Below are 144,179 nucleotides of genomic sequence, written 5' to 3' on the forward strand. Positions count from 1 at the left end.
ATGTGTACTTGTATGCAAATGTCTGATCTAAATATCTTTTAAAATTGCATTAGGTTTATATTGCACCTTCACTTTCCTTTTTGCGGCGACTGCTGCTTAAAGTTTAGATGGAATAAATAATGAGATCCATTAGCAGGCACTTTGTTTTGTTGGGGTGGCTCTTCACACGGTCCTATGAAAACATTCTTTGACTTTCATGAATGTTTGCCCTTTGAAGTTCAAAAGTTGAATCAATAACTTCCTAGTTACTAATTGATGCAGCCACTGAAATATAAAGGACAAAAGATCAGGAGCGTCAGACTCCATCTAAGGGCTATTTTAAAATATGCCGTCCAGACAGTCTTCAGCATTCCAATACATGGCCCTTTATGAAGTTCAAGACAAAATCTTTTTGCATGTCTCTGGTGGTTCTTGAGGTACTCAGGACCTTGTTACCTCCAGCATGAGGAAGTCCTGCCTGTGCCCAGCAGGCTGTCAACTGGCAAACACCACCAGCCTTTCAGACACTCAAGCATTCATCTTTGGGCTATGCCAGGCCTGTCTTTGCCTTGCAAGTTAACAATAGGTGCACCCCAGTTACAGTCCATTTGAATAGTTCCTCTGTGATATCCAGCCTCTGACACTGGCTACTCTCACAAATCCCAGATTCTCTACCCCCAAAATTACAGTCTACCCCAGTTTTACCTTAAACCACCACTCCTGTAACACGCATAGCACTTGTGAGCACTTATAAGAGAAAATTAGGGTTATTTAAGAAAGAATGGAGAGACCTAGAAAGAAGGGAGTGATGGAGAATAGTTACAACACAAAACAACAATAAAATATGAACCTGGATCTATACTTATTAATAGGAAAGATAATTATCTAGCAAAGTAGGTCCCCAGCCCCAAAAGTTGAGTCTGTTGAGGATCTGGCTGGCTTCACAGGAACCAGGATCCAGTTTTTCATGGAAAACATCCCAGCTCCTCGCGATGTCTCCTCAATGAAAGCATCCAGAGTGCCTTTCCCCACCCTGTTTTACACTGAAACAGTCTTGTCATTATTCGGGCAGTTCTGTCTGTTATGTTTTTATTTCCTAGTGGTTTTGATTGTTTGTTTGCAGTTGTGGCTGATGGTTTTGCATTGAAAATCTTGGGATGGAGCAAGGCTAGACAATTGAACCTTGCATTATACCACTGGCTAATCAGGGAGAAATGACAACTCCCATCTATATGAGTGGGCCATCATTGAGACATATTATCCTCTGGTGACTAACTTTTGCTCCAAATCCATAAAGTATACTTTCAATATACATACATTACTCCTTAAATAATACCTGTATATACCTCTCATCATGATTATGAATCTTCACAAGTTAGGAGCTTTCTGTAGATACTTTCCATGTTCAGTTTTCAGAATGGAGAGTGGAAAATAGTGGTGTCCCCCAGTAGTCTGTGCTGGGGCCAGTGTGGTTCAACATATCCATAAATGATCTGGAAAAGGGGGTTAAGAGTGAGGTGGCAAAATTTGCAGATGATACAAAATTACTCAAGACTGTTAAATCCAAAGGAGACTGCAAAGAGTTACGAAGGAATGTCACAGAATTGGGTGACTGGGCAACAAAGTGGCAGAGGAAATTCAAAGTTGATAAATGCAAAGTAATGCACATTGGAAAACATAATCCCAACTATACACACAAAAGGAGTGTGTTTAAATTAGCTGTTACCACTCAAGAGAGAGAGCTTGGAGTTACTGTGGATAGTTCTCTGAAAACATCAACTCAATGTACAGCAGCAGTCAAAAAGCTAACAATGTTAGGAACCATTAGGAAAGGGATAGATAAGACAGTAAATATCAAAATGCCTTTATAAATCCATAGTACTCACACAGCTTGAATACCATGTGTAGTTCTGGGCACCCCATCTCAAAAAAGATATATTAGAATTGGGAAAGGTACAGAGAAGGGCAACAAAAATAATTAGGGGTAATCTCTCTTCTGTATGAGGAGAGATTAAAAACACTGGGACTTTTCAGCTTGGAAAACAGGATACAAGTGGATATGATAGAGATCTATAAAATAGTGATTAGTGTGGAGTAAGTGACTAAGGAAGTGTTATTTACTCCTTCACATAATACAGGAACCAGAGGTCATCCAATAAAATTAATAGACAGCAGGTTTAAAACAAACAAAAGGAAGTACTTCTTCACACAACGTACAGTCAGTCTGTGGAAGTAATTGCCAGGGATGTTGTGAAAGCTAAAACTATATCAGGGATCAAAAAAGAATTGGATAAGTTCATGGAGAATAGGTCCATCAATGACTATTGGCCAAGATGGTCAGGGATGAAACCCCATGCTCTGAGTGTCTCTAGCCTCTGTTTGCCAGAAGCTGGGAATGGATCACAGGGGATGGATCACTTGCTGATTGCTTCTCCTGTTCATTCCTTCTGAAGTATCTGACATTGGCCACTGTTGGGAGACAGGATACTGGACTAGATGGACCGTTGGTTTCCCCCAGTATGGCTGTCCTTCTGTTGTGTTCTTAAGTTACTGTTTATGCATAAATACCCTGCAAGACATGTTTGGTGTAATGAGTTTGTCAGGTCTGAGGTGAGAGTTGTTTGCAAAGAATAGATCCTTTGCTGAGGAGCTTCTATGCCACAATGTGGGACAACTATTGGGTCTACTGGAGTGTGTTTGCCTCTGATCAAGAAGACAATCAGTTTTATTTCAGAGTCTTTTTCAGGAGCACGGGAATTTTTTTTTAATCTGTGATGCATTTAATTGCATTTCACTCTGTATTTTTGTTATATCCTGTGTATTTGTCAGATTGCATTTCAGACTGTTTGGCTTTATGGGCTAACTCTCTCTGTTCATGGAGAAGCGGCAGCCTTCTCTGCAGAGGAAGTAGTTCAATTCTGCTGCACATAGATGCTAACTCCATGGGTGCTCTGGGGCTGGAACACCCAGGGGAAAAAAATAGTGGCTGATTGGTGGCTTGGGAAGAGGCTGTGGGAGGGCGGAGACCAGCAAATGGTGGGCAGGCGGGAAGCCTTGGGGAGGGGTGGAGCGGGGCAGGAAGAGGTGGAACAGGGGCAGGGCCTCAAAGGAGGGGGTAGAGACATGTGGGAGGGTGGAGCACCCCCGTGGAAAAGTAAAAGTCAACGCCTATGCTGCTGCACATTGTGGAGACAGGATTTAGGGACCTCAACTCTGGCCCAAAGCTGTGGTAACTGCAAATCAAAGATCTTGGAGAAGGACTCAGCTGGTCGATCTACCTCAGCACAGATCTACTGGTTGGTCCCTGCTGGGTAGGTGGGCACTATTCCATGACTTAGTAGGAGAATTCCTTCCTGCCAGTTCTGTGGGGGATATAGCACTTGCCTCTTCATTTCTCAAAGCAGAAAACACTGATGTTTAGGGAGAATCCTAATGCTGATGCAACTTTTATAACTCACTTCACTTTGGGCCTGCCTGTTCCACCACCCAGCCTCGTCTACCTCTTTAGCCGCTGTCACTGTAATCCCAGGCTTGTGTTTGAGACGCTCCAGGCTCTCTGAATGATTCGCTGAGTTGTGTGAAACTGTAAATCTTTCTCTAGTGCTAAATGGAACAAGGAAACTGTTAGTATAGTGCTTGCTTGAGCTTTGCTTGACCACATCCTAGTTAATGGTAAATTATCAAACTCATTGAGGAACTGCCAAGGAAATTGGAATGGCACCAAACTTCTAGACCACAGAATTGTGAGGTACAAATTGCATACAATTCTGAGTCAGCTGTCATAATTTGTATAAACAGTGGCACCAGAGCTAGGCTTAACCTCTAATAAAATAAACCCCAGTGTTTAAAAAAAAATAAATAAAAAATAAAGCTGAAGATAGCAAATTTATTGAAAACGTAAGCAATGTCAACTTGACTATTATCTAGGGAAGAACATTTTCACTCATAAGATGAAACACATTTGACTCTTAGCCATGACTATTTTAATGTAGGCCAAAATGCTACAAAACCAAATGCACAGAAGGGTGCTGGAGAATAAAAAAGAAAGATCCCTCCCTAAACCTGTCTCTTTCTAGTAGTGACTTGAATTGAGCCCATAAGGCTTTGAAATGTTCGGACAAGATTTTTTTTCCCCACTTCTGGATTTTTGGGTTGGCCCAAACAGGAAGTGCCAAAGTACCATGACTGAAGCTTTATTTGGAGTTTTCCCAGCTGTGGTCAGAAGCAAAAGTTCCAGAAATCCTGTAAATCTTATTTGGTGAAATTTCCAGCCCAGTTATGTAAACTCAAGACATTTGGATAAATATAACCAGAGATTTAGCCAAATGGTAAGAATCAAATATTTTGCCCTATGGTAGAGTGTGTGGCACACTGCATGTGTACTATGCCTGTACTTTGACATCCAGGGTCAGCTTTTCAAAGGGACCACACGCTGCCTTTGATATTTTGCCTAATTGTACGTGCAAAGGCTGGTTTTGAGGTATGAGGTTATCCCTCCAGAAATTACCTAAAAAAACTTTTCTATGCATTTAAAAAATGACACAATTAAGTCCCATAACTTGGGCCCTTCCAGAGGCAGAAGTAAGTGCTGGGTCCCACGGGGCATCTGGGAATGTTTCCTTTCACAATGGTATAAAGTTGCCATTTCTAGTCCTACAGGATCACAAGGTAATAGAGAAAAGAGATGATTTTTCACATATACAAAACTGTGACTGCAGGAGCAAATCTTGCTTGTCCTGCTGCTTAGCACGTCATCTCCTTTAGTGGAAATTCCACATTTATGGGGAGAAGAATGAAACACTTCTCAGAAAAAACAAAAATTGGCAGCAGTTTGAAGATCCTCAAGAGCGGAGTATTAAAATAAGTCTCTGGGGAGATGGATTAAAGTCTGAACCAAAGGCCATATAAATCAATGGGATTCTTTCAATTAACTTCAGTGGTTTTTGAATTAGGCTCAAAGTATACTATGATCAGTGGAACGGGGAGCCAGAGAGCCCATGTATCCGGGAGGGACTGGTAGTGACAGGACACCAGAAAAACAGAGATGTGGGAGTCAGGCTGGAAGCAACTCAACCACATGGACAGAGCAGTGAATAGGGTTTAATCAAGATCCACTTGTTCAACTTTACCTGCATTCATTCTCATTCTTTGCAATTGCAAACGAAACACACAGGTCAGGTGAACTGGTCAAATGTGTGTGATCAATGTATCACATCTGCCATTTATTAAATGGATACTACTTCTGCTCTACTCCTGGTTTATCTATGTCAGGGGTTCTCAAACTGAGGGTTTGTGAGGTTCTTACATGGGGGGAGGGTCGCGAGCTGTCAGCCTCCACCTCCAACCCCGCTTTGCCTCCAGCATTTATCATGGTGTTAAATATATTAAAAAGAGTTTTTAATTGATAAGGGAGGTCACACTCAGAGGCTTGCTATGTGAAAGGGGTCACCAGTACAAAGTTTGAGAATCACTGATCTATGTAATTCATAGCCCCCACTGTGGCATCTGAGTGCATACAGGAAAACAGACCTTTCAAGATATTATCAGGAAATAGAGGCAAATAGCCTAAAGGCAACAGATTGACTTTTAGTTCAATTCTAAAATGGCCATACTGTAGGAAGCTACAAGAAATGTGAACATGCACCTTTATTTCTCCCTATCTTTCTCCCTTATATAACTGCATATTTATACTCTTTTCCTTTCGCCTTTTTTGTTGAGAATTTTTCTTCGATACAGTACTGGTGTCTTGCTATGTTTATGGCATTCTAAGGATGTGTTCATATAATAAGACAATCTAAAAAAGAGAGCACCTACCCATAGCATCTGTAGTGAGGAATAGCAGAGGTGGGAGTTCTGAAGGAGATGGTGATGGGGGTTGCGGAGAAGGGTAATGAGTGTATAGAGGGAAACAGATACGATACCAACTTTAAAAAAAAGAAACCCGGGGGAGAGGGAGAGAAAAAGCAACAATGTTGTAGGTAATTCCCACCCAGTAAATGTGTTCAACTCCCTAGTGAATAATGGCCTAAATACTAAGGGAAAACATTTTTCAGCAAATAGGATGACAGAGCCAACAGAAGATGTTTACAAAAAACAAGCTGTGCCAGAGAAACTTCATTTCTCACTTTGATCAAGTTACAAAATGAAAGCAATGAAAGGACTGCACTGAGTCCAGTGTAATACATTTAGACTTTAAATGGAAATCAATTGATAACGCAATTTGGATTGGCTACAAGCACTGTCAAATGGACTGAGAACTAATTAAAGCACCATTAAGAATGGGTACTGACAAAAAGCTGTGTATCGAGTTCTGAGAGCTATGCAGAGGGAATTCACAGGAACCACTATTAAACTTGGGTTTATTTACATTTTTTATTAATTATCTTAACTTTGCAGATGATACTAAATGAGGAAGAATCTAAAATACTTACAGCGGTGCCAGTAAATTACTAAAGAAGAATACTATGGCTTAGTGCATCTGGGAGAAATAGTTCAATCATATATTCAAAAATATATGTCTGCAATACAATATAGTGGCAAAAATCCGGGCTGATTTTTTGGGGGGAGTGTGATGTGGAGTGGGGCTGCATATAAAAATGTTATGGAAAAAGGAGCTGATAATTCTCCTGTGTATGGTTAGTTCATCTAAATGGTTGCATGTAGTTTTGGATAAATTAATGTAAGAAAAACAGGTTATCAACAAGTAAGGTTTGTCTGTGGCAAGCCAGGATATAAGTCTACCCCACACTAGCTTGCTGCGCCCTAGGTCACTGTGTGGACTTTGCTGCCACACCTTCAAAATCCTCTGATGTGCTTTATCTACTTCCATCTCAAAGTGGGGCAGAGGTGCTGGGGGGTACTGCTGCACCCCTTCGTTTGAAGTGGTTTCCATCATATACAAGGTTTACAGTTTGGTTCAATGGCTCTCAGCACCTCCACTATATAAAGTGGGGTATATCAAAGCGCACTAAGGAATTTTTAGTATGTGGCAGCAAGGTTCACAAGGATGCTTAGTGCATGGCAGGCTAGTGTGCAGGAGGTTTAAAACTGAGCTTGCCACAACCGAAGTGTTCATATAGACAAGCCCTAAGTCTCCATGTGGACGAGCCCCAAGAAGGAATTGGGAGAAGAACAATAAAAGTGACTAAGATCTGGAGTTAAGGGCCAGACTCTGCTGTTTATTTCCACCAGAATAACTAAACAGAGTTTAAAGAAAAGGAGGACTTGTGGCACCTTAGAGACTAACCAATTTATTTGAGCATAAGCTTTCATGAGCTACATGTGAGCTGTAGCTCACAAAAGCTTATGCTCTAATAAATTGGTTAGTCTCTAAGGTGCCACAAGTCCTCCTTTTCTTTTTGAGGATACAGACTAACACGGCTGTTACTCTGAAACCTAAACAGAGTTTAGTTCTTTTATCTATGATTAGACTAAGGGCCTAAAAGCTGGTGGTCCAACTTAGAATTAAGGCTTAGGCTATGTTTACGCTACAAACCACAGATGTGATTCCCCTGCTCATGTACACATTCTCATGCTAGTTCTCTTTGAGCTAGTGCAAATATAAATAGCAGTGTAGCCACGGTAGCATGGGGAGTGGCAGCAGAGACATGACTGAGCTGTGTCGAGTACAGGCCCATGGGTTTCAGATGTGTTTGTACTTGGCATGGCTCACCTGTGCCTCCACAGCTACTCCCCAGTGTTACCGCGGCTATTCTGCTATTTATATTCAAGCTAGCTCAATGAGAGCTAGCGTGAGTATGTGTAGATAAGCGGGGGAATCACACCCCAAGCTTATTGTGCAGATGTAGCCTCGATCCTTGTCCAGTTGCAGTAATGGGAGCAGGGCTGTGACTGAAGGGGTGTATATGATCTGGAACAAATACTTTAATGATAAAATTCCCATACCACTGAGGGAGTTTGTTAGATTGTTGCAAGTCTAAATAACAAATGGAACCGAATGGAGGAAATAATGATGTAAAAGCATTTAACATTTTCAGAAAGTGATTCCTGTTATGTTGTGGAATTTCTAATGAAAGTGGTAGAAATTATATTGCTTGATAACAGTAGTGTAGACAGAATATTCTAAACAGTTAATTCAGTACTCACATAGGGACAAATAAAATTGTGCTTTATTATTTTCAATTAATTAAGATTTATTATTTTCAATATTTTCTAGGTTATCGTGACAACATTTGTATCTTAAAAAAATGCACCCAGAAGTTAATTAAAATGTTCTTTTGCCTACTGAAGAAACTGAAATGCAAGTGCTTATTGTAAAGTGAGGAATGCCCTTAAATCCCACTGAAACTGACAGGAGTTTGGGTGCCCATCACACTGCAGAACTGGGCCCCCTATGAGAACTTAGGGGATGTCTACACTGCAATTCATAGAATCATAGAATATCAGGGTTGGAAGGGACCTCAGGAGGTCATCTAGTCCAACCCCCTGCTCAAAGCAAGACCAATCCCCAACTAAATCATCCCGGCCAGGGCTTTGTCAAGCCTGACCTTAAAAACTTCTAAGGAAGGAGATTTTACCACCTCCCTAGGTTATGCATTCCAGTGTTTCACCACCCTCCTAGTGAAGAAGTTTTTCCTAATATCCAACCTAAAACCTCCAGCTGGCCCAGGCCAACTGACTCAGACTTGCGGGGCTCAGGCTGTGGGGCTGTTCAATTGTAGTGTAGATATTTGGGTTTGGGCTGGAGCCCAGGTTCTAGGACTCTGCAATGTGGGAGGGTCCCAGAGCTCAAACTGCAGCTTCAGCCCCCAAATCTACACTGCAATTAAACAACCCCTTAGCCCGAGCCCCACAAGCCCAAGTCAGCTGGCACAGGCCAGTTGCAGGTTTTTAATTGCAGTGTAGACATACCCTAAGAGGCCAGGTGCCAAAAGAAACAATCCAGTGATGTTTGTGGTGAAATGAATTGACAAGTAGGAAGGTAGAAATTTGAGACCATTTAATTTCCTTGTGTAAGCTTTAAAGGGATAGACTGCTGGTAAACTATACAGCTGATATTGCGTGTGTTTGGTACATAATTTATTCCAGTGAAGATATTAATATGCAAATAAAAATCCACTCTCATCTTGTGTTTAATGAAAATATTTAGTATCAAGAATATGACACTGGCTGTTTCAAATCTTCATCATAATTCCATGCAGAACACAAATACATTAAAGCTAACTTTTTTTAAATGTAAATGTGGATGATGTTTTCCAAGATTTAGTAATCAGTTGTAATCCTTTTAATGTAGTCCAAAAGTATATAGTTAATCAAGGTAAATGGTGAAGGCTTGGAAATGAAAATTGTGTCATGTAGAATTTAATACATTTAAAAATATTCAGAATGGAAGTATTTTTTTGCCACTAGTAGTATAAAACTGGTGTAACTTAGAGGAGGATCAAGCCCATAGTGTGTAGGTCCAAATAATTCCCATTGTTATGGCAGAACTGATTCAGAAAAAAATAAAGCAAGCATAATTCTTTAACTAACTCACCTCTGGTTAAAGACCAGATTGTGAACTCTTCATTCCCATTGGTGGACAGTTGACTTTAGAAGGACTAATTATGCTAATAATTGCTAACCAGTGGGAGGAAGGGATTCATAATCTTCTCTTAAGGGTAAATTTCTGAGGTGGGAACATTTGTAAAAGGAGACAGTGACAGGGGAGGAAAGTGTTATTTGGGTCTGGACTACACATGGAAAAGTTAAACATTGTGTTGGTAGGGCCATCATGAAATTGTCTCTGAAAATAGGAAATGTGGACGTTCAGTCTGGACATTTAGTGTTACTACTGGCATGGCATATCCCCTGCTAGAGACCCCCATCAAGGGATGTTTTCTAAAAGGCAGGGGAAAGTGGGAGGTTTTTTTTTTTTAATAGAACAAGACCTTCCTGAATCTAGGTGTGCCAAATGTCTAATCACACAAACCCAAATACTCTTGCCTTGCCCACCCCCTTCTCTGAGGCCCGTCTCTGCTCACTCCACCCCCCCCCCTCCATCACCCACTCCCTCCAACTCTCACTCACTTTCACCAAGCTGGGGCAGGGGGTTGGGGTGCAGGAGGGGGTGTGGGCTCTGGGCTGGGGCTAAGGGGTTCAGAGTGTGGTAGGGGCTCAAGGCTGAGCCTGGGGCAGGGGTTTGAGGTGCAGGAGTGGGTGTGGGATCTGGGAGGGAGTTTGGGTGTGAGAGGGGGTTCAGGGCTGGGGCAGGAGGTTGGGGTGTGGGAGAAGGTTTGGGGTGCTGGCTCCAGGAGGGGGCTCGGTGCTGGGGCAGGGGTGCAGGCTCTGGCCCGATGGCGCTTACCTTAGGCAGCTCCCAGGCAGTGGTGCAGTGGGGCTAAGGCAGGCTCCCTGTCTGTCCTGGCCCTGCACTGCTCCCAGAAGTGGCCAGCACATCCCTGCATGGCCTCGGGAGGGGGCTCAGGGGGCTCCACGCACTACTTAAAATCTCCCAGTGTGGCTTCAGTAGCCTCCAGGAGATAGATCCAGATTTCAGGAGATTCCCGGTAAAACCGGGAGGGTTGACCGCCCTAACTGGAACCCTGTGAGTCAACTGCAGTTGTGATGTGGAGGGAGTTTAGGAAAAATGTAGGAGAAATATCTTGGTTGACGATGGAAGTTCTACACCTAATCTGCATTTGTGATAGATTTTCTGAGAAATTTATCAAACTAGAAAATTGGCAAAATAATTATCTAATAGTTGAAAACTTGAAGCCTTTTTCTGTTGTTTTTTAAATTTCTGCATGCTTATAATGTCATAATGCTGGTAGATAATTACTTTGTGATTAGTTATACCAAAACTTATACCACATTTTTGTTTGATCTCTTGGGCCATATTCAACTTTCATCTCTTGCATAAACGCTACTGAAAACAACGTGGCTTTCTTGGGCTAACTGAAGGCCGACTATGTCCCTTTGTATAGATCTGGGATTTGATTCTCCTATCAGTTACAGTGTTGTGGATCAGAAATACTTCCTTTGACATCAAGAGAGTTACGCTGGTGTAAACCTGGTCTGAGAAGAGAGTTAGGCCTTTTTCTTTCATACAGTGATATTGTTAAGATTATTAGGACTTGTTTTGTACAGATCCCACAACACAGAAAAAGTGATTGAATAAGAGTAAATAAGCCAAAGGAAAGATGTTAAGAACTGAGCATCATTTAGGATTTTTCATCATAATGCTGTCTTCCACAGTCTTACAGTATCCCTTTTACAAATGAGGGGCCAACACAAACATAGCTGGGAAGGGTTGCAAGTGCTTTGGAGAATAGGATTAAAATTAAAAATGATCTAGACAAACTGGAGAAATGGTCTGAAGTAAATAGGATGACATTCAATAAGGACAAATGTAAATTCCTTCCACTCAGGAAGGAACCATCAGTTGCACACATACAAATGGGAAATGACTGCCTAGGAAGGAGTACTGCAGCGTGGGATCTGGAGGTCATAGTGGATCACAAGCTAAATATGAGTCAACAGTAAAACAATGTTGCAAAAAAAGCAAACATCATTCTGGGATGTATTAGTGGGAGTGTTGTAAGCAAGACACAAGAAGTAATTATTCTGCTCTACTGTGCTCTGATTAGGCCTCAGCTGGAGTATTGTGTCTAGTTCTGGGTGTCACATTTCAGGAAAGATGTAGACAAATTGGAGAAAGTCCAGAGAAGAGCACCAAAAATGATTAAAGGTCTAGAAAACATGACCTATGAGGGAAGATTGAAAAACTTGGGTGGAGAAGAGAAGATTGAGAGGAGACATAGAAGTTTTCAAGTACATAAAAGGTTGTTTCAAGGAGGAGGGAGAAAAAAACATTCATAACCTCTGAGGATAGGGACAAGAAGCAACAGGCAGCAGGGGTGGTTTAGGTTGGTCATTAGGAAAAACTTCCAAACTGTCAGAGTGGTTAAGCACTGGAATAAATTTCCTGGGAAGGTTGTGGAATCTCCATCACTGAAGATTTTTAAGAGCAGGTTGGACAAACACCTGTCAGGGTTGGTCTAATAATACTTAGTCCTGCAATGAATGCCGTGGACCTGACTAGATGACCTCTCAAGGTCACTTCGAGTCCTATGATTTTATGTTGATCTGGTGAATCGCGATTTGTGGAGGAGAAAGGAATCTGGTCAGATCGATTGTTTATAAAAACAAATGTAGCTTCTCTTATAACATAGAAACAATTTAATATTTTGGAGACTTTGCAAGATGGAGGAAAATCACTAATTTTAAACAAATTGTTGTTGTACAGCACATCAAAGAACAAGGCTATGGAATTCCGAAGAGGTTCTAGTTTCCACACAAAACAATTCAGGGCAAGTGAGATCATATTTTTTTAATTAAATAAATGTTTACATTAGGTATTATCAATCTTATTCAGGCTTGCAGCTGGATGCATCTTTAAGATTTGGAGATCCCAGCAATGGTTTTTGGGAAAAAAAAAAAAAAGAGATCTGTCTTTTAATCTCTGAGCCAAATTCAGAGGAGATGTAAACAGAGATAAATTCCATGTGCAAAATCAGTACAAGTTAGTTTAACTTATGTGCCAGGGGAGTGGAAATAGGTCAAAAGTATTTAGTAGACAGGGAAATAAGAGGAGGCATGAGTTGAAGTACATGCAGGGATTTTATATATCCTATTACATTTTTATTGTTGTTTGCCATGTTGGTCCCAGGATACTAGAGAGAGAAGGTAGGTGAGGTAATATCTTTTATTGGACCAATTTCTCTTTGTGAGAGACAAGCTTTTGAGCTTACACAGAGCTCTTCTTCTTCAGATCTGGAAAAGGTACTCAGAGCGATGATTAAATACAAGGTGGAACAGATTGTTAAGCGTAAGGAGGTAACACATTGCAAGAGACCATTCAAGGTGAAATGGGCAGTTAACATCTCTGAAGTTATATGATATCTGTTCCACCTTGGTGTTAGCTGTGACACTCTGAGTATCTTTTCTGAGTACTGGACACAGTACTCCAGATGAGGCCTCACCAATGTCGAATAGAGGGGAACGATCACATCCCTCGATCTGCTCGCTATGCCCCTACTTATACATCCCAAAATGCCATTGGCCTTCTTGGCAACAAGGGCACACTGCTGACTCATATCCAGCTTCTCGTCCACTGTCACCCCTAGGTCCTTTTCCGCAGAACTGCTGCCTAGCCATTCGGTCCCTAGTCTGTAGCTGTACATTGGGTTCTTCCGTCCTAAGTGCAGGACCCTGCACTTATCCTTATTGAACCTCATCAGATTTCTTTTGGCCCAATCCTCCAATTTGTCTAGGTCTTTCTGTATCGTATCCCTCCCCTCCAGCGTATCTACCACTCCTCCCAGTTTAGTATCATCCACAAATTTGCTGAGAGTGCAATCCACACCATCCTCCAGATCATTTATGAAGATATTGAACAAAACCGGCCCCAGGACCGACCCTTGGGGCACTCCACTTGATACCGGCTGCCAACTAGATATGGAGCCATTGATCACTACCCGTTGAGCCCGACAATCTAGCCAGCTTTCTACCCACCTTATAGTGCATTCATCCAGCCCATACTTCCTTAACTTGCTGACAAGAATATTGTGGGAGACCGTGTCAAAAGCTTTGCTAAAGTCAAGAAACAGTACATCCACTGCTTTCCCTTCATCCACAGAACCAGTAATCTCATCATAAAAGGCGATTAGATTAGTCAGGCATGACCTTCCCTTGGTGAATCCATGCTGGCTGTTCCTGATCACTTTCCTCTCATGCAAGTGCTTCAGGATTGATTCTTTGAGGACCTGCTCCATGATTTTTCCAGGGACTGAAGTGAGGCTGACTGGCCTGTAGTTCCCAGGATCCTCCTTCTTCCCTTTTTTAAAGATTGGCACTACATTAGCCTTTTTCCAGTCATCCGGGACTTCCCCGGTTCGTCACGAGTTTTCAAAGATAATGGCCAATGGCTCTGCAATCACAGCCGCCAATTCCTTCAGCACTCTCGGATGCAACTTGTCCGGCCCCATGGACTTGTGCACGTCCAGCTTTTCTAAATAGTCCCTAACCACCTCTATCTCCACAGAGGGCTCCACATCTGAAGAAGAGCTCTGTGTGAGTGTGAAAGTTTGTCTCTTTCACCAAAATAAGTTGGTCCACTAAAAGATATTACCTCACCTATCTTGTGTCTCTGTTAAATTATTAGTTACAATTTTGTTGAAGGGCTCGTCGGCCAATCCTTGACTAGTCCGTGCTCTACAATGCACCAACTCCTTCCTCTTCCTTTGAGCCACCAGCAGAGATTGTGTGCAATGTGAAGCTCAGTGCTAAGCATGGTGTCTCTGCACCTGTGCAGCACTTCCCTAATCGATCCCTTTCTGTGGGAAGCAGGACTGCACCAGTTCTGATTCCAGGGGATCCTTTGTGACTGCAGAGAAGGGGTTGGAATTTCCCCCTTAATCACTAAAGCCAACTGGAAGTCTTAAATCATAGTTAGTCTCTCTAGGCCTGTGTGTAGAGCTGGGTGAAATGTGTTTGGCTGAATCTTTTTTGATTGAGAAAAAAAAACATTTGGGTCAACCAAACATTTTGCAAATTCATGTCGACTTTGCCAAATTGTGTCACTCAAACACTTACATTTTTTTCCCCAAAAGCTTCATTTAAACATTTTTCGAAACAAAACATGTTTTGTTGATTTGAATGACTTAATTTGAAAACTCCAATTTTATTAATTAAAAACACTTTTGAAAAAGCTCAAACAATTTTTTTTGAACAGTTAGTGTCTGTTATTCTCTCAGCTCTACCTGTGAGTTTCAAAAGGTGGAATAAAGAGAGTCTTAAAGCATGGAAAGTAAATACAAGAATGCCATTTTGATATCCTGCTGATGGCTTTCAGGTGACAGAGGCAGGTTTTTTTTCTGAATAACTGAATTTCAATAATGGGACTCCCTGTGCCATATTTACCTATATCTAATAGTAGTAGTTCCACTCATCCACCTGTCTCTTACCCAGTATTTAATCCCAGTTGTTTTACTTAGTCTTTTACTTTACCTACAGCATTTAAATTGTTTTACAAAACAGTGAGAGCCACTGATATAAGATTTTAATATTGTCATGTCTTTATTTCACTCATTTTTCACTTTCTATTTGGGGGAGGGGCTAAATATTTTTTTCAACATAATAAACTAACTGATTTTATATTTTGGGGAACATACTAATTTAGAGATCCTAGACCAAAAGCATTTGTTTTGATACCGTTCTCAGATCAAACATTAATGTACATACCAGAGTTGTACATTTCCAGTTATTCCTGGGTTTCTCTGATTACTTCAAGCCCGACACTCCCCGTTATTCCTCCTACACTTTGCAGTTCCTTGGATGATACTGACCCTTTCCCAGTAGGGACATCACAGACCCCAGGAATAACCACAACCCTGGGTAGTGTTTGGCAGCTTGGATATTGCTTCCCAAAATGTACTGAAATGAAGGCAATGCAAAGGTAAAATGGTGCTCGATGTTCTAATGAGAAACACCAGATTAGCACAAACAGTAAATGTGTTGTATTGGTAACCTTAAATGTGACAAGAGAATGGAGGGTCTGATTTTTCCTCTCCCTCCATGTATTGTGGGAAAATCAGGTGAAATTCCTCTGAGGTCAGTGAAGTAACAACAGTATAAAATTAGTATACCTGCAAGAGAATCAGGCCCGTCTACTCCATGTCCAAGTCCTTTCCATTTCTGTGACAGAATTATTATTCAGAGAAAAATAAACGAAGTATAAATCACTATTAACTAAATCACTGCTGATTAAAATCTAGCTTGTGAGCCCTTCATTCTCACTGGTGGATAATTAACTTTAGTAGAACTAATTGTGCTAGTAATAGGTTGCCAATAGCAGTAAAGGATTCATAATGTGTCCCTAAAGGCAGGTTTCTGAGGAGAAAGGGAGCTAGTGATGAGGGAAGAAGTTATTTGGAGCTGAACTACACAAGGAAGACGTTGTTCATTGTGTTGATTTGGTCAAGAGGAAGTTGTCTCCATATTAGAAAATGTGGTAATACACTCTGGATATTTAATATTTCTACATATGTAGCATTCCTCCATTGTGAGAGTCTCCCGTGCCTTTGAGGAATGTCATTTGTCGATGGGGGGAGGAGGGGAATTGGGAAATAAATGGTTTGAGTCCTTCTGGTAAGGACTAGTGATGGGACACCCAAGACAAGTGATGAGACACTGCATCTCCACCACTAGGCCCCTCACTTGTGGGGTTCAATCCCTAGTCCTTTTTAATTCACCTACTGGCTGCATGTAAATGTTGGTCAGACAGCATGGACTCAAGTGCCTGCAATATGCAGATGACACACAGTTCTGCCTCTCCTTCACCACATATGGTCACTACCATTAAATATCCGAGTGCTAGGATGAGATCATCTCACGATGAAGTATGGCTGGCTGAAGCAGAACCCGAGCAAAATGTAGGTGATGCTGGTGGGAAGAGGAAAATATTTTGAGGGGTTTTCCTGGTATAGACTTCTTTGACTGAAAGTTCACATACACAATTGGTCAGATCAGTATATAGGCTACGAGTACTCCTAGTGTCCTTGCTGACACTGAGCTCTCAGCATTGCAATGACCTTGAATAATTCTTTCTACCATCTCTCGGTGGCTTCATTCTGGTGGATGAAGGCCTGGCCTCAGCTACTCATGCTTTCATCACCTCTCAGATGGACTACAACAAAGCACTATATCTGGGCATGAAACCTTCAGCACTGTGGAAACTCCAACTAGTACAAAATGCTACAGCTTATCTCTTCAGCAACACAGGCTTCTGTGAGCACATCATACCTGTCCTCCACTCTCTACATTGGCTTCCCTTAGAGGTTTAAATCAAGTTCAAAGTTTTAGTGCTTATCTTCAAAGCACCCCATGGACTGGACCCAGGATACCTAAACTACCGTTTACATTTCTGGTATGAAAACAATGGTTGACAACTTTTTTCCTCTGTCACTATAGAACTCTCAACGATAAGAGTAGATAAACAACTTTCTCTGTGGGTGGTCTGAGACACTGGAATGAACTCTCCCAGGAACTAAAAACTATCTGGAGCCTTAACACATTCCCCTTGAAATGCAAGGAACACTTCTTTGACGTTGCCTTCTCTAATAAATAACAACAGCTACATGTATTTATAACAAAGACTCTACCACAAGAAGACACTCCACTCTACATGCTTCTCCCTCGGACGATGAGAGATACTGGTCCTGTCCTGAAGCTCTTCCACCTAATCCAGCTATAGTGATTTCAGCTTCATTTAGTGGGTAGGAGAGGCCTCATCAGAATTCCATCAGCTCTGTTACCGTTTTGTGCTGCTTCATCAAAGAGTTCTCTCTACATTGCTCCCCATTGAGGAGCCATCACAGTATCCTCCAACAGAGCAGCATCCTTAGTAAAGGGGATAGAAGACCTGAGCAAAGTCTTTGCTACTTTTTCTCCTTTGCCCTCTCAGTTCAATTCCACTACCCAGCCAATTCTGAGTTTGTGTACAGTTATGGTGACGCCCAAAGTGTCACTGTAGAAATTCTGGATGGAAAATTTATGCAAATTAATCTCTCTCTGTAGCCTTATGTGTGGTATGTGCTTTGAGAAACATTAACTCCACATTTAGTGTAAATGCCTGCCTGGTGGCCCTTGACCACACTTTTGGGAGCATGGAAGGCAAGGAGGACCTCTACTTTATGTTCTGCAATGCCAACAAGAATATGTGAGAAGGTCTCAGTCTATATAAAGATGTTGGAGAAATTGTTATAGCAGGGATGGGCAAACTTTTTGGCCTGAGGGCCACATCTGGGTGGAGAAATTGCATGCAGGGCCATGAATGTATGGCAGGGGCAGGGGGTTGGGGTGTGGGAGGCAGTGCGGGGTGTGGAAGGGGGTGCGGTGTGCAGGTAGGGGTTCAGGGCAAGGGGTTGGGGCAGAGGTGGGGTGTGGGCTGTATGAGGAGGCTCAGGGGAGGGGGGTTGAGGTGCAGGGGGGGTGCGGAGTGTGTGAGGGGGCTGAGGGCAGGGGTTCAGGGTGCAGGAGGGGTGCGGCAGGGGACTCAGGGTGGGGGGTGGGGGTGCAAGGTGCAGGGAGTGGGCTCTGACCTGGCACCACTTACCTGGAGCAACTCTGGGGGGACAGCAGCGCCATGCCGCTAAGGCAGGCTCCCTGCCTGCCAGGGCCCTGCGCCACTCCTGGAAGTGGCTGGCACCACGTCCCTGTGGCCCCGGGGGGCCAGAGAACTCCACACGCTGCCCTCACCTGTCGGTTCCACACCTGAAGCTCCCATTGACTGTGCAGAGCTTCGGGTGTGGAACCCACAGGTGAGGGCAGTGCGCAGAGCCTTTTGTCCCCCGTCCCCCACCAGGGGCCACAGGGACGTGGTGCCGGCTGCTTCCAGGAGCAGTGCTGGGCCCGCAGCGCCACAGAGATGGCAATCCCCTGGGCCGGATCCAAAGCCCTGAGGGGCCAGATCCAGCCTGTGGGCCATATTTTGCCTATCCCTGTGTTACAGAACACTGTGGTAAAGTGAACAGTGAATCCTAAGTGAATATACCATACCCAGCTGGCCCAAATTGTAAGGAGTGCTTTATATAAAAAATTGATTTTAATCAAAATTTTGGCTAACTGAGGTAGAAGAGAGTCCTCCAAGTTACCACCCAGCTAATGAAAGAAATCAGAAGAGGAAGGAAGGCAGGCAGCCAAAGAAGTTTATTGAGTGAAATCACCCAAGCCAGCTGGCACAGCACCAGTACAAACAGCCCAAGGTACTGATGGTAAGCACTGAAAAGTAATTTACACAACAAGCTAATGCTCTGACAAATAGATAGAGGAACTAGAGAGTAATGTCAACTCTTCCAAGACTTCAAGGCACAAAGAGCCATAGACTGTGGTAATCGAGAAGACAGCATTCAAAACCACTGTCCCATGAGAGCGGAAGAGCTTTTCTTCTTCAGCTATAGGTGAAATGCTGTGAAATATCAAATAAAAAGAATCCCACTTTAGTGTACCAGAAGTTGAGGATCAGTTGCGGGGTAGAATCAGGAAACTAGCTAGGGGCTTGAGAAGGGAGCAACTCAGGTACCTGGAGCCTAGAGGCTCCTGCAGAAAGATTCACTAAGGCTATGTCTACTCTGCCACGGTAAGTCAACCTATGCTACACAACTCCAGCTACATGAATAATGTAGCTGGAGTCAACGTACCTTAGGTCGAGTTACCGCGGGGTCTGCACTGCGGGGGGTTGACAGCAGAAACTCTCCTGTTGACTTACCTTACTCTTCTCATCGGGGGTAGCGTATAGGTGTTGACTGGAGAGTGATCTGCTGTCGATTTGGCGGGTCTTCAGTAGACCCGCTAAATCGACCACCGGTGGATCGATCTCAGAGCATCAATCCCAGCTGTAGTGTAGACATATCCTAAGTTGAAATCCCATCAGGACTGATACGGCCTTGGCCATTGTAAGGATTGATGGGACAGAATGTAAAGCCATACTTGACACCAGATCCCAAGTGATCATTGTGATGATGTAACAGATTGCCAGCTCAGGCTAGAGCAATAGGGCAATTTACTGGAGTGTGTATATTAGATAAATACTAAAAGGTCATAATGTGTTCAAGCCAGTTCACTTGTTAGAATAGAACAAAGGGGGATGTTATCATATTGTATTTACATGGCATATGCCTTGGTAATTACATTTGCTCTAAATTCATGAAAACTAGTGAAATGTTTAATGAAGACAATGTCATTATCTATAAATTTGTTGATTGCTATTTCATTACATTGTACTTAGTTAGCTCTAGATCAAATTGATGTATTAGCATTTAGATGTGAGTTCACTTTATCTGTAAAACTATCAGATAATTAATAAAAGACTGTCTGGATGGCTGTAAATAAATGCATTATCTCTAAATTCCCCATTAAATGGGATTGGAGCCTCAGAGCTGTAAATGAAGAAACATATTAACTTCAAAATATGGGTCTTTGCATTTGTGACCAGATGCCTGGGAGAGCCAGCAGAGGTCACTCAATTAGGGTGGACTGCAAAGAATGGGGCAGACAAAACCTCAAAGCTGGTGGATATTTCAATACTTAGCTTTACCAAGCCATCACTAAACAGCTTCTGTTATACCTTACTGGTCACTCAGAAGTCCAAAACACAGATCCCTTAAAGTAACCCAGCCTTGGGTTTCCACCTAGTTACCCAAATCAGATATGATGAAGATTAATGAAAATCCTATTCACCATATAAAAGAAAAGGATCTACCAATCCCAAAGGATTGGACATGTTACCTCTCAGATTAATGAATATTCCAGCTCTTACCCAAATACACACTTACAGCCAATTCTTATTAACTAAACTAAAATTTATTAAAAAAGAAAAGAGAGAGAGGATAGGTTAAAAGATCAATATACGTACACACGAGTTCAGTTGTTGATGTTCAGATTCATAGCAGAGATGGTGAGCTTTGTAGTTGCAAAGAGTTTTTTTAGAATTTAGTCCATAGTTTATAGTTCAATGTCCAATATTATTTCAGGGCATTCCAGTTTAGCACTGGGATCTTAATCCTTATGGTTTAAGCTTCCTCTGTATGAAGCCTCAAGCAGATCTGAGATAAAAATGATTAGGAGCCAAGGATCTTTTCTACAATTTCAAGCGTTCTTTGACAAGTCGGAGTACCTCGGGAAACAATAGGTAATTAGGTTGATTTTGAAGTAGTTTCATCACCGGTACTTAGCTATATGAATTAACATAAGGCAATTGCCTGTTCCTCCACCGTTCACAGATTATTATTTGCTATACATTTCAAAGAGAGATGAATATAGGGAGATCCCATGTTTACAATTCATTTAAATGCTAGGATGTTCTTCTGATCTCTGAATTATCAGAATACAGCATAGACAGGGACTGTTGATTACATTGTTGACCACTACCCATATATATATATATGTAAATACACAAAAACACAAACATTATCTCCCCGTATGTCTTTAAGGGTTGAATTTGAGTCATTTATCCTGCAGGATGTTTAACCCTATCTGGCCATGTGTCACAGCGTTCAAAAATGGGAAATCCACAAACTTTGCCTGCATTTAGTCAACAAAGCAAGAGACCATGCTGTGCCAAGAAGACTTGCCAGACTGTTGTCAACTATAAGGAGGAACCCTGGGAGCAGTTCTGCATCTCTGATCTATTTGGATGCTATTGGGAGCATTCCAGATACAAGACAGAGGTCCGCAAAGCTATTTTGGGCAACCCTGAGAGACTTTTGGAGAACTAGCAGATACTACATCTCTGCTATCATTTGGTCTACTAACTTAGATTCACCTGTAATGTATTTTACCTGCTTTAACCTCTCAGTAACTCTTTTTTTTCCTTAGCTAATAACTCTTTAGTTAATTTACCAGAGAAATGGCTACAGCATTGGCTTTGGTGAGATCAAGTATATTCACTGACCTGGGATAAGTGACTGGCTCCTTGGGGTTGGGAGTAACCTAAAGTATGGTGAATTTTTGTTTTAATAACCTTTCATCATAAAGTCCAATTTGTCTGGGTGGCAAAAAGGGGCTGGAGAACTTAAGCGGACTCTCTGTGGCTTCATGGCAAGACTAATATAGTAATCCAGGAGTCACAGGTGTTACTGGCTTGGTGAAATCTAGTTACCACCAGTTTGGGGTGTCTGCCCTGTTTTCTGACATTCTGAACTGAGATTGGCACTCTCAGCTAGAAACCAAACCAGACACCATGACAATTTTATATTTCAGTCTTTTTACTCAAAGATGCTTAAGCATGCAATACAACCATTGACTGGAATTGGCCTGTGTGGCCATAGTAAGGAAGAATATTCCTACCAAAGGTATGTCATAGTGGACCTGCAATTTCCTGAGAAACTTGTTGGAGGTCAGATTCGTAAAATTTAAGGCCTTCTGTATAACATTAATTTAATCCAAATTACCCCAATATATTGAGGCCAATAACCTGTGTTTGACTAAAGCACATCTTCTGGAAAGGCATCTGGTTTTGATTTGAAGCCATCAAGAACTGGAGAATCTGCCACTTCCCTTGGTAGTTTGTTTCAAAGATTAATCACCCTCACTATTAAAAAAAATCTTTAATTCTACCACTGATTTGTGTTACCACGTGCCAAGCTAGATGCTGCAGGGCAGAGATGGGGCCAGCTCTTTTAGCTAGCTACAAGTTCAGCATTCAGTATCTATCTGGGAGAAGCAGCAATATAAATGCTGATGCGTGGTCCCAGCCTTCCAAAGCTCCAGAGGCTGTTGTTCTTTCTGCAATGCAGTAAGTAATGTAATACAAGTTGCCTAGGGTAACTGTTCCAAAACAATCTTCAAAGAGCTGTCAGAAAATCTTTGGGCTTGCCCCATGGAAGTGTTCCATTAGCTGCACTGAACTATGTTGTGTTTGGATTCATCTTCATTGCTTAAGTTCAGAACTGCTGACTGGCAAGGAGTCCAGTTGCAGGATAATGATATCTGTGACACTCTGATAGCTGGATTTCGCCCCTTCTTTTTAGCAGTGATTATTCCATTTACCCCAGAGGCTAAATTACTGTTGAGAAAATGGAGCAAACTTAAGATGATTAATGGATTGCTGCACTGAATAACAACAGACCCTCTATAGAATCGGGAAAAACACCTAGTACTGCCAAGGTTGTACACAGCCCTTGCCTTGAGAGCCCTGCATGATGACTCTGGACACTTTTAAATGGAGATGCATCATCAATATGTTGCCCAATGGAGAGAGAAATTGAGAGATGCTTGCTACCTGGGTATGGCCCATAAGAGCTTTGATAGAAATAACCCCTCACATGCTAGGGCATATTCTCAAGAGCCATGGGACAAAATCGAGGTGTTACAAATTCTGGGTGTTACTGGCAAATACAAGATAGCTGGCAGATAGAAAACACTGCCTTACGTAGTAATAGAAAAAACGGGACATCTTCTGGTCTACAAGATCAAATCTGAGATGGGGCTAGGTCAAATAAAAACGATGTCTGGAATCTCTTATTACCTATAGGGGAATTAACAAGCACTTCCTGAAAGATGTTTTAAGTGTGACTGGGTTATCGGGCTGGTAAAAAGATTAGCTTGCAACGCACTGCGCGTGGTTGGTGAGGATCTGGTACATATAGTTAACGGACTGTGGCGGGAGTAGTAAGCTTCTTTAGACCCTGTGAAAAAAAGGGAGGAAAAATTGATCTGATGTCATAATGGGAGTATGATTTGCCAGGTACTTGAAGGATATAAACCCCCAGGAAGGAAAAAATTGTGTAGGGTGGCCCATGACAGTAAAATCTGTAATAATTGGGTTTGTTTTTCTTCTGATGTGTCCTTAAATGGTAAGCTCTTTGGGACAGGAACAATCTTTATTATGTTTGTACAGTGTCTAGTAGAATGGGTCCTTGGCCTTTCGAAGTTATTGTAATGCTGCTGCTACAAATTCTACTACTACTTCTCTGCTTGAAGGCCACTTTGTGCTATGGTTTGGGATAGTCAGTGGGGACCCCTTCTTCTGCAGAAGTGTCTTTGTTGCTTGCTGTACCAGCAGTCCCTGCCCCTCATGGGGTAAGTGGAAGAAGGCATGCATCTGATGTGGAGCCTGCATGTGGATGAGGTTAAGAGGAGACGTAGAGGAGCAGAGCTCCACTATGCCCAATTCTTTCCTGGGAAAGATGGCACTGAATTAGGGAGTTACAATGGGCTTCTTGTGGTTCCCTATAGCCATTCCTTCTGAGCACAGCTCAGAGTGGAGAATCCAGGCTCAAATCTATACTACTTGGTGATTTGACTATCATCTAATCATTGTGGAATGAAATTTACCTCTGTGTAGCAAACCAATGTAAGGGCTATGAAACATTTAAGTACTATTTTGTCTGAACTATACTGTGTTTTAATAGTCCGTAAGTTTTCTCAGACCAGGGAAAATGTTTTGTACCGCACCCTGCATGATTAAAGAACTCAATACAGATTAATAGTGTGGCACAATCCTGCTTTTCCCAGCTATTGTTTCTGTGATTCTGTGATTTTGCTGCACGATCATGCTGAAGGACGAGATGAACTCTATGAATACATTTGTTTATACACAGATATATTTGATATTTCACCAAAATGGGAAGGAATAATGAAAAGCACAATGTATTAATACAAATTCCCTTTCTCAACAATGACATATTTTAAAATTTTCTACAATATTAAAATCTTAATAAGAATTTTTTATATGGGAGACAGAATCTGCTGACATACATGCACACAAAATTAAAATACAGAAAAACTGTGGTAGACTCAGAAAGGATAACAATTCATGCTCTACAGCATAATTTGCATTAACCTCTTTGTTTCAACAGTTTCATCCAATACAGTCATCTCGAAAAACAACGTGAAGGTCTTTTTAATTGCCTATTGCTACAAACTCCTCCAACATATCAATTTGATCAATGTTTAGACGGGAGGGACAGCAGGGAAAGCTACAGAAATATTGATATTCACTGACCTGTCTACCAACATAGACATACACAATCATTTAACATGAAGATACCTGGTTGTAATTTTAGGAAGCACAGTGTTGACTGAAATTCTGTATCTGTAAGAAAGTGATTGCATTTCACATTTGATTTTGTACAGTCTCTCTTCCCAGTAGCTTATTCCTTTGATGTTTCAACTGTTTTATTTTGGCATCTACCATATAGGTCTTCTGAGGCACCATACAAATACAAATAATGAGTCAAATTATACTGAGAATCATGTGGCTACAAAAATATAAAGGACATGCCATGCAATCATCTACAGACATATGTATGTTTTAATGATAACCCTTATTCCTCATTTATTTACCCACTTCAGGCCAAATTCTGATCTTTACTCACAGTGAGTAGTATCTCACTTCACAAATAGTCCTAGTGAAACAGTGGCACTCTTCATGTGGTATGGTACTACTCTGTATGAGTAATGGGCACAATATCTAGCTCTGCCTTAGAATGCAAAGAGGGACAATGTTTGACTAATTTAGGGCCCTGTTCTGAAACCTGAAGTAGCATTTACATGAGTAACATTGACTGTAATAGTTAGTTATTACTTGACATCAGTGAGGGGTTGTAAAAATGGGCCTTAAGACATACATGTGCACTATTAGTCTTATGTATGAGGAGTATGGTTAAATTTAATGAAATTACTCTTGAGTAAATTTAAACACATGCTTAAGTAGTTGCAGAAATAAGCCTTAGATTGTAAACTCTTCAAGTCAGACAATATCTCTATTTAATCTTTGTAAAATGCCATGTAAAACTGTGGCACTGTATAAAAGCTTAATAAAAATGATAAAGGAAAACAACATGTGACCATTTGGACTGAAATTACTCAGTTTTATACAACCATTTGATCAAACTGAAAGAGTAAAATTATAGGTAACAGTAGTAAAGGCATATTAAATATTTATTTGCCTAAAATATGAGGCAACCAATGTTACTAGATCTGGTCAGAAAATGTCTTTTGCCCGTAGAAATGTCATCTCTTCAGTGAAAAATTTAAGACCTAAAATTTCTGCAGAGAACCAAAATACTTTGGTTTGGAAATATTGCCACAGTGCCTCATGGGAGTTGTGTTCAGGTACCAAATGTACTTGTACTCCGCAATAGGCTGAGCTCCCTTGCTGGACTATATCTCCCAGAATGCATCACAGTCTCACCTCTTGGTGTGGGGCGGTAGTACATCATGAGGGTCCCAGGGCCACAGTGCATCCTGAGACACTAGTCCAGCCCATAGAGAAGAATACGGATGTAAAGTAACCAAAGTACAATGTCCATGAGGCATTGTAGCAGCATATCCAAATCTAAATATGTTGAGTTTCCATTCAAAAAACTTTTTTTCAAGGCATTAGAATTTATTGATACAACTGAAATTTTCCTCAGGAGACATTTGTCTCAAAATTTTGTTTAATGAAAACCACCATTTGCTACTTTTTTTTAACAGTTTTCATGGAAAATTTGTGACCAGCCCTCGTGGTTACATCTACTGTGCCTATTTTCTACTACAACTGGGAACATTAACTTTTATTCTTGGTCTTGCCAACTGTGGGATTCACTACTCCCTGCATTCCATTGGCTCCCTGGGGGGGTCTATCAAGCTTGCACGTGTCTGAATCAGCGCACAATTCAGTGTAAGAAAAAATTGTGTGGGGGTGGCAGACCACAGGACTGCAAGTGCTTCCACCTGCACAATTACTTAATCCTGCTTCAGTACCAGGGATGGGCTGGATGACCTCCTGAGGTCCCTATCAGTTCTCCATTTCAGTAAAACTGGCCCACAGGCCACATGTAGCTCCTGAAATACACCACTGCCCTTAAGAGTTTATTTTCACTCAGTTTCTTCATACGATCTAGTCAAAGTCTGCCCATTAGAAATAAAGCACTGGAAGTTTATAGTAAAAATTAATTTGTAATTCAAATTAATTGACCTCGTTTCACCTTTAAATTTTTTTAAATAACATACTCTGCATAAAATGGTGTGTGGTTTTCATGGTATGATGAGGCATTATCTTGAGGGTCTGAAAGAATGTACTAGTTTGTAGTTAATTTAACCAGAGACCACATGATGCATTGCAAAATCTCACAGAAGCCAGGGAACTTTTAAAAGCTGTGTTCTCAGAACAGATAAGATCAAGTAATGTAAATGAGAGTGGTAAAAGATAAAATTCTATAGAGTTGGCTAGAGAGTATTGTAATAATGGTAAAAAATAGACAGCATGACCAACACAATAGGCTTGTACTTTGAAGCAACTGCTTAACTGTCATCCAGGAAATGAACTTAATTGGGAATAAAGGGTGTACTTAAGAAAAAATAAATGACAAATCTCGGTTTGCTGAATTGCATAAAGTAAAGTAACATTCTCAATCTGGTCTTCAGCGCTCCTGTATGTTGCAACAGAGGATCTGTTTGCCTGGCCTGGTTAGTTCCATTGCTGAATTATGGGCTGCTAATGTTGTGAAAACGAATAGTGTGCTTCAACAAATCTGAGCGCATAATAGGTATTTATTTGGAATCATTTTATAGTACTATCACAAACATGAACATTTTTGCAGTGTTGCCTTTGTGTTGTACATTTCAGGAAAGACAGATTAGTGGCAGAAGTGTAATAAATATTCACACGCTATTTAAAGGAATAAAGCCCTTTACTGTAATTGTAATTATATATATATATATATATATATATATATATATATATATATATATATATATATACACTAATTTTTTTTATGTTGCATCAGCTGATTGTTAACTCGGTTACTGTCAGCTTGCTTTCTACTGTATGGATGAAGCTTAAGTATTAAACTTACACCCACTCTTAATTCTTCTAAATAGCTCATTTTGACTATTTTAAAATTTGCCCTTATTACTATTCAGGTTAGAAACTTTACAGTTTATAGCATATGTACACTAAAAACATAGTTCAGAATTTTCCCCCTTGCAGAAATGCGATTCCTTTGTTTACAGAGATTGCTAGTAGTGTTAAGGTCAATACCAACAAGCCATTCTAGACATTACATTCCTAACGACTAAATTTTTTCTTGACACTAAGTATAAGGCACTGTCTTGACCCTTTTCAGACAGTCACAGTGATAGAAGTCTGCCTCTAGCTGAGTGAATAGGACTACTTTGGGACATATCAAAGCTGTTCTGAGATGGGCTGGCAGATAGAGCTTGAGAAGAATCATCTTTAATTTCTTTCCCAAGGAATCGAGGCCCTCAAATTCCATTGGTCCTGGGAACCTCACACTTTAGGCTTCTTGCACAGGACTACACAATGCTGCCACCCAATCACAGGCTCTCCATAGGTAGTGTAAGTGTGCTGCTGAGAAAAATTGTCCCTGTAGGTGCTCAGTGTTGGAACCTTCTTGTAATTCCTTGACTTAATGCTTTTGGACCCTAATTGTGATCCCATTACTGGAAAGCACTGCTGTCAAGCTGGACTTCAGTCTTCCTTCTGTGTTATCTGTGTTTGTCTGTTCGATGAAGACCTACATCTGGTTGATTATGGTGTATGTTGTGTATTGATAAACCTCTAAAGGTACTGAGCCCATATCACTCCCCCTGAAATCACCAAGCAGATTATGCTCATAACTTTAGCTCATTTGCAAGTCAATTATTGACACTGGTGGAAACAAAAGAGAAAAAAATTGGGTAAGAAACAAGCACATGCTGATAGAGAAGAAAGGCACCCCTATGCAAAACATTTTACAAACTTGTAGCTGCTTGAGGAAGTGGGGAGAGAGAACCACTGTTCTTAGTTCCACAGAAAGATGCATAGCAGTGTCAAAAACATTTAGAAACAAAAAGATTGCTGGAAAACAGGAAAAGCCTTGAGTAGTGGAAGAATCTCCCCTGAAGTGCTTCTCTAGGGGGTTAAGGTAGTTGGCACTGAAAAACTACCAGGAAATAAATACTCATAAGAAAAATGTAATGATAATCTGATCCAAACAGTAAATGTAGGTACATTGTTTTGGCATCACTCTGCCATATGTAAAGTCTGAATAGACCTGGGGAAATTTCAGTATCTGAGGGAAGATCTACTGTAGATGGTGCAACGGTAATGCTCATTGGATTGCAGAAGCTGACCAAGGGCAAGGTTTGTGCATTTGAATGGCCCAGGGCTATAAATATAACAATTAGGTTGACTGCGTGTCATAGGGTGACATTTTTTTATATTGGCTAAATTTAAACATATTACAGTGAGATAAGCAGACTCCCACTGAATTTCAAGAGAAACTTAAGCCTGAGAAAAGTGTGGGCTGGTTCAATGAAGAGAGTGAATAAAGCAAGAGAATAGTTTTAGAGTTAGATCTAAGTCCCTTTGACTCCTTTGACAATCCCAACATCTTGCATTGCAAAGCTAATGTTTGTTTGTCTCTCCCCTTTATACATACCTTCAGAGGCGGATTACGGTTTTGTGGGGTCCTGGGCCAGAGCAAGTGAGGTCCCCTCCCCATCCCTTCCACCTACAGTCCTCCCTGACCCTCACCCCAGCGCTCCTGCTGGGGAAATGGGGTTGGGGCACAGGGGCTTGCCCCCCCCCGATCTGGCACTCCTGTTGGGGAGTGAGGTTGGGGCACAGGGGCTTGCCCCGCTCCCCAGCAGGCATGCCGGGTGGGCAGAGTGGGTTGGGGCATGGGGAGTGCCCATTTTTCTGGGGCCCCCTAATTGGCTGGGGCCCCTGGGCATGGGCCCTGTTAGCTAATCTGCCATTGTATACCTTTGTCACTTTATAGGGCACAACGCAGCTCAGTGAGGGGATGTGTCAGTCCCTACCCTGTAATCTTGAGTGCCTTAAATGCTCTGCTGCTGTGACTCAGCCTGAGCACTGACAGCAGCAGACACGGATGAACTGAGCGTCTGCGTGTTAAGAAGCTCTGACTCAGCACTTTGCTCCTACTTGTTACGCGCCAGGCACACTCTGGTATCTGCCAACTTTGGGAAGCTGACCTCAACACCACACACACCCCCAGTCCCAAATTTTGCCAAAACCGTGTGCTCTGCAATGTCCAGTCCTTTTCTGGACCTTGCAGAGGAATAATATGGTTTGTTTGCTCCTCTAAAGAGACAAAATGCAGTTTATCACTTTATCTGGAATAAACAGTCAGTTCCGTTCACACACAGTACTGGGATGGTTTAGATTATAAGTAAAACTAGTTTAATAACAAAAGGAGATAGGACTTTAAGTGAGTTCAAGGATAAAGGGTAGAGTTAGAAATGGTTATAAGAGAATAAAAGGAGAAATGCTTTCCAGAAACTAAGACTTAACAAAACCATAGTCTCGGTTCAAGGTAAGAGTCTCACCACCCGTCCCCCTAGCAATATGGCTGACATCCACCCATCCCTTGGTCAGGCTCTCTCCCCAAAGACAAAGTGCTTGGTTCCTTTGTCTTCTTAGGTGAAAGATAATTTGGGGTTCTTTGCCCCTCTCTTTTACAGTCCAATCCACCTCTGAAATGGATTCTTCTGAAGGTTACCCACCAAAGTAAAATTCTCTCAAGCTGTGGGGAAGGAGAATGGAATCTGGTGGTGAAGGAATTTCTATGCAGGTTTCTTCCCGCATTGGAGTTTGCTAAAATTATCTGCCTCTGCAATCTCCTTCTCATGCAGTGATGCTCAGTAGTTATCTCTTCCCCTTGTTAACTTAATGATTTTGTTTACCTTCTGTGTAAATACATTCCCATAGTGTTTTAATGTACCTTCCAGAACCAAATTCCTTTGTCTAAGGTGGGGTAACTTCAATCTTGCCTGGCAGATTCACTTTCAGAACATAATTTCCAATACGGTTGTAACTTAGAATTTGTCCTCCATAAATGTACCATCCGATAATATTAAGGATCGGTATGTTATTAGTTTTCTGTTGCTATCTTACATGACACCATTTAGATACAGGTTATAACATTCATGAATTGGGGTACACTGAACTGGTTGGGCCAGTTGAAACTCACTGTCAGATAGCAGTGAGTCCATGGCGCTCTTGCATTGGGATGCTGTTAGGATCACAACCTTAATCTCAACTTTTATTGTTTCATTGTTGTTGGTTTTTTCCTCCCTTCAACTATACAGTGTCATTGCTTTCATTAAGGTATAAATACCCGTTTCTACTTCACAGATACATTCTGGGCATAAGCTAGTGTTTTTCAGTCCTCTCTCTCTTTCCATTAATAACGTCTAGATTTCTTTTATGCTACTTGCCTGCAGTATATATGGTCTCACTTGATGACATGTTCCATACATGCTGGGCCATTATTCATCCTTTCATTTTAATAAATTCACAAGCAATGCCTTTTTCAGTTTCTACTCCTTACAAAGCGTGCAAATGAGTGAAGCAGATATTCCTCATCTGTGTGTGTAAAGTGGGCAGCATGTACAGACCCTCCTTCTTTGATGAAAGAGTGATCTTTGATGAAATGGTGGATGGCTTTTGATTATTCTGAATGAAATAGTTCTGCCTAGAAACTCTGTTTACTCTTATCTTACCAATCCTGTACATCTTATTCTCTGGGTGCCCCTAATGCAAGTCTCTTCAGATTCTGAACACTCTTTCAAACATTTTCATCTAGTTTTCATCTAGTTTCATCTACTAGTTTAAAACTGAGATAAGCCTAAGTGTGCTGGAAGCAAAATCTAAATACTGAAGATTGATTCTGACATCAGATACCTTAAAAGATGCTGATGAAAATAGCTGTATAGTGAACACCCTGTGCAACTGGCTAATGTTCATTGCATTCTTCCTTTTTTGGGTGAAGCAGAAACACCAAGGCTCAGTGAGGCAACGTAATCTCCCGATTTAGAAACATGAAATACCTTCTGGATAAGTCAAGTGTTTTCCATGTTTGTTGAAGAGAAGGCTGAACTCTCTTTAAGAAGCCTCACACCCACTCAGGTTTCAGACTGCAGTAGTCTCACAGATAAGAGTTAAAACAGCAAGGGGTTTCTTTCTGGCCTGCCTGTCTGGGGCCATAGTCAGAATACGAGGTACTCAGTGTGATTGCATTAGCATCTGCATTTGGGAAAGAAGTAGCCAGAAAGTGAGGAAGAGAGTATAAATGAGTTGAACACATCTTTGCCTGCTGATTTCTAATCATTTTCACTTTAAAAGGGCCATTCTCATCTAGGACAGCTATTATGACACATTTACAGCTGAGATAAATAGCTTGTACACTTACCTCCCCCAGCTCCCCAGTTCTCTAAACAAATATAAAATGTCCTCTGAATTTAATCAGGGTGTTAGCAAAAATAATGGCAGAAATAATCTCCATCACCTTGTGAACATGTCACAGTTGCAGGACTACCTTTGTTCCCTCTCTGATCTCTCTGGATGTGTCTAGACTGCAATAAAAAGCCTCAGCACCAAGTCTCAGAGCTTGGGTCAGTTGACTCAGGCTCAAGGCGCTATAAAATCGCAGTGTAGACATTCAAACTTAGGATGGAGCCTGGGCTAGGAAAACCAGCAAGGGGGATGAATCTCAGTGACTGTGCTCCAACATAGCCTGAACATCTACACTGCAATTTTATAATCCCACAGCATGAGCTCCAAGGCCCACATCAACAGACCTGAGTCAGCCTTGGCTGTGCGGCAGGTCTTTTATTGCAGTGTACACGTACCCTCTGAGCATGGGCCTCAGGAGTCAGGCCTTCTGCCTTTACCTCTCCTTGGGTGGAACCATGCGCTTCTCCCACTCTTAGGCTCTGGGCTAAAGTGCCATGTGTCCAGTGTGTCCATGTGTCCAGTGACTCAGGTCCAACTAGGTTCAGTACCTACGGTTCTTGCACTGGGGAATCTGTGCCCAATGATGAATATAAAGATGAGATACCCTTCTTAAACCAAAAAATTGTTTAAATGAAATTTTAGAAATAAAGCATGATTGAAGAGAAAACAGGATTTAAAATAGCAAACTGTCTGTATGCATGTCAACCCTATCTAAATGGTGGTCCAGATAGGTTGAGCTTCTTCAGACACCCCAGCTGGTCCTGAGAGTGAGCCTGCACAACTTCTCAACAACAACTGCTTCGCCTAGAGTGAGAGGGTCATTTCTGATCAATTGCTAAATTTCTCTTTCTTCTCAGTTCCCGGGCTTTGCTGCCTGCCATCCAAAATCAGTTTGTTGAGCTCAGATGGAGGGCAAGCCATTGTCTGGTATTAAACTGGACAGTCTTCTTTTTGAGAGGTTTGTCCTCTGTCTGGTACTGGTACGTATGAGGTCACACTGGTAGGGTGGAGTCACACCAGCAGGGGTATCCCTGTGCTGTTCCCCAAAATACAGGAATATCTGGTATTCTGGAGCAGTATGAGTGGCCACCTCACAAGTCTATCTACTCAGGACCAGCGGTTTTCCCATTGTTCTGTATTAACCCCAATGTGTTCACTGAAGGGTGTCTTATCTTAAGTCATTGTTTGCCTTCCTGCTTGTTTCCCAGAAACACTGCTGATTTATCCCAACATAGACATATAGTAAACAGCCCAATAACCAGGTTACATACAACATTCATAAATTATTACGGAGCAGATCCACATCTGTCACACACCTGAAATCTACTGGGGTATCATTGATCACCTTAACCTTTTAAAAAACTTTCAAAACATATAGCTGATGTACTGCCAAGACGTGATGTCAAGGATATCTGATGTGATGAAAATAATAACTCAGAAATAAACAAACAACCAAAAATGTAAGGGTGAATTACATATGCCAATTTAAAAGAATTCTAGAAGGCAGCTGTCAAAAGTTGGAGACCTGGGACGATTTTTGCTCCATCACTAATCCCCAAAATAAGTAAGATCAGTTGTGCCACCATTCCAGTGAGTAGTCCCATTCATGTCATTTGAACAATAGTGATTTACATCCAGGGATGATCTTTTCAACTCTGTACAATTACTGTTGATATTGGAACACACCCCAAATGTCCTTGTTCTTGCACTGATCCTGAAGAGCCTCATGTAAGTGGTGGTCATAACGACAGTCCTTATGCTCTCCTGAATATAGTAATTGTTCCCTGCCAGTATCCTCATGAATATAGCAACCCCAAATAGAATGGGAAGGAACATAAAGAAGCTAGGAGGACAAGAACATGCTCAACCTTGCTAGGTTGTGGCACAGTGGCTGGTCTTTAAGAGGCACAATACCCTCTAATTAGAGCTTAGTTGGCTTTTCTTTCCCACTCTGGAAAATTTCAATGACTGTGGTAGAGCTGGAGGGGAAATTTTTTTGTCAAAGTATTCTGTGGAAAATTTCAACTTTTTGGTGGAAAACTGTAAGTTCTTATTGGCCAGGAATGTCTCACTCTGTGTATTTGCATCTGTAGGAGGTGATCCTTGTTAAGGCCTCTATTTATATTACAGTAATGTCTAATAGTAGTATGCCAACAGAATGCAGAATACCTCCAGTGCAGACCGGTCCTGTTTTAAATGCCTATATATTTGATATATGCTAGAGAACACTAGTAATTTTGATACACAATACACTTAGTAATATATCTTAATCTGTTTTCCAATTACATATGATTTAGCACCAGTCACTGATTTTCAGATACTCCTAGACTTAATTCTTATGAAAATTCTCCATCATTTCAGTGATAGTTCAGCCATGCCCTCACCTAAAATCGCAAATCAAACTGAGCTATACAACTACCATAGAAAAGAGAACATGTGCTGGTAACGATCAAGTGTTGGGACTGAGAAATACCAAAAGCTTCACCCCTCCTCTAATACCATGTACATAAAATTTCAGCTCAGATTCAAACTCTAATCTAATGAGGTTTTCTTTTTGCTTAGAAGAAGAGTGAAACAACTATCGAAGACTGGGCAGAGAGGAAAAAAAATCTTATTTTAAAAATAGGTTTAAAATGGATCCTAGAGAAGCTGAAAAGCAAACACTACAGGTGAAATCCCAGCCCCATTAAAGTCAATGACAAAGCTCCCATTGACTTCCCTGGGGCCAAGATTTCACCCAGTACTTCTGGTCACTTACTGTCTACCATCAAACATATTAACAGCTGGTAAAATCCCATACCTACTGACACCTTTATTTCTCCTATATTACAGTACATTGCTTAGTGACCGATCTGACACTATGGGGCTTAACTAATTAACATCTGTAAAATGCTGAGAGATTCTTGGATGAAATGGGCAGTTAAAAGTGAGCGTTGCAGTTATAAATGCATTAAAAGTAGGGCAACTAAATTAGCATAATCTATAATTACAGAAGTAAAAATCTCAGAACAGTTGACTAAAGGAGCAGATGTACATTTTGCCATCCTGCTGCATTTGTTATTCTTTGAATGTAATTTTACAGCCTAGAAGTTTACTTTTTATATATATAGCCAATCTGGTCAGTAGCCACAAAGGGCTAGACTGTTGCTTTAGAACCTGCTCTGAACCACTGTATAGCTGCACCACTGCAAGAGGGAAAGAAAAAATCTTATAAGACTAGCTGTGTGTTGCAATCCTCTTTGCTGTTTTTTGGGTGCTGAGTAGATGGAAGCAGTTTGTCAATATTACATCTTAGGGCTTGATTAAAGGGCCCCACAATTTCAGACTACAGGGGTATGGATTACTCCATGCACTAGTGCACTGCAGAGTGGAGGCTGCTGGCGTGAACAGACAGGTACCTACTTTGCATTATGTAGTGCTGGCGAAAGAGGACTCTGTCAACAAGTACCTTAGTTCCTGTTGACAAGTACCTTACCACCGCTAGTTTGCACTGCAGTTCACACCCCTGTACTCTGAACTGCGGGGCCATGCAGATGAAGTCTCAGTCACACATTATCATGTTTCTTAGCAGCAGATCTAAGACCTCAATGATGGATGATTTCCACCCTTATCAAATTTCAAAACTAAACTAAAATATTAAAATTACCCCCACAATATTAAATCTTGCTGTTCTGGACCAAGACAAGAAGGGTGGACTTTGGGACAAAGGAACATACAGTTTTCTCTCAGCCCCTGAGGCAGACTGCAGTACTAGGGTTGCCCAGCAATTCCAAATATTAGGCAGGCCTGCACACGGCATCTAACACAACCTGTATAGAGGATCAGGAATTCTGTGTATTCAGCACAGCAAATTCAACGGTTACTCTCTTAGGCTTATGTGAATCACATTTGCTATAGTTGGGCTATAATTTTAGACATTCAGGGTTAAATATTCAAAAGGTAGAGGCCAGGTACATGAAAAAGTTCAGCTGTGTTTGTGCTCATGATCTGGTCACGCAGATGAGTTAAAGACACACATGAGATGCGTAACAAGTGATCTGTGGATGTCTTTTCCTGATTCGCAGTTAAATTGTATTAATCACGTGAGCAATCACTAATGTCCCTTTGTGAGTGGTTGTTTTGTTTTTGTTTTTGGCATGGAGCTTGGGCTGCCACAAGTAAGTTAAGTGCCTCAAAGATAAGTGACCTAAGTTTGGGCTTAGTGCTCTGGAAGGACATATTGTTGAGCACCTCTAGGACCTTTATGTTACACAGGCTTTTCCCAGTATAGGTGACAGGAGAATGCATTAAGAAATGGATAAATGCATCAGTGTATCTGCTCCTAAATGACGTCTTGTAAACCCAAGCTAAGGCAGTCACAGAGAGTGTGTCACTAGGTGAAACTGACAAAAATAATTTTCTTTCCGAGGCCTGGTTGTTGTTGTTGGTGATGGTAGTGTTTTCCTGATCTCCACTATACTTCCTACTTCGAAGCATGGGAAAGGAATCTTGGTACTAAGGTCACAGAAACAGATACATTGATAATGCTACATTGTTTAAAAAAAATCCTAATCTAGGTTAGTCAGACACAAACCAAATCAGTCTATCAGTTCTACCAAACAGCTATATGCCACTAGCCTCCAAACATCCCTACATGCTGAAAACTGCAGAGGGGTGGGAACCTTGTCCACTGTTCCTCACACGTTCTTGTCACCTGCTGGAAATGGCCCACTTTGATTATCACTACAAAAGGTTTTTTTTCCCTCCCGCTCTCCTGCTGGTAATAGCTCATCGTACCTGATCACTCTCGTTACAGTGTGTATGGTAACACCCATTGTTTCATGTTCTCTGTGTATATAAATCTCCCCACTGTATTTTCCACTGCATGCATCTGATGAAGTGAGCAGTAGCTCATGAAAGCTTATGCTCAAATAAATTTGTTAGTCTCTAAGGTGCCACTAAGGTTCCTTTTCTTTTTGAGGATACAGACTAACACAGCTGCTACTCTGAAACTTGTCCATATATGATGATGAAGCCCAGACATGAGGATGCTTTGGGAAGAATATAAATAAGGTCATCAAAGAACTATCAGGTCTCTCCATCCCAGTAATCCCTAAAACATCTTTCTGTCATTTTCACCTATGTGACTAGAAGGAGTCCTGTATGGATTTTTGCTTGCATATACTGATGCCGCTCAGGAATTACTGGCCAGCAAAGGGAAGAAAGCTACGAGGAAGAGGTCCAGGCAGAGTAGGATGGAAACGCTTCACTAGACTGGCCAAAGAATTAGTAGAGGTACAACAGGGAATAATCCTGCATTGGCAGGCAGATGGACTAGATCATCTTGTTGGATTTTTCCATCTGTAACACCTCTGATGCTTTGATTCATAGCTGCAGAAATAATAAATACCCTGACTATATGTCTGTCTGTCTGCTTTCCACACCTGTGCAGAGAGACAAATCAGCTCTTGCCAAGTTGTAGAATCTATTAAATTTCCTCCGCATAAAAGGTGCAGGTCCCTCCTCCCTAAACTTAAAATTACTCTGACCCATGTCCCATAGTGAAGAAGGGAAAGAGATACACGCTGGGTCATTAACAGTTTTCTGAGGGGTGAGGGTAGTGGGGCGTTATTGTCTAATTAATGGTTTGGATTATTGTCACTGCACTAATTACAATTCTTCAAATACTACAGAATAACTAATACTACTTCACTGTAACTGAATAAGTGTTAACTAATGCTGGGATTTTCAAAGGTGCTAAAGGGAATTAGGTGTCCCACTCCTATTGAAACTCAATAGAATTTGGCTGCCTATCGGTCTATAAGGAGAAAAATATAGGGGGAGTGTTGACTGGGTCTTTTCCACCGCCCGGAATGCACAGATTCCCAGACAGACTCTTGAGCTGAAGAAATATGTCATTTATTTGCTGCTTCAATGCATGATCAGTCCACTGAAACGAGGTCCAACATAGGGTTAAGTGCAAGCACGCCCACATTCAGCTGCTCACCTTAAATAAACTGTTACAAAATTATTCATTGTATATTGTATAACCCCCTTATCTGCCTAGCACTAAGATTAGTTTGCTAACTCGGTTGTTTACCTGATCAGATTACGGGCTCAGCTTTTTACCGGACTATTCTCTTCCCTTGCCCAGACAAGCAGGCATCTTTTCACATGTCCCAACACCTAAAATATACCTTCTACATATTACATTCTACAGGGAGACTTTCAAAGGCACAAATAGCAGATAGATGCTGAACTCCCATGTAAAATCAATGGGAGTTAGGGATTTAACTGCCAGCTGTGCCTTTGAATATCTCCCTCATATTCTGTGGTTTTTATATTAATACCTTGTACCTACTTCAAATTAAAATTATTTTTAAAAATACGTGTTTTACTAAGTCTACTCAATATGGCTGCAATATCATCCTAATTCAGAGTTCATGTCACAGCTGGCAAGCTGAGCTGTTGAAAAAGCGGTCAAACTTCTTAAGTAAGAAAAAAATATTGGATTAGCAATTAGAGGACTATCTGATGAGACTCAACCCAGATAAGACTGAGATAATGCTTAGAAAATAAACCCCAGCAATAATGGTTGAATGTATATGTGGAATGTACCCACCTATTAAGCAGTACTTCTCACAGAATACATGTGCTATTCTTTGTGATCCATTTGATTTCCATGTGAGGTTTCAGATGTTCATTTTGATCTATAAATCCTTAAATTGTTCTGTTTGTGGCTACTTGAGAGGAGAGCTAGTTGGGAATGTTTTGACTAAATGTTTTTTTGTTGGAAAATGTTGATTTGTCAAAACACAAAATGTTTCCATGGGAAAAATCAGTTTTGATTAGACTTTCCTCAGGTCCAGGATGGAAATGAAAGAGAGAGAGAGTTAAGATTAGCCAATCAATCGTAACTGCTGCAGTATCGCAACAGAGAAGAGGAAATCTCTAAAGTAGAGCTGGCTGGGAAATGGGCTTTCCATCCAACAAAAAGTTAGGGATTTTAAAAAAAAATTCACATTCTGCACTCTGCAGACATGAGCTATGAAATACTGGACAAAGAGCTGCTCACCATAAAAAGTGCATTTGAAGAATTGCGTCACCACATGATGGGAGCTTGGCATCCAATACAGGTTTTCACCAATGATTAAAACCTTCAGTACCTCCCCAAGGCCCCAGTGTTGAAGCAGAGGCAGTTAAAGTGGGCATTGTTCTTTTCTCGGTCCAAGTTTATGATTAACTACGTCCCAGGAAATGGGAAAACCAATGCTCTGTAGCGGAAGGGGGAATACTCCTGGGGAAGTGAAGAACTGAATTCCAAGCCCCCAATCTCCCCAAGCCTGGTAACTTTACCAATGCCACCATTCAGTGAGACCTGCTCTCCCTCATCTGGTCTGTCTTGAAAGAAAACCCATTTGCCCAAGGGAGGCAGTCTATGCCAGTGCAGGCTAGGATGCACCATTCCATGTGGAATAGGATAACATGCATTGTTGAGCACATATATTGACCCAAGGGTGCCCCCTACTGGAGGGGTTATGGCTGTGCCATGACATTCCATTGGCAGCCCACTGAAAGACCTCCTGTATGGTTGCCTGTTTTTTCCGGTGGACCTGCATGTGGGCTGATGTCCAAGCATCCATGTGTTATACCAATAAAATAAAAACCAGCAGGATCTTATTAAAGGGGAAAAGGCAAAATCATAGAATATCAGGGTTGAAAGGGACCTCAGAAGGTCATCTAGTCCAACCCCCTGCTCAAAGCAGGACCAATCCCCAATTTTTGCCCCAGATCCCAAATGGCCCCTTCAAGGATTGAACTCACAACCCTGGGTTTAGCAGGCCAATGCTCAACCCACTGAGCTATCCCTCCCCCTGGAGGGATAAATGCCACATTTATTGTGAATACAGAAAGAATCATAGTAAGCAGTTAGTTATAGCTATAGCATTCTATTCAATCTCATATTTATTCACACATTCATTCATACACACACACACACACACAGGTTCTGCAAGGTTGTTATCATAGTTACCAGCCTTAGAGTTGCTCATGCCAAGCCACTGGCCAGGTGGCCTGGACATGAGGAGGGAGCTGGGCCTTGTCAGATGCTCATCTGATGCTCCTGGAAGTTGGTTTGAAGAATCAGACCCTAAAGTTCTCACTTTCTTGAGTCCATTTTTATAGGAATTTCTTCCTATGCCAGTCTATGGGAATTGCTTCGTCATGCTGTTGCTGAATCAATCAGCAGATGGCACATTCCTGACGGCTCCATGCTGCCAGATGTTATCATGTTCTTTGGTTCTCCCATTCTTGAGGCTATTGGGTGGATTCCAGTCTGCCCTCTGGGGTTGGGTCCTCTGGTTATTTCCACTTGATGCCTTCTTCAGCCAATGGACATTGGATTCTTAGGCTGGCACCTCCCTGATCATTCAGTTATTATCCACACCAAGCATCCATCCACATACATCCTCTATCTCTATTTTAATCACAATTGTTAACAAAGCGAGATGAATACAACAAAAGGGCAGGGAGTCTCTGGGTGCTGTTTCTGTTGCTACAGAGTATTGCTTTGAAGTCTCTCTCTGTGTGAGTAGTTGTTGTTACAAAGAATTGCTTTGAGAACAGACTCTGTCTTGGAATGTACTAACACAATTAGCAGCTTGTAAGTTTCACACATAGAGGGAGAGAAACAGTACCAAAAACCAAGAGACCTCTTAATTAGCAAAACCCTGGAATTTAAACTATGGGGAATCAAACTCATTTGTGATTTTAATACAGAACTTCTTTAATGTCATCCAACACATGGACTCCTGCAAGTGCTGTGCACATACCAAGACCCTGAACCACAGCCCTTGGCACCTTAGTATCTCTGGAGACTCTGGCTAGGCTTTGGTCTGCCATCAGGCTAGACTTTATTGAGTCTTAACATCTGTGGACTGCCTGACCAAAATGGCCTACTTCATCCTCTTCAGCCAGCTGCTGTCTGCTGACACTACCGTCCAACTCTTGCTGCACAACATGGTCCAGCTGCACAGACTCCCAGACCACATAGGCCCACAGTTCACCTTTTCCTTCTGGCGCAAAGTGTTCAGGTTATTGGTCATCCAGGTATCCACCTGCACTGCATACCACCCCCAAACAGATGGTCAGATTGAACAGGGGAAATAACCGGTCACACCCGCCATATACAGAGTTTTCTTACAACAATGCTGACCATGCCTCCATGAGTCACAGCCCTTTCTTTGGTAATTATGGGTTCCATCCCTGTTTCCACCTTGTGTTACCAGCAGCCTCTCCAAGCCCTGCTGCCAATGACTGGGTCCAACAGACCCATCTCATTCAAGAAGAGCTCAAGAACCACCAAGAAGAGGTGAAGAAGGCCTCAAGAAGCTTCAGTAGTTATGGTAGGCCAGAAGGTGTGAATTGCTGCCACATACCTCCAGACCTCCTGCAAATTGAACCACCAGTTCATGGGACCCTTCCCAATATGCCAGCAGTTTAACCTGGTTACCTTCAAACTCCAGCTTCCCTTGCCTCTCAGGAAGCATCCAGTTTTCCATGTTTCCCTTCTGAAGCCCTACGCTGAGAACCCTTTTCTTGACCAAACCATACCACCACCTCCAGCAGTTGAAATCCAGTGTCATAAGATATACAAAGTGTATGCCATCCTCAATTCCCAATGGACATGAAGCAGCCTGTACCATCTGTGCACTTGGGAGCCTGCCTCCCATGTCCAAGCCCTTGGCCTGGAGGAGGAATTCCACAAGGCTCACCCAGGCAAGCCTGGACCAGCACAACCCTGAAGGTGGGGATGATGTAAGAACCTGAAGGGCTGGAACCTGGGACCATGGGGGTTCTGGCCACTGGTACCTCTGCATTACCATGAGAGCCTTAGACTGTGCTCCTATTGGAGGTTTTAGGCTGGGATCCCACAGGAGGACCCTGTGAAACTCAGTTTGACAGGAAGTACCACCCAGGAGAACCCAAGTAGTCGCCCCTCATAGCCCACTGATTGGCCAGTTACCAGTACTTAAACCAGGAAGCCACGAAGGGGAACTGTCTGAGCAAAACACAGACTGATTGTCTGTCTGCTCCAGATACTGCTTGTCATTAGACCCTAGACTCCAGCTTCTGACCCTGGTTTGTCCTCAACTTTGCTATTCAATCCCTGTCCGTAACCAGGCGCCTGACCCCGATCTACTGGTAACCTGATTCTGCCTGCCTCCTGCTGCCTGCCTCTCAGTTTGCCCACTGTCCTGTCTCAGACTCTGACCCCCCAGAAGCCTGAGACAGCTTGCTCCAGATGTCTGATTCTTGATCTGCCCACTGGCCTGTCTCAGACTCTGACTTCCTGGTATTAGACTTGGCCTGTCTTCTAACTCCTACTGTGACCACTAGGTATGTCCTGGTCATGACTGGTGGCAATGAGGTGAAATTTGCATTGAGCTAGGGCAGATAATTTTTGGGAGCCTCTTTTAATGTCTTTTGTTTGATTGTTTCCATTTGTCAATAGTGCATATGCCCAGAGAAATATTAATAGTTAAAATCTCAATAAATAAATAATAAATCAAAGTCAAAATCAAACAATGGGATACCATAATAGCAAACAGATTTCTTAAAAGTTGGCTCATCCGTGGTACCTGCATGTTTCTTCATCCTCACCATTTGACCTGCAGCCCATGTTCATCTCTCCCACTCACCAAAATGGCCATTCACTTGACTAGGTCTTCACCAAGTTCTGATTTCTCTGTTGCTGAGTTCCTCCTCTCCAATCATCACCCATTTCCTTTCAGCATCGCTCTCCCCACACATCTCATGCCCTGTCACTTGGCTGTTCTATGACTTCCAATCTGTCAGCATTGATGATTTTTTATCTTCTTTCAAACATCTCCTTCCTGCCCTTTCTTCCGTTGATATGGCTATTGGTTCTTTCCATGCTTCATTCTCCTCCATGCTTTGTTCTATTGTCCCTCTTTCTTATCACAGGGGTCACCCTGACAATCCCCAGCCCCGGCTTACCCCGAACATCTGCTTCCTCTGCTCCTCCTCTCACACTGTGGAGCAAAGTCCCTGACTGTAATCCCATGACCAGGCCATCTTCGTCCACTAAAATTCATTCTCCCTCCTTCAGTTCTGCCATTTTCCCAGTTAAACAATTGTACTTCTCCAGCTTAATTCAATCCACCTGTGCAATCCTAGCTGCTTTTTTGCCACTTTTGATTCAATGATGAAACCTTCCATTCTTCCTGTCTGCACTTCTCTCTCCACACAGGATCTCGCCAATTTCTTATAAGGGAAAATTTGACAGACTATAATGTGACCTTCTACTTCCTCTTCCCTTTCTACAACTCTCTCCTCCTTCTCCCCTATCAAAATGCATAAGTTTCTCTCCTCCTCTAACCCCTCCACTTGCCCCAGCTACCCATCCCATCTCTCATCCCAATCCCTTATTCTTCTCCTTAACTTCTCACTCTCCTCTGACTCTTTCCCCTCAAAATACAAACAGGCTTTAGTCTTCTCAATTTTCTTTTTTAAAAAAACCAGCCTTGACTCCACTTACCTCTGCAACGACTGCCTCATCTGCCTTCTCCCTTTAAAGCTAAACTCCTTGGTCACACTGTCTACAATTACTGTCTGTAACTCCTCTCCTCTAATTCCATCCTAGACCCTCCCCAATCTGGGTTCTAACCTTCACAGTCCACTAAAACCACTCTCACCAAAGTCTCTAATGATCTCTTCCCAGCCAAAGCTCAGAACCAATACTCCATCCTCACTCTCCTTGACATGGTAACACCCATCATCATGCTCTTCTTGAAATTGTCTATTCCCTTGGCTTCCTGTCTATGCTCTCCTGGTTCTCCTCTTACCCCTCGTATTGCTCCTTCTGAGTGTCCTTTGGAAGATCTTCCTCTTCCCCTTCCGACTTTCAATGTGGGTTCCACAGGGCTCTATCCTTGGTCCCCTTCTCTTCTCCTGATCTAGCACAAGGGCTTTGACTTTGGGTAAATCTCATCCACAAACAGAAATCCAACAACTATCTCTTGGCCTGTCTCTCTGACATCTCCTTGTGGATGTCTAGCAATCAATTTAAGTTCAATATGGCTAAAAGAGAACTCAGCTCTTCAAACCTTCCCTTCACCTCCAAGCTCTCCTTACTGTCTCTTTCTCAAGCACATGTCTCACTGTGGATAACACCAGCATCCTGCCTATCACTCAGGCACAGAGCTGTCCCTTGAGTACAGTGAATTGGGGTGACCACCCCAGACCCTGCAAAATTCGTGAGGAGGCAGGCAGGAAGGTGAGGCAGGAGGTGGGTGAAGTGAGGAGGCGAATGGGGAGATGAGCAGCTGGCAGCAGGCAGTCAGTGGGCGGGGGGGTGAGGAGGAACTCCCCTACCAGGCCCTCCCCCCAGAACCTCCTGCCCGCCGGTATGCCCCACCGATCAGCACCTCCCCCTCCCTCCCATTGCCTACCGTCTGCCCCTGATCAGATGTTTTGCAGCATCAGGAGGCTCTTGTGGGGCGGGGAGAGGAGCGAGGGCACAGAACGCTTGGGGGATGGAACTGGGTGGGGCAGAGGCAGGGAGGAAGAGGTGGGGCGGGAGTGGAGCAGGGGTGGGAAGAAGTAGGGTGGGGGATGTGGCCTTGGGGAAAGGAGTAGAGCGGGGGCAGGGCCTGGGTGGAGCCGGGGTGGAGAGCAACTCCCGGGAAATTAGAAAGAAACTTGGAGCCTATGTCCCAGGCCCTGCACCCACCCTAGGGGCAGCCCTGCTCTGGCATATAACCAGGGTATCATCTTCGATTCAGATCTCTCTCTAGGCCCTAACATATAGGCTATATAAATGAAGTTTGCAGATTTTTTCTGCATAACCTCTCTATGATATGGCCTTTTCTATCCATCCAGAACTAAAACTTTCATCCAGGTTCTCATAATCTTGCATCTCAGTTACTACAATGTCCTTCTCTCTGCACTTGACAAACGCAATCTTGCCCCATTTATATCCATTCAGAATTCTGCTGCAAATATCATTTTCCTAGCCCATCACTTTGACCTTGTCACCTCTTTTTTTGTTCCTCCACTGGCTTTCCCTTCTCTGTTGCTTATATGGCGTATACGTACCCTACCTATCATCTCATCCAGCATTGAAAGGTTGATTCCCATCTCTATTAGGCCCATGATGCCAATTTGCATCAATCTGTTGTCTCGTATCCTATTCTTAGACTGCAAGCAGGGACCAGCAGGGACCAGCGGCTTGTTCTATAGTACATATAGCACAATAGCACAATGGGATGCTGATCTGTGACTGGAGATGCCAGGTGCCATGGTAATAAAAAGAATAAATAATAATTGAGTCTGATGTATCTTCTCCACTAGTGGCTACAAATGGGTGCTTCAGAGAGAGGTGTAAAACTCTAGGTCATAGGTGCCGACTCCGTGGGTGATCCAGGGCTGGAGCACCCACAGAAAAAAACCAGTGGGTGCTCAGCACCCACTAGCCACAGCTGTTTGGAAGTGCGGCCAAACAGCTGACTGGCAGCTGGGGGAGAGGGTTGTGGAGGGCGAAGAGCAGTGAGCAGGCAGAGATCTGGGGGAGGGGTAGAGCAGAGGCAGGACCTGGAAAAGGAGGCAGAGCAGGGGCGTGAAGAGGCAGGGTGAAGGCAGGGCCTCAGGGGAGGGGTGAGTGGGGGCTAGGACCTCAGGGCAGAGTGGTGTGGAGCACCCCCTCGGCAAAAGAAAAACTCAGCGCCTCTGCTCTAGGTCACTGTGCAACATTACATTATGGAGGGAGATGTCTCTTTCTAATCCCAGCTGTCATGATCAGCTTATGCAAGAAAGCCTAAGAACTGATGGCGTTCATAGCTTGTAGTGCGAGTGCAGATGCTCTTCTTTGGAGTTATACATTCTTTTGTAAAGGTTATTTTTGTTTAATGAGTCACAAATCCATAAAATCAGCTCTGTGGTATTTAGTGGATGCCAGATAAAGCAAACAGAAAAGAAATAGTGAAGTCTTTTATAGCATTATGAATAAACTATTTGACTGCAAAGGAGACCGGTAGGGATTCAGTATAATGAATCAAAGAACATATCACTGGGTTTGTTTAATTAGTATACTGAGTCCTTGGTGGTACACTCTCATCTTGCTGGGCTCTCACACAGCATTTATGTCCGTCTTTGCCACAAGAAATTATGCTTTTCACTCTCCTTTAGAACTTCTATGTGAAACGTACCCATATATAGAGTGGAAGCACAAGGTCTATGCACAACTGAAATCTGATTTAGAGCTAAAATGCTCAAAAAGTTGACATTTCAACCAATTTTTTGGTCAAATTTTCAGTTTTTTGCCAAAAAACCTCTTGACATTTTTTACAAGTTTTCATAGACATTTTTCATGTTTTTTGACAATTGAAAAGTTCATTGAAATTTTGACTTCTTAAAAAATTTCAAAAGTTTGAAAAAACAGTAGAAGATTTTGAAAGTTTCCAGTGAAACTTTATACTGTTGGTTTGTGTGGGGAGGAGAGAAGGGGTTTCTGACCAGTTTCAACCAGTTTTCCAGACTTAGTTTATGTATAAGTGATCTATAGGTCTGGAGCTAGCCCTGTATCAAGGTGAATTTCAGCCTGGAAGAGTATGTGGGAGGGGGTCTGGCTTATTTAAATATGCCTGTGAGGATGGGTCATACTGTACGTCACAGTTCTGTGATGAGCCATTACTATCACACAACATTTAATCTATCATTATCCTATGACTGTACTGCTTTATAACTTTGATTTCACTTCAACTGTGTGAAAATATTGAAGTAAAATGTGAGGAAGGAAGAAAGCTTATGAATCAATGTGTTCTAGTGATTGGAGTGGAGGAATGGGGATCAAGTCTTTTTTCCTTTCCATTATTGATTTGCTGTGAGATCATGGAAGTCACTTAGGCCAACCTTTACAAATGGGTATGCATGAAGTCAGTGACAAAAGGCCATGATTAGGGCTGGTCAGGTGTGTATTTGTTTCAAAGAAACTTTAATTGAAAAAGTTTTTCATGTCTAGAATGAAATCTCTAGCTGGATGGACAGATTAACGGACTTCTCCCTGCCTCTCCTCCCCATACATACACTTCAGTAGAACTATTCATGTGCTTAAAGCTATATAGGGTCAGGTCCCAAGCACAGCATTTGGCCTTCAGAATGGAAAGTAGCTAGGGACAGAATGCTCAAAAGGAATTAGGCTCCTAACTTCCATTTGGGAGTTACAAGGTGAAATAACTCCTTCTGAGCGTTCAGCCCTGGAGGATTTGCAACATATGTCAAATTTTATGATAGTGATTATGCAGTGGTCAAATGTCCACCACAGGTGAGAAAGAGATAGGGGTGGCCTAGTGGATAGCACTGGAATAGGACTTAAGTTCTACTCCTAGTTTTGCCTCTTGTTTGATGGGTGATCTAGGCAAGTCACTTCATCTCTCTGTTCCTCAGTTTCCTCATCTGAATATAGGGATAATGATACCACTCTCCTATGTGAAGTACTTTGAGATCTGATCATGATAATATCTAGGTATTTTTACAATATTTATTATTAAACATTTTCATCTAACTAAATATTTTCAATAAGTAGAAATAGAAGACATTTTGTGACTGTTTTGTAGGGTGAATTTTTGCCATTTTCATCAAATAATTTATTAGACAATATATTTTGTAGTAGTTCACCGGCTTTATAGCTAATCATAGCTATCATCTGGCAAATAATAGCAACATTTATTGACTAATTCATTTGCTAAATATTTTTTGAGTATTTATCCAGTACTAATTGTATACAGCTTTGAAAAAACTGCAAGCAGAATAACATACATAATACTAATCTTAATTAAATTATGACACTATACATGTTTGTTGTCTTGTTGTATAAAAAAAAACAGGTATTTTTTGAAAGGGCTCTGTAGAATGTCATCCTAAGAACTGCAGTAATACGTTGGCACACTGGTAATCTTGTGAAAGTCTCTGTAATTCTCTTGACACAAATAGGATTTCAATGAAATGGAATGGAAATCCAAAAAATAATGCAAACCATATTTCTTCAGAAACTAGAGGCCTAATCTCTTTAAAATAATGTTATACTATAGAATACTTTTTTAAAAAAAGGCCATAGAGAATAACTTATGGAAAGTTTTTGATGTGATGGTGTGTTGGTCTTTATAAAATGCCAAAATGGAAAGTTCATAGTCATAGATTTTAAGACCAGAAGGGACCATGCATCATCCTGCATGGCTACGTCTACACTGCAATCTAGGGCTGTGATTCCTCTGCTTGTGTTTACACACTTGTGCTAGCTCTTGTTAAGCTAGTGAGAATATAAGTAGTGTTGTAGCATGGGTAACAGCAGCAGAGCAGAGCTGAGCTAGGCCAAGTGCATGCCAGCCAGTTTAGCACGGCTCAGCCATGCCTCCACGCTAGCTCAGAGAGACCTAGTGCAAGTACGTGTACACGAGATTGGCGGGGCGGTTACACCCTTATCTCATAGTGTAGACATAGCCTATTAATGAAGTGACAAATACCTAGATGATCCTAGCAAGTGTCCTGTGCCCTATGCTGCAGAGGAAGCAAAAAAAGAAATAAAAATAAAAAAGAAATGGGCACTACCAATCTGCCCCGGCGGGAAATCTCTTCCCATCTCCCCTTCTCCAGCATGGGGGCCAGTAGACTGCCAAAGTTTACTCTTCTAAGGCCTAACTTGGGATCTAAGGGTGGGTCTGCTAATTACTAACACCTTAACCATGCTAGCCTAGGCAGGAAGGGTGAGAGAAATGGTTGTCTGCAGACCGAGGCTGGCACACCCATTGAACAAGACACAGAAAGCATGCTGCGGCCTCATCCTCAGATAGTGGTAACTGGGCTGAATGGAGCTCACTAAAGCTTGCAAGGAAATATTAGGCAATGGAAATATGCAGATAGGCCTTTTTTGTTTTATGCCTTTGCTCTGCGTACTTCATACCGTTGTTGTGAAGATGTTGTTTTTGAGTCGCTTTAATCAGCTAGTTGGTCCCAGGCTCCCAGAGGGCTTGCAGGTGCCAAATTCAGCTGAGCCTGTTTCATTATTATGTTGGGAAACATGGAGGCTGGAGCCCAGAGACCCAGTCTAAGTGTGGCTAATACCACATAGTTACACCCAAGGAGGTAAAGATAGCCAGAGTACCCTTGAGGGCCTAAATTGCAGCTTGCTCAGTAACCATGACAATTTTATATCAGCGTAATTATCCACATTTTTCTTTCACTGAAAACACATCTTCTTACTGACTTAAGTGAGCCAACAATCACACTTTATAACCTAGCCTTGCAGAAGGGTGTATTTGATGATCTGCCAGGTCTGTTCCAGGACGTTATTTCTGTCCTAAGTTCCTTCTTCTTTCCACATTTTCAGCTTTGTGTTTTCTTTCATGCTATTCTACATGTTCAGAAGAATATCCCCCATGCTTCCCCACAATTCCTGTGTACCAATTGTCCTTTTCTTTCAAATTCTTCTTTAAAAAAAAAGTTCTTGACACTTTCCTACGCTGATCTCAACTCTAACAACATTTTCACACTTTGTAGGGCTGAAACTATATTTTTGCTTATTTCTGTGTTTGGGCCAACACAGAAGAAGTTTCTTCTGGCTTGACATGTCAGAGGTCATTGTCCCTTGACTCCTTGGCTATGTTACTATGATGACACCTGTTTTATGAACTGTTATCTGCTAAAGTTTGGGGTTGGGGCATACCGGCTGAACTGTTTTATTGATCCGTCTATAGAGGCAAAGTTACCGACGGTCTAAATGAATGGACTCATTGGTGGCTGGTGGGACATCATTTTTTCCTCATGACTATCAGTAGAGTTCCCCCTCAATGCCAGCTCCCTTTTCTCATCCTCACAGATTACCTTGTTCTATAGATGACATGGTATGGGTGAACTGATAGAGTAATGGTTGCAAAGATTTTGTTCTGAGCCTGATAGCTTGAGACAATGAGGTCTTTGGGAGCAGTTTTTTGTGTGTGTTTTTTAATTGCGGAGTGGGAGGGGACAGCGGTTGCACATGGATGAACTTTTTCACAAGCTATATTAGGTATAGACTTACTGTCAGTCTCAAGAACTTTTGCCATTGCAACTGTTTCTTTCGCACATGTGTAATATGAGCCTTGAAAAGAAGATTCCCCATACTTTCTCCCACAAAGTGCTGTGAGGTTGTGATAGTACTATAAATGATCTTTATCTACATTCTTTTTATCTCTGAGGGAGTTCCTCTGTAGACCCCAGCATCATGTGTAATAAGTGAAAATGTTATAGGAGATGTAGAGAGTTATAGGAAATGTGAGTTGTGGTGGCTAATGTTTTGGGCAAGTAGGTGCATGTGTGCACACACAGATCACACAGAGTTTGATTTTTCTTAATTTAGAAGTGTTGAGAAGAAGACAGAATCTTGCTTTGACAGCTGGAAAAAAATTCCATTGAAAGGGTGTATATAGTACAGTTGGGTATATACAGTCTGTACTAAACTAAGCATTCAAAATGAAAGGCACATTTTAGCTCCATTTAAGGAAATGAAAATGTTGAAATGAGTTTCGCTTAATATAATCCATACCATATATGTTGGTGTATTACCTAAAGTGGAAGTAAACAAAACTACATACTTTAGTGAATAGTGAAGGTATTTGCTTGAAGGCATCAAAAAAGTTTGTGAGACACAAAGAGATACAAAAAATAAACACTTCTCCAGAGTAAGACTGTTTGTTACCATTTTAAGAATTAGGTAAATTGGGATGTGAATCGTTGAAGCAGAAAGCGGGGGGCAGCTGTGGTCTGGCTTTGCTCCTTCTCCTCCTCCCCTCTGGTGAAAAAGATATCAGTCCCTCTTCATCAATTCCCCTATCTGGAATCTTCTGTAAGCTCCTGTCCAGATCCCCTATTTCCCTCACAGGTCTCTTGGAGGCAGGCAGAAGAGCAGAGGTCTCAAAGTTGCAGGCCATGAGCTCCTATCTTGCAAAACACACCAGACTATGCAGGTCAGTGTGACAGGGAGGCTGAACCAGCTGGACTGTGGAACATACAGTTGAGAGCTTAGGGGAAATGTGCTAAAACTGGCCTTTTCGTGGGCAGCCTCCACCAGCAGAGCTCATATACAGCCCTGGCAAGAATTTAAAGCTGTCCTCCTGCCAAGGCATAAAATCAGTGGAGCTATGCTGATATACAACCACTGAGGATCTGGTCCCCAGTTTTAAAGGGCACCCAACATATTAAGTCACCATATAAATTCCTAGATACTAGGATTAGTCCAGTAAGATACTATATTAGTCCAGTAAGACTAAATGGTCTATCAGGTGCTGACAGCATAACTACCCCTGTCAGTCACTAGTTGATTGACAAAGGACTGCTATGGAGTGTTTTAGGGCCTGATCCATAGCCCCTTGAATTCAGTGGGAGACTTTCTGTTGACTTCAAGGGGCTATGGATTATGTACTTACAGAGTTGTGCTGCTAAAACTCGATGTAACGCTGACAGACCCTGGTCATTGGCGGGCAGGATTAAACCTGGGACCTCTGGAGTTTAGTGCATGAGCCTCTAGTGCATGAGCTAAAAGCCAGCTGGCTGTTAGCTAAGGCTGTAGAGCAGACTTATTTAACTCTCTCTAAGGGCAGGTCTTGGCGGGTAGTGATCAATCTATAGGGGATCGATTTATCGTGTCTCATCTAGACGCAATAAATCGATCCCCAAACGCGCTCCCTGTTGACTCCAGAACTCCAGCTCACAAGAGGTGGAAGTGGAGTCGACGGGGGAGCGGCAGCGGTCAACTCACCGCCGTCCTCACAGCCAGGTCAGTCAACCTAAGATACGCCGACTTCAGCTACACTATTCGCATAGCTGAAGTTGCGTATCTTAGGTCGACTCCCACCCGCCCAGTGTAGACTAGGGCTAAGTGGTCTCGGTGCCAATAGATGGAACAGAACACCACACCCAGGAGGTGTGTGGGTTACACATACACATTAAGTTTAGGATAAACTCCATATGCTAAGTGGGAAAAAGAAAAAATATACCCGTTTATATGAATGCGTTTGTTTAAAAGTTACCTTGGGGAATCTTAAGAATATTTAGAATTTGCCCTGTCACAAAAGGGTTTACTTACAAATAAAAAGAAGCATAATTCAGCCAGTTTTTTAATGAGTATTTGTTTCGAAACAGAAGAATAATAGCACATCTAATGACTCCTCCTAAACCTTGGTTCTGCAGAATTAAGGCACCTTGAAGAAATGTTTTTTTTTCTTTCTTCTCAAATAGTTGCATTCCAACATTTGACATAAAAATATTGCAAAAGGCAAATGACTTAAACATTTTATGAGTACAAAACTGGAGTTATAAAAATGACATAATTTACAAACAAACCCACATTAGTACCAGACATTAGCAAAGCATGTTTGATATAAAAGCTTTCATATCAAGCCCCAATTATTGTTATGCTTGTTTCCATGCAGAGGTAACAGTTTGCATACATTTTATTTATCCCTTATGCTTTAACAATTCAAGGGCTCATTCTTACTTAAAATGTTATCCCTTTAGTATCTTAAGTTTTGTGTCTGCTATAGGATTCCTATAATAGGAATTATTTTTATTAATAGATGAAAATGTCACCAGCACAATCCTACACCAAATAAATTTTAGGAAATTCATTTGTGATTTTTTTAGAAAATCCTTTAGCCATATTACCAGGAAATGTTTGAATATGTAATGCAGAACTAGATGATACATTTAATATATGGTATAATTGTTAATTTAAAAAAGGTAATGTTTTTGGTGTCATAATGACATTAAAAACATGATGAAAGTTGACATCAAAATGCATGATATTACTGAACCAAAAGTGCTAGATTTATAGAACTCGCCCTAGATTACCCATCATCAAGTCACCAAAATGATATATTTCTAGAAATGATCTAATTTCATGTATATTTCTCATTTATAAGAAATAATAAAATTTACATTCTGAAATGTTCCCTGCTCAGTTTGAGCCCAATTCTGTAAACACTTATTACCAGGCATAGGGTGAAATCCTGGCTCCGCTGACATCAATGGGAGTTTTGCTATTGACTTCTGCGCGGCCAGCATTTCACTCTAAATAATGCTTCTCATGCTAGTGGGCACGAAGCCCAGTAGTGAATGTTTACACTATCAGACCCTTTGTGTGGGCTCATGGTTCAGTTTATACTTGATTAGCAAATGACACATTCCTTTTGATTTTATTTTAAAACAACTTCTTTTCCTTTCAAAGATCAGGCTATTCATTTTTAGTTCTATGGACTCTATCTCACTGGAAAGCTCTAAGGACGAACTAGCCTTGTCCTTCTCCGTGGTGTTCCTAGTGGCAAAACATAATAGGAGAAAGTTATTTGCAAATATAATGGATAGTCAATAGGTCAGTAAAGTATTTAAAAAATTAATTTGTCCTAAATCCGTTCTTGCTTCTTCAAATAGCCCAATGGAAGTCAACAGATCTGACTTTGAACTTCATGGACATCTACTCATTTGATAATAGGCTACACTAAAACCCTGGATCCAAATACCCCCAAACTTTGAGAATACTTGGAATCTAGACCCCTCTTAATCCCATATCTAGTTTTAGTGGGACAAATCCTGAGGCCCTTACACAGTTATTATTTATTCCTTATGCCAGCAAAATTCTTAATGACTTCACCATATCAGTGCTGCAGGCCAAATGCAACCCAACTATCTTCCAGTGATGCCCATCTGCTACTCCAGTAAAAGCTAACGATGTTACACAAACCCATCTGAGGACATCATTTAGAGACAATGGGCTTCCCCTAGTGTAGCCAAGGGTATGACTGGCTTATCTTTGCTGCAGCTGCCAATTCATGAGAAACAAAGTATCTAGCTTGACTTTCAGATGTCACATTGAGTTGCAGGCCTGGCAGTTAGCAAAGTAAAAAGCATCCTTTTACTTATCAAGCAACCAAGGTTGATATCAAATTTGTGAAACACAATAAAGATGGAACTCCACAATGCCATTTTTATAAAGCCTGTATTCAGAGTCGAAGTACTGGTTAATACCTTTTCACTATTCAACCTTTGTTTCAATAAATGAAATCTGCAACCCTGTTTATACAGAGCAAAGTCCCTAGGAGTTGTTTTTCAGGCATATTAGTGTTTTAAAAAAACATTAACATTACCAACCGTGCAAAAGAACACAGTGAAAAATGACTACCGTTCTTTTTACTGGAATGTATTTTAGTCTCAGGAAAGGTTTATTGTCTTAAAAATATCCTTCGAAAAAGTATAATATGAAAATGCTTCCTTTCCTGTACCTTGTGCCTTTTTGGGTGGTTTTGGTCTCCTTGCTGGTGCTTCTACAAAATAGAAATATTGCAGTCAGGAATGATTTATAAACAAGTATTTGAATTAGAGTTCAATTCTAATTCAAATCAACAGCTGATTTGAAACTCATAGCTTAAAAAATGAAGTCAACACTGTTGTAGGTATTTAACAAGTTTGGGATTACTGATGACCTGCAACACAAAGGCTTGTACTAAGAAAAAATTATAAAACATTGTCATTTTGTTCATTCTACAAATCATAACAAAAAAATCCTTTAAAACTACAGAATTATCCCTAATGTGAGTTAGGATGATTGTGCTGCTGACAAGCTATTTTTTCCTGGAAAGGGTAGTTGATAACTCACTGATAACTAATTGATAACTTACTGATATCAGAAGATAAACATAAGACCTGTACTGTTTTTTATAGTTCTTAAAGATGAACCATCCCTGAGATGCTAGTTGGAAATTCCAAATAACCATGTACAGTGCAGTCAGCATTGTGATGTCGCAGCACCGTTGTATATACAATTTAGATTCCCAGAATTCCCTTCTTTTGAGATGAGAGGCTTACAGGTAAGATGTTGGAGAGGCACTCTTAATTAATAGACGTTTTTCAAAATATCCATTTGATCTGTGACTCTACAGGCATTTGCTAAATGTTGTAACCCACATCTGTAGATTAGTGCAAGAAAACATAAATATGAGACAAATTCCAGAGGAAGAAAAACAAATATTCTCTGACATCCTCACTGCAGATCTTGCCACGGATATTACATGCATGGAATGCCTGTTAATGTCAATAGGAGTTCTGAACATGTAAGGGAGACCAAAATATTAGAGTCAAGATCCATTGATCTGAGTGGAGAGTTTTCCCCTTAGAATCCATCAGCCGACTAAGGCTGTATTTACTAACACATGCAGTTAACTAGCTTTGCACTTTACTTTGTTTACCTTAACACTTTGATTTCTTTGAAGTCACTTCACAATGAACAGCAGGCTACACTAGTTTCTCGCACCTATCTACAGTCTTCACTTCTATTTTCACTGGATTACAAGCAAAGTAAAGTTTTGAAGTTCTGCACTGGGGAATAGTGAGTCTCAAGCTCCCTACATCACTTAAAAGTGTGGAAGATGTGTGCAGAAAATGGCTGATTCAGACACATGGTCTTAAGTGCAAGCCTCACCATGCTAATCAGGTCCCCCTTTAGGGACATATCCTCCCAGCTGAGGTTGTTCACTGAATTAAGTTACATCAGCTATTAGGCTCAAAGCTACTGGGCATCTCTCTCACTGATGGAAGATCAGACTTCTCTGCCTTCCCTGTCCTGCTTATCACTGAAGTTATACACACAATGCTCCACATCTTCTTTGTGTATGATCAAACCCGGAGTTTACTGCGCACCATTATGCAGTATATGTCCTATAAGTATCTATACCGGGGTGGCCAAACTTACTGACCCGCCGAACCACATATGACAATCTTCACATGTTTGAGAGCTGGGACGTGCCTGCCAGGGCTCAGGGCTGTGGGAAGGCGAGTGTTGGGACTCCAGCCCCATGGGAGGTGCCTGCCAGGGCTTGGAGCTTCAACCCTGCTTCTGATAAAGCCCTGAGCCCCTTCTCCTTGCTGGGCAGAGCCCAAAGCTCCTCCAGCCCCACGTTTGGTAGGTGGAGAATGGGGGGAGGAGTATGGGAAGTTTTGCAAGCCACACTTTAACTGTAAAAGAGCCACATGCAACTCGCGAGCCATGGTTTGGCCACCCCTAATCTATACAGATGTATCATGAGTCCTGTAAACACAAATACGACACTTCATTTTGAACAATTAAAATGTGAATATTTATGTAAAAAACAACCAACCAAACAAATCCTCTGGTATATTGTAAATTTATCCTCTGAATTTCTTTCACATTTGCAAAATCCATTAAGTTAACATAAGTTGAAAATATAGTTGAAACAAATTAATTTCTTGGTACTTCAGATAGCATGAGAAACTTCATTCACCAGAAACTATATTTGTTTCTATATATCCTATATCTGGAATGTGAACAGTTAAGAAATAGATAAACTTTAGCAACGGATCTTGAATGATTAGAAATGCTAGTTCAAAGAGGACACACAAAAATATCACAAGAAATCACTGCTTTGTTTTAACTCACAGTAGGTGAGTTAGGTGAGCAACTTACAAGTAACTGCAAGTTAAACTAGAACATCTAAATTCAGCCCAGGCATAAGCCAGGAATGAATGTGGTCCCTAAGAATTTCATTGCATACTCCAGTGATTCTCAACCTTTTTAATACTGGGATCCCACTGGAACCACAGGTGCTGGAACTAGGAGTCCTGCCACATCCCCTGGCTTGAAGTGGTTTCCATCATATACAGGGTTTACAGTTTGGTTCAATGGCTCTCAGCACCCCCGTTATACAGATTGTTCCAGAACATCTAACTGGAACCTCCTTCCCATTTAACAATATGAGAAGGGAAGAATGATTGCAACCCACCACCTGTTTATGTCCCTTCTCCCCCCCCCTCCCCCGGGATTGTGACCCCGCAGTTGAGAACTCCTAGCCTAATGGATGGACATTGAAACAGGAAACAAACTAAAGTTACTGAGAACTTACATATTCTTCTCATAGTGCTGCTCACAAAAAAGGCAGTAAGTTTATTATGCTCATTTTCCAGTATTCTTGCCCAGATTTTGCAGCTAGACCTTTTTCTTTGCCTACTACACATGGCAATTAATTTATTTAGGATAAACCTCAAAATAAACTTTGCAGAGAGTCATTTCAATGTCAGCGTATGATCAAATCCTTTAAAAAAATTGTCAAAACTCTTCCTGCTAAAACTGTAGTTTCGGAGCTAAACAACTTATGTGCACAAACACTATAAAACCCCACCTGGGATGATCACTGCAGATGAAGATGGTCTCAGTGCTTTTGCATTATTAGACAAACTAACCTTCCAGATGGACTTCCTTGATTTCTCTCTCGATAATCTGTGGCTCTCCCTCAATTACTTTAGTAACCTTGGTGTACTCAGTTCCAGCTATGATAAGCATTAAAAACAAATGAGTTAAATCTGGGATAGCATTTTTCAATATGAAGGGTGCCTGGTCAGGACACATTTCATTCTGGGGGCATAGTGGTGAGCAGGATGCCATGTTATAAGCATTGTACAATCCTGCCAATTTTCTCAACCCTGACACTGGGGAGTCTCCTTCTCTAGGGCTGAACTGGGGCTTTGTTTCAACAAAGCCTGCCTAGTGCAGAAAGCTCTGCTGGATTATATATAATTTTATAACAGCCCATTAGAGAGCATGTTCCTTTGCACAAAGGCAAGACATACATTTGTGACTGGACTCAGGTTTGTTCAAGTGCTTGGGGAATTCTCTGTTGTAAAACAGAAGTGCTCTGATGCAGTCAGAGGGAGCAGGGAGCCATCACCACCATTATTACAGAAGCCACAATGCAGCATGTGTAGCTGTTCTTCTTGGCTAGAACTACTGTACTGTGGTGTAAAAGACTTGATTAAAACATGGAAAAGTGTAGAGAAGACTGAAGAAAAACCGATAATCCGCTCATTTGCTCCATTACATAAAGCAAGAGGCTTTTACTAACTACCTTATGATAGCAAGGAGAAGAAAAGAATTCAAGAGACTATGTTGTATTACCCAATTTATTACTAATACTCAATGTATCACCATTATATAAATCTGTAGAGTCATATAGCTTTAGAGATCAATTGTATTTAATTGCAGAGCTTGATAATTTAGGGCAATAGCTAGATACCGAAGAGATCCAAGGTGTCAGGCCACTCTAATTCACAACTTTAGAGCTTTGCACACCCCTAGGGCATAAATTCAGCATTTTTGACTTCTGCACCTCCACTGTAGACAATGGAATTTAGTCCAGTGCTTCTAATTTGTCTGCTATATCTTTTGTAATTTTTCAATTTAATTTTAAAATAGCTTTAACTGAATTTAGTGCAGGTAAAAGATAAAAGATGGGTAGCCCTGGAGACTTTACTGCTAATATGTATACACTATATTCAGCAGTAATGCAAGCTTTCCCACACTGCCCTAATCACAGTTCCTTAAATCCTGACCTAGAGAAGCTTATGAGTAAAGATAATGCAGCAGTTCAGGCTCTATGACCAGTCCTTTGCTTGCCTGCTGAGTCTACCAGTTAAGATAAGGTAGACCAATGAGTGTTTACTGTGATGGTTTTACTTTATAAAAGAGCTAAGGGCTATATCCTGTAGCCTTTTCTAAATCCTTACTTAGGCAAATGTTTAAGGCCCAGACTTCAAAGGTATTTAGGTGCCTAATTCCAATGAGAAGTTAGGCATCTAAATGCCTTTGAGAATCTGAGCCTAGTTGAATTTGTCCATAGGATTAGGTCCAGGGTTGTTTGTGACCTACTTCACTGACTTCCAAACTTGTCATTAATAAAAAGATGACAAGAAGAAATGGATTCAATTAATCTAAATCAGAGGTTTTACTGTATGACTTGAGAAATAGACAAATATCCTTTCGAGTTTATTAGTCAGGCCAATACTAAATTTCCCCAGAATACTTGAATTCTTTTTCACTGTCACCTTTGCTACTACAAGTAGTTGTTTTAATCTATGCAGTAAGCAGAATACATTCCATATTTATAGATAAAGAAATAATTTCATATGCACACATTTTTCTACTTTTTTCTACATCCACTGGTTATTTATTGCTAAAACTGTTAGAATTGAGAGAGAGAGGGAGAGAGAGAGAATCATTACCAGGAATGCTATACTTGAAGAGAATTAAAGTTAATATTTTGACCCACATTACCTGTCAGTATTCAAAGAGAGATGCTAAACATGCCTTTGATTGTTAACTTGAGGGCAATGAATATTCATTTCTGGATAACAGAAAAGCATAATGGATTTGTCCTCTTGTAACACTTTCCATTTCATTAGTGTTTCTAAAAGTTAACGATTTCCTGGAAAAAAGGTTTGCAGCTAATGGAATAAATCTTCATTGCTCCCGTAGGTTTGAATTAGGTAACATTTTAAAGACTAAAAAACAAACAAGCTTCTATTTGTTCATTATCAATGTGAGCATGAAAATTGGCTGTTCAAAGTTTGCCATCTTATAGTTCAGGAGGCCTTTTACTTCATTTTTTTTTTTTTTTGTGAAGATTTATATTTAAACTAGATCAGCTAGGTCAATCTTTAAAATGTTAAGAGATCAAATTGTCTGAGAGAGGTTTCAATCACCAGAACCTGTTATGTAGAGGTTAGTTGTCATACACTCACTAACCTCCCTGCAGGAGTCTTTTGATTTCTTCATCTTCAAGTAAATGACCATCCCCTTCAATGAATTTGGTCACCTTGGTAACCTCTGAGAGGATACATGTTTACGGCATAAAGTTGATTTACATAAGACATTCAGAATTCTAAATTACATTACATTACATTAACGAACCAAGCTGAATAACTACAAAATCCATTTATTATAAGAAGTTCCATGCCAAACATCTGGTTATCATCATGACAGAAAAGCAATAATTTTGATCAGTTCTCGGTATACAGTATACATGAGCAGTTCCACTTAAAATGAATTGCTAATGAAGTACATATTGAGACAGGTACCAATGATGGGTCATTTGTAGTATGTCTTTCACAGCTGCTTCTGGGACTTCTTTTCTTGTCTTGATGTGGAACTCAACATGTTGAAAAATAAAGCTCTCTACTGCATTTCAAGCACATGTTTATATAGATCCAAACAAGCCTCAACTTTGAGGTTCAGATTTCAAGGAACCCTACATCTTTATAATAGATCAAATAATAGATCAGATCTCAGCACTCCTAAACTTTGGATTGTTTAATCTCTAGCTCTGAACTTGTGGCTTGGGCCCACCTTGTATATGTATATCTATTAAAATTATAAGATGCATAATTTCCAATAATTAAATACCTGGGTGGATCTCATGGTGCCTACATTTTTCTTTGAGAAGAAAAATACTAACCTTCTTCAAGCAATTTCTTCAAATTTTCCTCCGTATCTCCTCTACCACCCGCAGTAATTCGGGTATATTTAATTTCAGGACCTGAAACAAAGTTTAAAAGAGGCAGCATTGAAACAAAGACTACACTGTTGCATTTTAATGTATTTTCTCCTATGAAACATCTAGTATGTTTTTTGTCTTTAACAGAAGCATCATGTTCAAAATTATAATTAAAGAGGACCCCAGAATGCAATATTGAGATCTCCACCCACTCTCCCAAGGTACTTAGTTAGATTCCAAAGAGCTTAAGTTCCATTTTCAAAATGGGAATTAGAAGACTAATTCACGTAAGTGCTTTTGAAAATTTTACCCACCATGCCTATATTTTTTCTTAATTAATGATTTATTATACATTAATTTATTTTAAATGCTAGTAATACATTAATTGCTAATATTAAAATTTTAAATTTAATTTTGGAGATATTGCCACCTTCCCAAATTTTGCTTTATTTGAAATACTGATAAAATTGTCCTTTCCATAGCAGCAATGTGAACTTTTTTTATCCTTTTTCCTCAGAAATCTTCTTATCTTGAAAATGGGCCCATTTTTAAAAAACTCAAAAATAATACTAATAATTAATAATAAAAACCCACCATGGCATACATTAGTGAAATGTTTGCAAAAGACACTCCTTTTTGAAATATAGAAACATGCTGACTTTTGATACTTCTACATTGTGTTTAAAATATTGCAGACACATCTGTGTACAACCCACAGCCAGGAGCTGGCCTTCCCTAGGAGTAGTGGAAGGGCTTAAGAATTTTGGATAGCATTCACCTTTCTGCACAGTGCACCACAAAAGCCAGAGTGGGACCTCAGAAATGCATAGATTGGCCTGGTGCAGAAAGGTAAATTTCAGCCAGTGTGACTAGAAAGGTGCTTCATATAGTTTACCTTGAATAATTCTCTCTTCTGTCACTTCTTTTTCAGTCACTTCCACAGGATGTCCATCAATGATTTTGGTGTATGTTTTAATAATAGGCTCTATAATGATATTTTAAAAATTCAAAGAGACATTACCTCTCTGTACTTATATTGCCTCTCTTCTACCCTTTATTTGTCTTTTCTATTTAGATAGTAAACTCTTCAGGCAGGAACTGTTTCTTACTATGCACCTAGCACCGTGGGGACATGATCTTGATTGGGACCCCTAAGTGATACCGTAATACAAATTAATAATACTGAGAAGAATGGCTCTATGGAGTTGGCCTCAGTGCTTGGATCTGGATCAGGACCTAAGCTTCCCTCAAGTCCAGGGATGGTCATATCCAAAGTTTTGGTTGAGGCCCATATTAGTTAGAAACAATTCAAGGACCTGGGAAAGTGGGCGGAAATGCCAATGTCCACGTGGAAAGTGGAAGTGGATGAAAGTGATCTTGAAATGACAGAGATCATGATTCTAAGGAATGTTAGGAGGGAAAACTGTAGCATAAAGATAATGGATTTCAAGAAAACAGACTTTAGCAAACTCAAGGAGATGGTAGATAAGCTCCCATGGGAAGCAAGTCTAAGGGGAAAAATAGTTTGAGAGAGTTGGCTGTTTTTCAAAGAGACGTTAGTAAGGGCACAAAAGCAAACTATCCCACAGCATTGGAAAGATAGGAAGTATGGCAAGAGACCACCCTGGTTTAACCAGGAGATTTTCAATTATCTTAAACTTTAAAAAGCCCTACAAAAAGTGGAAACTAGGTCTAATTATGAAGGATGAATATAAACAAACAACACAAACATGTAAGGACAAAATTAGAAAGGTCAAGGCACAAAATGAGATTAAACTAGCTAGAGACACAAAGGGTAACAAGAAAACATTCTACAAATACATTAGAAGCAAGAGGTAGACCAAGGACAGGATAGGCCCATTACTCAATGATGGGGGTGGGAAACAATAACAGAAAATGTGGAAATGAAAGAAGTGCTAAATGACATTTTTTGTTTCAGTTTTCACCAAAAAAGGTTAGTGGCAATTGGACGTCGAACATAGTGGAAATGAGGGAGGATCTGAGGGTAAAATAGCGAAAGAACAAGTTAAAAAGTACTTAGACAAGCTAGATGTCTTCAAGTCAGCATGGCCTGATGAAATACACCCTACAGTATTCAAGGAACTGACTTGAGGAGATATCTGAGCCACTAGTGATTGTCTTCAAAAGATCATGGAAGACGGGAGAGATTCCAGAGGATGAGAAGAGGGTGAATATAGTGCCAATCTATAAAAAAGGGGAATAAAGACAACCTGTGGAATTACAGACCAGTCAGCTTAACTTCAGTACCCAGAAAGATAATGGAGCAAATAATTAAGCAATCAATTTGCAAACATCTCTAGAAGATAATAAGGTGACAAGTACATGGATATGTCAAGAACAAGTCATGTCAAACCAACCTAATAGCTTTCTTTGACAAAGTAATTAGCCTTGTGAATAGGGAAGAAGTGGTAGATGTGATATATCTTGACTTTAGTAAGGCTTTTGTTACTGTGTCACATGACCTTCACATAAACGAATGAGGGAAATATAGCCGAGATTGAGCTACTGTAAGGTGGGTGCATAACTGGTTGGAAAACCATTCCTAGAGAGTAGTTATTAGTGGTTCACAGTCAAGCTGGAAGGGCATATAGAGTGGGGTCCCACAGAGATCAGTCCTGGTTCTGGTTATGTTAATTTATCTTCATAAATTATTGAGGTAATGGCTTAGAGAGTACACTTATAAATTTTGCAGATAATACCAAGCTAGGAGGGGTTGCAAGTGCTTTGGAGGATATGATTACAATTCAAAATGAACTGTAGAAATGGATGAACTGGAGAAATTGTCTGAAGTAAACAGGATGAAATTCAATAAAGACAAATGCACAGTACTCCACTTAGGAAGGAACACATACAAAATGGGAAATGACTGCTTAGAAAGGAGTACTGCCGAAAGGGATTTGAGAATTATAGTGGATTGCAGGATAAATATGAGTCAACAGTGTAACACTGTTGCAAAAAAACAAACATCATTCTGGGGTGTATTAGCAAGAATGTTGTAAACAAGTCATAAGATGTAATTCTTCTACTCTCTTCCATGCTGATAAGACCTCATCTAGAGTATTGTACCCAGTTCTGTGCACCATCAGGAAAGATGTGGAAAAACTGGAGAAAGTCCAGAGGAGATCAACACAAATGATTAAAAGTCTAGAAAACATGACCTATGAGGAAAGACCGAAAAAACTGGGTTTGTTTGGCTGGAGAAGAGATGACTGAGTTGGACATGATAACAGTTTTCAAGTATATAAAAGTTTGTTACAAGAAGGAGGGTGAAAAAATTGTTCTTGTTAATCTCTGAGGATAGGAGAAGAAGCAATGGGCTTCAATTGCAGCAAGGGCAGTCAGGTTGGACATTAGGAGAATCTTCCTAATTGTCTGGGTAATTAAGTACTGGAAGAAATTGCCAAGGGAGATTGTGGAATCACCATCATTGGAAGTTTTTAAGAACAGGTTAGATGAACACCCGTCAGGAACTGTCTAGTTATTACTTCTGCTTTGAATTCAGGGGGTGGACTAGATGACCTATTGAGGTCCTTTCCAGTCCTACGCTTCTAAGATTCACTTCTATATCAAAACATATTCACTTTCTATCACTTCTACCTACTGCACTTTAGAAGGCAGGACAACAGCCACCAAACACAATTAAATTGAGACAGATGGCAACCCAGCATGTAAAGTGCTGGAAACATAACATCAGATACAGAACGGAGTCTGGTGGCACCTTAAAGACTAACAGATTTATTTGCGCATAAGCTTTCATGGGCTAGAACCCACTTCATCGGATGCATGGAGTGAAAATTACAGATGCAGGCATTATTATACTGACACATGAAGAGAAGGGAGTTACCTCACAAGTGGTTCTCCACTTCTGTTCCCCTCTCTTCATGTGTCAGTATAATAATGCCTGCATCTGTAATTTTCACTCCATGCATCCAATGAAGTGGGTTCTAGCCCGTGAAAGCTTATGCCCAAATAAATCTGTTAGTCTTTAAGGTGCCACCGGACTCCTTCCTGTTTTTGTGGATACAGACTAACATGGCTACCCCCTGATTCTTGATCAGATACAGTGTATTTGGGAAGAGTTAGGCAAAATCTGTAACAAGTAGGAATTAAATGCTACTATATTTCCTGAATGAAATAATAAAAGCAAATCCGATGACTCATAAAAACCCACATGGCTCTTAATTGAAATAAAACCTGACTTGGAACTATAAAGCTTTCATAAGTACTCTGGCTAATAAAGTCTAGCCGCAGAAAGTTTATTTACCTCCATGAATCACTTTAGTTATTGTCTCGCCTTCTCTGAACAATTTTAATTCTGGTTCCCCTTCGAGCATTTTCGTGCCTGGAAAAAAATATATAATATTCAAATCAGCTAAGGTAGAAAAGGCATTAACACCCTCCACACAAAAACCATAACATATAATATTCCATTTTGATTATTTATTGTTATAATAATACATTTGGATAATGCCAGAGATTTATATGAGAAAATAAAACTAAGTGTATCCATTCATGAGAACAACTGAATAACCTTGCATTTTCTCATACCAGTTGGAGTCATAATATCCCTCACCCTGTTGTATGTTGGGAGTTTAAAGATTTGTTGACTAGCCTCTGTCCCGTCTATGGCAAAATCATCTCCTCGGGATCTGCCTTCCTGGGTATAAGTTGGGACACATCTCCTTTTTGGCATTGTCTCCACTCCTTGGAACCCTACAGATGCTTCTGCACCAGAGCTCTGCATGGAACGAGCTCTGTGGAGATTTGGGAGGTGGGCTGGGGCAGAGGAGGACTCCTGACTCTCTTCATGGCACTGTCTCCTGCTAACCATTCAGATACCCAGTTAGCTCTGCTTCAATCAACCTTACCTCCTTGTCAGATCTCTCTGCAGCTACCACTGTGCAGCCAATGGTAGCATATCTCAAGCAGAGCCATACTGGAGGCCAATGGAGCAGCCTGTAGGGACTGGTGTGGTAGGGACACCTGTCAGTGCAGGTGACTATTGTCTTTGATCCCCATCCCAATCAGTTAGTATTTTAAAGCCATTTTATACTGACTACAATAACTACACATGATTTAAGACAGCAAAGAACCAGGCCCCAAAGTCTGATTGAGGGAGGCAGAGTTTGAATGTCTGGCTCAGACTCATCTCTAACTGTAAGGCAGCAGTTGAGTAATGCATGACTAAGTTTAAAACACAACATCAGTGCAGTTTCTTTACAGAGTATTATGGTGTTCCCAAAAGGGAGATGTGTTTTTGCACCTCCCCTTACTCTGTTTTTGGTGCTAAGAGCATGATATAGTCCTTAACCTTATTAGTTGACATTTATTGTACAATTCCTCTCTTTGTAAAAGATATCAGAGGGGTAGCCGGGTTAGTCTGTATCCATAAAAACAAAGAGGAATCCGGTGGCACCTTAAAGACTAACAAGCTTATGCCCACATAAATCTTGTTAGTCTTTAAGGTGCCCCCAGACTCCTCGTTGTTTTAATAACAGATAATAACCGTCTTTTTTAAAAAAGTTGACCTTCCATAAAAGTTGATTCTATAAGAAGGTTTTTTTTATGATTATTAATCAGGATTCACCTGACATTGTGTTTTCATACAGGTTGGTTTATTGTCAAGTGGTTAAAACAATACAGTCCAGACTTGCTGGACCTCCTATATGTTTGTAATAGGAGGTGATGCACAGGGTCCTAGATTAGCTTTTAGCTAGTTAAATAACTAGCTAAATGAACCTCAATCTAGAGCACACTGGTGCATCACAAAACATATAGCTCTGTTAATAAATCCTACCTTGAGTAACTTTTCGAATTGTTGCACCACCAACTACTTTCGTGATTTTTCTACCTGGTTTTTCTGACAAACATACATACATATTTTAGTGACCACATCAATAACAGCTATGCTCAGTTGTTGCTGCTTTAAATTTAGAGGAATTTTTGCATTTTAATTGCGGGCATATTAAGCAGGTACATAATAACACAATGTAATAGAATTTAATCACACAACTCAATACAATTATTCATAAAGTTATGTGGTGGTTTTTAAAACTCTGCTCCTTTTAACCTTAATCTGCTTTGTTTTTTGTCAGACTAGTGCAATCAAAATATGTGGCACATAGAGGGTTCCATAAAGCAGTACTTTTCTGCTTAGTTCAGGATGGGTAGCCCACCCTACCCTCTGAAGAGACTTTGGAAGAGTATTTATTTTCACTAAATCCTCCTCTAGCACTATGATCTGTCTAAGACTTCCTGCCATCGCTAGAAAAAGTAACATTTTGGCAACTTTGGGACATTTTTTTAACGACAGTTACAGGCATTTGTGTCTTTTGGGGACTGCTGCAGCTGCTGCTGCTGGCAAGCCATGAGAGCCAAAACTGGCTTCACCAGGAGTGAGACTCAATGGTGAGACTATGGGAGGAGTCAGAATACTGGCAAACAAAAAGCATGCACTGGGGTATAGCCAGAGGTAGGATTACTGCTTTGCCACCCAGTGATAGCTGGCTGGATGAAGTGACTAGTCAATGCTCACTATTTGTACTGTTATTTCATCTTGCTTTGGTGAATGGTTCTGACCTGTGCATCAGACAGTACCAAATCACACTATTTCACATTGTCATTAACTGTGGAATAAGCAAGATCACGACCTTCATGTTGGGAAGAAACTCCCTCAACAACAACAGATAATAACCTTGATAGAAACTTTACAAGCATTTATTTAATCCTTTCTTTGCTGGGTTTGACTTCAGCAAATTCCCTTTGGAACATTCCAGTGGGACATGGGGGTTTCCAAGTGGTTTGCTGGGTGCCTAAGGAAGCAGCGGAGGTGTGTTCTGCCTTATGTACCGAGTTCATGAGGCAGCATTTAAATGACTGAAGATTTTTTATTCCTTCATAGAATTTATCCAGTAGGGATGAGAGTCATGAGACTTTCAAGAGTACTCAGTGTTGGCTTCATTCTGCTTCCAATGAACTCAATGGGAGTTTTACCTTGGAGTTCAGTAGTAGCAGTATTAGGTCAACACTGAATGCTTTTGAAAATCCCTTCCAAGATTTCTATCCCACTTTCTTTGGTCCCACCATCCATAGGTGCTGACTTCCTCTCTGCCCGGGGGTACTCTACTGCCCCTCTGCCCAGGCTCGGCCTTTCCCCAAGCCTCCAGTCCCACCATGCCTCTTCCCACCCCCACTCCACCTCTTCCCCCAAGGCCCCACTGCCTCTTCCCACCCCTGCCCCACCTCTTTCCGCCACCTCCATGGAGTGCTCCCCGTCCCCGCTCCTCTCCCTCCCTCCCAGCTATTCCGTGGTGTGCAGGAGGCACTGGGAAGGAGGGGGAGGAGTTGATCAGTGGGGCCGGCGGCGGGCAGGAGGCACTTGGCGGGGAGGAGGGGAGCTTGGCTGTCGGTGTGTGCTAAGAACCCACTAATTGTTTTCTGTGGGTGCTCCAGCCCTGGATCACCCATGGAGTTGGCTCCTATGCCAGCACCACTCCCACAGCCTGCAGCACAGGAAAGGAGATCACTCCTGAGAAACAGGGAGAGAAGAGTCCTCCTAAAATGTCCATACCAAATGGCTAGGACCAACATTGATATTAGTTGAAAAATGGACATCTATTTTTATTGAAAATGCTGATGTTTTCACTTCAAACTGTTTGGAACAAATCCATTTTTTGTTCAATGTCCCATTTTTAAAAATGTTAAACAAAACATTATCGAAAACTTCACTTGATTTTTTTTTATTTACTGAAAACTGAGTAATGTTTTTGGTACTTAAAATAACCCAACAAATCTTTAAAACAAGATACAATTTGTTTTGATTTTGAAATTAAAATGCCAGCCATTTCCCATGACAAAAATTACTTTAGAAAACAGGCCTTTTAAGAAAGATCTTTTTGTTCAGAAAAGTTTGGCCACTTCTAGTTGTTATCTCTGCTTTTGAAGCAACATGTGAAAACCTGGATTTGTTCTGTTCCAAAATTAATCCTATTACATCAATGTATTTCAAGCTGAAAAGGAGCCAGTTTTACCCTCTTTTCTGGTGATGGGCTGGAGGCTGCCTTCAATCACTTTAATATTTGGCTCCACTATAAATTTAGATGCTGAAAGTACAGAAAGTGGAACATGAAGCACGGTTACATAAGAGTATCCAAACAAAGTTGTTCCTTTCTTATGATCTCTTTATAGTATGGCTCTTTCAGATTAGCTGTGGCTATAAGGAATGAGGTACAATCAGTGTGAAGTACTGTATGCAAAAAAGAACTTTTTTAGAGATCTAGAGTAAGAACCTAATCAGTTCTAGTTATAGACATTATACACGTTATGCACAGAAGGAAACTATTCAACAGAAAAATCAACTACATATATTATTAATAGGTTTTATTTTTTTGTAGCACCAATAGTGTTCTAGGCTTGAGGCTTATAGTGTTGGACTACACAAATATGCTATTTATCTTTGTTTGTATCTCCTGAAAAGATCAGCTCCATGACAACAGAAGATAAACAAAGGAAAGCAGAGACTCCTACAATTCTCTAACATTTTTTTAAAATTTGAGATTTACATTTTTTTTTCAAGAGACAGCACAGGTGATAGGGAGACAAAAAACAAATAGCGTCGACCCATGTCATTCTGAGAACTGAATCTAAACTTCAGCTTATCAGTTCTGAATTCTCTAATGCCCAATGCAGTGTTCTCTATATCTATCTAGAGTCTTAGGCTCCAGTCCTGCAAAGACATAGGCATGTGCCAAAGTCTGATGTGCATAAGCCTTTGCGGCACCAGAGTCTTGGGCTATGGCTACACTAGAGAGCTCACAGGTCAATGCTGTCTCCTGCCGCTTCTTTGAAGCCATATGGCTCTGCACTGCCCCTAATCCTGGGCTATTGCTGAAAGCTAAATGAGGACTTTTTTTTCCACCACCCTAGCCTGAGGAATTTAAACTGCTTCCTTCAGCCCCATCACAGATGTGAAATATGAAAATACTGCATTGGGTATCATGATAAAGGCAAATCTGTGTCTTTGTACTACTTTGTACTACTTCATCCATACACCATTAGAATGGCCTAATTTCATAGAGATGACATTCTTTTTAATTGAAAAATGCTTTTCAAGCTGCACTGGCAACAATTTTTAGAAGCAATATCACCAATGGTATCTGGAAATATTCCAAATTAACTTACTGAAAAATGTCAGGGGGATCTCTTGGAAGCGGCTGCCACGAACAAACTATAAATAAAAAACAAATCCAGAAAACATACAAGGACTTTTACAATAAAAACTCACTTTTTAATGCATTAAATATTATATGAACCAGATCCAAAGCCCACTGACATCATGGGCAAGAGCCACATTGAATTTCCTTAGGCATTGGATCAGACCCTATGCCACAGTAGTATTGGAGACATGAGGGTGTGCAAGGCTCTAGCCCCTGGCTGTACAGACCATGAGGGATGTTGGCAGAGGACACACAAGAGTGACAATTGCTATACCCTCTGAAAATTCTACAGCTTAGGGCACCATAATGGTCTGCCCATTTCTGCCCGCCTGTGTGGAAGGGCCAAACCTCTGAGCTCCCTTCTAATGGTGCCTCGACTGTGCCTCCTTTTGCCCCCGATTCATGCTGGGGGCTGGTGTGTGTGGTGACATAGGTGACGGCAGTTCCTTTGCCACGCAAGGTTTCTCCCAGCGAGGCAGAGGCAGATAAGGTTTATTGGGGCCCTGGGCACAAAGAACATCTGGGCCCCCCCACATCCTGGGGGCCCCGGGGTGCCAGAACCGGGCAGGCCAGGTGGGCCATGGCCCCTCCACAGTTTTGACAATGGGAGGGGCATGCCTGCCCACTTTTTAAAATGGGCATAGTGGCCTTGGGCAGGCACAAGGTGGCGGTAGTTGTGAAGGGTGGCAGGGGAGCGTTGCTCCTCCCTAAACAGCAAGCCTCGAGCCTGAGGTGACAGGAGGAGCATTGCCGCACGTGAGTGCTGCCTTGGGCACAAAGCCCAGGCAGCAGAAAGGGCAGTCTATCACCGGGGGCAGGAGGGACCTGGCAAGGGCAGCCTGGCAGCAGGAACTGGGCTCAGGCACCGAGAGAGTCCAGGCAGAGTGTGGTGGCTGCTTAGCCAGGCCAGTAGCAACGGGAGCTGTGCCAGAGGAGCCCTGCCTGCCTGGCTCCTCACTGCCTGTGACCTTCCCGGGGCTCCCTGCAGTGCCTCTCAGTCAGGGCAGGGCCTATTCTCCCTGCAGAGTCTGTCTGCAGGTCCCAGGAAGAGGGCAGGAGGCCCAACCAGAGCCACCACCCGTTGGTCCCACCCGTGGGGGATGGGAACACAGGTTGGGGCTGCTCTTCAGCACCCTGGCCCCTGCCTAGGGCAGGTGGAGGGTCCAGGGCTCCCCACGGCGGCCCTAGCTCCCTGGGAGGCTCTTACCATGGCCCAGCTTCGGCTTCTGTCCTGGCCAGGTGGTGGGGTTCTGGGGGGAAGAAAAGGAGCAAGGGGCGGGGCCACAGTTCCAGCATTGGAAGAGCCCCCCCCACACACACTTCTACCCAGGTTCTGGAGCTCCTGAGGAGGCCCCCATCTTTGCCAGGGGCCCTGGGCATGAGCCCCATGGGCCCAGGCATTAATCCACTATTGCAGAGAGGGGAATCCTCAAGGGTTTAGAGCCATCTGGCTTTAGAACTGGTTTATGCTGCTGGAGGGGTGGAATATAACCACAGCAGGAATCTGAATCTGGCCCAGAATGTGTCGGAGACTTCAGTGTGTTCAAATGTACTGTAACCAAAGATCCTTGGCAGGATATTTGTTTAATCTGATATTTACGAGTTTCATTTGACAGTGAATATAATGGTTTATGTGATGACTCTATGGAAAGTGGATCCTTGTTCTAGGACAAACAGGGCTCTATCAATCAGATTAAAGTGTTGTTCATTGAAGAAATACTGGTGGAGGGAACCCTTCTGTTTGCATATATATGGCTAAAAGCATAAACAATCAAACCTTTATTTAAAAAAGTACCTTAATCTGAATGTATTTAATCATTTTATTAAGGATGGTGAGCAACTGATCATTTCCAACAGGTACATCTGCAAAAAAGAATGCAAATATTTTGGGAAAAGGAAACAGTTGTAAAGATCTTCCACTGATCAGCTGTCAAGGACTGCACTGTTCTGAACTGAAGGCATTTCTTCAGGTTCAGAATAAGCATTCAGATTTGAATTTATAATTAAATGACACAATCTGAAGTCCAGTAATGAATAAAAATATATCAATTTAAATATGTCAATTTAAATAATGGTAAAGGAAGCTTGCCATTAGTAAGACCCTGTGAAGAAACAGTAGTCATGAAACCCTAGAAACCCTGTGAAGAAACAGTAGTCATGTATATCTGACATCTGTAACTGTAACTATTTCTTTCTGCCATTGTTCTTAGCAATCAGAAGGGATTGTGATTACAACACGGACATGGAGTCCAAATCTCTCTTCTATTGGGTACACAGCCTGTATCATCTTGTATCCTACCATAAGCCTGAGCAGTGTTTAATTTGTGCCAGGGCTTGCCAAAGCTGAGCCCCGGCACTTCTAGGCTTGGCAGTTCATAGCCCCAGCACCTCTGGCCTTGCTGCATCAGTTATGAATGCAAAAAAAAACTTGCTTGAACCCCAGCATCTAATTGCTTGAACTCTGTCACTTCTTTCATTACAAATTAAGCACTGAGCCTGAGGTATTCTCACAATTAAGAAAATACCACAGCACCAGGCAAGGGTTGTCCACGAACCAATTCTTATTTGCTTTTCTGCATTGTGTAATTATAAAAGTAGTGATTTTTTTAAAAAAAACACAAAACATAGAGTACTGCTAACTCTTTGCATATGCTTAGACATGTCTGAGAAGAGGCAGACAGAGGTTTTCTATATATTTATTTCCTGCAATAAGTCAATACTCACCTACTGGATACAAGAGTTTATCTATAACATGAATAACACCATTAGTTGTCATGAGATCAGATTCTTGTGATTTCAGTTCATTCACCAGAAGTGTGTCATTTACCTAACAAACAATGAGAAGAGAACTCAAGATACTGAACATGTATATTTCTAAAAAAGTTTAGTATTACTACGGCAGTTTATACTGTTCAAGTACACATCTTTCTGTAATATATACTATTTAATATATGGACCTGATATGCCAATCCCTATTAGAGGGAGTATCATAAGGTTTTTTTAGAACTTACTGTTTTCAAGAACAGTTTGCTTCCTTGGATAGTTTTGAGAATGTTCGTTACACCAGGTTCAAAACCACTTCCAATGTAAATTCCTCTTGTTATGTGATAAAGAAGAATGTTCCTGAGAGCGTTTTTGTCCCCTATAAAAATAGCCATTAAATAGTACTGGTTAGTTCATTTGTAAAGATACCAAGGACTCATGGAATGATGCTTGAATAAGATCACTGCTTAAACAGTCACACAACATGGCATATTCAAAAGCACATGCCATTCTTTCCCTAGGAAGAGGATGAGAGAGAGCACGAACCAGATGTGACCAAGTGTTAGTCACATTGCTTAATGAGAATGCACTAAGAAAATACAGTGATGAGAGTGGTATTAGAACCTATATAGAATAAACCAGAAAAGCATTCAGCATTTTGCTCCTATTCATTTGCTTTGAAAAATCACAGCTATGAATTCTCCAGTCTTTGAATACTTGTCTGATCTCCTCTTACTTAAATCCCATAAATAAGCAGCTACCAGACAACAGTGTAATGGTGTGCCAAGCCCACTATGGATAGAATGAGATCATATTAAACAGTCTGCAATTTTTTAAACAAATTCAGAAGCTAAGCCATTTAAAAAATCCAATGGGATCCAGGCTTTATATGAATTCTCAGAGTGAAAATAATGGCAGAAGATAGGAGAAGTAAATTCTGGGTGAAAAGTTAAGTAGTGAATTAAAGAGAGTGATAATGGACTTAGATTGTTATATGCAGTGTTGCTGTAGCCATGTTGATCCCAGCATATTAGAGAGGCAAGGTAGTTGAGTTAATATCTTTTATTGGACCAGTTTCTGTTGGTGAGAGAGACAAGCTTTTGAGCTTAGGCCTGGTCTACTGTAGGAAATTAGGTTGGTATAACTATATCACTCAGGAGTGTGAAAAATCTACACCCCTGAGCAGTGCAAATAAATTGACCTAAACCCTGGGAAAATGCTCCCTTCAACCTAGCTACTGCCTCTTGGGGAGGTGGATTAACTAAGCTGACAGGAGAGCCACTCCCATCAATAGGTAACGTCTTCACTGAAGTGCTCAAGTGGAGAAGTTGCACTGTTGCAGCATTTGAAGTGTAGACAAGACCTTACACAGAGCTCTTCTTCAGATCTGGGACATGTACTCAGAGTGTGACAGCTAAACACAAGGTGGAACAGATTGTTTAGCATAAGTTGTTAACAGAGAAAAATGATAAAAGACAAAAACAGCATCTCACCTTTGAGGATAGGTGCTGCGTAGGAGAGGTATATGGGGTTAAGTGCCCACCCCCCAGACTTCTGTTTGACCTGTGGGGAGCTGAAGGGGTGGGACCAGCTGCTTCTCACACTGGCCGCTTTGGTTGCTGCTCTGTGCAGTGTGGCGGATGCCTGAGAGACAGTCTGGATGGGCTAGTGGCCCACCTCACCCCCTCTACTCCCTGCCCATGCCCAGCTGCCAGGGACAGGGGGGAGGTGGAGCTCTGACTCGCTCTGCTGCTGTCCCCGGCAGGCAGGCTGGGGAGGAGAGCAGAGTGGGCGGAGCAGGGCAAGCCACCACCCCAGCCAGGCTCTCTCTCAGGCAGCTGCTGCGCTGCACAGAGTCAGCAACCCAGAGAGGCCAATTTCAGCTGGCGTGAGAAGCGGCTCCCTCCTGCTCCCCACCTGCCAGCAGGGAGAACGGCCGAATGTACGGGGGAGGGGAGGCACCCCGGGAGAAGGACAGCGCTCCCCCTCCCCCTGCAGGTAAGTCTGGTGGGGCGGAGAGAGTGCAGCAGCCTCAGGCTGGGCACAGGACGGGGAGGTCACTGGGCAGAGGAGACAAGTGGAGTGGTCATGTGTCCTCCCCTTTAGATTGTGCCCCCCCCCGGTATCAGGAGGCATACGCACTGACTCCATGGGTGCTTCGGGGATGGAGTACCCACGGGGAAAAATTGGTGGGTGCTCTGCACCCACTGGCAGCCAGCTCCCCTCACCCTCCACCCCATCTCCTCCTCTATCGCCTCCTCTCCCCCCTAAACGCGCCGCGTCCCCGCTCCTCTGCCTACCTCCAAACAGCTGTTGGCAGCATTAGCATGCTCCCGGAGAGAAGTGGAGGAGCGGGAACATGGGTGCTCAGGGGAGGAGGTAGGGAAGAGTCTGGGCCGGGGTGGGGATTTGGGGAAGGAGTTGGAATAGGGGCAGGGAGGGGGTGGAGTTGGGGTTGGGACTTTGGAGAAGGGGTTGGAATGGGGGCGGGGCAGGGGTGGGAAGAGGCAGGGTAGGGGTGGGGCCTCATTGACAGGGCGGAGTGGGGGCGGGGAGCATGGGGATCAAGCCCCCGTGGGAAAGCGGGGAAATCGGCGCCTAGGTCAAGAGGCACGAGTTGTCTATGCCTTGGATAATCACTTTTCACGAAGTGATCACTGTGTATCTGACATTTCAGTCCTCATCCTCAAAGAAAACCTGCACAACACCTTCAAAAGACGAGCCCGGGAGTTTAAATTAATAACTTTGCTAGACTCTAATGGACTGAACTGAGACACTGGATTTAAGGCCTATTACAACAATCTATAACCACTTAACCTCCCTCCTACTCACCAGGCTTTTTTTCCTTCCTCCCTATGACTAGGAGAGGTGTTAATGGGCCACTTAACCTTGAATGGCCACTTAACCTTAATGGGCCACTTAACCTTAATGGGCCACTTGTACCTTGAACCCTTGCAATATGTGTTAACTGCTTATGCTAAACAATCTGTGCAGCTAGAAAGTTCCCCTCTCACCAACAGAAGTTGGTCCAATAAAAGATATTACCTCACCCACTTTATCTCTCTAATGAACTTAGAGGGCCAGGACAAAGTGGATTTGTTCCTGTGGAATAGTTCAGCCTTTGAGGCAAATAATAATAAGTTATGGTGTAGCTCTTAACTGAAGCAATTGGATAAGTAAGTGACAGAATGATTGGAGATGTAGGATAGGGTGTAATTAATTGACACAGCTTTACACTATGGCTCTGATATTTACTCTTTTCACTCATTAAAGATCCTCTGGAACTTTCCACAGGATCTGAGGTATTAACCTTAGCATCATTGCTGAATTCTAGTATGTAAAGTGAGGAGACTGGAACTGTTTCTGGCCTTTGCCCAGGGACATACAAAGTGGTCAAAGCCTTTGTACCTTGCCACAACTTACCTGAGTACAGTAGTGTTTGAATTGAGCAGTGTATATCCCTTGCCTATTTCAAAGGGAAGTTGTGGGGTTAAAAAGGGACTGAGAGTGCTAACTTGTTTGAAAGTCGTTATATAAATGCAAAGTATTGTGGTGTAAGTAGCAAAAGTAGCAAGGATCCAGTGAAGGTGAACTTTTCTAATAGCAGGGTGAGGGCAGCGATGGCTGTGCTGGAGGCAGGGGAAGAGAAAAGAAAGAAAAGGAGGGATGCCAGCTTATAAACTCTGATCCCATTGCCTGGGGGTACCCAGAGTTCCTAGCAGGGATGGGGTGTTAGGTGGATCCTAGGCACTGATGAGCTGCCAAAATCTTAACAACTGGTTCCCTGCCCACCCCCGCCCCCCGGGACTCCTGTCCCATCCACCGCCCCACGTTCCTTGATGCCCCCGCCAAAGGATCCCTGCCCCATCCACCCCCCTCCCGGGTCCCCTGATTGCCCCCAGAACCGTGCAGGAGGGTCTCGTGGGCCACCGTAGTGGGTGCCCACTGCACCCCTAAGAGCCACAGGGACCTGCTGGGGCGTGAGGTGGGGAGTCCCGGCGGGGCTCACCTGGGGCAGCTCCCAGGAAGCATCTGGCAGGTCCCTCTGGCTCCTAGGGGCAGGGGAGCATAGCTAGGGGGGGAGCAGGGGGAGCAGCCACTCCCCCCACTGATCACATCAAAAGTGGCACCTTAGGCGCCGACTTCATGGGTGCTCCGGGGCTGGAGCACCCACGGGGGGAAAATTTGGTGGGTGCAGAGCACCCACCGGCAGCTCCCCGCCCTGTGCCCGGCTTCCTGTGAATCAGCTGTTCGGCGGGAAGCCTGGGAGGGCTGAGAAGCAGGCGGTGGCTTCGCACTCAGGCCAAGGGTGGCAGAGTTGAGCTGGGGCGGGGATCAGTTCCCCTGTGCACCCCCCAGATTACCTGCTGCGGCGTGGGTGGCCCTCCTCGCGTCCCCCTGCCCCAGCTCACCTCCGCCTCCCTGGGCCTGAGTGCGAAGCCACCGCCTGCTTCTCAGCCCGCCCTGGCTTCCTGTGCGAACAGCTGATTCGCGGGAAGCCTGGGTGGGGGGTGGAGAAGCAGAGCGGGGTGGTGCATTCAGGGGAGGAGGCGGAACGGAGGTGAGCTGGAGCCGGGGGTGGGGCAGGGAGGTGCCGGTGGGTGCTCTGCACCCACCAAATTTTCCCCTTGGGTGCTCCAGGACTGGAGCACCCGTGGAGTTGGCACTAAGGCGCTACTCTTGGCCAGTTACATTTAGAAGCCCTTTTAGAACCGGTTGTCCCTCGCGGAACAACCGGTTCTAAAAGGGCTTCTAAAATTTAACAACCGGTTCTAGCAAACGGGTGCGAACTGGCTCCAGCTCCTAGGAGTATGAAGCACGCAGGTTTCAGGCACATTAAACATTTAGGGTGAAATTCTGCCCCACTGATCTTTGCCATAGACTTTAGTGGGATTTCACCCCTAGTTAATTACATTTCTAATATTCTTGTGCGACTTACTTCTCAGTATTTCCTTTTCTTCATCAGTCAAGCCTTTAAAGGCCTCATTGGTTGGGACAAACAAAGTCCATTCTCCAGGTTGTGATAGAATACCATCTAAATCGGCATCTTTCACCAAATTGAGGAATATGCTAATCAGAAATAAAAATAGCACACATTAAATTATGGTCCAGTTCCCAAAGATTTGTTTACACAAGGAATTTTGAAGGCAACATCAGCACACAAAAGTCTGCTTAATTAAGACAGTTCCTGTCACTCCTAAGCATCAATGTAGTATCTTACTCTGCAATTATTCCCAATGATTTCAAGGTTGAGAGAGAATGGAGGAGATGGTAAGTCACTGAATGTGTCAAAAGTAATGGCTAGACTGAAGGGGAAGGGAGTAGAAGGAGAGGAGGATGTTGGTGACTTTGATACAAGCAATGTTCATGGAGTGGAGCAGTCAGAAATGAGATTGCACAGAATCCATTGGGGAAGTAGAGGAGAGAAAGGCAAGCCAAGACTGTATGCTCCTGGGGGAGGAGATAAAAGGGAAGAGAAGATAATAGTAAGATAAGTGAGTTCAAGGGAGTAGTACTTCATTAAATGGGATACTAGAGCATGTACTCAGGCTACCCTGTGTACAAGCAAGTTGTGTACAGAGATTAGGGTTTGAGCAAAATTAAGGCCCCAGGCTATCACCACACTTACTCATGAGAAGTAGTCCTAGTGAAAACACTCTAGACCACAGGTTCTTAACCTGGGGTGCATGCACCCCATGGGGGTGCGAGATGCCCTTTCTGGTGGTGCAACACATGCCAGATTTTTTTGAAGGTAAATCATCGAAAACACGAATTAAGCAAAAAGAACAGAAGTACTTGTGGATACAGACTAACACGGCTGCTGCTCTGAAACAAATTAAGCACAGCCACGTTAAGTACAACTACTTTGTTTCATCAAACCTATGTATTTATTAACATTATACATTTTTTAACCATTACCATTTGTAATATAAAAACAAAAATATATGTAGGTTTAAAGAACTGACCTACTTCAATGATTTTGATAAGGGGTGCGAGAACATATTTTGAGAACCAAAGGGGTGCAGGCTGCAGTAAAGGTTAAGAACCACTGTTCTAGATACATCCTCTCTGCTCTCCTTGTCCCAGCCCTTCTGAACACCTTGCCAGCAGCTGAGTGGGTGTGGCCATGTAAAGCTATTACACCAGCCATACACTGCCCTAGTGCTGGGGGACTTACCATCAGGGAAAGAGGTCTAGGTTCTCGACCTTATTGTCTCTGGAATGGCATGAAAGAGCTAGAATGCTGACCAGAATGGGAGCCTATAGCTTCACTGTGTCACTCTTGTATTACAAAATATACCTGCATGGAAAATGGGGAAAGAAATCCATTCCCCCGCCCCCCCCCATTTTTTGTCAAAATTAAATTTTTCAGAGCAGCTCTACTCCATATTGATCAAGGGCTGGTCTAGACTACAAAGATAGGCCATTTTAACTACATTGCTCAGGGCAAAATGTCATGTGCTGAAAGATGTAATTAAGCTGACCTAAGCCTGATATAGAAACCACGAGGTCAACAGAAGAATTCTTTCATTGACCTAACTACCACCTCTCATAGAAGTGGATCGACTACAGTGACCGAAGAACCCATCACTGTAATATGTGTTGTACCACTGTAGCATGTCTTGTGTAGACAGACCCACCGTCTATAGAGAGATTTCTATGCTGTGAAAACCTTTTGCTTACCTAAAGCGCTTATCATTCTTCAACACTTCACGCAGTGACTTTTCGGCTGGTTTGATGATCTGTCTGAAAATGTGAATGACACCATTCCTTCCCTCTTTGCTTCCTCTTACCATGCATGAATTTTCAATACATACAGCCTGGTTGAAAAGAAAAAACAAGACAAACCACCTAAGATTATAGTCACAGCATCCATGCCACAGCCACGGCAACATTAGTGAAGCATATTTTTTTGTAATCAGCCTGAAACATGAACTCCTCTGTAGCCTCTATAATTTAAAAATAGAATTTCTCCAACTTCTCATTGGCAAGTTATTTGTTCCTCCTTTTTAAAATAAAATGTGCAAAAGGAAGCAAATGATGTAGGAAATAAATACGTAATTAGATTGAAAATTGATTACTTGTGTCACCTGAAAAAATTGTTAGCTGTTTTGAAACTAGAAATTTTTATTATTAATCTCAAGCCAAATCCTGAAGCTGTCTTCTAGTTTTCCACTCATTCATCTATTTCAGCCAAAGTTTAATTTAATTTAATTGCATTATACGTCAAAATCAAAGATCTCTCTCCTATACAGTGGTGTGGTAAATGTTGGTAATTTTGACTTTCAATGGTGAGCTCTTTTATAACACCAATAGTATTGTCTTCTACAGTGAGCTCCATCCTTCCCCGGCTTCAGGTTTTGGATAGATTTTATTTGTCACTGCCCCAGGATTTGGAAATCTTCATTCACTTACTGTGCGGTATACAAAGACTCTGAGTTGTTTTCCTCCCAAGGTCTCCACGTTCTGTCCATTGTAGAGCTCATTGAGGCTAATTTTCACTTTCAAAATGTGGTTTTGCATGATCAGTTTAAGAAGCCGTTGGTCCATCCTCAAAGTGTCATCTACCAAATCATTTAGACAATAATGTATAAATGATTCCTTCATTCAAGTAAGGTTCACTGCACACACTATGTTTTAGAATCATGAAAATACTTGTTCTTTTTGCATTGTTTACATTTTAGATCAATCATTTTAGACTTAATAAAACTGGGAAAAATATTCACAGAAATTAAATTTATTAGAGCATAAGCTTTCATGGAAAAAACAGTATGCATCCGATGAAGTAAGCTGTAGCTCATGAAAGCTTATGCTCTAATAAATTTGTTAGTCTCTAAGGTGCCACTAGTACTCCTTTTCTTTTTGCAGATACAGACTAACATGACTGCTACTCTGAAACCAGAAATTAAATTGATTAACTCATTTTTATTATTACAATTATCTGTAAACAGGCTTCTAATTCTTTAGTAGACATTTGGTAGATGATTTATGTATAGGCATGTTTTAACCTCTAGATTACTTGTAAAATATTTCTGGTAACTATTGCTTTGAGTATTCACCATTTGAAATCCATTCTGTGTTGTGACATCTAGGTCACATGGAGATGCTTCTTATCTCTGATTGGATGACTACCAAATCCACAAAGAGCTTTCAGAAGGGCCATGTGGCCACTCCTAGTGCAAATACTAATTCAAATGTTTATTGGCACATACATATGTGACACTGTCTCTTTGCTCCATCATCCTGGTAAATAAAAATGTGCTTGTGTGAAGGTACTTTGACAGTAAATAAAGGGGGTTCTGATGACAACTCAAGTGAATTTAAGGGGATTTACTGTAAATATATTATTGCATTATTCATCCAGCTCTTCTGCTAAGCATTAGGGTATATTTTGCATCTTATTTTAACTTTACTTTTCCCATCAAATAAAGAGGTTCTCTATATACTGAATAAAATAAATTGTGTAGGCTTAAGTAAGACTCAAGTGGCATATAGGTCTTTTGCGGATGCTCTGCACAGTGGTAAATTTTACCCACTATGCATACTGAAAAGGACAAAGCATCTCTTATTCCTAGTTGCGCCAATTCTTTGCAGTCTCAGAACATAGACTGGGGAAAAAATTGGTTTTAGAAAACCATGATGGCCGAAAATGCTTTTGACACTGCCTCAGAGGTAGGGAATATTCCCCTCCAAGGCCACCTACCTGAGAAAGCACCATTCAGAGGAGCCAGCAGAGTGTATTGTCCCTCTGGCCTTAGAGAAGAAGCCAATCCCAGCTGTGCTAAAAGGTCTGTGAAGGTGGTCTGCTGGTCACCTGCAAGTTCAATAACTTGCTTGGCTGCAATTGATAAAGGAAAAGATAATTAATTGTAGCCTGTTAATTAGTTTTCTTGCTTCAGCCACCTCCCTCCCTACAAATTAGAACTCAATAGAAGAGGGTTTAGAGAGTCTGGATAAGGACAGAGCAGGTGTGCACACAGATCCTCTCAATAAACAGGCTTGTACAGATTTCGCAGGTGGAGAATGTCTTATAGTCAACATTCCTTATCTCTGTGATACATACATGAAACTATGTCAGTCACTCACCAGAGTTAGGAATCAGCACATGGTCAATGAGGTGGATAACACCGTTGCTTGTCACAATGTCTTTGCGGTTTACCATCTTGACTCCATTTACAGTCAGACTTTCACCATCACAACCTACTTCAACTGTACTCCCTTCCAAGGTCTCATAGACTGCTCCACCCATGATGGCTTCAGAGCACTGAAGAGTATTTAAAATATGGAACTTCATGAGAGCTGTGGAGAACAGAAGAGACAGGTCCATGTAGAGGTACTTGATTGGAAGAGGATTGCTTAAGACAATTTAATGCATTGACTCAATTAGTGTTGTTACAAAATAATTTTGAATAACTATCTTTATTTTCCATAATTTCTCATACCAAGTTTGACAAATACAAAATATAATATTATTTTAATGACTGTACAGATAACTCTTTATTCTGGTCTCTGAAAATAGGGTTATTTGTACAACAACTCATAAGTGCAGACTGCTATAGTACATTATGTTTAAGAAATGTTTTAGTGATTCCCATAATATCATTAAATACATCCTAGTCTGTTAATTAGCTCTGTGTAAGCCAGAGCATATAGTTTAATGGCCATGGGTAATATTAGGTTGCCAGTGGATCTCAACATACACCTTTCGGTATTGAGTGTTCAGAACCAAGCCTCAGCTTTTAATTACTATTGTTCATTATTTGTTTCTAGTAGCTCCCATAGGGTTTTTTAAAAAAAAGATGGGAAAAAAGGCACCTCCGAGAAATATCCTCCTGCTAGTGATCCAGTGAGAGGATTTTCTAGCTAGTGCCCTTACCCCTTCAGATACACCAGTGTCATTAGTTGCCAGTCACTAAACATCTGCAGCTAGTCTGTGGAGAGGCTGGTAGTAGACACAGATGTTTGCTCTTCCCTGTAAAATGAAGGGAGTGTGAAATGTGGTTACTTGCTGGCCGTGGGGAGCGTCTGTTAGACATGTGGTGCTGAGGACAACCTGGGTGGTCTGAACTTTGTGGAGGAATTTAAAGAAGGTGTTACAGGACTGTCTGCTGGTTTGAATTCTTTACTTTTTGCAGATACTGAAAACACTGTGGGCCATATTCTGTCCATGGGCAACCCTGCTGCCTTTATTGTATGATGAAGGACAGAATTCAGCTCACAGGTGTGTAGCCCCAGCAGAGCTGTCTCTTCCTCTTTTGTTGTCAAATATACAAGAGGGGGTTCTGTTGCATTTGACTGTATCAGAGAAGTGAGATTCAGAGTCCAGTCTTCTGGGTGTGGTGCCCAGAAGACAAGATGAAATTCTTATAGGTGAACTTAAAAGCAAAACAAATTTAAAAAAAAATCACATTTTACTTTTTTATGATGTATAAAGAAGTTCTATGAGATTTCAAAAAATTCTCTTTTCTTGGTTATTTTTTTTACATTACAAGTATCAGCTCAGATTCCTCCCCTCCAGCGTTTGCCACTTTATGCCACTCAGATGATGGCAAGTTTCCTGATCTGGCCCTAATGATAATTCTCCAAGAGTAGGGAAGTTTGCAGATTGTGTAACATGACACAGAGTATTCCCAACCCAATTCCTTACCCCCAGCAGACTGCTCACATTCTGGTGGGGTCATAACAAGAGTCAGCTGGAGCTCTGCCAATTCGTAACTGGCATATGTTCCCTTCAGGACCATAGCTAGCTAGCACAAGATAGAGCAATCCTTAGGCTACTCTAAATTATGTGGGTCAAGGACAAGAAAAAATCTGCCCTGATCCACTCAGTGTGCAGTGGCAGTCAAAAAAGTGAACAGAATGTTGGGAATCATTAAGAAAGGGATAGATACTAAGACAGAAAATATCATATTTCCTCTATAAAAATCTAAAAAAATGTGGGTATGCCCACATCTTGAACACTGCATGCAGACATGGTCACCCCATCTCAAAAAAGATATATTGGAATTGGAAAAGTTTCAGAAAAGGGCAACAAAAATGATTAGGAGTATGGAACAGCTTCCACAGGAGGAGAGATTAATAAGGCTGGGACTTTTCAGCTTGGAAAAGAGATGACTAAGGTGGTATATGATAGAGGTCTATAAAATCATGATTGGTATGGAGTAAGTAAATAAGAAAGTGTTATTCACTCCTCATAACACAAGAACTAGGGGTCACCAAATGAAATTAATAGGCAGCAGATTTAAAACAAACAAAAGGAAATATTTCTTCAAACAGCGCACAGTCAACCTGTGGAACTCTTTGCTAGAGGATGTTGTGAAGGCCAAGACTATAATAGGGTTCAAAAAGGAACTAGATGAATTCATGGAGGATAGGTCCATCAATGGCTATTAGCTAGGATTGGCAGGGATGGTGTCCCTAGCCTCTGTTTGCCAGCAGCTGGGAATGAGTAACGAGGATAGATCACTTGATGATTACCTGTTCTGTTCATTCCCTCTGAAGCACCTGGAATTGGCCACTGTCAGAAGACAGGATACTGGGCTAGATGGACCTTTGGTCTGACCCTGTATGGCTATTCTCATGTTCTTATGTTCTGAGAATCAGGTGACTGTTACAGTCCCCAGACTGCCTCCCTCATCCTCATCAGGCCCCGATTTATTTCTTTTTGCTGGAGGACTTCTTGGAGAATTGGATAACTAAACTAGCTTACTGCTTTAATATGTAATTCCTGATAAACAGTTGGAAGAAAACCTGTGTTTTTGAAAGATTACCCCCCCGCACAAGCTTCAATACATTTTTAGGAAACATCCCACAGATTCCAGTACTCCAAGGAATTCTCCAGAAGAAAAGAAGAAATCAAAACTTGCTATTTCTAAACTCCCCCCAAAAACACTTTTTTTTTTTTTTTAGTTTGGGAAGAAAACTTTGAAGCCATCTTTACTCTTTGCAAAGAAGCACTTACTAAAAAGGCAGAAAAGTGCCTTTTGCAGTTCATCTTTAAAATGCCTTAAATATGCAGCGCAGTGCATGCAGAAACTGCAGTCTCAGTCTTTAAGACATAGTTTCCATAGATTGCTTTCAGACATCCTGCTTATAATGCTTATTCTGAATCCCTTGGCTTTTTTTTTTTTTTTTGGTAATTTAAAGCAGGACAGAAACTCTGACTCCTACAGTACAGTATGTAGCAATTGCCCTTTCTTAATGAGAAGGACAGATGTTAGCTGTAACTTACAACTATAATGATTCTAATGGGACTTCCTTTTCCATTCTGTGGAAAGTAAATTTTATGAGCTATGCATGCATTTAATCAATGCTGATTGCATTAGATGCATAGCCTTTCATTTGACAGCTTGGTTGTTAAAGGATTCTTATCCCCAGGTATCAGACCACTGCAGATAAATGTGCTGGAAAGGGATAGTAATAGCTATACAATCTGCTTAAGGACTGGGGATCAGTGACTGGTAACATCTTTTTCAAGGATTAAAATTAGATTGTCTCGAAACCATAGTTGCACAATCTTCCTCTTGACCTTCATTTACACACCACAGACATAGGTAGGACAAGAAAATTGGCATCTGCTCCATTATTTAAAATGCACTGTACAGCCACCATTAAATGATTCTTCTTCATTAATATATGATGGGTCAGATCCTCCACTGGCGTAAGTCAATTTAGCTACACCACTTTACACCACCTGTAGATCTAGCCCAGCACATTCTGCTCTCTTTTCCAATTGATGCCTGTCAGTAAAGAGCCTGCAGGCATAGCTTCTATAAACTTCAATGGGAATTCTGCCTGCATGAGAATAGGAATATCCAGTTTAAAGCATGTAGGGCAAACATTTTAAAAGCACCTCTGTGACTCATCTAGGTCTCCATGAAAATCCATGGGAAGTAGGCTTCTAGAGTTAATTAGGTGCATTGGAAAATTTTACCCATAAACAACATGTTGGATCCCTTTGGGATTGGGAACAACTGTACATTTTTGTGGAATTAAAATCAAATTGATTTGAGTACCCTTCTCAGATGAACTGAAGGTTATTTTATTGGTAATTATTATTATTTTTAACACAGCACATAGATGTGCATAGCATTTCACAGACCAAATTGTCTGTGCTTTTTATTTCTTTGTGTTACAGTAGCACCCAGAAGGCTGAATTAGGATTGCAGCCCCGTTGTGCACTGTAAAAAAATAAGACAATCCCTTGAAAAGTTTACACAGTAGAATTTGGCCCATAGAATACATATACTCTTACTATGAAACAGCTATAGCTGAGATGACGTTTGAGGCAAAAGCCCAGATCCAGATGTCCCGGAATATAAAGCTGAGATCCATTTCCATTAAATAAATACAAGCACTCACTCTGCTCACTCTTTTGAGATATTTGTATGGCTTTATAATCCCTTTGTTGCTAATTCCTGATTTGATTATGTTTGAAATATATTTTCACATTTTCCCATATACAGAATCACTGATATACCTTCAGAGGCCACCTTGTCACCCATAATCCTTTCCAAGACTCCCCTTGGAAGTTTCTCAAAAGCTTCATTAGTAGGAGCAAAGAGTGTGTAATGGCCGGGCTTTCCAAGAGTGTCCAATACACCAGATGTAATGGCAGCAGCCTAGAAAAGAAATATATTACTTACTGACAGCATTGTTCAAATACATTAAACTTATGGGTACAGAAAAACAAAACCCTTAATTTTGAAACCTCAGAAGGTTAAATCCTGCACTTGAATGCTCACATTCATCTCTTATTGAGAACAGTGGAAGTTGTTGCATGTGAATCTGTAGGCAGAATTTGGCACGTAGTTTCTGTGCAACTGATACTATATTATGATTTAGCACTTTAGGATTTGTATCCAGATATTTTAATGATATGTTGAAATGAATTATAATATTCTTCAGAGAAAAGCCTGTTTACATAAGTAAAATTACAGAATCAAAATGTAGAAAACTAAATGCTCTAGGGAAACGTCTTGGCTCAGTCTTCTGAGTTTCTTTGACAATTTAGCAGATATTAAGAAAGAGCCCAATTCTGATACAATTTATAATGATTCAAATGTAGCATAACTCTGTTGATTTCAGTTGAGATAGATTGGATTTACTCCAGTCCAAACTGTATTAGAATGTAGTTCATTAGATTCATCCACCACACGAAAACACTCAGTAGCAAATTTAAATAAAGCTGAGTAAGTGAAATTCTATACACAAACCTTTAGGTTAAATGAATACAAAGAATCCTGAAAAAGCTCATTGCATTGAAGACCATATGCACATAGGTTTTGCCAGATAAAACCAACAGTCTATCTAATCCATTCTTTTGCCTTTGGAATAGTAGCCAAGACCTGATACTTCTGAAGAAGGTGAAAAATCTTTCATAATACAGCTAGTGAATTATGTGTTGTTGCACAGTACATTGTTTCCTAACCCCTCCTAAGCCATAGGAATGCATTTAGCCATAATGTTTACATGGTTTAATTCCTTCAATTTTGTTCAGATTGGCTAAAAGTTATCCCAATAGATATGAAGTAGGATTGAAATAACTAACCTCAATAGGGGTTCACCTTTACTTCCTGGAAACTAGGTATGTAAGAATCAATCTGAATGAAATATGAACTAACTCAATCCCTGTCCCAAAAGTGTAATCAAGCAACCCTTTTCTGATTAAAGAAAAACATTTTCTTAATTTGCTTACTTTAAATTCTCCCCATGCCCCTATGCTTGTCCATGCTCAGATAAACAAGTATAATGAAAAAAAATATATATTGAGAGGCTGTTTTATAGGTAGCTTTAGTCTAATCAATACCAGGAGGATTAGGAGTCTTTCAAGAAAGCATGAACTCTTAAGATTTTCACACCATTTGTTTGGCTACATCCAGACAAGTGCAGATAAACATCAGGGTGAAATCCTTGCTGCATTGAGGTTGATGCATTGAGGTTAATCTGCATTGAGGTTAATCTGATGAGGTTCAATAAGGATAAGTGCAGGGTCCTGCACTTAGGACGGAAGAACCCAATGCACAGCTACAGACTAGGGACCGAATGGCTAGGCAGCAGTTCTGCAGAAAAGGACCTAGGGGTGACAGTGGACGAGAAGCTGGATATGAGTCAGCAGTGTGCCCTTGTTGCCAAGAAGGCCAATGGCATTTTGGGATGTATAAGTAGGGGCACAGCGAGCAGATCGAGGGACGTGATCATCCCCCTCTATTCGACATTGGTGAGGCCTCATCTGGAGTACTGTGTCCAGTTTTGGGCCCACACTACAAGAAGGATGGCGATAAATTGGAGAGAGTCCAGCGAAGGGCAACAAAAATTATTAGGGGTCTGGAACACATGACTTATGAGGAGAGGCTGAGGGAACTGGGATTGTTTAGTCTGCAGAAGAGAAGAATGAGGGGGGATTTGATAGCTGCTTTCAACTACCTGAGAGGTGGTTCCAGAGAGGATGGTTCTAGACTATTCTCAGTGGTAGAAGAGGACAGGTCAAGGAGTAATGGTCTCAAGTTGCAGTGGGGGAGGTTTAGGTTGGATATTAGGAAAAACTTTTTCACTAGGAGGGTGATGAAGCACTGGAATGCATTACCTAGGGAGGTGGTGGAATCTCCTTCCTTAGAAGTTTTTAAGGTCAGGCTTGACAAAGCCCTGGCTGGGATGATTTAATTGGGGATTGGTCCTGCTTTGAGCAGGGGGTTGGACTAGATGATCTCCTGAGGTCCCTTCCAACCCTGATATTATATGATTCTATGATAGGGGGTTGCCGTTAGACTTCAGTGGGTTTGGGATTTACTCCAGAACTTTTGGAGGCATAGCTGAATTGAGCCACTAACATTTTTGATATTTGATTTGCCCTGTTGAAAACCTGCTCTAAGTTGGAACTCATCAGACCAATGGGGTTATCATGTTTTGATTTCATAGAATCATAGAAGATTAGGGTTGGAAGAGACCTCAAAGGATCATCTAGTCCAACCCCCTACTCAAAGCAGGACCAACCCCAACTAAATCATCCCAGCCAGGGCTTTGTCAAGTCGGGCCTTAAAAACTTCTAAGGATGGAGATTCCACCACCTCCCTAGGTAACCCATTCCAGTGCTTCACCACCCTCCTAGTGAAAAAGTTTTTCTAATATCCATTCTAGACCTCCCACACTGCAACTTGAGACCATTGCTCCTTGGTCTGTCATCTGCCACCACTAAGTACAGCCTAGCTCCATCCTCTTTGGGACCCCCTTCAGGTAGTTGAAGGCTGCTATCAAATCCCCCCTCACTCTTCTCTTCTGCAGCCTAAATAAGCCCATTCATGCAGCATCCACTACTTCCAGTGTCACAACGTAAAACATTGAAATAAATTATCTAGATTAATATAGTTATTTACAGAACAGTGTAAGTGTACTTGAAATACGTTGCTGAACAGATGGGAACATCTCTAAGCCAATTTATCTTTAATATTAAGATGTCTGGGCTTATATAAGAATTATAGTTACATCTTGTCATGAATGTCTCCCCTTGAGTATAACAGCACAATTATATTTTGACATTGTATATGACTCCACCAACCAGGAAATAAGAAAAGCAGCCCTATATGAGTGTTGACTTCCCACACCTTCCATAGTTTTTCTCACCTCCTCATCCTACAAAGAGGGAGCCTGCTGGGCCCTCTGTTCTTCGCTGCTTGTAACTTTTCTCTTTTTTCCACAGAAGGAAGAAAAGATGAGAGAAATCAGAGGAAAGGAAGGCAAATGAGAGAGTCTTTCAATTCGGGAAGAGCTTGGAAAGATTCCATAATATCCTGGTGCCCCAGCCCAAGCCAGTGAGTAAATATCCTTCTCACCACACTCTAACCCACTTTCTGAAACCAACTGGATCACTTAAACTTTCATGATGATATCTCCATTACTTCCATTACTTTTAATTATTTTCCTCATTTTGGATCTAATTCTGATCACACAGGACCAGATTCTGTGATCTGTACTCACACTGAGTGATACCTTACTTTCTGAACAGCCCCAGGACTCAAGGAGTAAGGACTACTCACTGCGAATAAGGGTGCCAGAATCTGGCCTTGTGACATCAATTACAAGACTGTCACAAAAGCAGGACTAGGCACTTATGAAAAAATATACAGCTCTTCTACCTTGTATCATTTGGTGGACTAGTCCTTGATTTGGTTCATTTCACTCCCCTAACAATGTGTTAATAATCTTTTCTTACATCTAAGACAACAAAAAAAGAAAGGAAAATTACAAAGCCAAAGAAGCTTCTTAGCATTTTATTTCCCCCCACTCACTCTAAGAGATGAGACATCATCCTCAGCTTCAAGGAACTCTTGAATGGTATTTCCAACAGGGGTCAGGACACGGTCAATGACATGAACGACACCGTTTGTAGCAATCTGGTTGCCATGGATGATTCTGGCACAGTTAACAGTAACAACCTATGTTTAAAGAATTGAACAGTAGAATATTCAGCATTGACTTGGCATCCTATCTCTTATAATTTATTTTTAAGGAGGACAGCTACCTAGCCTTAGATGCCGACTCTGTGGGTGTTGTGGGGCTCAAGCACCCACTGAAAAAAATTGGGGTGCTCAGCACTTGCAGGGCTGGATTGATCTTCTGTAGGCCCCAGCGTCCAGACCATGCGCCCACCCACTGCTCTGCCCAAGCTCTGCCTGAGGTCCTGCCCCCACTCGGCCTCTTTGCCCCAAGGCCCTGCCCCCGCTACACCCCAAGGCCCTGCCCCCACTCAGCCTTCTGCCCCCTCAGGCCCCGTCCCTGCTTGGCTTCTTTCCCCTCAGGCCCGGCCCATGTTCTGCCCCAAGGCCCCACCCCGCTCAGCCTCTTCCCTCCAACAACCTGCCCACTGCTCACAAAGGGGGAGGGGCAAGAGGAGCAAACCAACTGGCAAAAACAAAAGTCAGCACCTGTGCACTTAGATTTACCAATACAGCAACTTGTGCAGGTCATCTTGATTTCCAACCATATGACAGTTGTTTAGCGTTCCATATCCCTGAATAGTTAAAATGGTTCTTGCTTTTGGTTTACACTAATTTAAGTGCCAACCTAACATGCAGTTTCTATGAATTTAAGAAAATAAATACTAGTGACTTTACTTTGGGAATCCTGGTTTATAAAAATTAAATCCCATCTAGGAAGATAATATAAGTGTTTCTTCTATGACTAAATATTTCTGTCACATGCTGCAATTGGAATAAAAATCTTATTAAAATGTATTTAGTAATATATGAAAAAAGCGTGTAATAAATCTAACTGCTGATATTTAGCAGGAGGATAATCTGTGCTATCCACAAAAGGCTACCTCTTTAGAGGAAAGTTCATTCCGTGTTTTTACAACTTTCTTAAAATAAAAAATAGCTCTTGTTACCCAGTCCTTTCTTAGCAATTAGCCGTCAGTCTATGAAAGAGTCCTTTAATGGACAGATTTATTCTGTATTCCTAACATTTGTAAGGTAAGATGTATAACTGACATGCCAAGTGATAATCTCATTATGACTTTCTCAATTCTTCATTAGATAAATTAAAAAAAAAATGCCCAGAGTTAATGAAAATGACCACTCTGAAATACGGTATAAAAGAAGCTTATGGAAATAAACTTACCCCATTAGGATAATGATTAATAAGCAGTTGCTGATCATTGTACATGGATACAAGAGTCAGGCCATTCTTAAGATCCTTTGTCAACATACGCTTGTTTACCATATGGTTGTGGAGGGCATTGTACAGTTCAATATTTACATTGTCAATTAAATTACTATGAATTTCCTGAGGAAGAAGATTCAGTTAGACATTTCCTGGACAATCTTAATCAGTTAGTTATACAGATTTCTTTGCCACAAAATATGCTTTCAATATATTTTTGAATGTGTATTTCATTTGAATACGTAAATTACTTCAGTTACATACTTTTTTGGTATGCAGCTGGCTAGAGGATTCCCTAGACTGATTCAGTATCAAAGACAGCAGGCCTCATTACATAAGCAAGGCATTCAAGCTTTTTTTTTGGTTCAGTAGTGGATTAACATTGTAGTTCTAGGGAAAGTACCCTACAGTCACCCACAAAAGTGTCTGTCACCCTCCCTTACTGGAATTGCTTCAGTTTTCAAAACTATTCCCAAAGCTATGCTGACAAGACTAATAATGATAATTGTATTTATAAAGCATCCAACCATGAAAATACTCAGGGTGCTGAGCAACAAAAAACAATTTCTCTTTGACGGTGCTCAAACAGATATCCTTTGCAGCTGTTCATTGTTTCTAGAATTTTTTTTAAAAATGTAAAATATCTGTGTTCCTTAAGCATAGTTTAGTTTAGAATAATATAGTAATTGAGTTTCAATATTTATCTCTGATATATAAAAAAATCTTCATTGTTTCTAATGTGGTTTAAAACACAGCTATTGTAGATACAAAAATAAGTACTCATATCATTAATATATATACGTGTGTGTGTGTATATAGAGATATATAGTTACTCGATCCAACAGTTCCCAAGCTTCATTGCTTGGTGCAAAGAATGTGAATGATCCCCGTCCTTCAATCTCTTCTCTCAGCTTTGATATGTCAGAATAACGTTGAGTAGAGGTTGCTCCCACAATGCCCAGGGTACCATAAACATGATCAATAGGAGCAACTAAAATACACAAGACAAGAGTACTGTAAATTCTTTGACAGGTCAGTCTCTCAAAATCATTACCTATTACCACTGTTTTAACGGGAGGAGAGAATCATCTTATTAAAATCCTTTTAACTAAACATTGCTTTTAAAATTCCATAGTTTGGGTTCAAATTAAGTAGAATTTGCAATATATGCCAAATCCTCATTGCAGATAGTGCCCAGAACAAATAACTCAACAAATATCCAGATGGGAGGAATTCTCCACCCCAAGATGTGGAGAAGTGAAGGTCTGAAACTTTTGTTTAGAAAAAATGTAAATGACATTCTGATTTGATTTTTTCTAAACGAAATCCCCGAGCTGCCTGGAGCCCCGGCTGCCCATCTGATAGGCTATTGAGAAGTCTAGAAGTCCTGACAACTCTGGCTTGAGTTAGGGCTCCCAGGGCTTCCAGAATCCTGGCAGCCCATGAGACAAGTGAGCTGGCAGAAAACCAAGTAGTTTTCTCTTTGAAAATCTGCTTGGTTTCTATAGGAAAATTGGACAAAATTGAAAAGTTCCTGCAAAAGTTTTGATTTTGACACCAGCATTTTCCCATGAAAAAATGTTCCACTGGAAAACGTATGACCAGCCAATTCTACTGAGTAGCCCTTGGTACCTGTTATGCACCCCTAATACCCATCCCTCCCCTTGACTCTGGTGCCATCTCACCTCCAATACCTGGTTTTGCACCATCCCTCCCCCTACCCAATGCTGCTTGGTCCACTGCAAGCAACTACATAAGTGACACATCAGGGAACTCCACACTGCACAAGACATGCATGCCTCCTGTACAGTTCCCCAAATCCTGTCCCCTTACACAGTGGGACTGCAGTATTTCCGTTGCCAGGGAACCCATCATATCAGCAGGGCAAAGACTTGCCAGGATTATCCATAGTGGGCAGGTTCGTATTTTAAGGGTTTGGGCTTTAATTTTCAGAAGTGGCCTCTAATTATGAATGTCTCAGTGTTCGGTGTCCAACGTCAACCACTTTGCAGACGATTTCCAGTGGTGCTGCCCACACTCAGGGACATCAAATGAAGTTGTGGATGCTCAGTCAGCCCCTCTGAGAAATAAGCTTTAGATGTCTCAGGTTGGGCACCCAAAATTACGGACCACTTCTGAAAATCTCCTGTGTTAGAATGGGTCCCATATGTAAAGATCATGTGCATCTAAGACTGTACCTGCCGGGCAACCTCTCATTCCATCCATCTTCATGTAGCCAGGGCAACATTCATACAAGACTGTTCTGTAGGGTATAGATAAAAGCTAGATTAAATAAAGTACAAACGAAATGACACCAATTACAGTTAATTATCTTAGTTTTACTTTTTTACAAATTATCTACTTCTATTCAGTTTCTGTGGCTAGAGTTATCTAATCATCTTATTTTTTTTAACATTCAGCAATGTTGGTATCAAATCAGACAATGTTGGTATCAAATCAGACAATCAAATCTATTTTCTGTTGGTATCAAATTAGACACTATTAACTGGTTCAACTGTACTGTATTCTGTAGCTACGTAGCATTTTAAATACTCAACACATCCACAGTCATGAAGGTTGACAAAGAGCTTGGAATAGATGTGGGGGAGGAAGTGGAGCTAGTGAAGGGACTCGTAAAGGGGAATGATGTGATTGCAATAACAGGTGAAGAAAATGAATCTGATGGTGACATTTTGGCTAGGAGAGAAGGGATTGGAAAACCAAAGAGAAGATTACAGGAGGGATCAAAAGAACCAAGGATGGAAGGGATGGGGAGGATTATCAAAGCATGGACAAGCTTTTGACAGCGTGGATGTAAAGGAAAAAAGTGCCAAGCTTTGGCAATAGTCTAAATGCAAAGGGTAAATTGATGGGAATTAGAGTCATGAAGGCAAATAAGAAAACCCAGGGATAATGTGAAGGAATGAAGGCAGGGGGTTAGGAATAGGCCCTGTGGGAAGCTGACAGAAAGTGGGAGGAGGTGGAGCCACTGAGGACGACACTGAAAGAGAAATGCAAGAGGTAAAAAGGAAAACTATTCAAGAACAGTGTTGTAAAAGCCAATGAAGAAGAGAATCAATAAAGATTGCCTGGTTATGTTGAAAGAAGTGGAAAAAACAAGGAATATGGAGAAGACAAGGGAAAGGTCATTGGTAACTTTAGTGAGAGCAGTCTCATTAGTTAGAGTAGAGAGGGTGAAAGCCAGATTGTAACAAACGAAGGAAAGAGCTAGCAGAGAGGAAGTGAAGGCAGCAGGAGTAAGAGCTTAGCCATGAAGGGGAGGATGGAGTTGACCTGGAAATTGGATAGTGCCTGATGTATAGTTGTTCAAGGAAATCGCCTTACCTTTGTATGTACAAACTGTACTCAAAAGTGGGTTGGTGCTAAATGTAGTGTTTCATTCAGCATTATGGATTGCTTTTTATTGTACCTTACTGATTTGAAGGAAGTAACAGCTTTAAAATAGACATCTTTAACCAGATTCAGCCCTGCTGTAAATAAGCACAACTCTACTGAAGTGAATGGAGTTATGGCAAGGATGAATGTGGTTGCTAGAGGATAAAGAAACCCAGGAAATTATATGGACTTACTGAAACGGAAAGGTAACTAAACCTTTAAACTCTTTCTTTTGCAGTTATTGCTTTTCAAAGTAATTACTGCAGACTGAATTACTAGAAAAACATGCAATCAGAGCTTTACATGATGTCTTTTTAATGCATGTGGCTCAATGATGTCAGTTTTGAAGCTGGAAGCTTCCTAGAGACAGCTATGTGGGGTTTTGTAGGTTGTTGTAATGAGTTAGAGCTGACAAAGTATTAGCAACAAATACATTAAACTAAATGGCTTGCTCTAATTACTTGAAAGTTGGAATTTTCAGAATTCTGGGATAAAAATCTATTTGAAGACACTTAAAAATGAAAGCAGACTGGAATAAAAACTACATTACAAAGCATGAGTTTAAAATGAAACTCTGAGCTACATAATTTATTGCAAAGTGAGAGCTGATAAAGAACAAAGAGCTTTTCATTATAGAGAGTTTGCTCTGCCATGTTAGATTTGTTTGTGCTATGAATGTAGGTTGTTTGACTCCCTATTTTCTCTTTTTAATCTGATTTTTAAATGAATCTATTTATTTTTCAGCTGGCTAAACCAGTGTTTCCCAAACCTTTTTGGCCACGGAACATCTGGTATATATTTACAGAAGACTTATAATATTATTTTGTAGTCGTTTGGTTTTCAAATAAAAAATTGCTTTATTTATGCTCAAATACATTTTATTTTATAAAACAAAGCAAAAATACAAATTTAAAATAAGAATTTCTAACTGGAAAGCGTGTATAAAGTAGTACAAAAATCAAGTGCAAGACCCTTTATTTTAATTACAATTCTTTCACAGAACACCTATTCACATTGTGCGGAACACCAGTATTCCGCAGAACACAGTTTGGGAAACGCTGGGCTAAACCTTACACAAGACAATTCTAACTAAGCTTCAAAAAAGTTTTGTGCAACAGTCTGTAATATACTTCTCTGTGGAGGATGACAATTCCCTTTACGCCCCTCCCCCAGAATGATACATTGTGGGCAACATATTCTAACAGGTAGGTGAACGTGCAAACCTTGCATGGGTAGGACTAGATTTAGTTTGGAGAAGGATTGTGCCTTCCCCTGACTCCCGAGCAAGCAGCAATAGTGAAACCCGCTCTCTCACTGTGGGTGCAACAATCGTCCTTCTTACTCCCACCCTGTGCACCCAAAGATACACTTTTGGAGTGATTCCTAACCCTTTCACAAGGCACACAAGTGTGAGGAGAGGGCTCCTTGCACCATTCCTCCCATGCCTCCTGCTCACCCATGCTAGAGTCAGACGAAAGCTGGCTCTTGTGGAATCCCTGTCCCAAACCAGCAATTAGTATGCATCTGCCATCCACGGAATTGCTTTGTTATAAGAAAATATACTTCTTTCAGAGAGAAAATATTCCAAAAGGAAACCGGAAAATATCCTGTGTGTTTTGACATCTCACTTAGGTTTTGATAACAGGAAAAGGGGGACTAAGCACCAATCAGACATTGCATGTTTACTCTTCTTCACCATATTCAGCAGAGAAAAGACTGAGTCTGATATGAGTACAATTTATGTGAGGCAGAAAACTGGCTAAAGAGCACAATGGACAAAGGGAATGCTTCTCTGGCAATACCTTTGGGCTATCATATTCCTTTTAACTTACAGCATGCTTCCTCTGAGGACTGCTAGTAATTCAAATCTGGCAAGTTCTTACTTTTAGTATCCAAAGCCATATGTTCCCTCATGGTTGATTGCAACTAGAAAGCTGATGTATCAAATGTCTATGAAGTGTCGGTAAATGTGATAGAGTGAGGGTTGTCAATAAACTGGATGCTGAGGTAGGAGGAACGTGCAGCTTCTATTGAAATCAATGTAAGATGCAGTTGCTCAGCACCTTTCAGGTTGAAGGACAATTTAGAGGGGGAAAAAAGAACACAGCCCCCTTGCCCTCCACCATAGAGAGAGATTGTATAAAATCCAAAGCAAAGTTGCCTTTACACTAATATTGCACTCCAAAAAACTTTCAGCTACGTAATTCTGCAAATTCAGCACATGATGTGATGTTACTGAAGAGAAGAGACTCTTCGATAATGATGTAATGCTGCATTCCTAAGTAAAGAAAACCAGCTCTATGCCACTCCCATCTCAGCCCCAGGGATAAAAGGCATTCCCAAGGAAAAAGGGGGCATGGCCTGGGCATATCTATGGATAGTCAAGCATCCTCTTGGGGCTGTTGGCAGCTGGAATAGCTCAAAGTGGCCCTGAGGCTTGTTTGCAAATGATCTGTCTTGTTAGCAGGCATAATATACTATTAAAACTACAAACACCTTTATGATCCAGTAGGGCCCTGTTTCTACAGAGCCCTCAGGTCAGTAGTTCAGCTGGGGAATTTGTAAATACAGTTGTAGATGGGAAATGATACAATGTAGATCCTTTTGGTATCTTTTGTACATTTTCTGGATCAGTGTATACAATCTGAAGGGAGTTACCATGGAAGTGTTATAACTATAAGAAATAACATTGTTTTTGAAAATGAGAAGGAAGCAAATTAATCTGTTTAGGACTGGTGGTAGTTCTGTTTTTGGCATTGTTCAAAATCTCCTGTTAATAATTACATTACTTTAGGCACTTCTAAATTATACCAAATGTTCTACTGTTACCACACAAAAAGTGCCAGTATGCCTATCATTTAATCCAGTCCACAGTCTTCCTCAAACCTACTCTTTCTCGTATTTGCACAACTCAGAAAGTGCCAAAGCAGAGCTCAGAATGTATGTGATACCTTTGTGTAACCTCACTGTCAATGAGTCCAAACTACACTAAAGGAATCTTATTTTGTGTACTGTAAAATCTCTTCATGGCCTCAAAATATTTCTTCTGTCACATCATGATGTCTCTGGCCACAAAAAAAAACAAAAAAAACCCAAAAACCTCAGGCTACCACTGTGGCTCAGCTGAATAACGATTCTCTGTGTCATCTTAAAACACTCAGCAGTCTTTCACTTAGAGGGTATTGGCAAGACATGACATAAATGAAGCAGTTAGTCTGCAGAGGCAGCTAACGTTCCAAAATCAGCTTTGAAAATGTCCAAAGAAGTTCAGTCTAAAGCATTTTCAGGAAGCATTCTTCTCCCTAATGTGTCACTAGTGAAAGAAAGTGCTCTGCTAAGAAGACAGTGATAAGGCAGGCTTTACATAAATGGTGAATAAATATCTTGGACAATTTACAGCATGTGCTCTGAAGAAAATGGATGTCAGTATTGCATTACAATGTCGTCAGGAAGAGAAGGAAAGACTGGAAGGGAGAAAGACCACAAAACAAAGTAAAGTGCCTGGGAAACCCAGGCTCGTAGTTGGAAGGATGATCAAACACAACTTCTATAGCACCAGTCTGAGTCGTGGAAATTAAACTACATTGTCTCCACAGAATCCCCCAATCTTATGCATAACTGAGCTGATCAAATTGCATAAAGGGGAGACAGATCCTGACTCAGCTGCAGAAATAAAAAACCTTGCGAAAACATCAGTCTAACTCAAAATGGGAGGGTTAGAATTCTAGATGCTAAATTATATTCCAGAGAAGCTTCTGGAGATGCAAAGAGGTATCTGTGCCTATTCTGATGAGAATGTCATTGTATCCTTCATAATAATGTTAATATCATACAGGTGTTAATCCGTGGCTCTTGGAGCAAATATGAAGTTTACAATGACAGAAAGCACAGGGTGAAATCCTAGCCCGATTTAAGTCAATTGGAGTTTTTCCTTGGACTTCAGTAGGGCCCAGATTTTAGCCCTATTATCTCAACTGACCTTAGAGATCAGAATTATTGGAATATATCCACCACAAGACTCGATGTTATGAACTTTGCTTGATTAGTGTATCAAAACCATAACTGGCCCCATAATTCTATGCTATGCTGACACATTGCTGAAAAATATTTTCTGATAAAGAAAAAGCTGGAAGCCATCTCCTCCTCCTCCATCTCTTCCCACTTTTTTTTCCTCAGGGGCCATTCCAGTACTGTGCCACAAGATGGGATGAGAATCTGTCAGGAATCTCAAGAAATGCAAAACTGTCTCATGAGCGTCTAACAGCACCAGTAGCAACCATAATACAAGGCTGCTTCAGGTCTGCTGAGCTACCGTGAATTCACAACTGTTTTGTGACACTGAGAAGAACACTTGTGTAGGCATTTATGTCATGGACGTCACCGTGACATCTAAGCTCCTGAAGGGTTACGCTTCTCTGAATGTGTGCGCAATGTCCAATAGCAACAATGTAGGTTGTGAGTACTTACTGAAGTCCAAATAAATTGATTAATGGGTGTTTGAGGCTTTGGGGACTTACTTAGGAATTCTGGTTTAAGCTGAAAGCAAAGGCTAAAAATGGACTCTAATGTTTAATTGGCTTTGAAAATAGCCATTAAGTAAAGGAAAGTGACAATGTTTCTTTAAATGGCTTGGAAAATGTCAGTCACTTTCTGTTCTGGGTGTTTGCTATCATTATTTTTTTTAATGCAATGGCTAAAATTTTCAACAGCATCTAAGTGACTTACTGCATGAATCCCATTTTCAAAAGTATTTTAGGCATTTAGGAGACCATGTCCCATGGACTTTCAATAAGATGAAGACTCCTAAGTGCCCAAATCACTTTTGAAAATGGAACGTAGATGCCTTAGTCACTTAGGCGCATTTGAAAATCTTATCTTAGATCTACCATCTGCCTGACAAAGATGAATAGTCAAATAACATATTTAATGATTTTTGCCATAGTTGCTGAATAAATTATCCAACCAATAGTAGCTCAACAGCTAAAGAAAAGGTGGGTAAAATTACTAATTGAAAAAATTGTAAAATTACTAATTGAATCGTTTAGTGCCTCTACAGTGGCAGAATGTGTTAAATACCTTTTTCTAAGGATACTGATTTAACCAGCTGTACTAGTCACTCATGGCCGCAGCCCCAAGAAAAGCAGTGCAAGAAGAGTTCTGCACTGGGTTTTCGGTGCTTGGGTGAGTATGCCCCAAAGACAGGGCATGGCCAGAAGTGGAGTAATTAATGACTCTGATGTTATGTCCTGGAAGTGAAATTTATTATCACCATCATGGGATAATGAAACAACTGATTTCATCTTGAAATTATGAGGTCACAATTACAATAAACGTAAAGAAACAAATTTCTCTAAGGTACTAAAAAGACACCAAAATCACTTAGACTTAGTAAACAACAGACAGAATAACTTCCGCAAATCCTTAGGAATATTCTATTCTTGTTCCATGTACATAGATAAAGATGTGGTCTGAGCACAGGACTGGAGCCACGAAATACTGATTTCTGTCCCCAGCCTGGATAGTTGCTCCCTTTGTAGAACTGGACAAGTCACTTCAGCCCTCTGTCTCAGTTCTACCATCCTTCAATGTGTGTTGTGAGGATTAATTAATGTGTGTTGAGGGGATTATTTGGAAAGCACTTGGAATTTTAAATGCTTTGTACTGTGATGTCATTTTCCAAATTGCCATTGCTAGCAAAGGGAGATCTGCATTTGAAGCAAGTATGTAATATGCCTCTAAGGAAGTAGAGTTCTGTAAGTATTCCATTTCCATAAATAGTGGATAGTCAGGTAACAAATAGCACTTACGCTTTTTTCCCACAGATAGCTCCCTGATACCAGTTTCTGCAGGTGCTGAAATATTTCTTTTTGGTGCCCATAACTTGCTGAAGAGCACAGACATTTGGACTGGAGAAAAAAAAACACATAAAGTTGTTGTACATATTTGAAAAAGTGTGATTAACAATAGTTTTGAATACAGTATTCAATGGACAAGAGCCAGAAATGAACATCTGGTCCTGATTCCCAGAGCAGGTGTGATTTCAGTCAACCACCATCCAAGCTCCTGACACCACCCTGCTGAGTTCTTTGGAAAGATCACACTCCCCAGAAGCAAGAGGTGTTTCCCCCTGTCTGCCAGCTCAGCCCTGTATGTCTAATAAACAGTCACTGCCAGCTGTGCCTAATCAAGCTTTATTATGCATTGCATTTTTTTTCCCGAAGTGAATTACCATCCACTAGGGACTGAGCTGTGACTATTGCCGAGCTCTTTTCATCAAAGTTCAGCTTGTGCACAGCTGTGTGGCTGTATGTCACGGAGAGGGGGAAGGGCAGAAAGCCTACTTTTTCTTTGTCTGGTAAGGAACCCCATCTTCAGTAACTCTATCAGCTATTTGGATTGCCACTGTCTGGAATGCCAAGAGCACCTAAATAAACAGCCTAATAATTACACAGGACCAAAGGGTAAACTGCCATATACAAAAAACCCAGAAAATTCAAATAAGGAAAACTTTGTAACGTAGTTGTGTGCAAAAGAGAAATTTCTTCAAAAGCAAATTTCCATTTTGTCTCTAATTTATATATTATAGTAATTTATCTGTTGGAGTGTTAGAACAGAAGATTTTTCAAAAGAGGAAACCATTAAACCCTTATTTTACAAAGTCCAGTTCATCTTGTAAGTGTGTGTGTGTGTGTGTGTGGGGAATCCTTTTGATTATTAAAAAAAAAACCAAGCCCACAGAGCTAAACTATCTTTTACTAATAAATCTTAAAACAGATATGTGTAGACTGCTTAATATTTACCCTGAGACAATTTGTTAAAATAAATAAATTCTGATCACTGCATTTCAGTGTCTTACTCTGCAACATTATTATAAAGCTTAAGTGGGAACTGAACTTTTGAAAAATACTCTGTGCATTTACAAATGACCAGAGAATTAGGTAGAGTTCATACTTCTCACTATGAGAAAAAAAAAAAGTACATGTTGTGGAATATACACTAATGCTCGTAAAATATTTGATGGGCCATGTTAAACATAGCTGATCACACATTATATCTGTTGTAAACTATAATGATCTTCAATGATACTGAAACACATGCATTTTGCTTCTCTTCAGATATAATCTTTAGCTTTCAAACAGTTCATAAAGTTTAACAATATTTAATTTTATTTTGCATGGTTTTTCCACAAAAAATAATTTGGAAATATATTTCATAACACATGCATTTTAGAAAGAATATATTTGATTCACACTCAGTAAGAACTTACCGTGCACAAATCTCATTTTAATATTCTGGCTAATCTTGAGATCGGTGTGGGGGAGAGAACTTTAAAACACTCCTGTTAAGGTATTCTAAAAGAGAAAACCTGTACTTACCCCTGCTCACGTGCCCTGATTCGACTGTGGGACAAAATCTTGTCGTAATGAGCAGAAGAGTCTGCTAGGTCAAAAGCAGACAACAAAAAAATGGAGAAGGTGGATAAAAAAAGGATCTTCATCCTTAGTTCCTCCTGCCTAGTCTAACGAGAGAACTGGCAAAAAGTTCTGGAGAGCTCACAGTTTATATACATGCTACAGGGTTGTGGGAGGGAACGTTGTATCAACCTGAGACTCTTCCAGGAATAGCAACTTCAAACTGCCAGCTTCAATGAGTTGAATTAATACCATTCACAAAACACGCAAAGCATGCGTCGTCCCCCTCTCCCACCACTGTGACTAATTTTCTTTATTCTGTAAAGAGCTGATGTTTATCATTTTGTTCAGTTGACACTTAAAACAGCAGAGTAGTTAGAAGAATTTTAGACCATGATTCATGATTTGATATTTAGAATACAGAAGCATCTAGCTGCCTCAGATGGGATCAGAGTTCCATTGTGTTAGGTAAAAAAAAACGAGGAGGAGTTGTGGCACCTTAGAGACTAACAAATTTATTTGGGCATGAGCTTTCGTGGGCTAAAACCCACTTCATCAGGTACAGCAGGAAGATATATATATATATATATATATATATATATAAACACAGAGAACATGACAAAATGGGTGTTGCCATACCAACTGTAACGGTGTGGTATGGCAACACCCATTTTGTCATGTTCTCTGTGTATATATAGCTTCCTGCTGTACCTGATGAAGTGCGTTTTAGCCCACGAAAGCTCATGCCCAAATAAATTTGTTAGTCTCTACGGTGCCACAAGTCCTTGTTTTTTTGCTGCCACAGACGAACACAGCTACCACTCTGAAACCTGTCACTGTGCTAGGTGTGGCAGAAACACAGAAGGAGATACTGTCTCTGCCTCACAGAGCTATACCTTGCTTTTTTTACTGTGTTTTGTGTGTTCACTATTGTAACCTGAGTTCAGTCATCTTATCAGTGAAACTGATTAATGGCACTATCAACGCTTGTCAATGACACTAGCGTGAGATAGTGTTTGTGTGATCAGAAAAAGTGATAGTAACACACTTGTTAATTAGTAATATAATTTAATAATAGCTTAACTAGTGAATTCATTTAAGAATGATCATACTTAGTATTTACATTGAGCATTGTACAGACATTAATTGAGGCCTGGTCTACACTTAAAACTTAGGCTGATACAGCTACAGTGCTCAGGGTGTGAAAAATCCACCATTCCCTCCCCTCTCCACTGGAGTGCCATAGCCATGCCACCCTCCCCCCCAGTGCAGATACGGTGGAGTCAATGGAAGAATGCTTCCATCAACCTAGCTTCAGTTGCTCAGGGAGATGGACTTCCTACCGTGACAGAAATACGCACCTTGCATCGCTGTAGTCTGCATCTACACTACGGGGTAACAGTAGCACAGTTACGGCACCATATCTATGGTGCTATAGCATCCCTAGTGTAAATATGGCCTTAGTAGTTCCCACAAGCCTCCTATGAGGCAGGTGGGGGAGGCCACACCAATCTATTAGGATTCTTTGAGGGTGCTAGCAAGCATGTGGACAAGGGTGAGCCAGCTGAGATAGTGTACTTGGACTTTCAGAAAGCTTTCAACACGATCCCTCAGCAAAGGTTCTTAAGCAAAGTAGGCAGTTATGGGATAAGAGGGGAGGTCTGCTCATGGCTCAGTAAGTGGTTAAAAGACAGGAAACAAAGGTAGGAATAAATGGCCAGTTTTCACAATGGAGAGAGGTAAACAGCAGGGTGCCTTAGGGATCTGTACTGGGACCAGTGCTGTTCAACATATTCATAAATGAGCTGGAAAAAGGGGGTAAACACTGAGGTAGCAAAGTTTCCAGATGATGTGAAGTTACTTAAGACAGTTTTGTCCAAAGGTGACTGGGATGAGTTACGAAGGGATCACACAAGGGATCTGGCAGTCAAAAAACCAGAATGTTAGGAATCATTATAAAAGGGATAGATAATAAGACAGACAAATATCATAATGCCACTATATGACTTCTTCAATACTGCATGCCGTTCTGGTTGCCCCATCACAAAAAATAAATATTAGAATTGGACAAAGTACAGCTAAGGGCAACAAAAATAATTAGGGGCTATGGAACAGCTTCCATATTATGAGAGATTATTAAGATTGGGACTCTTCAGTTTAGAAAATAAGGAGGTATGACAGCGGTCTATGAAATCACAAATGATGTGGAGAAAGTGAATAGAGAAGTGTTATTTTCCCCGCACATAAAACAAGAACCAGGGGGTCACCCAATGAAATTATTGGGCATCAGGTTTAAGAATTGGATAAGTTAATGGAAGATAAGTTAAGAGGTCTATCAAGGGTTATTAGCCAAGATGGTTATGGACACAATGCCATGCACTGGCTGTCCCAAAAGCTGGGACTCAATGACAGGAGATAGATCACTCAATAATTGCCCGATTCTGTTCATTGCCTCTGAAACATCTGGCACTGGCTACTGTTGGAAGACAGGATATTGGGCTAGATGGACCATTGGTCTGACCCAGTATGGCCGTTCTTATGTTCTTAAGTGTCAATCTTATTTGATAAATGAAGGAACTGAAGCAGAAATGTGAAGTAACATGACTGAGGGCACATTGTGAGTCAGTGTCAGAGGACTGGGCTGGAATACCGGAGTTTCTGACCCCCAGAACAGTGCAAATTTCTCCATTTCAAGCCAGAAATGTTCTTAGAATATTTTAAACAAATATATGCATACAGTTTTAATTAATAATCCATCATTTATGAAAATGGGTAAATTCTTAACCCTAAGTTCAAAAGACCTACCATCCTAAAATTAAAGTGAAATAAAAATAGGTAATTATCACATTTTGAAATTAAACAAACAGGTGTGTATCTGTGTGGTGCAGGAGAGTGCAGTGTTCATGAAAAATGTTGGATTGACATTCCTGTGACTGAAGCCCTATGTTTCACTATAGAACAGGTACAGCTTGGGCAGAGACAGTGGGATTTTCCCTAGGCATAAGTACAAGGAGGGACCATATCTAAGAAGGAGAAGATAGTTTAGGATTATAATAATACATTGAACCAATATAGCACTTTATGTCTTCAAAGGACCAGATTCTGGATGACACCATGCAGGTACATAAAGTGCAGGGAGAAAGTATAGAGAGCCCTTCTCTATTGCAGACAGAATTTCAATGCTTGTCATATCTGCAAGTGTCATCAGTATCCCTAGTCCCTCCAAAGGGGAAGAGCGAAGGCCATGAACTCGCCTTTGCCATACCAGCTGGTGGTCCAGGGACAGTGATGGGGCAAGCATATGGTACAACTCTAAAATAGAAAGTGTAGGAACTTCTCCTTGGCATGCTCCCTCTAGTGCCTTGGAAGCCTTCTATCACCCTCTGGTCTCTGGGAAAAGTCCCAGTTGCAAGGCCTCTCCATTGCAATCCACAACTCTGACTGTGCCTACCAGAGCCACTATATATAAAACCTTAATTAATTAATTAACCTTTGTAGGTAAGTAATATTAATGTTCCCACCTGTCAGGGATGGTCTAGATAATACTTAATCCTGCCTCAGTGTAATGGAATGGACTAGACGATCTATCAAGGTCCCTTCCACTCCTACAATTCTATGATTTTATAGATGGGCAAACTATGAGATATGAAGGTTAAGTGACTCTTCTATGCTCATTCTGCCTTGGCTTTCTAGACTTCCAAAAAGGTTGCCAATTAGTGCAACATATGATTTTGTGACTCAGAACTAAAGTGAGTTCACCAAATTAATTTACCATAGAACAGCCATAAAGTGCCAATGCCTTTCGTTCATTATTGAATTGGGCTGAATTTGCACTCAGAATTTGGTTTTTAACTCCTTATGTATTTCCTGTTCCACAGTGGGCTGTACTTTTAAACTGCAGTCGGTATCATGATCACACGAATGTGTAACCTTCGAATCTCATTTAAAATAAAAACAAACCCAAACCCTTAAATATTAAGGTCAACAGAAATGAGATTCAAACCTTGATTTAAAAGAGATGCAGATTTAACGAGTTCAAGGATGCTAAGGACTTCAGGGAAATCTAATTCCATCCCTGCAGCAAGCTCGTCAGAGTTGCTCTCCAACTTCCCCTCCCAGTTGGTAGCAGGGCCCAACTTAGAAGTCATTTTCTCCTTGTTCCCTTTCCTGCTTATACTGTGACAACTTCAGTGGGGCTCACTGAGCATGAGGTGGAAGTCAATGCTGCTCCAAGCAACATTGGGTTCCATGCATTTAGAGGAACATCCTCCAGGTTTGGAGGAGGAGTATGCTGGATAGGGCAACTATTTTCAGGCTCTTCCTCACATCTGGCTAGACAGATTCTCCTCCCCCCCCCGCTTCCCATAGAACCCCAGCTGAATGGACTTTGTATGGATGGCTTTCTGCTGGCTTGCAGGGAAAGTATTGGGCCTTGACTCATAGGCAGAAATCCCTTTCTAACATCTATTGCTGGTTTGCAGTTCTCTAATGCTAATAGGAGCTGCACAAATGTACCAATGGGAGTGTAGACCCCATATTAAGCATTAAATCACAGCAATCCCAAGACCTTTTTTGCTTTCCATTCATATGTAAAGAGTAAAGATCAGTGTTAAGTAACTCTCATTTCCATTTCAAATGCTTAAAAATGAATTTAAAATGAATATTACATGCCTCACTTTTAGTATATAGCTGCTTTAATATCAGAGGAGGCTCCCAAAGGTGGTAAGACAGCACGGCAAATGGTGGTGAAAAACATAAATATTAATTGAGTCAGATTAATTAGTTCCATTTAGAAAAAAATCAACCTTAATTTGTAGCATCCCTAGTGACATGTCATTTTACTGTTCATTTGCTGGATAAGTAATATGGACAAAGGTTATATTAAAAATAAAGCAACAGAGATGTAAAGTTTTGGGAGGAAAAACGTACACTCCTGTAAAAATCCGAATAATGCAGGTCACCCTTCTGTTCTTCTCTTCACGGGAGCAAAGTGTGGAAAACTGAATTTCATATATCTTGTGGCTGCATGAGATTCCACAAACACTGTTCAAGGAAGCTGTTGACATGGTGACAGACACAGATTTAGCCATGTCTAATAATGGTTTTGTGCAGTCCTGGAAAGATTTATACATACACCTAACTGTAAGCACATGAATAATCCCATGGCAAAGTAGCCATGTGTTTGTTTGGTTTTTTTATATAGTCGCTCTTTCCTGACAAAGCTTACCTCAGGCAATCTTAGGAGAACAGTTAGGAACATTACAGAAATAGTATGGTTGTGATTGACATGTGTAAGAATGTGCAGATTTGAGGCCTTTGTGAGCCAAATGAAAACATAATTAAAAGGGATTAATAACTTTGACCTCCAACCCTAATATTCCTATAAAGTGCATAAGCCATTGGCCTAATATTGCTTGTATTAAGCATTGTTGGGAAAGTGTGACTACAAATACACATGATCTCCAAGGGTAGGTCTACATTGCAGTTAAATACCAATTCCTGACCTGTGTCAGATGACTCACACTAACAGTGCTCAGGGCTGAGGGGCTGTTTAATTGCTGCATAGAAATGCGGGCTCGGACTGGAGCCTGAGTTCTAGGACTCTCCCCACTCACAGGGTCCCAGATCCTGGGCTACAGCTTGAGCCCGAACATCTACACCACAGTTAAACAGCCCCTTATCCTGGGCCCTGTGAACCTGAGTCAGCTGACATGGGTCTGTTGCAGGTTTTTAACTGCAGTGTAGATGTACCTCAAGGGTTGTTGTGGATTCACCATCACTGGTAATTTTAAAGTCAAGATGAGATATTTTTGTCTACAGGATATGCTCTAGTTCAAACAAAAATTAATTAAGCAAGTTCTATGAACTGTGTTACACAGGAGGTCCAACTAGATGATCACAATGGTCCCTTCTGGCCTTATTATCTATGACTCTATGGCTAAAGAAATTCTGTAAATACTGGAAATAGTCATTTTATAATTGATCAAACTGACAGAAATTGTGCAATCTTACCAGTTAGCAAACATATGCTAAAAAAACATAAATCACCATGAATCTAGAAAAGAAAAAAGGAAATAGGCTTCATGAATCATATTCCAGGTGAATAATTGTGCCCTATAAAATATAGAGAATTATATGATTAAAATAAATAACCTACCCACACCCTCAGGCCCATATACATACCATAAGGTATCACAAAAAATGAGATGTATGGCACACCAAAGTACTAAAGGAAACTATTATATGTTCAGTTTGTAATTCATAAACCAAACTACTATGCTGGTTAACCAATCCTGGGTTTATTCACCTGTAATTATTAGAATTATTTTTATTTTAATCTATTCTTTAATTTTTTAGCAATGTTGTTGCCTGATCCCTTTGTTTATTTTGCCTGGGCTTATTACTTTTTGGAATATTGTACTTCCCAAGGTATATGATCCTGAAAATCTAATTAAAAATATGTTAAAAATACTTTTAAAATAAATAAGAGATGAAATTCCTTTGTTTTAGTGATGATTGCAAAGATTACATACTATCCACAGTAAGAGAAAAGTATCAGAACAAATACAGAGATAGATCACAAAATTCATTCTTTTAACAAAATGTAGAGATTGGTTTCTGTCTTTAGTCATTTGAACAGTGTCAAGATAAAAATGTTAATGCATCTGTAGTAATTCTGACTAGTGCTACTTGTATTTCTCTGGAGACCTCTAGTGGAGAAAACCCAGTAATATTTATTTTCCCCTAAACACTTTGAATGTTCATGCTAAATAATTTGTTGACTGAATAAAAAGTGTTTTACTGCAAACAATTAGTTTAATTATTTCATCAAAGGTTTAATTTTATTCCCTGACAGGAAAATCCTTGAATTCAAATATTTAAGAGTTTGGCTAAGCAAACATTTAAGGCATGTATACAAGCCTCTCAGACCTTGTCAACCTTGAGGGGCTCAGGCTAGCATGCTAAAAATAGCTGCATAGAAAGTGCTTTGAAGTTGCAGCTCAGTCTGGAGCTCAGGCTCTGAAGCCCACCCCGCCTCCCCAGGCTTCGGAGCCTGAGCTGCAGCCACAGCTAGCATGGGCATGTATCCTGGAGATGTACCCTAAGGGGCTCTAAGAAGAAGCCACCAAAAGGAGAATATCTGTGCAAAGTGGGTGTTGAACATGGCCAGCTTTACTCAGTCATGATTTGTACCTACTTTATATTCACATTCTACAGTTGAAAATGACTACACAAGGCAGTGGAGAATCAGGCCAAGAGAGCTGTACTGCCATGAGAAGGGAGATCCATGAAAGCAACGCAGAGGGACCTAGAAAGGCCCAGACCCAGGGATGGAGCCTGGCTTCCACAGAAAGTCTAAGGCTCCCCTGGGTTTCGAGGATTCAAAAAGGGACTGGACATTTACGTGGATAACACAAATATCCAGAGTCATGACAATAAATACTAAAGAAAAAGTAAACAAGAGTGTGGAGAGGGACATGACCCTCATACTTCAAGATTAAGCCAATCTCTAATAACTGGGGGTTAGAGGGATGGTTTCCCTGGGGACAGGTTGTCCCATAACTCACCACTGCAGGGTTTCTTGCGCCTTCTTTTGAAGGATCAGGTGACAGCTGGCTGGATGATATCCTGGTCCTCATCAAAGCCAGCAAGTACCTTGGTTAGACAGAGAAGCAGACATATATCTGTTCCTGTGTTAGGAGCAAGATCCCAGTTGATGCATGAGCCTCAGGCAGGTGGCCTGCAAAGTATAATCCTGCAGGTGTAGATGGGCCGCTGCAGAAGACCCTGGGTTGGGGGAAAAGATGTGATGGATATGTTGAATTTACGTTATTTTGAAGAAATAAAACAGAAGCCCTGAAGCCTGGAATCCTGAAGAGGTTCTTGTGTGAAGGGGCCACTGAGTTAGCCCACTAGTGTAAGTGCATGTTACTCTTTGAATTATTCTATTTATTTCACAAACCACGTGAAGAATACCAGCAGAAGAAAGAGGAAGTTTTCAGTGAGCAGAACATTGCCCAAACTGGAATTTGGCAAGGACTCCAGAGTTAATATTCTGACACTTGCAATGGTCCCATAAAATCTTTAATAACAATAAATTGTAAGGCGGCTGTTTTCTGATACTTCCATCAGCACAGCACTCGTTAGCACAAGGCTGGTTTACTGGTTCAGTAATAATTCATTGAGAAAAACACCACCTGCTGAATTACCAACATGTCTTTCAACAACACTGGAGTTTTCCATAGGTCTCCCATCCTGACATTGCTTATTTTATGATTTCTGGTAAGATCACTACTCAAGGAAATATTGCTATAGGCTTTGATGCTGGGAGTGGTGGGTTCGTGGAGGGGTGAGGGTTAGACTCATAGATGTTAGAGATGGAGAAAACCTATCATGTTACGTCAACGCAGTATTGTTCTCTGTAATACGTGTTCCAGTGGGCAATGGGGCCTCCACTTCTTTCCTAAGGCATTTATTTCACAGCCTAATGGATCTGGCCCTCAAGACGCTTTCCTGGCATTCTGCCTGCATTTTCCTGTTTATTAATTTCATTCCATTAATCCTAGCTATACCACACCTGTACAAAGCTACTTAATTTCCTAATATCTTGGTCTACACGTATTCAGATATTTTGCAGACTGCTCTCAGAAATTCCATTAGCTGTCTTCTTGCCAAGCTGCACAAATACAGATCTTATAACCATTCCTCAGCACTGAACTGCCCCAGCCCCTATTTGTTTATTTTGCTCTCCTGTGAACTTCCTCAGATTTGTCAATATCTTTCTAGCAATGGAATGCCCAGACATGAAAACAACATTTCTATGTGATTGCACTGTTGTCTGAGAAGCCACTGTTGATTTCAATGGGAGCTAATCATACGAAGTGGCTGCATAATTAGCTCCCATAGACTATTGGTCTGCTCTGCCATAATGCAATGTCATTGTGTATACAGCCTATTGTATTTCATAGACTATCAGGGTTGGAAGGGACCTCAGGACGTCATCTAGTCCAACCGCCTGCTCAAAGCAGGACCAATCCCCAATTTTTGGCCCAGATCCCCAAATAGCCCCCTCAAGGATTGAACTCACAACCCTGGGTTTAGCAGGTCAATGCTCAAACCACTGAGCTATCCCTCCCCCCGCTTTATAAAGATCCCTTGGGATCGTCTTATAAATCAGCAACCAACTGTTCCAGTGTCATAAACAGAATATTTGAATATAAATCACATCAGATGCAGATACATGTACCCCACTGCAGGTATTTTCTTTCATGCTTATGCTTTCTTTCGACAACCCCAGTCATCGGCAGGCAGGATCAAACCTGGAGCCTCTGGAGCTTAGAGCATGAGCCTCTACCACATGAGCTAAAAGCCATTTTTTTGCCTGGATGCATTGGCTTGAAATTAATCTCAGCTGATAATTTTCTCTCCCAGTTTCTTATTCATTTGTGTTATTTCTCGCTCTCATTGGTATTTGAGACACCTTCCATATTGTATTATTGTGGGTCTACATTCACAAAGGGGCTTAGGCATTGTGATGCTGAGTGTGGCAATGCCTAATTTTTAGACATTTTGGAAATCACAGGAACAAAATTGCAAATCACAAAGCCTGACTTTGGCGGTAGGCTCCCTATACAATGAATGGAGAAAGACAGGCGCCTTGGACTGTGATTTGAAAAAGTTACCACACTAGGCAGGGAGCTGCCTAAGATAGTTAATGGGAGATGCCAACAACAGGAATGTGTCTTAATCCCTAGCCCTCTAGAGATAGGCACCTATCTCCTTTAGGGATTCACAAGTGGTAACCCTTCTCCTTGAATCACATGGCTTAGACACCTAAGGCACTTCTTGTGAGAATGAGTTAGGCACCCAATTTATTGGAGGAGGGGGCCTCGGGTCTCTCACCTTCCAGACGGTACCCTAACTATCAGATTAAAGAGTCACCCTCTTGCTCACTCTTTCTGTCCCAATGACTCTACGTTTTTATCCACAATGGAACAGCTTCAAGCAGAGACTGAAGGAATCCCACATCAGAGTATCCCATGGCTCAAATTACTCTTCCCCCTTCATTGGGGACAATTCGACCTGGGTCTCCCACATCCCAATTATCCAAACAATGGGCTAAAAGTTATAAGGTAAGCACTACCATCTCCCTCTGCTCCTCTGTCCAGATTTTAAGTGAGGTGGCCTCGTAGCACGCCTATCACATTGGGTCCTGTACTTGAGATAGATGGAGGGGTGTCTATCTTCTCCCAGTATGTGAATCACACTGAAGGCTGAGGTGGGAGATAGGCAATTGGATGCTTAGAGTGAGATAGCAGTGTGCTTACCCAGAGCCAGATTAACTCTCCTGTGGGCCCGGGGCTATTACATTTTGTGGGGTCCCTGTATACAAGTCCTTTTCCTGGGAGGGAGTTTGGTGCAGGAGGGGGCTGGGGCAGGGGATTGGGGTGCAGGAGGGGGTGTGGGGTCTGGAAGGGAGTTTAAGAGGTGATTCTGGGGCAGAGGGTTGGGGTGGAGGAGGGGGTGAGAGGTGAAGCCTCCAGCTGGGGTGTACTTACCACAGGCGGCTCCTGGCCAGCTGCGCAGCAGGGCTCAGGCTGTCTGCCTGCCTGCTATAGCCCTATGCTGCTCGTGGAAGCAGCTGGCTGCTGGCATGTCTCTGAGAGCCCCTTAGGGGAAGGGGGGCAGCAGGTCTCCATGAACTGCCCACGTCCACAAGCGCCACCCCCGTAACTCCCATTGGCCGGAAACTGGCCAATGGGAGCTACGGGGACGGTGCTGTGGGTGGGGGCAGATGCAGAGCCGCCTCCCTCCCCCTCGCCAGGGTCTGCAGAGACATGCCAGCAGCTAGCCACTTCTGGGAGTGGCATGGGGCCACGGCATGCAGGCAGTCTTCTTGAGAGCCCCTTTTAGCGGCCTGGAGATTGCTGGCTGTGATTTATTTTTGAGGGCCCCCCCTTTCAGGGCCCTGGCTGGCAGCCCCTAAAGCCCCTGCCTTAATCTGGCCCTGTGCATACCCGGAGGTAGGAATGTAAACACCTAGGGAACTTTTATCCTGAAAATTTAGGTGCCAAGTGAGTTTAGGCACCTACAGAATTCAGCAGGAGTTTTGTGAATTGCAGTGGAGCCTAAAACTAGGACTTAAGTGCCTAAACCCAGACTTAGGCACCCAGCTCCCTGCTTAGTGTGGGCTGTAGGAACTCAAGTACCTTTGTGAATCCCACCAATACTGTTTAATCCCTCTCCAAGGACATTAATCAAGATTTTAAATGTGGCCAGCCCTAAAACGTCTCTGTGGTATTCCACTGATTCATTCAAAAGCCCAGATTCTGTGCGGTCCTTCTAGGAGATGCAGCACAAAAGATCCAGCCTAGAGGGAGGAGAACAAAGGTGGTTTTAACCCATCCCAATTCTGGGCTGATCTGGGAGCTAAAAAAGCCCTAGACATAACTTAGGCAGCCTGGAAGGAAGCCTTTGTTATGATAGCATCACTGGTACTGCCTATCATTGACGGGGCAAACCACAATAGGACTGTAGCAGCATCCCTTTTGGCACTGTACCTTTCCACCTCCCCAACTCCACCTTGGCTTGCCTTTTATGTCAGTCCGTGACAGATGACAGATGCGTGGAGGAGTCAAATGTAGGGCCACAGAGGGGGTGACTGGGGTTGTAGAGATAAATCCTCCAATACAAATTACAATGGAAAAGAATAAACATCTGTTAGGTAATCCAGCACATCATCCTGCCAATGCGGAATTGTTCACTGTTGTACATTTATTCAAATCTAGTCCAGTTTTTAAAAAGTCTAAAGTGATGGACCCTTCACTAGTTTTCTTATTGATTTCTACATCTCATGTTTTCTGCTTCCTTGTTTTCTTTGTAAGCGTTAAATTTAGTAACATTTTTTCAAGAAAAAGCATATGATACCATTTGATTACCCGTGTCATAAATAAGCTATGTACATTTTTAAAACTATGATAAAACATACTCTGAATATGAAGACAAAGACAGATAGATAGAGTTGACAGATAGAGTAGACAGATAGACAGATAAAATTGGAGGACTGGGCCAAAAGAAATCTGATGAGGTTCAATAAGGGTAAGTGCAGGGTCCTGCACTTAGAACGGAAGAACTCAATGCACAGCTACAGACTAGGGACTGAATGGCTAGTCAGCAGTTCTGCGGAAAAGGACCGAGGGGTGACAGTGGACGAGAAGCTGGATATCAGTAGTGTGCCCTTGTTGCCAAGAAGGCCAATGGCATTTTGGGATGTATAAGTAGGGGCATAGCGAGCAGATCGAGGGACGTGATCGTTCCCCTCTATTCGACATTGGTGAGGCCTCATCTGGAGTACTGTGTCCAGTTTTGGGCCCCACACTACGAGAAGGATGGGGATAAATTGGAGAGAGTCCAGCGAAGGGCAACAAAAATGATTAGGGGTCTGGAACACATGACTTATGAGGAGAGGCTGAGGGAACTGGGATTGTTTAGTTTGCAGAAGAGAAGAATGAGGGGGGATTTGATAGCTGCTTTCAACTACCTGAGAGGTGGTTCCAGAGAGGATGGTTCTAGACTATTCTCAGTGGTAGAAGAGGACAGGACAAGGAGTAATGGTCTCAAGTTGCAGTGGGGGAGGTTTAGGTTGGATATTAGGAAAAACTTTTTCACTAGGAGGGTGGTGAAACACTGGAATGCATTACCTAGGGAGGTGGTAGAATCTCCTTCCTTAGAAGTTTTTAAGGTCAGGCTTGACAAAGCCCTGGCTGGGATGATTTAATTGGGGATTGGTCCTGCTTTGAGCAGGGGGTTGGACTAGATGACCTCCTGAGGTCCCTTCCAACCCTGATATTCTATGATTCTATGATTCTATGAGTGTATTTTGATAAATAGATAACATTAGATGTCAAAATGGGGTGGACCTGAAGTTGATAAGAGACTGGAAGACTAACGTTACATGAGGCCATGATCTAGTACTTAAGCATGTGTGTAACTTTAAGCACATGAATAGCCCCCCGCTTCAATGGGACTACTGGTGTGTTTAAAGTTTCATAAATGCTTATGTGGTTTATTGGATTGGGGTTACAGACCATAGAACAGGAGACTGACAATAAAAGAACTGTAAAAGAAAGAAGAAGGTAATGGAACTGGATAAGAAAGGAGGTATATCTGGGGTCGGAGGGGAGTATATTTCGAATGGAAGTGCTGGATTTGAGGGGGATAAAGCTGAGACTGGGTTAGATGCAAGAATATATTTTGTTTTAATGGGAGATTTGACACAAAATATTTGACACAATATTTGACACAAAATAAGGACTCTCTTCCCTCCAGTATGGATTCATGCATCAGCATAAACCTTGTAGAAACAGCTTCTGCACTTGTGTGTCTAAGATCTATAACCGATTTTTCAATGTACACTCAGAGTTTGGAAGGTTCTGTTGAGCCCAGACTCACCACAGGTAAAATTTTCAAAAGTGCATAAATGACTTAGGTGCCCAACTCCACTGAAGGTCAATTGGATTTAAGCACCTAAATCACTCAGCCATTATTGAAAATTTTACCTTATACTTTTTTTGATGGGAGAAAGGAGTTATGCTTAAAAACTCACTATATCAAGATACATATGATAGTCCTTGATTTTTACAAAATAGTCCTTATTTATTTAAGTGGAATATACTCCTTGATTTAAGAAGACAGTACTCTTAAATATTTATAATTCTAAACCAAGAGGTACAGTAATCCAATATTCCAATAAATTATTCCTAATTGTAGAATTCTGCAGGAGTCTGATAGTAAAACTGATGTACAAAAAACAAGAATTCACTCTATTATTTATCCTTCCTGGTGAGACAGTGTCTTCTTCTCTGTTTTGTACAATGCAAAATATCTAAAAGAATACAACATCCAGATTACAGTTTTCTCCACAGTAGGGTTTCTGTATCTCTTTCACATGAGCTGTCATCTTACGGACAATGTTATGTGAAAACCCAGCCGGGGTGAAAGTAAGTCGAGTGACTTACTGGTACTCTGGGGCCAGCTCTGGCCCCCAGAAGGGGCGGAGCCTAGGGTGGAAGGGGAGGGGTTGAGGGGGTCAGAGCCAGCCCCGGCCCACCCTGTAAGGTAAGTGTCCCCCCCACCGGGGTAGCATCAGCAGTCCAGGGCTCCGGGGGCTATTTAAAGGACTTCTTCTCCCGCCCAGGCCCTTTAAATAGCTACCAGAGACCTGGGGAAGCGGCGGGGCTTCAGCAGCTATTTAAGGACTGGGGCCACAGAGGCAGCTGGAGCCACAGCCCTTTAAATAGCCCCTGGAGCCCCCCGCTACCCCGTGGCCCTCCTGCTTCTACCGCCCCGGTCCTTTAAATAGCTGCCGGAGTCCTGGAGTAGCAGCGGCAGGGCTCCAGTGGCTATTTAAAGGGCCCGGGCAGTAGAAGCAGGGGAGCCCCAGGCCCTTTAAATAGCTGCCGGAGCCCTGCAGCTGCTAACCCAGGGCTCCAGCAGCGGGGCTCTGGAGGCAATTTAAAGGGCCTGGGGCTTCAGCCACTACTGGGAGCCCCAGGTCCTTTAAATTGCCCCCTGGGGAAGCCGGGCTGCCCCAGTACGGTGCATCGGCTCTTGCCGGTATGCCGTACTGGGGCGTACTAGCTTACTTTCACCTCCGAACCCAGCACATATAAATCTATCTATCTATCTACAGAGCACCAATAACCCTTCCTTCTATCCCAAACCTGGCTTCCTCTGTCAGCTAAAATAGACCTAAAAAGAATAAAACAGACACACAACAGCATCCTCAGTAATTACTAATGTTAATTCTTAATCTGACAGCAGGTGATGCTCTTGCAGTAACTCTACCTCAGAGAATTAGTACTTGAGAGAAGATCTATAATATTATCGACTTCTTTTGCCACATTGTAAATACCAGTGTAACAGTGTGATAAATGTAGATTGAACCAATCAATAGAAGTTAATAGGTGATTCAGTCAACCAGCAGTAGAATGTAACGCACAGTGATGCTCAGGAAGCAGCAGGGGTATGAGTCAGCAATCAAGTGTTTTCTCCCAGGAATATTTCTAGCCTGGCCTGACATTAGACAGTGCCCTCGGCAGTCTAAATTATGTGCCTATACCTCCCATATTTTCTATCCTAAAGTTAAAAAAACCCAAGCAAACAAACAACGATATGTAGTTTTTAAATGTGAAAGTATTCTTTTCCCTAACATATACCCTTGTGTCTGGTTAAGGTATCAAGATTTAAATGCAGCAGCGAAGTCTTGTGATAAACTAATGCCAGATTCCAATGTTCATTAACTTCAGTGCAAAGGTTTCCACTGATTTCAATAAGCATTAGATTAGGCTAACAGACGATGAGGAAATGATCACAGAACTAAAAATTAATGGTAGCTTGGGTACAAGTGATCATGACTTGATCACATTTATAATGTGCAAGCAGAATAAAGTCCAGACCAAATATATATATTTGGTGCTGTAATAGGGCCAATTTCACAAAGCTGAAAACAATTATGAGCCAAATCAGCTGGGAAGAAGAATTTAATCAGAAAAATGTGAATGATAATTGGGAATCATTTTTACTAGATCACACTTTACTAGATGCCCAAAAGTCACAATCCCACAACTGAGGAGGAAGAATGTGCTAGTTAAAAAACCAACCTAGTCTAGAGGGGAAGTGAAGGCAATGGTAAAAAATAATGTATTTATATCTATCTATACACACACACACACAGACAATTGGAAGAAAGGAGAAATTGCTGGTAACAAATCAGAAGTTAGGAATTGAAGGCAATTGATAAGGGAATCCAACGGACACAAGGAGAAATCTATGGCCAGCAGCATTAAGGACAATAAAAAAGAACTTTTAAAAAAATATACCAGGAACAAAAAGAATCCTGACAATGGTGTTGGTCCATGACAGTTGGACATTCGAGATTTATCAGTAATAATGGAAAAAATGCAGAAGTACTCAATAAATCTTTCTGTTCTCTATTTGGGAACAAACAGATGATACAGTCTCGCCACATGGTGATGATAACATTCTTTCCTTTCTACTAGTATCTCTGGAGGATGTTAAACAGAAGTTACAGAAGTAAGACACTTTTAATTTAGCAGATCTAGATAACTTGCATCCAAGAGTGTTTAAAAAGCTGACTGAAGAGCTTGCTGGACTATTAATGTTGATTTTCAGTAAATCTTGGAGTCCTGTGGAAGTTCCAGAAGACTGGAAGAAAGCTAATATTGTGCCAATTTTAAAAAGAGTAAATGGGATGACCTGGATAATTATAGGCCGCTCAGGCTTACATTGATCTTGGGCTATATAATGAAGCGGCTGATATGGGACTTGATTTATTTAATAAAGAATTAAAGGAGGATAATTAAATGAATGCAAATTAAAATGGATTTATGGACAATAGGTCCTGTCAAGTTAACTTGATATCATTTTTGATGAGATTACAAATTTGATTGATAAAGACAACAGTGTTGTCATAATATACTTAGACATCAGTAAGGCATTTGACTTGGTATCACACAACATTCTGATTAAAAATCTAGAATGATATAAAATTAACATGGCACATATTACATGGATTAAACAGTGGCTACCTGATAGGTTTCAAAATGTAACTGTAAATGGGGAATCATCATTGTGCAGGTCTGTTTCCGGTAGAATCGGTTCTTGGCCTTAAACTAGTTAACATTTTTATCAATGACCTGAAGAAAACATAAAATCATCACTGATCAAGTATGCAGATGATGCAAAAATTGGAGAAATGGTAAATAATGAAGAGGACAGGTCAGAGTCATGTAGATCGCTTGATGTAGATTGGGTGCAAGCAAACAATATGTGTTTTAATATGGCTTAATGTAAATATATATATCTAGTAACAAAGAATATACACGATACTTACAGGTTATGGGACTCTACCCTGGCAAGTAGTGACTGAAAAAAATTTTAGGGTTGTGGTGGATAATCAGCTGAACAAGAGCTCCCAGGGCAGTGCTGTGGCCAAAAGAGCAAATGCAATCCTGGGATGCATACATAGGGGAATCTCATGTAGGAGGAGAGAGGTTATTTTACCTCAATATTTGGCACTGGGGTGACTGCTGCTGGAATACTGTGTCCAGTTCTGGTGCCCATAATTCAAGAAGGATGTTGATAAATTGGAGAGGGTTCAGAGAAGAGCCATGGGAATGATTAAAGGATGAGAAAACCTGCTTTATAGTGATAGAACCAAGGTATTCAATTGATTTAGCTTAGAAAAGAGAAGGTTAAGGGCTGACTTGATTTCAATCCATAGGTATCTACATGGGAAATAAATTTTTAATAATGGGCTCTTCAGTCTAGCTGAGAGAGATGTAATATGATCCAATGGCTGGAAGTTGAAGCTAGATGTCTTCAGAGTTGGAAATAAGGTATCAATTTTTAACCATGAGGGTAATTAACCATTGGAGCAATTTACTAAGGTTTGTGATGAATTTGCCATCATGACCATTTTTAAATCAAGATTGGATGTTATTCTAAAAGGTATACTTTAGGAATAATTTTGGGGAAGTTCAGTGGCCTGTGTTTTGACAGAACATCAGACTGGATGATCACAATGGTCCCTTCTGGCCCTAAAATCTATGAATCGATGAAAAATGTGAGACTCTTGCAACTGTATTTGACCCGAATTCACAAACAATTGCCCCAAAACTGCATTTTTCAGTGAATAAACTATTTGCCAAAAAAAAAAAAAAAATCACCCAGCTCTACTTTTAGCACTGTTAATGCATCTTCCTACATCTTTGCAGTTAAACAGCTCTGCCTCTGTTACAGACACTATTACTGTCTCTCTCCCATGTCCCTTTAAGTCTTTTGCAGTATAGTACTTCACTTCCTTGGAGGCTCCTACAGTTCTTTAATGCTCTGAGCAAGGCCTCATCCTTTATCTGTTACCATAGTGTACTTTTTCTCTGCTTTATTCCTTTTTTTCTAACTTTTGCTTCATGATTCTGGCCTTTTGTTCCTCTCCTGGCTTCATGGGGAAGGGAAAGAAAGGACAAGCTTTCCCCTTCCCACTCCCTGGGGTAGATCAGTTAAGAATCCCCGCAATTCATTTGATGGAGATCTTTGATGAGGGAATATTAATATCTATGTAAGCTGGGTCTGAATGAACTCTCACCTGACAGCTAGCTTGGAGTGGGGGAGACTTCAGGAGCAAACTGTATTTACATGAACACACCTACTCTGCTTAGATATCCGGCAGATGGAGCTGTGTTGCTCAAAGTGATCAACTTTGGCTGGTGTTGTGTTACAAATCACTTTAGTACTGAATGCAGGGGTAGTGAAATGCTGTTATCAATATTGTTGTCTTTATTGTATGAATAAAGAGAAGCAGAACTAGTCCCAAATGATGGGGTCATCCTCAGCTGAAAGGACCATCTTAAGCTAGGGGCTTGAATGCCAGAACCTGTGAAGGTAAGAGGGAAGGGGACAAATGTTCTAGTCAGGAGATGTGGCCTCTTCCTATGGCTTCCTGCTCTAGTTTAAGTTATTCCTCCCTGCTGTTCAAAGATAGAGTTAAATAGACTCTATTAGGAGCTTTTGTTATTTTAAGTGCTTAAATGAGAGCTAAAATCACTTGTGGCAGGACAGCATTTTTGCCTAGGCTGCTAAAAGCTGACAATCACTAAGAGACTGACCTGCAGAGGTCGCAGCAAAGAGCCAAGTGGCAGCAGAAGATAACTGTCAGCCAGCGGGAGCGGCCAGCAGGAGCGGGCAAGCAGTCCTCTGGTGGGAGTGGAACGAGCAGGTGGCAGGGTGGCCAGTGAAGAGGAACTGCAGCTGGCGGGGTGGCCAGCCTCAGCAAGTTGGAGGAGCAAGCAAGGTGCCTTCTTTCCTGGGTCGGAGGTGAACTCACACAGATGCGCCTCTGAACCCTGGGTTCTCTCTGACCAAGGACAACCACTGTGAGTGGGGTATGGGGAGAGAGCAGAGGGAGGCACAGAAAAGGAACTTTTGGTTGTAGAACTCAAGAACATGAGGCGGAAGACACTGCCCCACGCACGCTGGGCTGGGTGTCCTGCTTACAGTTTTATGATTCTGAATCCTGCTTGTGGCATTTTCCCTAATTAATGTCAGATGACTTCCCTCCTTTCATTAAAAGTTTCTTTTCTATACTCAGACTCTGTGCTTGCGAGTGGGGAAGTATGGCCTCTCAGAGGTGCCCAGAGGTGTTAAGGGGGCTTATTCCTTCACCCACTTCCCTGGTCCTTCTCGCATGAACAGAGAGCAACAATACCCAAAGTCCAAAGTGCAAACAATTTGATGTTTATTGGGGTGAACTTCCAGCAAGCATAATTCCAGTTTCCTTCCTTAGTGTCCCCCTTCCCAGCTCTGACACCACAGAGCCTTACACCTGTGTCCCTGTTCCCAATCCCCTCCCTTAGCAAAACATGATTCCAATTCCCCACTCCCATTCCCTGTTCCCATTCCCCCCCCCTTCTTCCTGATTGACTGCAGACTATATAGTAAAACCTGAGTTCTGCTTAGCTATACCTTAACCTATCATTTTACTGAAATTTAACTAACCAATCCGAACATATTGTAACATGATTATTTAACCAATTATATCCCACCACCTTAATTAGTTTACACCAGCAAAATTAATTATACAGCAGACAGGAATAATCACAGTACCAGACAGAGATTATGCAGACAAACAATAGGGAAATGGGGACTACAGTGATAGAACAAACACAGAAATGAGGATTTCACATCCCAGATATTGGTAAGTGAATTCTTGCCAGATAGGATGCTATCAAACTAAGTTTCCTTTTACATCTTCTAGGCACTTCCCTTTCTCTGGAGGCGATAGCCACTATCTGGACAGGATTGTATTCCTAACAGCCCAATAGCACCTTATTTCAATGTGACTAGTTTGGAATGAGAGGATGTGACCAGTCGCTTCCCAGCTTATGGCTGCCTCTGCTGCTTAGCCAAAGATCTTAGCCTAAGCACAGGGCCTCAGACTGTCACAGTGAGAGAAGGCTCTTACACTGGCAGACAGTGATTTTGATTCTTTCTTTTATACCTCTATAGCTAGCTAAGTGATAAGAATACACCTAAATTCTTAGAGTATAGGCCTTTACAGACAGGCCTGAATATCTATATCCTAACAAGAGGTAGTGTGTAATTTTCCCAGGTTACTGGGTGGGGCCTCGAGCCAGTTCTTTGTTGTATTGTTGAAGAGGAACCCCTAGATATTGAACCTGGCCTTGGTTGCTGCCGGCTCCAGCTAACAGAAGGGTTACATCTATGTCACAGAGAAATCAAAACTATGATATTCCAAGAAGTTATTTCTGCCAACTTTTGTCACCCAGACCTTCTTTGAATGCTGTTTTCTGGACATCATTCAAATATTTCGAAATGTAGAATGATTAATACTCCCTGCAAGGTCTAAAAGTATTTCTAATTTCTATAGTTTTTCAGATTGCCGGTGATGAGGGTTAGTTTCAGAGGTCACTGCAGAAGTGGAATGCAAGGTTAATTACAGATAATTCTGGATAAAGGCTAGAGTTTGTTATGTGAGCAGGTGACATTTGCTGCAATAAATACTAAATGTAGGATCACATAATTATCAGGACAGATTATATATCACTCCCAAACAAATTAATGTGATATATAATTACACTTCAGAGCTGAAAATTAAATTACAAATGCAAATCAAAAGCCTGATTTTTTCAGAAGTGCTGAGTATGCACAACTCCCCCTGAAGCCAATGGGAGATGGCGATGCTCAGCAACTTTGGAAACCAGAACTCAGCAATTTAGGGCTCGATCCTAAGAAGTGCTGACAATCTCCTATGAGGTGTCCAGCACCCTCAACTCCCATCAAAGTCAGTGGGCACTCCTCACCTTTCCGGAGATTCTCAGCACCACCTTGGATCAGACTCATAGATTGGAAATGCTGAAAAATTGTAACATTCCGGTTAGAAATTAGGGCTTGATTGTGCAAACCGTTATCTCATGAGTAGTTTCCCCTGACATGAGAGAGAGCTGTGGGTGCCTGGCACTTCTGAAAATCAGGCCACTTTTATTTAGGTGCCTAAACATGAAATTAGGCTCCTACCTTTAAACTTCCATCGCACGTGTCTAGTAAGGGGATCTTCTAGCAATGAGCCTGCACCCATACAGAGTCCCATAATGCCAATGACACTGCATGGGTGTGGGCCACTTTAGCAGATCTCATTGAAGGACTGGGGTAAAAAATTGTGTAAAAGATATGGACACCTTACCATCCTGTGGACACCTTACCATCTGAACCTCAAGAATGTATGTGGTCTGGCTTCTGGCAAGCTGCTATGAGGCCAGGTAAGCTGTGTTCTGGGCTCCCACTCTGGCACAGGACTTATAGGCTTGCTTTAAAGAGGCCAAGTTCCTGACTATAGTAAAGAAATTGGCTCCATATACATTCAGAGTAGGATTCACAAGGAGAATTTAGGAGCTTCAGTCCAACAGATGCCACAAAACCCCTACTCAGCTGCGACCTAACCTTGTAGGTGCCTAAATCCCTTAGGTGTCTAAATTTCCATGTTAAAGTCCCTGGGGTACCAGAATTTTTATGGTTGGGCATGTGCACATCTGCTTCAGCCCTGACATAGCACAGAAGCTCAGCACCTTACTCACATGTAAGCCCCAGTGCTATTCACAAACTAGGTGCTCCCCCGTCTTTCTTACCTTTGGGGCCCAATTCGATCAACAAGCTCAGAGCACATCTAAACCCACATAAAACATACAGTGAAGGCAATGCCCTCCCCTTATAACTTTCAGACCAATGATTAGGAGCCCCACCCAGGATTGGGAGATCTAGGTTCAAATCTCTCCTCTGCTTCCTGTGGAGCAGAGATCTGAGCTTGAGCCCCCACCTCCCATAGTGAGGAATTGAACCTGGGTCTCCCACATCCTGGGTAAGTGGCCTAACCTTTGGGCTAAAACTTATAAACTGTGGCAGCAGCTCCTCCCCCTCAGTTTTTCATGAAAAATAGCTGACAAGGCTGACATGCCTAACTCCGGGAAAGGATTCATGGCTGTGAATCCCGAGTGCAGATAGAAGCACCATGTCAGCCCAGACTTAGGTGAACATAAGAATGGCCATACTGGGTCAGATCAAATCAAAGGTCCATCTAGCCCATTCTTCTGGCTGTGGCCAATGCAAGGTGCCCCAGAGGGAATGAACAGAACAGGTAATCATCAAGTGATCCATCCCCTGTCGCCCATTCCTAGCTTCTGGTAAACAGAGGCTAGGGACACTATTCCTGCCCATTCTGGCTAATAGCCATTCATGAACCTATGCTCCATGAACCTATCTAGTTCTTTTTTAAACCCTCTTATAGTCTTTGCCTTCACAACATCCTCTGGCAAAGAGTTCCACAGGTTGACTGTGCGTTGTGTGAAAAAATACCTCCTTTTGTTTGTTTTAAACCTCCTACCTATTAATTTCATTTGGTGTCCCCAAGTTCTTGTGTTATAAGAAGGAGTAAATAATACTTCCTTATTTACTTTCTCCACACCAGTCATGATTTTATAGACCTCTATCATATCCCCCCTTAGTCGTCTCTTTTCCAAGCTGAAAAGTCCTGGTCTTATTAATCGCTCCTGCCAAGGTTCCTTCCCCACTCTGAACTCTGGGGTACAGATGTGGGGACCTGCATGAAAACCTCCTAAGCTTATTTCTACCAGCTTAGGTTAAAACTTTCCCAAGACACAAAAGTCCCTGTATCTGGGATTCAGTATGCTGCCACCACCAAGTGATTTAACAAAGAATCAGGGAAAGGACCACTTGGAGTTCCTGTCCTCCAAAACATTCCCCCAAGGCTTACACCCCCTTTCCTGGGGAGGCTTGAGAATAATATCCTAATCAATTGGTTACAAAGTGATCACAGACTCAGATCCCTGGGTCTTAGGATCATGGAGAAATCAGTCAGGCACTTAAAAAAACAGAACTTTATTAGAAAGAAAAAAAGGTAAAAGAAGCACCTCTGTGAAATTAGAATGGAAGATAATCTCACATGCAGTCAGATTCAAAACATAGAGAATCCCTCTACGCAAAACCTTAAGTTACAAAAAGACACAAAACCAGGAATACACATTCCCTCCAGCACAGTGAATTTAACAAGCAAAAAAACAAAAGAAAATCGAATGCATTTTCTAGCTAGATTACTTACTAACTTTATAGGAGTTGAATTGCTCGCTTTCTTGATCTGTCCCCAGCAGAGGCATCACACAGACAGACAGACAAAGCCTTCCCCCCCACACACCCAGATTTGAAAGTATCTTGTCCCCTTATTGGTCAGGTGTCAGCTAGGTTACATGAGCTTCTTAACCCTTTACAGGTAAGAGGATTTTGCCTCTGGCCAAGAGGGATTTTATAGCACTGTATACAGAAAGGTGGTTACCCTTCCCTTTATATTTATGACACGCCCCCCCGCAAATCATAGATAGGGTGAAACACAGACACCTTCAGGCCAGACCAAACGGGCATACCACTCCATTGACACAGGTAATGCTCACCCAATTAGGGCCCAACCTTACCGGGTGTCTCCTCAAGCTAAAACTGCTATAGAATGGGAGATACAGGATATACTACAGATGGGTGTAATCTGCCCCTCTGGCAGTGCATGGCCATCTCCAGTGGTTCTAGTTCCCAAACCAGATGGGGAGATACATTTTTGCATGGACTACCATAAGCTAAATGCTGTAACTCACCCAGACAACTATCCAATGCCACACACAGATGAACTATTGGAGAAACTGGGAAGGCCCAGTTCATCTCTACCTTGGACTTAACCAAGGGGTACTGGCAGGTACAGCTAGACGAATCTGCCAAGGAAAGGTCAGCCTTCATCACCCATGTCGGGCTGTATGAATTTAATGTGCTCCCTTTCGGGCTGCGGAATGCATCAGCCACTTTCCAAAAACTTGCAGATGATCTCCTAGCTGGATAGGGAGAATATGCAGTCACCTATCTGGACGATGTGGCCATATTTTCTGATTTGTGGGCAGAACACCTGGAGTATCTACAACAAGTTTTTAAATGCATAAGGGAGGCAGGACTAACTGTTAAGGCTAGGAAGTGTCAAATAGGCCTAAACAGAGTGACTTACCTTGGACACCAGGTGGGTCAAGGAACTATCAACCCCCTATAGGCCAAGGTGGATGCTATCCAAAAGTGGCCTGTCCCAAAGTCATAGAAACAGGTCCAATCCTTCTTAGGGGTGGCCGGATATTACAGGTGATTTGTACCGCACTACAGCCAAATTGCCGCCCCACTGACAGACCTAACCAAAAAGAAACAGCCAAATGCCGTTCAGTGGACTGAAGAGTGTCAGAAGGCCTTTAACCAGCTTAAAGCGACACTCATGTCTGACCCTGTGCTAAGGGCCCCAGACTTTGACAAACTGTTCCTAGTAACCACAGAAGCATCTGAGCATGGGAGCAGTTTTAACGCAAGAAGGACTGAATCAAGAATTCTATCCTGTCGTGTTTCTCAGCAAGAAGTTGTCTGAGATGGAAAGCCACTGGTCAATCAGTGAAAAGGAATGTTACACCATTGTCTATGCTCTGGAAAAGCTACGCCCATACGTTTGGGGACAGCATTTCAACCTGCAAACCGACCATGCTGCGCTACAGTGGCTTCATACTGCCACGGGAAATAACAAAAAACTTCTTCGGTGGAGTTTAGCCCTCCAAGATTTTGATTTTGAAATACAACACATTTCAGGAACTTCTAACAAAGTGGCTGATGCACTCTCCCATGAAAGTTTCCCAGAATCAACTGGTTAAAATCGTCCTTGAGATGTGGAAAATATTCTTAGTCTTTATACAGTTAGTAGTATATCTAGAGATCCATGGGTCTTATTAATTCTGTTTTCTTCTAGAGCTCCAGGAAGAAATCACAGCCAGTGTTTCACCCTATCTGTGATTTGGGGGGCATGTCATAAATATAAAGGGAAGGGTAACCACCTTTCTGTATACAGTAAGGTGGTTACCCTTCCCTTTATATTTATGACAGCTCCTCATGTGGAAACCGTTCCAAACACCTAATAATTTTTGTTGCTCTTTTCTGAACCTTTTCCAATTCCAATATATCTTTTTTAAGATGGGGCGACCACATCTGTATGCAGTATTCAAGATGTGGCTATACCATGAATTTATACAGGGGCAATATGATATTTTATGTCCTAGTATCTATCCCTTTCTTAATGACTCCCAACATCCTGTTCGCTTTTTTGGCTGGCGCTGCACATTGAGTGGATGTTTTCAGAGAACTACCCACAACAACTCCAAGATCTAATGACTCCAATGCCTAAACGTTTTTGAGGGTCAAGGCTTAGGTCATGTCCCTCTACTTGGCATTTCCTATTAGCTAATTTAGGTGTCTCTGTGCTCAATTTGCTGGCTTTTGTGGATCCCATTCTTAGGCGCCTACATTGTGTAGGGACCCTAAGCACCTAACTCGGGATTGGGAATTCCACGAGTTGGCAGGGCATCTAAAAGCTGCGGCAATGCTGAGCATTGAAATGCCTCATTCCCCTTTGTGAATCCCACCCTCAGGGTAATGGAATGTAAGCAAGAGACCTGGGTTAGGCCCTGGAAGAAGAGCAATGGTTGGAGATTTGGGATTTGAGATTACAGCATGTATTGACATACCCGAGCTATCTTTAATCTAGCTAGTGCAGTACCAATAGCAGTGAAACCACTGCAGCTTGGGCTGTATAAGTCCTCCTGGGACCCTGGGCACCTACTCGGGCAACTAGCCCACACTGAAATCTATGCTGCCCTGGCTGCACTGCTCTTGGCACCTGAGCTAGCTACATGTGCTGCAATCATGCCTCTGACTTCAGTGTAAACTTAGAAAATGGCATATGCACACGCACCCATTGTGTTTCAGAGCTTTGCTGGGCATATGCAGTTAGACTTGATGTACACTGAATTTACCATGACCAAATTATTTTCAATCATTGTTAGGTGTAGTGGTTTGCCACAGGAGGAGGAGCGGTTGATTGTAGCTTTTACCTTGTTTTAATAGTAAATTGTGACTCTTGCCTTTTTTCCAATGTGCTGAGCATTCCTAGTATAATAATGTGACAAGCCACTACACATAATTATAGCTATGGTCCCATTCCTTTACAAATTGCCAGCTTATAGAAAGTGTAGTTTAGTTTTTTTCCTTGGTGGCTAGGCAGTTTAAATATATTAGTGTTGGCTTTCAGAGGGAAAAATGAAACCTTTATGTGGAATATCAGGAGCACAACTGCTGTTTCAGTGGTTGATTGAGTTGACATAGTAATGCAACCATGTGGCTTTTGAAAGACTTGCTTCACTTAATAACCATTTTTTATTTTATTCACAATCAGATATGGTCAAAAGAACAGACATAATTTATTTCTGTAACTGTGGTAAAAATCCAGAGCCCAATAAAGTTTTCTTTTGACCTATTTGTGGTCCTATCACAGCTTAACCTTGCATTTAAAAACAAACTCTTATTGGTCCAAAGTAAATCTTTTGAATTGAACCAATGCTACCTACCTTGTAGTAGCAAATTTTCACTTCAAGGACCATATCCGTGGCCTTGCCTAAGTCCTACCCCTTTGCATTGGTCCCACAATAGAGAGAATTAAAGTTCCTTCAACAGGCAGCTAAGCTGTTCCCTAGTATGGGTATTACTAATGGAAATAAATACCATACCTTGTGAATAAGGGTTGCAGGATCAGGTCTTATCAGGTCTTCCCCCTGGTTCCGGGGAAGATGTGCTACAAGGAATTTAAATGATGATCTTCAGGTTTTAAAGTGTGTGTTGTGAAACTAATCTCACATACAAAGGCTTGTGTTTAAAGATATTTGTAATCCTCTTTTGAGTATAAAAAGGATACAGAGTAATTAAAACCCATCTAACTTTTCTGATTTTGAACAATAGAAAAGGAGTAGTTGTGGCACCTTAGAGACTAACAAACAATAGAGTTTCCTAATTTCTTGTTCCTAGTTCTCTTATTTTTCATGAATAATGTGGTGTAATTCTTGTGATCCAAACAATACAGTACATGCTCTCATTCTTAGATTCTCACAAAGGGCAGGTTGGTGCAAAAGAGGCTGAATTTTCTGTGCAAAGGATAGTTTTTACTTTTTGAAGCGAGGCACAACACTTGATACCAGATTGTTTGAATGATTTTGTATATTTATAATTTCTACAGATGATGCCATTAAAAATATACCAGAGGTGACACAAATCTGATTGGCCATTAAGTCAACTTAAATACTATTGAATATACAGAATTTTAATCAAATTATTGCTAATAAACCATGGTTAGAGATGCCAGCAAATTGCCTCAACAGCCAGATTGTGACTTAATCATCACATGCTGATCTGACAGCTGTGGCCCATGTCTTTGTGACAGTTAGGTTAAATGGCTTCAATGCCTTTGATGTGGGGTGATCTTAGTGACTGACTGATCACCTTCAGCTAATAGAAAATGCCACAGCTTGATAAACATAAAGGTTGTAAAAAGGGAATGCCTCCTAGCACCTGCCCATATGGCCAGAATTAAGTTTAAGAAGGTGATTATAACTTTTAAGGCTGAAAATAGACAGACGGTAAAATTTGAAAAAGCACCTACGTGATTTAGAAGCCTAAGGCCCATTGATTTTCAATAGGAATTTGGGTCTAAGTCAATTTTCAAAATGGGACTTAGAGTCCAGATCTAAAAGGTATTTAGACACCTAATTCCCATTGATTTCAGTCAGAGTTAGGTGCCTAAATACCTTTTGCCTAGGCTCCTAAGTCAAGATTTTTAAGGAGGTTTGGAGGACTATGGATGTCAATAGGCACCTGTGCAATTTTCAAAATCCTAGGGGCAAGGAACCTAGGTACTTTTGAAAATCCCACAGAAGCCTAGCTGCATGTTTAGGTCCCTAAATACTTTTAAAAATCTGGCTCATAGGTAGCTTTGAAAATTTTACCCTGAGTCCCAGATACCTCTCTGAGCTTCTAGCTGCCTGTGTGCTGAATGTCACATTCTAGGATTTGAGGGGAGCTTTTTGAGTCTCTTTTGAAGGTCTTTGAGACACCACAAAAGCAGCCATTTTAAAAGTTGTTTTAAAAACATTTCTGTTTCAAGAGGAGTTTGTCATGGTGCATTAGTTGTATTTCTATCTTTGTTCCTATTTGGGGCAAAATTCTGCCATCAGATGCAGGAGTGAAACTCTCAGTGATTTATCTGGGAGCTGAGTGTGCCTACCTGGAAGCAGAATGTAATACTTTTTAATGACAGGTTTCAGAGTAGCAGCTGTGTTAGTCTGTATCCGCAAAAAGAAAAGGAGTACGGAGCTGTAGCTCACGAAAGCTTATGCTCAAATAAATTTGTTAGTTTCTAAGGTGCCACAAGTACTCCTTTTCTTTTTACACTTTTTAATGTAAAGCACCCATAATCCTTCTTTATGAAGGCCCTAATATATAAAACATTATCTACTGCCTATTTGTTCATTTGCTTAAAGCTAAGCACATGCATGAGTGATTGCAGATTGGGGCCTTATTTGTGTTCCTGAGGAAAGGAAGGCAGTTAGGCACATTGGGTCATGTTATATCACATGGTACAAGAGAATGGCATGCATTGCTGAGCAGACATGGTAAACATGAATAGTGACTATGCGTAGTAGGTACCATAACTATACTGAAGTTACAAACAGTGCCATTTTTCTGTGCTGGAGGGGAAGTTTAGTTGGGTTGTGACCAACAAGTCAGCATTTTCTGTGTAAATGTGCAGAACTAAAATCCTTCTGTTTTGCTCTTTAATGATTGAATTCAGTCCCCAAATCTGTCACCGGATCCCTTCAAGGAACAACTGAATTTGCAGAACAGCCCTTTGCACAGCCACCATTTAAAAATGCTCCCTTTCCAAAATGTTGATTGGGTTCTCCGCATATCTTTAGGTTCCTCTAACGTAAAATACAAATGTTGTACAGGTTTCACATTTCACACAGTAATTCATCTGTATACTCTTTCTGACAACCAAAATCTTTACAGTCTCTTAGATTTGTATATGCTAGATCTGCATGCTGCATTTTGCCCTATCCCAAACCTGCTTGGTAGGACAGCAGTTCATTAGGACACTTTTGCCAGGGATAAGTCAGCAGGAGGCTAAGAGTTGTGGTTCAGCTTTGTATTGGGTTATATAGTTTGTCATGCCTGGAATCATAAGGAGGCTTCTGATTGGCTGAGATGGGGGGGACACTCTCCACAGCTTGACATTGGGGAAGTTATGAGGCCTGTTTTGTGTCCTGGCAGTTGTATGCTGAGTGGAAGAGTTAGATGGGATTGTGTGACTGTCCATGCCACACAGTTGTTCCACTCATATGTTGTGTAACTTTTTACATTCAATAAACAAAACTCAGTATTTTCATTAATGATTTGGATAATAGAGTAGGGAGTGCAATTATGAATTGTGTGGATAACACCAAGCTGGGAGGGGCTGCAAACACACTGGAGGACAAACTGGAAAATTGATCTTATCTCAACAAGATGAAATTAAGTAAAGACAAGTGCAAAGTACTATACTTAGGAAGGACAAATCAGATGCAGAACTGCAAAGTGGTGACTAATTGGTGGGGGTAGTACTTCTGATAAGGATCTGGGGGTTATAGTGGATCATAAATAGAATGAAAGTCAACAATGTGATGCAGTTGCAAAAAAGCTAATATCATTCTGGGGTATACTAACAGGAGTGTCATACATATGGCATGGGAGGTAATTGTCCCACTCTACTCAGTATTGGTGAGGCCTCAGTTGGAGTACTGTGGCCAATTCTAGGCATCACACTTTAGGAAAAATATGGACAAAAGGAACAAAAATGATAAAAAAAAGTTTAGAAAACCAGATCAATGAAGAAAGTCTAAAAAATTGGGCATGGTTAGACTTGAGAAAAGATGACTGAGAGGGGACCTGATAACAGTCTTGAAATATGTTAAGGGCTGTCATACAGGACTGATCAATTGTTTTCCATGTCCACTGAAGTTAAGACAAGAAGTAATGGGCTTAATCTGCAGCAAGGGAGACTTAGGTTAGATACTAGGAAAATCTTTCTAAGACTATGTCTACACTAAACTATCACCGGTCAGTGATGGTCTCAGTTTATTTGATCCTGCCTCAGCACAGGAGGCTGGACTTGATGACTTTGAGGTCCCTTTCAGCCTTACATTTCTATGATTTTACTTTGCTTGGACTGATATTTCAAACAGCGTATCTGTGCCTATTTGATATAGGAAACCTATGCTGAGATTTGGGAATAAAGTCCGAGGAATCAGGAAGCTGAGGGAATGTGCAGAGGAGAGGCTGGTATCTTGGAGCATTTGTAATAACTGCTCGAATGAATATGAGACATGAATGAAAATGGAGTAAATGTTAATACACCTGTGCTTTCTGTCGGCTAGCCAACAGACAGTTCTACTGAACGTCAATCAAATTTTGATTATTTGCCACATTATTGCGTTATTAGCAAACTATCTATAATAAGATAATGAAAGGTAAGGAGTGCAACTGTGTAAGGAGTGTAAACTGTAAATTTGTGTACCAACAAATTTATGTCAGCCTGAGAAATTTAGGAGACACTATTGTTTTTAAACTATGCTATTTTATGCTTATATGTATTTGGGGTCTGACCCAATTCCTGTTGAAGTCACTGAGTTTTAACGAGTGCTGTATTGGCTCCTTAAATGCTAAGTTAAATAATGCTCTTTGTATGAAAACTAGCATGCTGGGACTCTCTAATTCTGCAAATGTTAGCTCCATTGAAAATTGCAAACAAATTTTGGGGTACTCTCATTAATGAGAACCTAAACAAGCTTCCAATGTCCATTGAATATTAACCCCTCATTGTATGTATGATGCACCATCAGTAAAAATAAAGCAGATCAGATACAGAAAATGTATGCAATATCCACAATGTGGCTTTCCCTATTTTTTTCTTAATGAAGTACTGCCAGTTGAAGTAAATGCTTATGTAACCCTTCTGCCCGTCAGAGTTGGCAGCAACAAGGGCCGGGTTCAATATCTAGGGGTTCCATTCCAATAACACAATGCAAACCGGCTCGAGCCCCCACCCAGTGACCTGGGACAAATATATACCACGCCCGCTGGGCGCCTCCAAGAGGCAATACTTCCCCTCTCGCAAGCACATAGTCTGAGTGTAGCAAAAGTCTTTTAATAACAGAGAGAAACAATGTGGCATTATGTTGGGGAAACACCACCAACCGGATTCATAACACAACCCATGAGCAAAAACAACCCCACCCCAGGCAAATTGGGGCATGCCCTTTTCCCTTTGGTTCTTGAGTCCAGCAACCCCAAAAGTCCAATGCCCCAAAAGTCTCTGTCCCTGGTCAGGGCAGCCCCAGAGTTCGAAAGTTTATCTGCGGAGCTTTACCTCCCAACCTGGGTGGAAATGGGACGGGGGTAAGAGGCACCTTACGTGATCTGAAGCTGACCGCCCCATAGCTCCATAGCAGCGCTCCGCTCCACTCCGCCAGCCGCCCCACAAAACTCCTTCGCGCAGCTGCACTCCGCTCCACCAGCCGCCCCACGAACTCCTTCGCTCAGCTGCGCTCCGCTCCGCCAGCCGCCCCACAAACTCCTTCACTCAGCTGCGCTCCGCTCCGCCAGCCGCCCCACGAACTCCTTCGCTCAGCTCCATGGCCCACAAGCAGCTCCTGCCATCCACACACTGCTCCGTGTCGAACTGCTTCGCCAGCCGTCCCGCAAACTGCTCCACAATATATCTTCAGGCTCCCCCACTACTTAACACAACACTCAGGGATTTCAGCGCTTAGGTGAATTCAGCTTATAATAGGGGAGCCCCAGTGCTGGTGCACTGTCAGCCCAAAGTGAGCTCAGCAGCCTATAACTAGACTTCTAATGAAATCAAAATTAGCTCTGATATTCCACAGTGGAGAGAGGAGGAAGTGCAATTAGCATGTAAGGCCCTCACCAAGGGGCCCATGCCACCAAGTATTAATACTTGTCCCCAGCCTCTCTCCATTCACACAGTTTTGGAACCCATGACCCTTGCCTAGCGAGTGCTACTTAGATGATGGTGAATCCCTCCATCGTAACAAAAGGCCACGTACAGTTCCAAGCACAGTTCCCATAATCAGGGTAATAACAATTTATTCTTCCTGCCCCAATAACAGAGACACTGGGGATCCCACAGCAGCCAAAGTGACCATTTGGGCAGCTATGGTCTCATTCTAGGCATGGTGGGTGTGCCTATGCAAATGAGATCGGCCCCTGAAGTTCTTTTCCACAACTTGCCACACCTCACCACCAGATGTCAGGGTGGAGCTCATCCTGACACTGCTTACACTTATATAAGGTATATCACCATATGCAAAGATGCAGATATACTATATCTGAAATATCCACTAACTTTTCCCACTCACACTTAATAGAAATGGGATCCAGAAAACTTAAAGGTAACATTTAAAGTCATAAAAAAATGAAAAGTGCAAAATATGCTATGTTCTCACAGGCAACAGTGTCTTAAATTAGGTTATATTAATGGTGAAATTATTGTGACCTTGAGGTCATAAGTGATATCTGCATGGAGACATTATTGCAAATCGAGGGAAAATTATGATTTGGTCAGCTATGGCAAAACCTTCATTCCTAATAGTTCCCAAATTATACAATAGAAGATATTATTAGAAAAGTTTAGATGAATAATTTAAGTGGAAGCATCACATAAAAGTATAATTGTAGGAACATAGGAGAGACCCCCCCCAATTATTACTTCAAGACTAAAATCTTGAAACTAAAAGCTAAAATACATTTCATGAGAGGACCAGATTTTGACCCACATACACTGTTGTTCATTTGGAGCAACACCATTAAAGTCAATGGAATTACTCCAACTACATACTGATGTAACTGAGATCAGGATCTGGGCTAGGAATTTTTTCCTTAAAAATGTTTCAAGCACAATTAGTGAGATTAAGCCTAAAAATACATGCAGGATAGTGCCTTAGGCTCCCATCCAGAAAGCTTATCCACATAGAAGATCTCTGTGCCAACAGAAGCCCCACTGATTCCGTATCAGGGCTTCACTGAGTTTGAGGCCTCGCATTCACCAGCGTCCAAAATTAATCTGACTGTCTAGTTGATCATGTCAAGAGGCAGTTGTTGCAGTTTCAGGGTTAATGGCGTCTTCGACCCCCTTCCTGGTCTTCCTTGAGGGCACATATTTAAGGTTTTAGGCTTCCCAGCTGTTGCCATTCTTGGGCAGAGACTCACATTTCTTTCTCTCCAAACTGAGGCTTTAGGCTTGTCCCTCTGCACCTCACTGTGATTTCCTAGTAGGTCTGACCAGGGTCCAGCACCTGTGGTTGACTCTTTCTGCATGGGCTATAACAATGTATACCAAGTACCAACCACCCTTCACAGAGCAAACTGCATTTTTCCTTAAAGTAAAAGCATTAGAGAGAAAACATAAAAAGAAAGTTCCCATATGGATGCTAAAAGCTCACCAGAGGCCACCCATCAGTCTTAGGCGGTCCTAGTAGGACAAAGTCTTTCCAAATCTCCTGCAGGATGAGGGCCCTTGGACAGAAGGTCCTGTCCAGACTGACAGACCAACTCTTTTTCTTTCTTTCTCTTTCTAACAGACCAAGAGAACAAAGCTGGATTTGGTTTTCTAGCCCCCAGTGTCTTCCATATTCCCACAGTCAGAGTCCCAGAACCTTCTTTGGTGTCCATATTGACTCAGGCCACGAGCAGAGCACTGGGACTCATCACACCCGCATCTGTTTGCCTGCCAGTTGCTGAAGATATACACCCTCACGTCCTTCCTCCTGGGTCCCATGGGTGTGACTTGACCCTCTTCTCCTGTTTGAGCCAGTGGCATTTGAGCCAGTGGCATCTGAGTCACTTCAGCTCTGCCTCCAGCTCCCTATGTCTCTCCTGAACAAGCAGCCTTTTCCATTCCTGTTCTACATCTCTGGATCTCTTGCCATCGCCACTCCCCCTGCTGGACTGTCTGTGGCACCATCTCCTCAGTTCTCTGCAGGACGGGAGCTCTTCTGCGCCCTGCCCCCCCTCGTCTGGGTGCAGCATGGCTTACCACCTCCAATCTCTTCAGATCAACAGCAGATGAATCTTGCTAAAAACTTACCAGAGGTCACCCATTAGCCATATAGCGCTCCGTAGGCCCAAGTCTTTCCAACTCTTCTGCAAGGGTTGGGCCCTCTTTGGACAGAATGTCTTGTCTGTTTGCCAGATCAGAAAGAAGGCCCTATGTCAGTTCAAGTTAATCCTTTTGTATCAAAGGCCCTTTCTGTGTCTCCTAGTCTTTGGAAAACCCAATTTGAACCAGTATATGTAAGCCTCTTCTGGGGGCAGTACCTTTCTAGAATTGTTTCATCTCAGCGAATTACCTTAATCACCCCCGCTGCCCGGTTTTTAGTTCCAGTAGGACCTGTGGTAACCCTCCCCCATGGAGTAGAGGGCAATCTTACAAAAACCATTCATAGATTTAATACAATGGGCCCCAAAAATATTAGATGTTGTTTGCAATATCTGTCACTGTTGTCACCCGCATGGCTCTTGGATGACATTTACAAGAATGTATGTAATAATATCTCTGCATTTTTATTGTTAGGTTATTTTGTCAAAATATATGATCTACTGTAAAATTCACACAAAAATATTGTATCAACACAATGTATTTGAAGCTACAGCCTGTAAAGCAAGGTTATGCATTTGTGAATACTGCTGGTGTGTAAGGAAAAGAACTAGGTTGGTTTCAATTCACTTTCTATCCAAACTACATCAAAGACCAAAAAAAAAAAAAAATTAGGATTTTGATTAAGCAAAAGCTCTTCTATCATCTAGAAAGTTAGAATATGAAGAAGCCTGTTGTCCAGTAGCCAGTACCAGATGCTTTAGGAGAAGCTACAGGAATCCCTTTAATTTATAATTATGGGGAAATCTACTCATTAAGAGAAGTTCCCCCAACCCAAGGCATTTAGGATTTGACTTACACCATGAAATCGGAAAGTTTCTCTCTCTTAAGATTAAAAAGTTATCTTATTTTAGGAACTGTGAATATTATCAATAGCCATATACATGTTGAATCATTTTTGAATCCTATTAAGCTCTTGGCCCCAGTGATATACTGTGGCAATGAGCTGCGTGAGTTAATTATTCATTGTGTGAATTGTATTTCATTTAATCTGTTTTAAATTTGTTTCCTTTCTATTTCACTGAACGTCGCTTTGTTCTATCTCATAATACTGAAAATAATCCGTCAAATTCTCCAGTGCCAATATTTGAGTAGACTATTAATTGTAGTACTCACAGCTTCAATAATTATGAATTAGGCCAGAAAAAAAGCAATATGATTCTACTGATTAGGTTTTTAATTTCTGTTTTCTCTTTTTGTAATTTGATGTCATGTGTATTTGCTTGATTTTAAATCCCAAGATGTCTTGAAGTCTTTTTTCGCTGAAAGATTAAATTAATTCTAGGTTTGCATGACTTTCTAAATACTGAGGTTTCGACAACAACTATGAAATGATGAGATTTGTGAAATATTTTAACCAAGTAGTGGAGCTGGGAATGTTCTGAAAATAATTTTTGACAAATATTCTTTTACAATTGATTTTAACTTTGTTTCTATCCAGGTTCTTTCACTATGACATCTGAAGACCTGAGCATGGTATTTATGCCCACTTGTGTTTGATTACTGTGAATATTTCAGTTAACCTCCTAACAGAAACACTGCTGGGGATGGTTAATTGTAAGTGACTTTCACAGAACGATTGTGGAAAGCATATTCCAAGAAAGCTTATCCTGCAACTGCATCTGCGCTGGTGGACTGTGCCTGTACTCAGTTGTAGTGAAGTCTGTGGTGTTGTGTATGGATGTAGCCCACTGGTCAGTACATGTGTTACTCTTTGGGCTCAATCCCCGCCACAGAATTGGCTCTTTAGCTCACACTGCAGTGGCTCATGGTTTTTGTTCTGGAGAACACCACTGCCATCCCTGGTGTCATCCAGGATGCAGGCTGTCTGCAGGCAGAGAGGTCCGTGTGCATGGATGTCACTGCAGGCTTGGTGTCCAAATTTGTAAGTATGAGCATTTGCACAGGTATTCTTATCCTAAGATTTGTCTGCATCCAGTCAAGGGACAGAAGCATACTATGTAGCCACTCTATACAAATCCAGGCCCCAAACCTTCTGTAAATCTATGCAAGCAGAGGGATCCCCTCCCCCACATGGAGCTCAGTGCAGGATTGGGGCTTGAATATCCTCTATCAAATATTGCAACAAACTACTTGTAAACACGGTACAAACCTGGAATTATTCAATCATAGAAGTAAATTCAGTAAATTACTTTGCATGACAAATTAAGATTCAAAATCACAATCTGCTTAGTCAGTTCCCAGACAGAAAGGCAGTGAAAGAGATTTAATATTTCATTATGAATTATTTGCTTATTTGTCCATTATTCTAAATAATAAAAATATATTTAGGCATGGAGATTTAGAAAAGAACCAATGTACTCTGTTTTTGCTATGCTTCCCTTCAGGTTTGGGGAAATTAAATATCTTGATGGAAGACCCAGACTAAGCAAGGTACTTAAGCACTTCTGTAATATTAAGCACATGACTAGATCTTCTGAAGTAATTGGAACTACTCACATGCTTGCTGCTAAGAATGTGTGAGAATACCTTTTTCTAAAGCATCCCTATTCAGAAAGCACTTAGGTACACTGAAGTAAATGGCACTTAAGCATGTGCTCTTTGATTGGGATTCTATCCTACAAAACATACACTTAACTTTACTACTGAGAGTAGTCCCATTAAAATCAAATGGGCAACACACAATAGTAAAGTTAAGCATGTGGGTAAGTGTTTTCAGGATCAGGGCTGTGAGGCCTAAATGCAGTAAGTGCTGTACAAATCTGTCCACTGTGATGGTGAAAGTAGCTGGTAACAAACATTGAACCCAAGTTGCTGGTCCGGCAAATACTTCATAATGCTATATATATGATTTCAATGGGACCACAAGCATGCATAAAGTTACATATGTGCCTAAGCGTTTGCAGGCTCAGCTCTTTGATCCTGATTCTCTTTTCCATCTAGGCCTCTTTGCACTGCTCTTTGTGTAAATGAGAAACTGGCCGTATGTGTCTAAGTCTCTTTTGTAGACGTGGATTTTTCAGATTCCTGTCTGAAAGGATTATATTGCCTGCTGTTTGGTATGGGTTCGCTTCAGCCTTAATGAGCACTAACTATTGAAATGATATTCCCTTTTATTTTTCCTTTGAGTATTAAGTTGTTTGTTTATTGCTTTGAAACCTATTATTTTAAATTCATCGTGCCTAATAACCTTGCCTCAAATGCATCCTGAAATGGAAAGCATCTTTATTACCTACATAATTAAAAATGGTAAAATCTGCTTTTCTGTTTGTTCTAATTGACTACTAACATTGCATTAAAAAAGTACAGTGCCTTTTAAGTACTAATTCCTCAGTGTGCATAGTATCAGTACCGAAGAGGAGAAACATAAAATGTATATAGATGGTTAAAATACCATTCAATTTAAAGAACAAGTCTTTGTGTAGACCTGAGGTAGCTTTGCATTAAAATTATAATTCTAAAGAATTTATATGGACATTAGTCTCCACCATATGTATAAATATAGTATTAATGAACATAAGAATGTGCCGAAATTATCTAGTTCTGTATTACTGATACTTTACTCAGTAATTAAGTATGACTAATTAGCCACAAGATAAGTCAGAAGAGTTCAGGATACTTTTGAAAGTTCAAAGCCTAAAACATCTAATTTGATCATTTTGGCTGTTCAAACTGATTGGTTAATATATAGTACCATAGAAAACGGTTAGCAAAATATTGGGGATGGGGGAAGTCAAAATTACTAAGGTACTTAAAGGATTGAAATTTAATTGCAGCTGTGAGAAATCTGCTTAAAGAGATTAATATAATAAACAGCAAAATGGATACTTAGAATGTAAGGAACAAGGCACAGATTATGCATATGAAAGCTCACAAATGGTTCACTATGTATGGTGGACTCATTTTTTGCTGCTGCTGTTCTACTTTAAAAAGTGACCAGGAAAATGGCACCTTCTCAGCAACAGTTCATCTCCCTGTGCATATTCAGGGACTTATTTTGTTATTAGCGTAAGAAGATATGTTTTACTTCTGCTTACTCCTGCTGAGTCCAGTGAGCCATCACAGGTGAGAAGGAAAGAGCTGGACTCTATTGTTTGAGTTTCAGCCACAGAATTAGAGACTAATTTGCAGTGAACTCAAGGCAAAGGAGTTGCACAAGTGTCATTGTGGGCCTTTACTTTTGGTGATTAGTTGTGTGAGAAGGAAAAGACCCAGCTTGTCTTTCAAAGCTAAAACTCCAGGGCTAGAAGTTAGAAAATGCTTCCTTTTATCTGTAAGCTGTGTGTTTTCTGGAAAATTATCAGGAGACAATGAACTGGAGCCCCACAACACCAATTTCACAGTCACCTTTTAGACTAGATCCCTTTTAACTCAAAGGGATACTTTTGAGAAACCCTGACTTAAGCCTTGTCATAAATAATAAAGGGAAGGGTAAACCCCTTTAAAATCCCTCCTGGCCAGAGGAAAAATCCTCTCACCTGTAAAGGGTTAAGAAGCTAAAGGTAACCTCGCTGGCACCTGACCAAAATGATCAATGAGGAGACAAGATACTTTCAAAAGCTGGGAGGAGGGAGAGAAACAAAGGGTCTGTGTCTGTCTATATGCTGCTTTTGCCGGGGATAGAACAGGAATGGAGTCTTAGAACGTTTAGTAAGTAATCTAGCTAGGTATGTGTTAGATTATGATTTCTTTAAATGGCTGAGAAAAGAATTGTGCTGAATAGAATTACTATTTCTGTCTGTGTGTCTTTTTTGTAACTTAAGGTTTTGCCTAGAGGGATTCTCTATGTTTTGAATCTAATTACCCTGTAAGGTATCTAATTACCCTGTAATCATCTACCATGATTTTACAGGGGTGATTCCTTTACTTCTATTTACTTCTATTTCTATTAAAAGTCTTCTTGTAAGAAAACTGAATGCTTTTTCATTGTCCTCAGATCCAAGGGTTTGGGTCTGTGGTCACCTATGCAAACTGGTGAGGATTTTTACCAAACCTTTCCCAGGAAGTGGGGTGCAAGGGTTGGGAGGATTTTGGGGGGAAAGATGTGTCCAAACTACGTTTCCCAGTAAACCCAGTTAGAGTTTGGTGGTGGCAGTGGATATTCCAAGGACAAAGGATAAAATTAATTTGTACCTTGGGGAAGTTTTAACCTAAGCTGGTAAAAGTAAGCTTAGGAGGTTTTCATGCAGGTCCCCACATCTGTACCCTAGAGTTCAGAGTGGGGAAGGAACCTTGACAAGCCTAGATTCTGCTCACTGTTTGAATAAAGCTTATAAACTGGAAAGCTGATATTTCTAGTCATGTCTGAGCCCAATCGCAGATACTATAACCATGAATATAAAAGATAGAAATGCAAATACCTGAGCAGGAATTTTGGCTCCAGGTGGTGACTTCTTCTTCTGCAGTAGGTCTGCCTCTTGTCCCCAGTCCTGGGTGCCAGGTTTGTATAGTTTTTGGTGGTGCCCAGAACAGGTCCAAGCAGAGCCATCCTGTCCATAGGATGGACTGAGGCAACCGCCTCAGGCCCCGTGCTTTTGGGGGCCCCACGCTTCAGGGGGATATGGGGTCCAGGATGGCCTGGAGGGTTAGCAGGGGGCCTGGTGCCAGCATCAGTGAGCGACCCAGCCCGCCCCGCTCCGCTCCACTCCGCCCATCCTGCCGGCTCCCAGCGTCACTCGAGTGAGAGTGCAGAAGCTGGAAAGAGGTGTGGTGGGGGCTTAGGTGAAGGAGTGGAATGGGGACAGGGAGGGGGTAGAGCGGAGCCAGGACAAGGCATGGCCGGGGTGGAGCAGGGGTGGGAAGAAGCGGGGCAGGGGCTTGGGGAAGGGGTGGAGTGAGGGTGGGGCAGGGGCAGAGCGGCTGGGCTGGGTCACTTGCTGCTGCTGGAGCCAGGCCTCCTGCTAACCCTCCAGGCCATCCTGGACCCCACGACCTCCTGATTGCCCCGGTCCGTCCAATGGATGGGATGGCTCTGATTAAATATAAGCCCAAACATTGGTGGAGCCAGGCTCACGTTCCTAAATATTGGTGGCGCATGGACACCACGGGCCAATATAACTTGCCACCTATGTCCCCAATCTCCCTTCTTAGAAGACACTACACTATGCCACTCTTGGTATCATGTAATGGAGTAGCTGGAATTTTAATGTAGTGGCCTAGCTGAGGACAGGGAAATGTCCCATTGTGGAGCTGGAATGACAATCTCTGAGGGTGCCATGTCTTCTGTCCAGCTGCCAAGTGTTCTTCCCTGTGAGGAACAGGAGATCTTTCTCCCTGAGTTGGCATTGAGTTGTCCACTCAAGCCCTATGAGATGCAGTGATTAAACAGATTGGTCAAACGCACATATTAAGAATTCAGTTCTTCAGTCCTTGTTCACATTCACTAGCACTTGCTCCTGCACATGGTCCATTTGAAGTCACTGGGAATGCTTGGCTTGCATGACCAAACACTTCCTACTGAAGTAGTACCGAATAAGGATTGCAGAATTGAGCTCAAAGACAACGGATAAGGTTATTCTCTGAGACAAGGTGCGGGACCTGGCTATTTGGGAGACCCTCAGAGTAGAGCCACTACTCCTCCAGATCAAGAGGAGCCAATTGAGGTATTTTGGGCACTTGATAAGGATGCCCATCTGTCCCATAGAGGGACTAGAGCTCATCTGAGCTGAATCCAAACTCTGAAGTCCAGCTTCACCAGCCTACTTTATCCCCTCTGTGTCACGCCTGCAGCACAGAAGGGATCTGATCTGGCCCCAACTCCACTGCTGGGAGTCCCCAGTTGCAATAAAGTCCACCAAGAAAAGAGTCTGAGTGGCCTGCTGCTCTAGCACTGTCTTTGCTGCCTCCACTGCAGGTGGCATGTCCAGGGCAACGAGGGGCAGAGCTGTACTCCAGTCATACTGTTTACTCCAGCAAACAGTCTCTCTGGGTACCCGATACACGCGGGTACAAGTTAGAGCGGTTTGCACTGGTGCCTGGGCCAGTGCTGGGGCCCAGAATTAGGGAGCCGTAATAGGAAACTGAATGCAGCAGAATATCTGGATCTTAACCTTCTGAGTTTTTCTCCCATCATTAACAATTATAGATATAGTAGTAATTCTGTTATAAATATGAAAGGCCTCCTTTTTTAGGACTTTAACAGTAAAAAAAAAGAAAAAAAAAAAAGCATGAGCTGAAACTTGCTGGCCAAACCACACAGGATTTTGTGTGTGTGTGTGTGTGTAAACTTTGACAAAAAAAGTTTTCAAAAACTGGGTTTAGAAGCAGGTTGCATTGTGGTGAGTGTAAAAAGAAAATATTATGGCTAAATATTTTATGCTCGAATACCGGAAAATTTATTTTTAGAGAGAAATATTAACTGGATCAGGCAGTTAGTTTAAATATAGGCTCATCACTTTTGCTTTTAAATTATGTAGCTGACCTAGTAATTTAGATAAAAACTATATTACTGCACATCGGCAAAAAATAAAAGAAAATGGGGTTTCAGAGAAACCCAATGTACTTAAGACGGTTATAGCCAAGAACACAGGGTGCACTCTCCTTTGATTTATGAATTCCAGCTATATCAGGCTACTGATCTGAGAAGTAAACATTCTGTAAGCATTGTAGCCATTAGAATGATAGTAATGACTCAAAGAAGGGTTCTAGTTTATCATGGCAATATTCCTTTAGTTATTTACTAAGTATGTTCTAACATAACAAATGGCAACAGGGCCAAGGGAGCAATTGTGAATTATCAAATATATAATAGCTGCTTTAATTGTCCATAGTTTGTAAGTTCGGCTATCTGGAAAGGACATGGAGCTTCAGGAGTAGACGTGTTGCAGATCTTCAACAAATACATACATACGCATTTGTTTTATTTCATTTCTTCCGATATCTGAACTGCTCTATAGGTGCCTACCACCCTGTGCACTGGGTGCTAATCCTAGAATTAAAACACACAGCCCACAATAAAGGAAGTTCACAGAGAACAGAGAACCCAGCTTTTCTGCTACTGTCCCTGCTACCCCCAGTGAAGGGGGCATGTTTAAAGAAATGCAGGGAAGAGAGGGGGATAGGCTACTGCCAGCAGATCCCTCTTCTTTATGTTGATAGGACTCATATTCGTCAGGATCTCAACAAGGGCAGCCAGGACCAAGGGTCAGAGCAGGGGCAAACCTGAGGCTGGAAATAGTGGAGAAGTTCTTAATCAGGTCCAGACCAGGGTCAGTACCAAGGGTCAGAGTCTGAGTCGGGTTTCAGGGTCCAAGTCAGGAAGTGAAGTCCAAATCAAGCCAAGGATAAGCCAGGAATTCCAGAGCAAGGAGCCGGAACAGCCATGGCAGCTACAGAAGATCTGCACTGTTGCCTGGACACTTCCTGGAACACCACTTGGGTATATATCAGGAG

The 144,179-nt window shown here is 41.6% G+C and overlaps 1 protein-coding gene across 6 annotated transcripts; it reads right to left on the reverse strand.

The window, feature by feature from the left end:
* Positions 1-51,870: 51,870 nt before the first annotated feature.
* POSTN (periostin) lies at positions 51,871-101,726 on the reverse strand. Of its 6 annotated transcripts, XM_073342400.2 has the most exons (25): positions 101,522-101,725; positions 99,953-100,051; positions 92,948-93,012; positions 91,583-91,740; positions 90,708-90,872; positions 89,378-89,524; positions 85,573-85,714; positions 81,180-81,392; positions 80,797-80,931; positions 79,509-79,657; positions 78,777-78,913; positions 77,032-77,162; positions 72,341-72,471; positions 72,054-72,156; positions 71,125-71,192; positions 69,295-69,340; positions 68,145-68,216; positions 65,912-65,974; positions 64,379-64,456; positions 60,989-61,078; positions 60,055-60,135; positions 59,346-59,426; positions 57,008-57,094; positions 54,037-54,078; positions 51,871-53,072 (listed from the first exon to the last, which is right to left on the reverse strand). In XM_073342400.2, the coding sequence occupies exons 1-25, from the start codon at positions 101,641-101,643 to the stop codon at positions 53,035-53,037; spliced, it is 2,643 nt and encodes an 880-aa protein (XP_073198501.1). In that variant the 5' UTR covers positions 101,644-101,725; the 3' UTR covers positions 51,871-53,034. The 6 variants fall into 6 exon arrangements, with proteins under 6 accessions (XP_073198501.1, XP_078708893.1, XP_073198512.1 ...); XM_078852767.1 differs by lacking the exon at positions 65,912-65,974 and having other exon boundaries at positions 101,522-101,726; XM_073342411.2 differs by lacking the exon at positions 68,145-68,216 and having other exon boundaries at positions 101,522-101,724.
* Positions 101,727-144,179: the final 42,453 nt, after the last annotated feature.

Source organism: Lepidochelys kempii, chromosome 1, assembly GCF_965140285.1.
Source record: "Lepidochelys kempii isolate rLepKem1 chromosome 1, rLepKem1.hap1, whole genome shotgun sequence".
NCBI lineage: Eukaryota > Metazoa > Chordata > Testudines > Cheloniidae > Lepidochelys > Lepidochelys kempii.

Coding starts and splice junctions, on each gene's coding strand:
- POSTN (XM_073342400.2), bottom strand. CDS start 101,643: ATGAAGATCCTTTTTTTATCCACCTTCTCCATTTTTTTGTTGTCTGCT. Junction 80,932..81,179: donor TGTGCTGATTCCTAACTCTG/GTGAGTGACTGA, acceptor TATCAATTGCAG/CCAAGCAAGTTATTGAACTT. Junction 53,073..54,036: donor ACCACCCAAAAAGGCACAAG/GTACAGGAAAGG, acceptor TTTTGCCACTAG/GAACACCACGGAGAAGGACA.